General features: G+C 45.3%; 3 protein-coding genes, 1 long non-coding RNA gene and 3 pseudogenes across 8 annotated transcripts; 5 read left to right on the forward strand and 2 right to left on the reverse strand.

Annotated features, from left to right (window-relative positions):
- The first annotated feature begins 37433 nt into the window (after positions 1-37433).
- Positions 37434-40766, forward strand: LOC123168657 (haloacid dehalogenase-like hydrolase domain-containing protein 3). The gene is made up of 9 exons (XM_044586529.1): positions 37434-37785; positions 38741-39011; positions 39125-39207; positions 39415-39498; positions 39580-39655; positions 39805-39877; positions 39985-40058; positions 40250-40343; positions 40508-40766. The coding sequence occupies exons 2-9, from the start codon at positions 38786-38788 to the stop codon at positions 40575-40577; spliced, it is 780 nt and encodes a 259-aa protein (XP_044442464.1). The 5' UTR covers positions 37434-37785; positions 38741-38785; the 3' UTR covers positions 40578-40766.
- An 18574-nt stretch (positions 40767-59340) lies between these two features.
- LOC123170651 (disease resistance protein Pik-2-like) lies at positions 59341-91527 on the reverse strand (annotated as a pseudogene).
- Positions 91528-103508: 11981 nt separating this feature from the next.
- LOC123169001 (uncharacterized) lies at positions 103509-108267 on the forward strand. The gene is made up of 5 exons (XR_006484596.1): positions 103509-103774; positions 105476-105546; positions 105650-105787; positions 105892-105971; positions 108178-108267. It is a non-coding gene; the product is annotated as an uncharacterized lncRNA (long non-coding RNA).
- A 416-nt stretch (positions 108268-108683) lies between these two features.
- On the forward strand, positions 108684-113716 carry LOC123169000 (disease resistance protein RPM1). Of its 4 annotated transcripts, none has more exons than XM_044586863.1 (5): positions 108684-108762; positions 109266-109358; positions 109517-109602; positions 110340-113198; positions 113305-113716. In XM_044586863.1, exon 4 carries the CDS (start codon positions 110420-110422, stop codon positions 113168-113170), a length of 2751 nt encoding a protein of 916 aa, XP_044442798.1. In that variant the 5' UTR covers positions 108684-108762; positions 109266-109358; positions 109517-109602; positions 110340-110419; the 3' UTR covers positions 113171-113198; positions 113305-113716. The 4 variants fall into 4 exon arrangements, with proteins under 4 accessions (XP_044442798.1, XP_044442797.1, XP_044442799.1 ...); XM_044586862.1 differs by having other exon boundaries at positions 109517-109585; XM_044586864.1 differs by lacking the exon at positions 109517-109602.
- Positions 113717-126169: 12453 nt separating this feature from the next.
- Positions 126170-131677, forward strand: LOC123165263 (disease resistance protein Pik-2). Of its 2 annotated transcripts, XR_006482878.1 has the most exons (5): positions 126170-126397; positions 127076-129139; positions 130297-130594; positions 130764-131476; positions 131598-131677. XR_006482878.1 is itself a non-coding variant. In XM_044582894.1 (2 exons), the coding sequence occupies exon 2, from the start codon at positions 127167-127169 to the stop codon at positions 129114-129116; it is 1950 nt and encodes a 649-aa protein (XP_044438829.1). In that variant the 5' UTR covers positions 126170-126397; positions 127076-127166; the 3' UTR covers positions 129117-129348. The 2 variants fall into 2 exon arrangements, 1 of the variants encoding a protein (XP_044438829.1); XM_044582894.1 differs by lacking the exons at positions 130297-130594; positions 130764-131476; positions 131598-131677 and having other exon boundaries at positions 127076-129348.
- On the forward strand, positions 130264-134855 carry LOC123170652 (disease resistance protein RPM1-like; annotated as a pseudogene).
- A 5419-nt stretch (positions 134856-140274) lies between these two features.
- Positions 140275-140416, reverse strand: LOC123171719 (uncharacterized; annotated as a pseudogene).
- Between the last annotated feature and the right edge of the window lie 3763 nt (positions 140417-144179).

Genomic DNA, 144179 nt, shown 5'->3' on the forward strand with positions numbered 1-144179 from the left:
AAGATTGACATGAACAAGTTCAAATCAACCTGGGGCCTAATGTTGGGGATATGACTATCAGGTATGACCCGCCCAGGAGGGGCCGGGTCATCCCTATGGCGGTTCATCTCAATGAAGCCCAAGAGCATATTAAGAATGGCGGTTCATAGATAGGCTTAATAGAGGGCCCATACCCGAAGGCGGCTTAAGGCCCACGGATATAAACCGCCATGTACATAGACTCGTATTGTAAGGCATGTAAAAAGGTCACCGAGCCGGATACATTGTATGAGCCGGCCGGGACTCTGTAGGCCGCAGGGCGTCAACCCGTGTATATAAGGGGACGACCCAACGGCGGCTTAGGAGAAAAAACAACAGATCGAGAGCCAGGTTAAGCGTATTCGCTCCCTGCTCATCGAAACCCTAGCAATACCACCTCCAACTGGATTAGGCTTTTACCTTCAGCGCAAGGGGCCGAACTAGTATAAACTCCTCGTGTCCTTTGTCCTGATTAACCCCTTTAAGCTAACCTCGTTGCGATGGCTCCACGACTAAGTCCTCACACTAGGACATCTGCCGTGACAATTCCACGACACCATGGCACCCCCACAGACGTCGCCAACAACAAAACCAATGATACTCAACCACCCCGAGTGGTAACAATGGCTCGCTAGGCTTTACTCTAGAGAGTTGGGAGCGATAACGTTGGAGTAGAAATTAAGAACCTTGGCATTGTACTAGGACGGGCCATGTCTCCCGAACATTGTCAACCTATACCGTACCGACCACCTCATTACATTTTTTGAAGGTAGCTATCCAACACCACACACGGTAGCACTTTTTGCAAGTCAGCGCCGCACTCATCACTCGGGCTCATTGTACAATTTTTATTTTTGCAAAAACTTGCTTATCAGTCTGCTAACCCGGCATTTGAGCCAATACACAATTCTTCAGGTATCATTGATATAAACCATTTGCCTTTTGCAGAGCCGGGCTTTAGCACCGGTTCGTAAGGGACTTTAGTGTCGGTTCTATAACCGACACTAAAGGGTGGGGACTAAAGGTCCCCCCTTTAGTACCGGTTCAGCACGAACCGCCACTAAAGGGCCACCACGTGGCACGAGCCAGGGCCGGGGGCGTGGAGACCTTTAGTACTGGTTGGTAACACCAACCGGTAATAAAGGTTGGGGGGTTTGGTTTTATTTTTTTTTTCTTTAATTTTGTGTTTTCCATTTAATTTAGAGATTGTTTTTACATTATAATGAGTTGTTAAATCACTAGCTGAAAGTACCGTGGATTAGTTTGAAGTGGATATGGATTGTCCTAAGTGATCAAGTAATATATATGGATATGGCATATTACTTTATCACTGATCAAGTAATATGCCATATCCATATATATTACTTGATCACTTAGGACGATCCATACGATCCATATCCACTTCAACTAATCTGCGGTTTCTTTCATAAATGATATAATAACTCATCATCATCATCATCATATTAATATAAAAACTCTTGCATCATATCATCACCAACAACACTAGCTAGCTAATAATCATCATAGTCGTCATTACCACTATTTAATCACCCTAGTCATTACCGCTATCTAATCACCACCAACACTAGCTTAAAGAAGAAACATTCACTTGTACCAAAAGCAAAGATATCATCGAGTTCAACATGGTCATGAGATTATAAGCGTTCATAAGACCACAAAAGAAAATCACTTTGAGATTAAGTTCAGGACGAAGAACACGGACATGAGCGGACAAATACTAAAAGCATGAACTAGCTAATCACTCCTGCTACTCTCTCAGGTAAAATAGAATAGAACATGTGTAGCTCTCCTGATTCATCATATTGGAGCATGCAGATGAACCTGTCTCCTAATCGTGGGCTGCGCTTCTCATTGTTGCCCCCTAGTACTTCTCTGCGATCCTTCACAATTTTGCTCCAGTCTTTCACTATTAAGCATTCCTCGGTTTTAGAAATCCTGAATGCACTCATGTGCGCTGTAGGATGTCTTGGCCGTAAGCTCGCATTAACATGCGACCTTTAGTCTTGATCCACTGAGGCACAACTATCATCGGGAGTCCCTATTGAAGAACATGCATCATATAGTAACATACTCCCTCCGTCCTAAAATTCTTGTCTTAGATTTGTCTAGATACGGATGTACCTAATACTAAAACGTGACTTGATACATCCGTGTTTAGACAAATCTAGGACAAGAATTTTGGGATGGAGGGAGTACTTAGCAATGAAGTTTAGCTTAAAAATAATGTATGCAAAAGATGCACTGAGGACAAATACTGAAAATCTTACCATCTTGCCTAAATAGATGAGACCGTAGTTCAATACGAACACTATTGGTCTCACATTTTGAGTACTAAGATTTTCAAGTTCAGGAAAATAATTTCTCTTGACAGCATCAAGATCCTCAAGCCATGAAACATAATGACTTATCTCCTCGCAGTTTAGTTCAGCCCTGGGACAGTGGGCGGTCCTGTCTACCAAGCGTCGGACATGTTTGCTTGAATGGAAATAAGTTGTAAATAGAAATAAGTTGTCGACTATTTTTGAATAAACAAAATCGAAGACATAAATATGGTCGAGAAACTCACATAATGGTAGAACTGGAGGCGTCTGCACATCGACCCAAATGTCTCTATTACCTTCAATATCATCTTCCGGACGAATATCAAAGGTGATAACCATATCAAGCTCAAATGCATAAGCCTTGCATAGTGCTTGCCAAGTTTTGCATTCAAAATAGGTGTAGGTGTCTGCATTGTATAATTTGACGTCGAAGGTATAACCATGCTCGGTCTTCAAGTAAACTCTCTTTACCTCCATAGTTTTGTTAGGACAGAAACCTATCTTATCCAAGACAAAAATTCTTGCATGGCAGGGGATACGCTAGTAGAATAGTAAAAATTTAAAATTATAAGTTGAAGCAAATGAAGCATAAGTCATGCTTAATTACGAAAAAAGACTTGTCATTGTGACTTACTGTATCCACTTTGAAGGTCTCATCCAGCATGATGCTGAAGCGCCTATCATCAACTAGGAAATTTCTGTCGCACAGGCCGCGCTCGTCTTCACAGTATTCGCACATACCGAAATCGTTTTCGTCGTCAGACGACATTTCCTATGTTCATAGTTGAAACATTAATTGATAAACACTTACTAGTTCTATTAATTCAACTAATTCAACTAGTTCTATTAATTCAACTAAGCACTTACTAAAAACAAACTAGTTCTATTAATTATCTTATTAAAAATAAAGTAGCTAGTTCTATATAGTAAAATTTTAGTTAGATGATCAAATCTCATATACCTAAATTTAATATATCTAATTCATCTAACATTAATATATCTAATTCATCTATAACTAAAAGTATAAAAAAACTAACTCATCTAACATTAATATGTAGCTAATTCATCTAATTCATCTAGCATTTAACACTAATATCTAACATATATTTCTATCTAATTCATCTAACATTTGACATTAATATCTAACATTTATATATATATATATATATATATATATATATATATATATATATATATATATATATATAATCATCTAACAATTGACATTAATCTAACATTAATTTATACAAACTAAAAGTATAAAAAACTAAAGAGCAGAAAACAGAAAAAATCATTAAGAAAAATCTGTCTCTGTGTGTGTGTATTGTGTGTGTGTACTGTGTGTGTATGTGAGGCCGGCGCCGGCCATGGTGCGGCAGGGGGCCATAGCGGTCTCGATCTTACAGCGGGGCGATGCGGCCGGCGATGCGAGGCGACGGGCTGGGGCGGCGACGGGTACGGGCCGGGGCGGCAACGTACGGCCGGGGACGGGCCGGGGGCGACGAGGGCGGGGACGTGCGGCGCGCGCGATCGACGTATGACGGGGACGGGCGTGCGTGGCGACGAGGGCGGGGACGGGCACGACGGGGGCAACGACGGGGACGGGGACAACGACGGAGACGAGGACGGGCGCGCGCGACGGGGGCGGCGACGGGGACGAGCGCGACGAAGAAGAAGAAGAAACTAACTAAAATTTTCATAAGTGTTGTACATATAGGAGCGGCGGGAAGCGACCCCCTTTAGTACCTGTTCGTGGCTTCAACCGGTACTAAAGACCCCCCTTTAGTACCGGTTGGAGCCACGAACCGGTACTAAAAGGGGTGTGCTCCCATCCCGTGGTGCACAAAGTTTAGTCCCACCTGGCCGAGCGAAGGGCAGCCGCACTGCCGGTTTATAAACCCAGTCGCGGCTGCTCCTTCGAGCTCCTCTCTAAAGCAGACTTCTGGGCCTAACTTTGCCGCGCTGTCCTGTGAGCCTGCTGGGCCTCATGGGCCTGCATATCCATGCCCAAGGCCAAGCAAGCCCTCTGGGCAGCGCATAAATATTTTTTTATAGTTTTTTCTTTTCTGCTTTATTTATTTTCTTCTATTTATTTTTGAGTAGTTTTTTGCTGTATTTAGAGTTTCTTTGTGAATATTTTCCCTTTAGGTCAAAAAATTACAAACTTTCTGTTAGTGCCAGTAGTTTTCAAATTTGAATAGTTTAAATTTGAATTATTTGAATTTAGTGTGAATCACTAGTTTGTGAATGCTTAACTTTAAAAATAGATTTTTCAGTGATTCTTTTTTCTTATGTTTAATATTAGTGTGTTTTATCATTACATTCAAATTGGTAATATGTTCGGAGTTGTAATAAGTTTAAAAATGAAGTGTCTTTGTAGCAAATGAGTTTTCGTCCGAAACCCTGATACTCCGAAAGAGATTGTTCAGTTTGTACACGAAGTGCATCCAATTTTTGCCGTAACCCTCTCTACTTTTTTGCACATGCTATGTGGGTGAAATGATGATACCATGTCAAGTTTCAACCTTTTCAGAGTTCATTTGTAGTGTTTTCAATTTCAGGGTCATTTAGCTCAAAACAAATCAGTAAATGCATGAAAAATAGAAAATGAAGGTAGAACCGGTTGAAAGTTGATGACGTGGCTTTGAATGGTGCATACTGAACGCAAAAAATTCTAGAGCTGTAATAAGTTAAAAAAATGAAGTGCATTTGTAACAGATGAGTTTTTCGTCCGAAACCCTGATACTTCGAAAGAGATTGTCCAGTTTGTACACGAAGTGCATCCAGTTTTTGTCGTAACCCTCTCTACTTTTTTGCACATGCTATGTGGGTGAAATGATGATACCATGCCAAGTTTCAACCTTTTCAGAGTTCATTTATAGTGCTTTTCAATTTCAGGGTCATTTAGCTCAAAACAAATTAGTAAATGCATGAAAAATAGAAAATGAAGGCAGAAAGGGTTGAAAGTTGATGACGTGGCTTTGAATGGTGCATACTGAACGCAAAAAAGTCTAGAGTTTTAAAAACATGTAAAAATATACATAAAAAATACATTGATCATCAATTGTCTTTTTGTGTAGAATCTGAATTGTCAATAGAAATCTTCCCCAGTTACACATAGAGTTCAATGAAGACCAAGTGGTTGTGATACTTTGAGCAGTAACATATTTAAGGTGGTAAAAACCCTGTTAGGGGAGCGAGGTGGGACTAAAAAACCGCTGCATGGAGAAACTTTAGTACCGGTTTGTGGCATGAACCGGTACTAAAGGGGCTGGTGGGGACATAGCCTGCCAACAGCCTGCCACAGACTCTTTAGTACCGGTTCGTGGCATGAACCGTGTAGGAGATATGCCCTAGAGAACATTTGTGTTGAATCGACCCGGATTGATGTTATGCTATGAGATTCATTCGTCGCAAGTTAATGGTACATAACACAGAGATGGTTAACGTTTGCATGATTCCTTAGACCATGAGAGTATCGATTTTCTTCATGCTTGCTTCATGAACTTTGGGGTTTGTTAAGCGTCATCCGTAAATGGGTGGCTATTACGGCGGCTTACGGGTTCATGGAAAAGTATGTCAAGTAACTTGATAGCTCAAGATTGGGATTTTCTCCTCCGACGATGGAGAGATATCTCTGGGCCCTCCCGGTGTTATGGTATCCATCATCGTCTGGCCATACACTTTGTGATTCGATCACGAGGATGTCGGAACACGGGAACGAGAAAAGAGAACAATACCGGTAATGAGGTAACTGGCATAGTGGACAAGTTGTTGATCCATGGAGATGCCAACATGTCTCACCTCGGGTATTTGTAACATATCACGAAGCAACAAGAATAGCACACGGCAACTGGAGGTTCCCTCGAATATTCATTTGTGTGGGTATAGGGGTCAATATGGGTGTCCACGGCTCCGATGCTGATCATTGATCGGAAAGTGTTCCGGTCATGTCTATGCTTCACCAAACCTATAGGGTCACACGCTTAAGGGTCATCTATCTGTTGAATACTAGACAGGGAATCTGAGAGAAATTTGCCAAAAAAGTTTCGGAGACAATGGAAGAGTTTCGGAAAGAGAATAGCGAAATAGTTTCGTAAAACCGAAAAGTTGTTTGGGGATATACCATTAAGTCAAATTGGTTTGGGGACATGCCTGATAATTCTTGGAGGGTGCCAGAATTATTCTGGAAACTTCTGGGAATTTTTCGGGATAATAACCGAAAATGTTACGGAGCTACCGGTACCGCTTTGGTTGTTTTTCATAGATGAAATTCACTCATCTGAAACTGGTTAAGGATGAATCCAAAATCATTTTAGTGGGTACTGGAGTTATTCTAAGACCCACAGAAATATTTTCAGATTTGATGGACGTGAAAAATTGTCTTCATGAATAGTGAAAACGCATTCTTGTTTGCTTTTCGCAGATGAAAATCACTAAACCGAAATTGTTTCGGAACGCGTTGAAAATTATTTTAGTGGCTACTGGAAATGTTCTGAGCCCACATAAATATTTTCAGTTTGAACGGACGTTGAAAAATGTCGTCATGAATAGTGAAAAGTGCTTTTTGCTTGGCTTCTTGGAGAAGCCACCTTGAGGGCCTTTTGGTATTATCCCCTTGGCTTCTTGGAGAAGCCACCCTTGGGCTTGGCCTATAAATAGGGGTGGAGGGGGCTGCCTAAAGACACACTCTTTCTCACATACAAGTGCCATTGCAATGATGTGGCTTCTCTCTCCCTCCCCGCGAAATAGTTTCGTAGAGCCGAAAGGCTGTCTGGGTTCCGGTGGGAACTAGTTCTGGACGGCGAAGCCCTGCCGGATAGATGACACTGTATGTGTGCAACTCCGTAGAGAGATCGTATTTTCGGTCTTAGTTCGAGAGTGCCTCCCGAAGGGCTGTCCGTGTGACCGTCCGAGTTTTGAATGTCCTCCCGAAGGGCTGTCCGAGTGATCATCCGTGTTTTGAAGGTCCTCCCGAAGGGCTGTCCGCGACACCGTCCGGGGGACTGTCCGACCGTCTCCCGGAGGGCTGTCCGAGGGGCAGATGAGGGTATACATCCTCGCGGTTGGGAGGATGTAAATCCTAGCTGCGGGGATCTGCACCGCCGATCGTCATCGACTCTACTTCCGCTGCACTACGAGTCGGTAACGAAAAGATCAAACCTTGTATGCAGTCTCCATAGTGGTCCTGGGCTGGTGCGTAAGTCAAATTTTTTTGTTTTCTGCCGCGTTACCCTACAAACCGGTACTAAAGGTTCTCCATGAATCGGTACTATTGAGCGCCACCCACCTAGCCATTTGAACCAGCACTAATGGTCACATTAGTGCCGGCTACAAACCGGGACTAATGTGCTTCACATTAGGCCCTCTTTCTACTAGTACACTAGCTACTCACAAAAATAATAGCTCCAAATGACATAAAATAATATTGTATAATATTATGAAATTATAAACATATCATATTTGTATCTTACAAATTTATTATGCAACGAACACAATTTGAGACCTTTGAATTAAAATACAATGAATTTACAAAAGAAAAATAGATAATACCATTCCTGAGAGATTATACCGAAAGAAGATGATATTTATGAAGAATTACAGTCCACACTCTAGTCCTATAATAAGTTATCTGTATGTCAAAGGCTGAATCTAAAAGGTAAATATGACATATGAAAGTGCGTTATATCGACTAGAGGGGGGGTGAATAGGCGATTTTTATGAATTCTTCACTGAGGAATTTGTGGTGAGGAAATTCCTTAGCGAAGAACTACTTGCAGCGGAATAAGTACTCAAAAGTATGCATAGCAGAACACAAGCATAGTCATCATGATGAAATGAAGACAAGCACAGAGTACAGAAAGCGTAAACACAGGATAACACAGGATGAAGACAAACAGACTGAAGAAATTGAACTGAGGAAATTGAGAAAGTCTTCAGTCAAAGTCTTCAAACACAGATATGAACAAGCATACAACACAGTAATGAGGAAATGAAAGAGTTGAGGAAATAGAACCAGTAGGCTTGGTGAAGACAATGATTTGGTAGACCAGTTCCAACTACTGTCTCAGTTGTACGTCTGGTTGGAGCGGCTAGGTATTTAAACCTGAGGACACACAGTCCCGGACACACAGTCCTCACCGTATTCTCCTTGAACTAAGGTCACACAGACCTCGTCCAATCACTCGTGGTAAGTCTTCAGGTGACTTCCAAACCTTCACAAACTCGGTCACTCGGCGATCCACAATTTCCTCTTGGATGCTCTAGACCATGACGCCTAACCGTCTGGAAGAAGCACAGTCTTCAAAGGTAACAAGCGTCGGATCCACGCAGGATCAATCTCTTCAGTGATGCTCAATCACTTGGGGTTTGTAGGTGTTTGGGTTTGGGTTTTCCTCACTTGATGATTTTCGCTCAAAGTCCTCGGAGGATGGGATGCTCTCAATTGACAAGTGTCAGTTTCTCTCGGAGCAGCCAACCAGCTAGTGGTTGTAGGGGGCGGCTATTTATATCCTAGGGAGCAGCCCGACATGATAAGACATAAATGCCCTTCAATGATATGACCGTTAGGTGGGTAGATATTTTGGGACAGCTGGCGCATAGCACAGCAACGGTCGGAAATTTGAGTATCAAATTCCTCAGGGCTATCATGTTCCTCACTGTGTAGGCAATCCGCACTGGCGAATTCCTAACTCCTCAGTCAGAACAAATTCCTCAGAGACCAGAAGAACTTCGTCTCTGTCACTGAAGAATATGATTGAACTGTGTGAGATTTCCAATGGCTTCACTCGAATGGATTGGTAGGTGTAGGATTTTGAGTTGAGCATCACATGGAAATTTTTCCTTAGTATTTCCTCGACCCCCTTTAACAGTACGGTGTTTCCTATGACTCAAGAAAGAGAAAATGAAACTACGAAAACAAAAGTCTTCACGCTTCATGTTCCTCAAATGAATACCAAGTCTTCAAGGTCACACCAATTTCTTCACTTTCAAAGTCTTCAGAAAGTCTTCAGAAATCCAAAGTCTTCAGTCGAAGAACTTCATTTTTAGGGGTCGACTTTCTCTGTAAATATCAAACTCCTCATAGACTTATAGACCTGTGTACACTCATAAACACATTAGTCCCTTAACCTATAAGTCTTCAATACACCAAAATCACTAAGGGGCACTAGATGCACTTACAATCTCCCCCTTTTTGGTGATTGATGACAATATAGGTTAAGTTTTCAACGGGGATAAACATATGAAGTGTAAATACTGATATTGAGGAATTTGATTGCAAGATATAGAAGAACTCCCCCTGAAGATGTGCATAGTGAGGAATTTGCTTTTGAAGCAATGCACACTTGAAGAGTTGAATCATGGAGATCTCCCCCTATATCTTGTAATTCATACACGCATTTGACATAATATATGAAGAATTTGAAATGCATGATGAAATATGGTGACTGATGTAATTCAGCATGCGTGCAATAACATTAACGAGGAATAAGCATGCAGAAGAAACAGCAAAAGTATCAGGCCACCATAGAGTTTAAGTTTACAACTCGATCCAACAAAGTCATCAGAAGAACGAGAGTTGTAACTTTAGAAAAAAACGCCCATATAAGATAGACCCGCTTGAAGACTAACTCAAATTTCTCCCCCTTTGTCATCAAATGACCAAAAGGGTCGAAAATGAGGACTAACGCCCCTGAAGAATATCAAGGTGATGAAGGAGCGTCAGCGTTGTTGGGGTCGTTTGTTGTAGTAGGGCCTGCCGCAGTGTCGTCCAAATCTTCATGTTCATCAGTGTCACGTGATGAAGAATAGGAGCTGGCCACCAAGGAAGGAACCTTGACCTTCGTGTACTTCTTCGGAGGAGGTGCAGCCCAGTCAAGATCTTCCTTGAGACCCATTTTCTTCAGATCTTCTTCACCATATATGTGCGACAGAACAGCCCAGGTGCGGTTGAGGGTTTCATGAAGGTAGTAATGGTTTTTCTTCACTGCATTATGGGTAGCAGTCATGTTGTGAAGAATTGAACCAAACTGACGCTTGACCCATTTATGATTGCGATCAACCTTCTGGTGAAGACTGAGGAGAAGCTCACGGTCAGTCATCACCCTGGGTGCTGTGCCTTGAGGATTTTGCTAGGGTGCGTTGGCGGCAGAGTCATGGGTGGCAGAGTCATCATTGGTGGAGTAGGATGCAGCCTTGCGAAATTGACCATCCAATGGACGAATGCCTTCATCAATTACAGCAGTAGCCTTGCCCTTTTCATCAGCTGAGGAAAATGTCCTTTTGAGGACTTCAATCGGGGGCAAGTAGCTGCAATGGTTCAGTGTATCAGCTTTGTAGTTGAGTGAAGACCTTGTTCTGATGAATCTCATAATCCATGGTGCATAAGGCTTCAACTCAAATGGTGACATTGCGACATTGGCCAGAGTCCTCATGAAGAAATCATGGAAGTTGACGGGAACGCCATGAATGATATTGAAAAGCAGATTCTTCATGATGCCAACGACTTCTTCTTCATTCGAGTCGTGGCCCTTGATAGGACTCAATGTCTTCGTCAGAATGCGATAGACAGTCCGAGGCACATACAGCAATTCCTTCACAAGGAATTTTGTTCTTGGGGCCTGACCTGGCTTCAAAGGCTTCATCAGCACTTGCATATAGTGATCGGTAAGCTCAGGTTCATTGTAGACGCAACAAGCACCTTCAAGGGGCGGACTGAGAGGCAAAGCACGAAGCAATTCAGTAGCTGGTGCTTTGTAGTGAGTGTTTTCAGACATCCAGTCCAGCACCCATGAATTCACGTCTTCAGAGTTGCCGGTGATGTGCAGAGTTGCATAAAATTGAAGAATTAGCTCTTCATTCCAATCACATATGTCAGTGCAGAAATTTAACAGTCCAGCGTCGTAGAGAACACTGAGGACTGGCCCGAAGCATGGCAGAGATTCCATATCCACGTGAGGAATGTGCTCATGATCGAAGACTTTGTCTTTGTTGAACAGCACTGAGGAATAGAAATTTGCCTGGCTGGCAGTCCAGAAACGCCTCTTCCTTATGCGAGCAGAGTCATAAGGGTTGTAATCAGTGAAGAATACGTGCTCGCCAAAGAAGGCATCAGCCTTGAATTTTTGCTTCCTTGAGAATGGATCCTTTGGCTTGGGCAGTGGAGTGTCAGTCAGTTGCATGATGACCTCAGGAATCGCAATCTCAGGTTCTTCAGGCTGAGGAATTTCTGGTTCCTCTTCAGTGGCAGCCTGGTTCTTCAATTCTTCATTCTCATTTTCTTCAGCACTAGCGGCTGGAATGTCTTCATGAGCTTCATCAGATCCCATTTGAACTGTAGTTGCTGGGGACTGAGGAATTTGCTGCAGTGGAGTGAAGAGTGGAGAATTGGGGTGCTGACTTTCCCAAAAGTCATCATTCATCACTGGTGTGGTACAGCCAATGTCCACATCTTCTTCTTCAATTTCTTCAACGCCAGCCTCTTCAGCAGTAAACTGAGGCATAGGCGAGGAAACTGTGGGGGTTGAAGGGATTTTATCCACTTCAATTTCTTCATCCATCTGCTCTGACGTAGCAGCAGAAGGATTTTCTTCATCAGATCCGCTAGGGATCACATATTCTTCATCAAAAGGGATGATTTCCTTTGATGGCATGGAGGAAACTGGAACAGCATCAATTGGATGAGCAAATGAGCTTGTCAATTTCTTCATCTTCTTCGGTGCTGAAGAATCTGAAGGAGCTGATGCTTTCCTTTTCTTCACTGCTGCACGCTCTGCAGCCTTGGTCTTCTTCACATCTGATGCAGATGGAAGGATTGGAGTTGGAGTAGGCGCAGGAGGAGCAGAGGAATGTGGTTGATTTTCTTCAGGCACAACTGATGCAGTTGCCCTGACCTCTTCATTTTCTTCAGGCGCACCACTAGTGGGTGCCCTGGCAATTTTCTTCAGCGGCTGGAATGCAGTCATCAGCCCTGGAACTCACATTTTCTTCAGCAGCCTGATTGTCATCAGCGGTGCTGGCATGTTCTTCAGTTGGCTGAGCAGATGCTTCAGCCTGAGGAATTTCTTGTTGCGATGGGGCTGCAACATTTGAGGTGAACATCTTAGTCAGTTTGACAAACCTGACCTTGGCTCCTTTCCAATCAGCATAGTAAGCATTGAAATCATCGCTGAGGACTTTGATTTCAGACTGGATCTTTACAAGTTCATCAGTTGTCATAGAGACAACGTTGTTCTTCAGGAATTTCTCCTTCCTGTACTGCGCTTTCTTGAGATGCCTGGCCTTCTCAAATTTCCATTTTTCTTCTTGGATGAAGGCAGTCAGCATATGACTTTGACCAGGAGTCAGCTTGAAGTCAGGCATAGGAGTGTTTGGGTCCTTGTGCCAGAGGTCAATGTAGTCGAGGATCAACTTTGGATCCAAAAGCAGTGGCACATCCGTGCCCTTGGCTCTAGCGGCCCTGACTTGCCTATCTCTGATGATTCCAGCAAGTTCTTCATCATCAACTTCGTCTTCTTCAGACGGTACTTGGAAGGCGACCTGCCTCTTGTGAGGACTTGGGCGAGAGCCTCGTCCAGCAGTGGTCTTTGTCTTCAGCAGAGAGGGTCCTGTTGAAGAATTTGGTGCAGCTGAGGAACTAGCTCAAGCTCCTGAGGCAATAGAGATGCCTGTAGTCCTTTGGCACGTGGCGAGATGCACAGGTGCTGAGGATTTTGTCGGAGCAGCTGAGGACTTTGGAGGAGCAGGAGCGGCATGAGGAATTGGCCGTGAGGGCTTAGCTGAGGAAATTGGCCGTGAGGGCATTGAAGAAGAGGCACTTGGCTTGTGCGCAGGCTTCTTTGCCATGGATTTCTTCGGCCTTACAGAGGCCTCAGCAGCAGCAGCAGTAGAGTCTTCGTTGAATTTCTTCACTGCTTCTTTTGCCTGTTTGGCCAACTTGGCCTGGCGCTTGGCCCATTCTTTAGGAAAATCCTCACCACGCTTGATGCTAGTGGGATCTGCTTCTTGGCCAGGTGCCAATGGTGGTCTTGAGCATGGAGGAGTAACAGCGAATTTCTTCATGTATTTTGGAGTCACATACCTGTACTCCCTCCACTCTTTTGCCCATCTCCTTTCTATCCTCTGAATGCGCACCTTGCGCTGATTTTTATCTTCCTCAGGGGGTGTGCAGTACCCAGCATAAATGTCCTCAGGGATTTCAAAGGCAGTATTGATTCAGGCCTCTTTCCTCCTTTCTGTGGCTTCTTTCCATCAGCCATTTTCTTCAGTTGAGGAATTTGAACAATTGAACTTTCTGAAGAAGTATGCAACTTTTCTTCGAGGAACGCTGCAAATGAGTTAAGTTGATGAGAACCTAGTGATTCAGCAGCGGACATGAGTACCTGTGAACAGAGTATAGTTGCGAGGAATTTGGAGAGGTCATATGCGTTCTCAGAAGGTTTTTCAAAAAGAACAAGTTTGAGGAATTTGACCAGTTGAGTCTTGAAGAATTTCACTAAGCGTTCTTTGTCTTAGGTTCCAGAGTTGTATAGATCGAAGATCCACACAATTGAGGAATCTTGAAGAAAAATGATGCTTAGGGAAACGAATCAAGAACAGATGACATGTGAGGTGTTTAGTGTGTGAAAATTTGAAGAATAAACACCTTTGAAGATTTTGTAGGAATCATTTGAATCAAAAGGGGCAGTAAAAGTAACTTTTAATTACCCTGAACGAAGAACACGACGAACTGTGAGGTGGAGAAGTGAAGTTCGTCTGTGCAGATCTTCCACGCCCTAACTCGGCGGAGGAAGACGGCTACGGCGGCGGCGGAGTGAAGATTTCCGCGGCCGGCGCGAGTACGGCGGCGACGAGGTCGAGGCAGTGAAGCTCTTCCTCACCGGCGACGATGAAATAGCGGCGGTGCTAGGGTTTGAGAAGCTTGAGCTGGAGAGAGGCCGAGCGGAGTAAAAGAAGTGAGGAAGAGGAGAGGGGGTATTTATAGCCGCGGTGAAAAACCGTTCGCCCGAAGAAATTGGACGAACGTGCCCCTGACCCTTCTCATTCGCTTGATATGTGTCACCCACGTACTGAGAAGTGGAGATCGTGTTAGATCGTGGGTGAATAGATAAGTATATCGTGGGATGCGGAACGGTTTGAGCGGCAAAGCCGAAAATTTGGATAAGATCAGTTAAAAGTTCCGTTCGCAAATTCTTCAGCTGACAAGGACACAATGAAGATTTTGAATGAGTTTCAAATAGAACGCATATGAAGAATTTGTGAATAGATTGGGTTGAGTATAGCATAGAGGGGGAAGGGTCCGATCACATTCACTTAGCAGAAAAACCAACTTGAAGAATTAGCCATAAGTGAATGCTGTAGAGGACATAAACTCATATATATATATAGCCAATGAAGAAAAACGACGGAAACAGTGAAGAATTGCAAAGTTGAAGAAATGAACAACTGAGGAATTTCAAAACTGAGGAAAAACTCAAATTGAAGATTTTCAACTTTTGGTGGTGGCGTGACCCACCGTATAGGAATGATGATTTCAGACACCGCGTACAATTGTCGTAGGGTTCTGAGAATCAAATTCTTCATTAATTTCTTCACACTTAGAGTGTTATTCTTCATTGATTGAAGAAAAACGTTTCTTCATGTGTTGCACATCTAAGTCATCAATTTTGCATAAGTGTTAGGATGAGTGTCCTTTTCAAAGAACATTCGAAGATTCTAGGATATTTAGCTCACACCGCAACTTGCTAAATCTCTTCTCATCCAAGGGCTTTGTGAAGATATCGGCTAGCTGTTCTTCAGTCTTCACATGCTCAATAGAAATGTCGCCCTTCAACACATGATCGCGAAGAAAATGATGACGAATCTGAATGTGCTTTGTCTTCGAGTGCTGAACTGGGTTGTGAGCAATCTTGATGGCACTCTCATTGTCACAGAAGAGAGGCACATTCTTCACGTTGACGCCGTAGTCCTTGAGAGTTTGCTTCATCCACAGCAATTGAGCACAGCAAGAGCCAGCAGCAATGTACTCAGCTTCAGCAGTAGACAGTGATACGCAGTTCTGTTTCTTCGAGGACCAACAGACCAAAGATCGTCCGAGGAAATGACATGTACCAGATGTTGACTTGTGATCCACACGATCACCAGCATAGTCAGAGTCAGAATATCCAATGAGATCAAAAACCGAGCCCTTGGGATACCATAATCCTAGTGTTGGTGTGTGAGCTAGATATCGAAGAATATGCTTCACAGCCTTATGGTGTGATTCCTTCGGTGTAGCTTGAAATCGGGCACACATGCAAACACTAAGCATAATATCTGGCCTAGATGCACATAAATACAATAAAGAACCAATCATGGAGCGGTATACCTTTTGATCGAAGTCAATACCATTTTCATCAATGCACAGATGGCCATTTGTGGGCATAGGAATTTTGACGCCTTTGCAATCTTGCATGCCGAATTTCCTCAGTACATCCTTGAGGTATTTCTCCTGAGATATGAATATGCCATTGCGCTGTTGACGAATTTGAAGACCTAAGAAGAATTTCAACTCTCCCATCATAGACATTTGATATTCTTCACTCATCATATAGGCAAATTCATCACTATAACGTTGGTCAGTACAGCCAAAGATGATATCATCAACATATATTTGGCACACAAACAATTCATCATCATATGATTTAGTGAAAAGAGTAGGGTCGAGTGAACCGGGTTTGAAGCCTTTCTTCATGAGGAATTCCTTCAAAGTATCATACCACGCCCGAGGGGCCTGCTTGAGGCCATAGAGGGCCTTATTGAGTCTGAAGACTTTGTCAGGATGCTTAGGATCTTCAAAACCTGGGGGTTGAGCAACATATACTTCTTCCTCAAGCTTACCATTGAGGAATGCACTTTTCACATCCATTTGATATAAAGTGATATCATGATGGTTAGCATAAGCAAGTAATATGCGAATAGCTTCAAGTCTAGCAACAGGTGTAAAAGTTTCATCGAAATCAATTCCTTCAACCTGTGTGTAGCCTTGAGCTACTAGCCGTGCCTTATTCCTCACCACAAGGCCATTTTCATCTTGCTTGTTGCGGTAGATCCACTTTGTGCCAATGATATTGTGTTTGCGAGGATCTGGACGATTGACCAGTTCCCAGACGTTGTTGAGCTCGAACTGATGTAATTCTTCTTGCATGGCCTGAATCCACTCAGGCTCCAGAAATGCTTCATCTACCTTAGTGGGCTCTGTGATAGAGACAAAAGCATAGTGCCCACAAAAGTTAGATAAATGTGAAGCTTTTGAGCGTGTGAGAGGACCTGGTGCTTCAATGTCATCGATGATCTTTTCAACTTGCACTTCTTTTGCAACGCGAGGATGAGTTGGTTGTCGTCGAGGAATTTGATCAGCATTTCTTAGCACCATTTTCTTCAGCATTTTCTTCAGGTGCATTAGCTCGACGTTCTTCACGTTCTGGAATGAATTCTTCAGCAGATTCTTCGGTAGGAATGACATCCTCAGTAGCCTTGAACTTGATAGTTTCCTCAGGTGCTGGTTCATCTATCACAGAGGGTAGGTGCTCTCTTTGCGAGCCATTAGTTTCATCGAACCGCACATCTACAGTTTCAACAACCTTGTGAAGAACGTTGTTGAAGACTCTGTAGGTGTGCGAGTCCTTTCCGTAACCAAGCATAAAACCTTCATGTGCTTTCGGTGCAAATTTAGCATTGTGATGAGGATCTCTAATCCAACATTTAGCACCGAAGACTTTGAAATAACTCACATTGGGTTTCTTGTCAGTGAGGAGTTCATAGGCAGTCTTCTTGAAGAATTTGTGAAGATATACCCTGTTGATGATGTGGCACGCAGTATAAATTGCCTCAATCCAGAAGTGACGAGGCGTCTTGTACTCATCAAGCATAGTGCGAGCCATCTCAACAAGAGTCTGTTCTTGCGCTCCACGACGCCATTCTGCTGAGGAGTGTAAGGAGCAGATAACTCATGAGTAATACCAAGTTCATCAAGATAGTCATCAAGACCAGAATTCTTGAACTCAGTTCCATTGTCACTTCTGATGTGCTTGATCTTCACACCAAAGTTGGTTGAAGCCCTCGAGGAAAATCGTTTGAAGACTTCCTGCACTTCATGTTTGTAAGTAACAATGTGTACCCATGTGTAACGAGAGTAATCATCAACAATAACAAGGCCATAGAGAGATGCGTCATTTGTGACAGCTGAGTAATGGTTAGGACCAAAGAGGTCCATGTGAAGCAATTCGAATGGTCGAGTAGTGGTCATGATAGTCTTCGCTGGATGCTTAGCCTTAGTCATCTTTCTAGCTTCACAAGCTCCACACAGGTGATCCTTGAGGAATTTAACATTCTCAATGCCAATGACATGCTTCTTCTTCGCAAGCGTGTGCAAATTCCTCATGCCTACATGACCAAGTCGTCGATGCCATAGCCAACCTTCTGAAGCTTTTGCAAGTGGGCACACGGCTGGTTGCGGTCCTGTAGAGAAATCAACAATATACAAGTCTCCTCTCCTAAAGCCTTCGAAGACTTTGGAATTGTCAGCTTCCATAACCACAACACAACGATACTTGCCAAAGACAACTACCATATCAAGATCACAAAGCATTGAGACAGACATAAGATTGTATCCTAAGGACTCGACAAGCATGACTTTGTCCAGGTGTCGATCCTTTGTGATCGCAACCTTACCTAGACCCAATACCTGACTTTTGCCTTTGTCAGCGAAGATGATATGCTTCAGATGCGATGGTGATAAGGGAGCATCCATCAATATATTCTTGTCACCAGTCATGTGATTTGTACATCCACTATCGAGGACCCACTCAGTGGCTTTGGGTTGATCATCCTGCAGATGAATTAGTGCAGCTTACGAACTTCATATACTTCATCAGTGAAGAATATGACATCACAATTCATCAGACGAATTTCATCAAGCAATGCAACAGTTAAACACAGTATGAGGACGTGAGAAATGAAAGTTCATTTCTTCATGATTAGCCTGCGTCCTTTCAGGCACTCTTCAGGTCTCCAGCAAATTCTTCAGACGTTCAAGCACGTCTGGAGACCTGACCCTACAGAAGAGATTAGTTCTTTTTCTTCACCACCCACATCTGAAGGGGTGGCAAAGAGTTCATCACTCTGCGAGCTCCATACGAGAAAGGTGGCATAGAAGCCAATCCATTTCGTTTCACATAAGAGAAGTTAGGGTAAGCATATGAATAAGCAGAGAAATTCTTCGAGGACTTATGAACATAATGATTAGAAGAATAATGCTCATATTCATAGCCCTTGGCTCTTCCCTGCGAAACAGAGTTGTTAGCATGATGATGTTCATATGAGGACTTTGATCCTTTTGAGGAATTTGATCTGGGGTTCCTATTCTTCACAAGTGGTGTCATGAGGACATTCACCTGAAGACTTTCAAGGCACCTTTTGGGAACCTACATTTTCTTCATAGGAGAACCGTTCCTGCAGTTAGTGCCAACATATCTAGCAAATACTTCACCATTCTGATTTTTGAACAGTTTATAGTTGGAGTCAAATGACTCATCAGAAGAATGAGAAGATTCACATGTAAAGCCAGATAAATTAGATGGATCAACTGGAGGTCCCTTTGCAGCAACCCATGAGGTTTTGGGGTACTGCTCAGGCTTCCAATATGTACCATCATCATTGAGTTTCCTCTTAAAGGCAACACCCTCTTTCCTAGGGTTCCTGTTGAGGATCTGCTTTTTAAGCACATCACAAAGAGTCTGATGCCCTTTGAGGCTTTTGTACATGCCTGTCATGTACAATTCCTTCAGCCCTGCATCGTCAGTGATACTAGCAATGTCCTCAGATGAGGAATTAGTGATAGCAGAGACAGTTGAAGATTTTGTAGCATTAGAAGCATTTGAACATTCAGGTGAAGAATTAGCAGATTCACGTTCAATGCATTTCAAACATGGAGGAACAAATTCATCCTGAGCAGCGCTGATTTGTTGAGCAAGTAATGAATCGAGCTCCTTCTGAAGATCTTCATAACTCACTCCTAGCTTTTCAAGATCTTGCTTTCTTGGAAGAAATTCATAAGAAAGCTTCTCATGATCAGACAAGAGAGTGTTATGATGACCTTGAAGGTTGTCAAACCTAGTCTGAAGTCTCTGAAGATTTTCAGTCAAGGTTTTAGTGCGATCCATTTCTTCACCCAACATATCATCACTTTTGTCTAGCATGTTTTGAACCTTTTCAAGGTCCCTTTGTTGTTTCACAGCAATCTTAGCAAGTTTAGAATAGCTGGGCTTAAGGTTTTCATCAGATTCATTCTCACTTGATTCAGAGGAGGTATATTTGAGTACCTTGGCACCCTTTGCCATGAAGCAATAGGTGGGAGCGTAGTCATCATTGCCTTCATCAGCCTTGTTGGTGAGTTCATTTTCTTCAGTGTTGAAGATAGACTTGCTGACGAATGCAGTAGCTAGGGCCAGGCTAGCCACACTGGATTCGGAATCCTCAGATGCCTCCTCTTCCTCATTTTCTTCAGATTCAGCCTCATATTCCATTTCCTTGTCAATGAATGCCCGAGCCTTCTTGGAGCTGCTCTTCTTGTGAGATGAAGACTTTGAGGATTTTGATGATGAAGATTTTGAGGATTTCTTCTTTTTCTTCGCATCATCAGAACTGTAATCCTTGCATTTCTTCTTCTTTGATTCCTTTTCCCACTGAGGGCAATCTTGAATGTAGTGTCCTGGTTTCTTGCATTTGTGACAAAGCCTCTTCTTGTAGTCACTCGATGAGGAATCATTGCTCCTTGAGGGTCTTCCAAAGCGACCACGTCTTGAGAACTTATGGAATTTCTTCACGAGCAGTGCTAGATCATGGCTCAGTTCTTCAGGGTCACCAAGGCTGCTGTCAGAGTCTTCATCCTCAGACTCAGAAACTGCCTTGGCCTTCGGTGCACGTGATTTGCCATAGCTCGAACCATATAGATCTCTCTTTTCAGCAAGCTGGAACTCATGAGTGTTTAGCCTTTCGAGGATATCAGTGGGATCAAGTGACTTGTAATCAGCACGTTCTTGTATCATCAATGCCAGAGTATCAAATGAAGAATCAAGCGATCTCAACAATTTCTTCACCACCTCATGGTCGGTGATGTCAGTGGCACCAAGTGCTTGAAGCTCATTTGAGATGTCAGTGAGGCGATCGAAGGTTTGTTGAACATTTTCATTGTCGAGTCTTTTGAAGCGGTTGAAGAGATTGCGAAGAACATCAACTCGAGAATCACGCTGAGTTGAGACTCCTTCATTCACTTTGGACAGCCTATCCCAGATAAGCTTAGTAGTTTCCAAAGCACTCACTCTTCCATACTGTCCTTTGCTCAGGTGGCCACATATGATATTCTTCGCTTGAGAATCGAGTTGCTTGAATCTCTTCACATCGGTAGCGTTCAGTGAGGGTGAGACAGAGGGGACACCATTTTCCACAACATACCAAAGATCATTATCAATTGCCTCAAGATGAATTCGCATCTTATTCTTCCAGTAGGGGTAGTTCGTCCCATCGAAGGTAGGACACCGAGCAGAGACCTTGACCATACCTGCGGTCGACATAACTAAAACTCCAGGCGGTTAAACCAAAATCACACAGAACAAGGGAGTACCTTGCTCTGATACCAATTGAAAGTGCATTATATCGACTAGAGGGGGGTGAATAGGCGATTTTTGTGAATTCTTCACTGAGGAATTTGATTGTGAGGAAATTCCTTAGCGAAGAACTACTTGCAGCGGAATAAGTACTCAAAAGTATGCATAGCAGAACACAAGCATAGTCATCATGATGAAATGAAGACAAGCACAGAGTACAGAAAGCATAAACACAGGATAACACAGGATGAAGACGAACAGACTGAAGAAATTGAACTGAGGAAATTGAGAAAGTCTTCAGTCAAAGTCTTCAAACACAGATATGAACAAGTGCACAACACAGTAATGAGGAAATGAAAGAGTTGAGGAAATAGAACCAGTAGGCTTGGTGAAGATAATGATTTGGTAGACCAGTTCCAACTACTGTCTCAGTTGTACGTCTGGTTGGAGCGGCTAGGTATTTAAACCTGAGGACACACAGTCCCGGACACACAGTCCTCACCGTATTCTCCTTGAACTAAGGTCACACGGACCTCGTCCAATCACTCGTGGTAAGTCTTCAGGTGACTTCCAAACCTTCACAAACTCGGTCACTCGGCGATCCACAATTTCCTCTTGGATGCTCTAGACCATGACGCCTAACCGTCTGGAAGAAGCACAGTCTTCAAAGGTAACAAGCGTCGGATCCACGCAGGATCAATCTCTTCAGTGATGCTCAATCACTTGGGGTTTGTAGGTGTTTGGGTTTGGGTTTTCCTCACTTGATGATTTTCGCTCAAAGTCCTCGGAGGATGGGATGCTCTCAATTGACAAGTGTCAGTTTCTCTCAGAGCAGCCAACCAGCTAGTGGTAGTAGGGGGCGGCTATTTATAGCCTTGGGAGCAGCCCGACATGATAAGACATAAATGCCCTTCAATGATATGACCGTTAGGTGGGTAGATATTTTGGGACAGCTGGCGCATAGCACAACAACGGTCGGAAATTTGAGTATCAAATTCCTCAGGGCTATCATGTTCCTCATTGTGTAGGCAATCCGCACTGGCGAATTCCTAACTCCTCAGTCAGAACAAATTTCTCAGAGACCAGAAGAACTTCGTCTCTGTCACTGAAGAATGTGACTGAACTGTATGAGATTTCCAATGGCTTCACTCGAAGGGATTGGTAGGTGTAGGATTTTGAGTTGAGCATCACATGGAAATTTTTCCTTAGTATTTCCTCGACCCCCATTAACAGTATGGTGTTTCCTATGACTCAAGAAAGATAAAATGAAACTACGAAAACAAAAGTCTTGACGCTTCATGTTCCTCAAATGAATACCAAGTCTTCAAGGTCACACCAATTTCTTCACTTTCAAAGTCTTCAGAAAGTCTTCAGAAATCCAAAGTCTTCAGTCGAAGAACTTCATTTTTAGGGGTCGACTTTCACTGTAAATATCAAACTCCTCATAGACTTATAGACCTGTGTACACTCATAAACGCATTAGTCCCTTAACCTATAAGTCTTCAATACACCAAAATCACTAAGGGGCACTAGATGCACTTACAACATATTTCTTACAACTATACTACGCGACCACTACCAACTCCGGCAAAGGAGGTGAGATCTCCCCTCTTCCCCTCGCGAATCTTCTTCCCCTCACCAAGCGTGTCTCCCTCCGGTGGTGGATCTGAGCTAGAAAATTTCTTTTGATTGATGGAGTAGATGATTGGTTTATATATGAATGGATATGATATCTCTTTGATAGATGGATGGATGAATGGATAGAATGGATAGAAGGTATTATGGATGGATATGATATCTCCGGTGGCGGATCTGATCTAGTTTAGTAGAAATTGATATACTCCCTCCGTCCAGAAATACTTCTCATCAAAATGGACAAAAGGGGATGTATTTAGACGTATTTTAGTTCTAGATACATCTCTTTCTATCCATTTTGACGACAAGTATTTCCGGACGCAAGGAGTATTTAGTAGAAATGGATAGAATGTGTTATGTGTAGAATGGGAGTTTTGATTGGTAGTTTCCTTAGAAATGTGCACTAAAGAAATCAGGGCAAGTCCGCATGTCCAAATTTTTAGGCTGATAATTTGTTATAACTATCATCCGGTTTCAGAAGAAAGAGAAAATAGCATTGGAAGTTAAAAGTCTGGCACTTGTCGGGCTTTTCTATCGATTGATCCTTCATAAATTGGAAGGTTTGTCTACAAAGGTGTATTCCTTAATGACCCACTCAAGCAAGATCATGGTCGTTGATACGTCTCCGTCGTATCTATAATTTTTGATTATTCCATGCAAATATTATACAACTTTCATATACTTTTGGCAACTTTTTATACTATTTTTGGGACAAACATACTGATCCAGTGCCCGGTGTCAGTTCCTATTTGTTGCATGTTTTTTGTTTCGCAGAAAATCCATATCAAATGGAGTCCTAAAGGGATAAAAACTGACGCAGAATTTTTTGGAATATAAGTGATTTTTGGGAAGAAGAATCAACATGAGACGATGCCCGAGGGGGCCACGAGGCAGGGGGCGCGCCCTAGGGGGTCAGGCGCGCCCTGGGCCCTCGTGGCCACCCCGTAAGGCGGTTGGTGCCCTTCTTTCGCCTCAAGAAAGCCAATATCCGGAAAAAAACCGTATCCAAAATTCAGCCCAATCGGAGTTACGAATCTCCGGGAATTTAAGAAACGGTGAAAGGGAAGAATCTGGAACGCAGAAACAGAGAGAGACAGAGAGACAAATCCAATCTCGGAGGGGCTCTCGCCCCTCCGCCGCCATGGAGGCCATGGACCAGAGGGGAAACCCTTCTCCCATCTAGGGAGAAGGTCAAGGAAGAAGAAAAAGAAGAAGGGGGGCTCTCTCCCCCTCTCTCCCGGTGGTGCCGGAACACCGCCGGGGCCATCACCGTGTGACGGTGATCTACACCAACACCTCCGTCATCTTCACCAACATCTTCATCACCTTCCCCCATCTATCTACAGTGGTCCACTCTCCCGCAACCCACTGTAGCCTCTACTTCAACATGGTGCTTTATGCTTCATATTATTATCCAATGATGTGTTGCCATCCTATGATGTCTGAGTAGATTTTCGTTGTCCCATCGGTAATTGATGAATTGCTTTGATTGATTTAATTTGCTTGTGGTTATGTTGCTGTCCTTCGGTGCCCATCATATGAGCGCGCGCATGGATCACACCATAGGGTTAGTTGTATGTTGATAGGACTATGTATTGGAGGGCAAGAGTGACAGAAGCTTCAACCTAGCATAGAAATTGATGCATACGGGATTGAAGGGGGACCAATATATCTTAATGCTATGGTTGGGTTTTACCTTAATGAACGTTAGTAGTTGCGGATGCTTGCTAATAGTTCCAATCATAAGTGCATAGAATTCAAAGTCACGGATGACATGCTAGCAGTGTCCTCTCCCACATAAAACTTGCTATCGGTGTAGTAAAGTAGTCAATTGCTTAGGGACAATTTTGTAACGCCTACCACCGCTTTTCCACACTCGCTATATTTACTTTATTGCTTCTTTATCTAAACAGCCCCTAGCTTTTATTTACGTGCTCTTTATATTCTTGCAAACCTATCCAAAAATACCAACAAAGTACTTCTAGTTTCATACTTGTTCAGGTAAAGCGAACGTCAAGCGTGTGTAGAGTTGTATCGGTGGTCGATAGAACTTGAGGCAATATTTGTTCTAACTTTAGCTCCTCGTTGGGTTCGACACTCTTACTTAATGAAAGAGGCTACAATTGATCCCCTATACTTGTGGGTTATCAAGACCTTTTTCTGGCGCCGTTGCCGGGGAGCAATAGCGTGGGGTGAATATTCTCGTGTGTGCTTGTTTGCTTTATCACTAAGTAGTTTTTATTTTTATGCTCTTGTTTTCTATCTTTAGTTATGGGTAGGAAACGCAAAATACCAAAAAAATTAGTTGTACCTACTGAACCAATGGTTGAAGAACCACTCAAAATCTATTACACTCCTGAAGCTTTTTACTTGGATCATCTTCGATCCCTATGTGCTCGTGCTGAAACCCCAACTAGCTTAGTTGAGGGCAAATCCTTAGATGAGCATGCTTGTTATGTGCGACACCGCATATATGAAAAAGGGAAACGTTTACTGGATCAAATTCATCATTTGCAATGCTATGCTTGGAATTTATGTGAAATATATGATGTTACTTGTTGTTCTGAAAACCCTAAGAAACACCTTCCCTACCAATGTGAGTTTATGATAATGGAATCATATCTTCGTATGCTAAGGGTGTTTATAATTACTATGATGTTCAACAAATTGAAGAATTTGTTGCTTTTAAGGGTGCTTATGAAATTGCTTCTTTGATTGAAACGTATGATGCTACTCTTTACAAATCTGAAAATTTTGCCACACTTGAATATTGTTATGATAATTATGCTTCTAATGCCTATGTTAAACCATATATTGAGGACTCCTCCGCTGTCCAAGAAGAGATTAATATTTTGCAGGAGTCTATGGAAGAAGAAATTGATGAAACTGTGAGCTCATTGGATGAAAAAGATGATGAGGAGAGCGAAGAACAAAAGGAGGAAGAGCGGATTAGCTACCCGTGCCCACCTTCTAATGAGAGTAACTCTTCAACTCCTACATTGTTTAATTTCCCTTCGTGCTTACCGAAGGATGATTGCTATGATGATTGTCATGATCCCGTTGATTCTCTTGAAATATCCCTTTTTGATGATGCTTGCTATGCCTGTGGCCAAGATGCCAATATGAATTATGCTTATGGAGATGAACTTGCTATAGTTCCTTATGTTAAACATGAAATTGCTGCTATTGCACCCACACATGATAGTCCTATTATCTTTTTGAATTCTCCCAACTACACTATATCGGAGAAGTTTGCACTTATTAAGGATTATATTGATGGGTTGCCTTTTACCGTTACACATGATGATTTTGATAGATATAATATGCATGTGCTTGCTGCTCATACTTGCAATTATTATGAGAGAGGAACTATATCTCCACCTCTCTATGTTTCCAACATGGTAAAATTGCAAGAAACTGTTTATACTATGCATTGGCCTTTACTGTGTGTGCATGAACTGTTCTTTTATGACATCCCAATGCATAGGAAGAGAGTTAGACTTCATCATTGCTTGAACTATGTTACTTTGTGCTCACTACTAAATGCCAAATCATTGCTAATTAAAATTGGCTTTGATATACCTTGGGATCCGGGTGGATCCATTACTTGAGCACTATATGCCTAGCTTAATGGCTTTAAAGAAAGCGCTGCCAGGGAGACAACCTGGAAGTTTTAGAGAGTCATTTATTTCTGTTGAGTTCTTTTATATAGTTTAAAAACAAAAAAAATAAAGAGGGGAACCCTAAATCTTTTTCAAAAAGAAAAGTGAAAGTGAGATAGACGAGCATTGTGAAAGTGGGGGACGTCCTTGAACTTTGTTCATGCCCATGGAAACTTTGTGAATCTTAATTACAGAAACTTTTCAACAAAAATAATTATCCCCTTGTACAATTCCATTGTATTATAAAAATAATGTGCCAAGGTTTGCCTTTAAGATGTTTAGATTGCTTGTTGGTTTGTGCGGTGCAGGACAGAAACTTTGGCTGTAGTGCGCAATTTTATAATTTTTACTGGAACGTCAAACGGTTCTGATTCTTTTTTCACTGTCTTCCTATACAAATGTTTTATTTTTCCTAATTTTGGCAGAATTTTTCAAGTATCAGAAGTATGGTGAATGTTCAGATTATTACAGACTGTTCTGTTTTAGACAGATTCTGTTTTTGATGCATAGTTTGCTTGTGTTGATGAAACTATCAATTTCTATCAGTGGATTAAGCCATGGAAAAGTTATATTACAGTAGCTACAATGCAAAAAAATAGGAATTGGTTTGCAACAGTACTTATAGTAGTTATTTGCTTTATTATACTAAAGGATCTTACCGAACTTTCCGTTAAGTTTTGTGTGATTGAAGTTTTCAAGTTTTGGGAGAGATCACGATGGATGAAGGAATAAGGAGTGGCAAGAGCCTAAGATTGGGGATGCCCGACGCACCCCAAGGAAATATTCAAGGACTCCCAAGCAACCAAGCTTGGGGATGCCCCGGAAGGCATCCCCTCTTTCTTCTAACGATCATCGGTAATTTCACTTGGAGCTATATTCTTATTCATCACATGATATGCGTAAATCTTGGAGCGTATTTTGCATTTAGTTTTCACTTTCCTTTGATGCACCATGCTGGTATGAGATAGTCCTTGGTTGATTTATAGAATTCTCATTGCACTTCACTTATATCTTTTGAGTATGGCTTTATAGAATGCTTCATGTGCTTCACTATTATCTTTTGAAGTTTGGATTGCCTATTTCTCTTCACATAGAAAACCGCCATTTGTAGAATGCTCTTTTGCTTCACTTATATTTGTTAGAGCGTGGGCATATATTTTGTAGAAAGGATTAAACTCTCTTGCTTCACTTATATCTATTTAGAGAGAGGACAGGAATTGGTCATTCACATGGTTAGTCATAAAATCCTACATAAAACTTGTAGATCACTGAATATGATATGTTTGATTCCTTGCAATAGTTTTGCGATATAAGGATGGTGATATTAGGGTCATGCTAGTGGGCAGTTGTGGATTGTAGAAATACTTGTGTTGAAGTTTGTGATTCCCGTAGCATGCACGTATGGTGAACCGTTATGTAACGAAGTTGGAGCATGAGGTATTTATTGATTGTCTTCCTTATGAGTGGCGGCGGGGACGAGCGACGGTCTTTTCCTACCAATCTATCCCCCTAGGAGCATGCGTGTAGTACTTTGTTTCGATGACTAATAGATTTTTGAAATAAGTATGTGAGTTCTTTTTGACTAATGTTGAGTCCATGGATTATACACACTCTCACCCTTCCATCATTGCTAGCCTCTTCGGTACCGTCATTGCCCTTTATCACCTCAAGAGTTGGTGCAAACTTCGCCGGTGCATCCAAACCCCGTGATATGATACGCTCTGTCACACATAAGCCTCCTTATATCTTCCTCAAAACAGCCACCATACCTACCTATTATGGCATTTCCATAGCCATTCTGAGATATATTGCCATGCAACTTCCATCATCATCATATACATGACTTGAGTATTTATTGTCATATTGCTTTGCATGATCGTAAGATAGCTAGCATGATGTTTTCATGGCTTGTCCGTTTTTTGATGTCATTGCTACGCTAGATCATTGCACATCCCGGTACACCGCCGGAGGCATTCATATAGAGTCATATCTTTGTTCTAGTATCAAGTTGTAATATTGAGTTGTAAGTAAATAAAAGTGTGATGATCATCATTATTAGAACATTGTCCCATGATCAAAATAAAAGTGGCCAAAGAAGCCCCCCCCCCCAAATAGAGGCCAAAGAAGCCTACAAAAAAAAAGAGAAGGGACAATGTTACTATCCTTTTACCACACTTGTGCTTCAGAGTAGCACCATGTTCTTCATATAGAGAGTCTCTTGAGTTATCACTTTCATATACTAGTGGGAATTTTCATTATAGAACTTGGCTTGTATATTCCAACGATGGGCTTCCTCAAATGCCCTAGGTCTTCATGAGCAAGCAAGTTGGATGCACACCCACTTAGTTTCAGTTTGAGCTTTCATACACTTATAGCTCTTAGTGCATCCGTTGCATGGCAATCCCTACTCCTCGCATTGACATCAATTGATGGGCATCTCCATAGCCCGTTGATTAGCCGCGTCGATGTGAGACTTTCTCCTTTTGTCTTCTCCACACAACCTCCACCATCATATTCTATTCCACCTACAATGCTATGTCCATGGCTCACGCTCATGTATTGCGTGAAAGTTGAAAAGGTTTGAGAACGTCAAAAGTATGAAACAATTGCTTGGCTTGTCATCGGGGTTGTGCATGATTTGAATGATTTGTGTGGTGAAGATGGAGCATAGCCAGACCATATGATTTTGTAAGGATAACTTTCTTTGGCCATGTTATTTTGAAAAGACATGATTGCTTTATTAGTATGCTTGAAGTATTATTGTCTTAATGTCAAATGATAGACTATTGCTTTGAATCACTCGTGTCTTTAATATTCATGCCATGATTAGATTACATGATCAAAATTATGCTAGGTAGCATTCCACATCAAAAATTATCTTTTTTATCATTTACCTACTCGAGGACGAGAAGGAATTAAGCTTGGGGATGCTAATACGTCTCCATCGTATCTATAATTTTTTATTGTTCCATGCCAATATTATACAACTTTCATATACTTTTGGCAACTTTTTATACTATTTTTAGGACTAACATATTGATCCAGTGCCTAGTGCCAGTTCCTGTTTGTTGCATGTTTTTTGTTTCGCAGAAAATCCATATCAAACAGAGTCCTAACAGGATAAAAACTGACGGAGATTTTTTTTGGAATATATGTGATTTTTGGGAAGAAGAATCAACGCGAGACGATGCCCGAGGGGGCCACGAGGCAGGGGGGCGCGCCCCAGGGGGTCAGGCGCGCCCTGGGCCCTCGTGGCCACCCCGTAAGGCGGTTGATGCCCTTCTTTTGCTGCAAGAAAGCCAATATCCGGATAAAAATCGTGTCCAAAATTCAGCCCAATCGGAGTTACGGATCTCCGGGAATTTAAGAAACGGTGAAAGGGAAGAATTTGGAACACAGAAACAGAGAGAGACAGAGAGACAAATCCAATCTCGGAGGGGCTCTCGCCCCTCCGCCGCCATGGAGGCCATGGAACAGATGCGAAACCCTTCTCCCATCTAGGGAGAAGGTCAAGGAAGAATAAGAAGAAGAAGAAGAAGAAGAAGAAGGGGGGCTCTCTCCCCCTCTCTCCCGGTGGCGCCGGAACACCGCCGGGGCCATCATCGTGTGACGGTGATCTACACCAACACCTCCGTCATCTTCACCAACATCTTCATCACCTTCCCCCATCTATCTACAGCGGTCCACTCTCCCGCAACCCGCTGTAGCCTCTACTTGAACATGGTGCTTTATGCTTCATATTATTATCCAATGATGTGTTGCCATCCTATGATGTCTGAGTAGATTTTCGTTGTCCTATCGGTAATTGATGAATTGCTTTGATTGATTTAATTTGCTTTTGGTTATGTTGTTGTCCTTTGGTGCCCATCATATGAGCGCGCGTGTGGATCACACCATAGGGTTATTTGTATGTTGATAGGACTATGTATTGGAGGGCAAGAGTGACAGAAGCTTCAACCTAGCATAGAAATTGATGCATACGGGATTGAAGGGGGACCAATATATCTTAATGCTATGGTTGGGTTTTACCTTAATGAATGTTAGTAGTTGCGGATGCTTGCTAATAGTTCCAATCATAAGTGCATAGAATTCCAAGTCAGGGATGACATGCTAGCGGTGGCCTCTCCCACATAAAACTTGATATCGGTCTAGTAAAGTAGTCAATTGCTTAGGGACAATTTGCAACGCCTACCACCTCTTTTCCACACTCGCTATATTTACTTTATTTCTTCTTTATCTAAACATCCCCTAGCTTTTATTTATGTGCTCTTTATATTCTTGCAAACCTATCCAAAAACACCAACAAAGTACTTCTAGTCTCATACTTGTTCTAGGTAAAGCGAATGTCAAGCGTGCGTAGAGTTGTATCGGTGGTCGATAGAACTTGAGGGAATATTTGTTCTACCTTTAGCTCCTCGTTGGGTTCGACACTCTTACTTATCGAAAGAGGCTACTTTTGATCCCCTATACTTGTGGGTTATCAGTCGTTCATATTGTACAATTTCTATAGACCAAACATATCTAGTTTGATATGAAATTGCATATTATGTTGATCGTATATGCGATGTGTTTGTAGGTCATGGCCAATTCTGGAGGCAACAACGACTCGGTGTGCGATGTGGACATGGACAACAATGAATTCTTAGACACTTATGAGTATATCATCAAGAGCGTGCAAGGGGCAAATGAAGAGCTGAAGGTGGAGATTAAAGAGCTATGCAAGGAGACTATTCGGCTCGTTAAGGAGACTAATGAGCTGAGGGACGAGAGGGATAAGCTCGTCGAGGATCATGATAAACTAAAGGAGGAGAGGAGACTCCTCAGGGTTGAGAGGATTGACCTGAAGATGGACATAGATCATTTCAGAAGAGACGGAGTGGGGGATGCTACCTCTTGAGCATGCGTTGGTTTTCCCTTGAAGAGGAAAGGGTGATGCAGCAAAGTAGCGTAAGTATTCCCTCGGTTTTTGAGAACCAAGGTATCAATCTAGTAGGAGAATACACGCAAATCGCCTAGTACCTGCACAAACAAATAAGAACCTTGCAACCAACGCGATAAAGGGTTGTCAATCCCTTCACGGCCACTTGCAAAAGTGAGATCTGATAAAGAATAAGATAAATATTTTTGGTATTTTTGTTGTATAGATTGAAAAGTAAAGATTGCAAAATAAAATAAACTAGAATTGTAGATCGGAAACTTATATGATATAAAGTAGACCCGGGGGGCATAGGTTTCACTAGTGGCTTCTCTCAAGATAGCATATATTACGGTGGGTGAACAAATTACTACCGAGCAATTGATAGAAAAGCGCATAGTTATGAGAATATCTAGGCATGATCATAAACATAGGCATCACGTCCGTGTCAAGTAGACCGAAACGATTCTGCATCTACTACTATTACTCCACACATCGACCGCTATCTAGCATGCATCTTGAGTATTAAGTACATAAGAACAGAGTAACGCATTAGGCAAGATGACATGATGTAGAGGGATAAACTAAAGCAATATGATATAAACCCCATCTTTTTATCCTCGATGGCAACAATACAATACGTGTCGGTTCCCTTTCTGTCACTGGGATCGAGCACCACAAGATTGAACCCAAAGCTAAGCCCTTCTCCCATTGCAAGAAAGATCAATCTAGTAGGCCAAACCAAACTGATAATTCGAAGAGACTTGCAAAAATATCAAATCATGCATATAAGAATTCAGAGAAGAATCAAATATTGTTCATAGATAAACTTGATCATAAACCCACAATTCATCGGATCTCGGCAACACACCGCAAAAAGTATTACATCGAATAGATCTCCAAGAACATCGACGAGAACTTTGTATTGAAGATCAAAGAGAGAGAGGAAGCCACCTAGCTAATAACTATGCACCCGAAGGTCTGTGGTAAACTACTCACACATCATCGGAGATGCTATGGTGTTGATGTAGAAGCCCTCCGTGATTGAATCCCCCTCCGGCAGATGGCCGAAAAAGGTCCCAGATGGGATCTTACTGGTACAGAAGGTTGCGGCGGTGGAAAAGTGGTTTCGTGGCTCCCCTGGTTGTTTTCAGGGTATAAGAGTATATATAGGCGAAAGAAGTAGGTCGGTGGAGCTACGAGGGGCCCACAAGGGTGGGGGGCGCGCCGCCCTACCTCGTGGCCGCCTTGTTGCTTCCTTGACCTCCACTCCAAGTCTCCTGGATTGCGTTTGTTCCAAAAAAGATCCTCGCGAAGGTTTCATTCCGTTTGATATTCCTTTTCTGCGGAACACTGAAATAGGCAAAAAATAGCAATTTGCACTAGGCCTTCGGTTAATAGGTTAGTCCCAAAAATAATATAAAAGTGCATAATAAAGCCCATTAAACATCCAAAATAGATAATATAATAGCATGGAACAATCAAAAAATATAGATACATTGGAGACGTATCAGGGGATAGAAAGAAGCTTCGCCAGCTGGGCATACTCCATGATGAAGATTAGTTTTTAAGTAGCTAGTTCATCTTATTAGTTCATGATGATCGAGTAAGTAGAGTACTTGATGAGCAACTTTTGTGAAGTTTAATATCAACTTGTTAAGTTCATGAGCCTCTTCTGTAATGATTATCTATTAAGTAACTACCTACTGTTGATGAGTATATTGTGTTCACTAGTATCTATTAAGTAGCTAGTGTTGATGAGCAATTTTTTTATTACCAAAAAACATTTGCTGGCGCTGGACAAGTAGGCACACCAGAGTTAAAATGAACTTAGTGCTGGTGTTGGACTGGTGACACGCCAGCACCATGTAGGATACTGCTGACATGTCCTCCAACGCCACCACTATTTTTTAGCAATGGTGTCATATTAGTGGCGTCGTGTGTATACGCCAGCAAGGTAGTTTTTGGCAAGCCATAGTTAGGCTTTTCTCCACTAGTGAGTGCCACCAAAGGGCATGTGGAGGTGTGATTCCATTGGATCTCACGGGATTCGGTCTGTCTGGTCTTCGGTGGTTTTGTTTGGTCTTTGCTCGTGTGTTAATGATTTCCTTTGATTTGGTTTCCGGTGTAAATATACCCGTTTTCCCTAGAGAGAATAGGTTCATCAAACCCACGGGTGAAAGGAATCGTAAAGTGTATCAACCCCCGTAACATGGGAGCCCACATGTATTTATATTGATATTGGCAAGGCCAGCTCTCGCAGATGCATACGTCAATGGAGACTATATCGTTGGTTAACAAACACAGAGATACAGGGAGATAGAGGAGGATTACAACAGGAGATAAGCAAAACTACTAAACAACCTAGATCCTCCTAACTATATCATGAGGCTCAAGACATGCACGTACACAACCTGTAACGTGACATGTTTAACACTTGCCATAATCACAACATATCAAGTTGAAATTACGCTTAAATTCTTCAAAACTTCTAGCAGGCAATGCTTTTGTGAATCCATCTGCAAGCTAATTTTTGGAAGGTATAAATCTGATCTCAAGCTATTTGTTGGCAACACGTTCTCTTACAAAATGAAAGTCTATTTCAATATGTTTTGTCCTGGCAGGGAAAACTGGGTTAGCAGATAGATAGGTGGCACCAATATTATCACACCATAAACAAGGAGATTGAGCTTGTGCCACTCCAAGTTCCTTAAGCATGGACTGAACCCAAATGACTTCTGCTGTTGCATTTGTTAATGCCTTATATTCCGCTTCTGTGCTTGACTGGAAACAGTGGCTTGCTTTCTTGCACATCATGATATTAAATTTGGCCCATAAAAGATAGCAAACCCACCCGTTGACCTTCTATCATCTAGGCAACCAGCCCAGTCTGCATCTGAGAACGCACTGACAACTTTGGAAGAAGACTTACTGAATGTGAGGCATGTGGTTATGGTGTTTCTTATATACCTTAAGATTCATTTTGCTGCTGTCCAGTGGGTTGTGGTGAGTGCATATGAAGAAATTGACACACCTTGTTAACTACAAAGGAGATGTCAGGTCGAGTAAGAGTCAAGTACCTAAGACCACCAACTAAACTTCTGTAACCGGTAATTTCCTCTTGGTTTAGGGGCTCTCCTTCTGTCAGAGATAGAGGTTCTGAACTAGAAAACGGTGTTAGTGAGGGTTTACAGTTTTGCATGCCAATTCTACTCGACAATTCAGTGGCATACTTCGCTTGAGATAGATGAATACCATTACCTTGTTTCTTAACGTCAATACCCAAGAAGAAATGCAGATCTCCTAAGTCCTTGAGAGCGAACTCAGAGCCTAAGTCCTTAAGTAGTGCTGTCATAGCTACATTAGAAGAACATCAGAGCCTAAGTCCTTCAGTAGAGGATGTGTGGATGAGGTAATACCACTACACCATTCCTTTATGTCTTGCACAACATCACGTTCTATGTTCACTTAGTCCCGATCTAACACCGCTTTTCTTCTTTTAGTGAATTCGTTCAAGAGGAATGGATGGGAATGATTCCTCCTACTGAGGCGGAGGCACTTACTCTTCTCCATCATGGAAACCCTAGACATAAATTTTTTTGTTGCTTGGTTCATGGAAAAAGTAATTTTCCACATTCCCCTATTAAATACCTAGTTCAACATTTATTAGTTAACCGAACTAATGCACCCAGAAATTTCAATTAAACTTGTATGGAAAAGATCGGAACATATTATGGATGACGAATTGAGATGGGTTTCCATGGGTTTTGACCCTGCCGTCATGACATGTAGAAAGTATGATGTGAATGGGCATCGCTTCCATACAGAGGAGCACCAGAACAGCCAGCATGATCCCAAAACTGTAAATACCAGAGTGTACACCCCCAGTCAAAACTCGGTTGACTACTACGGAAGGGTACAAAAAATATATGAGCTTACATTCAGCAAAGGGCGCGAAATCCTAAGTCTCCCTGTGTTCAAATGCCAATGGTTCGACTCGCGGGAGGGGCTGAGACATACGACTTCCATTGGTTTGGTCGAAGTTAAACCATCAACCGTCTATGCGGGAGACGACCTCTTTATTGCGGCTACCCAAGCCACACAAGTTTATTATCTGCCTTACCCATGCCAGAAAGTGTGTACCTAAAGGGTTGGGAAGTTGTGTTCAAGGTGTCGCCACATGGTAAGCTACCGAACCTGAACAAAGATGCTTACTACAACATTACCCCCATGACACACAAGGGAGTGTTCTATCAAGAGCAACCTGATGATGATGTGGTCAGAAACGATGACGCCGATGCCTTGGGTGATGATGATGCACGGAAGGATGGTGAGACCATTGTTAATGAAAATGACATACTTATGCTAGAAAAGTTAAACGAAGATGCTGACGACGAGGAAGAGCCTCCACCTCCGTCAGACAACGAAGATGATATGCGTGATAGTGATGATGAGACCGATCGAGGAATCGGTTACAACAGTGATGATTCGTACGGGTTCTAGCAGATGTACGTTTTATGTCTTTTTCTGTGGTTTAGGAATATGCCTTTTTATGCTTATTTATTAATGTGTTTTTATTCCTTATTATTATGCTTTTTTCTTCATTATTAATGTACTAATTCTTTATTCTCTTTTCAATGTAGGTTCGCGGAACATGGGCAAGGGGAAGGCTGACGGCATGGGTTCCAAGGTCGCCAGCATGGCTAGTCGGAGTGATCGCCCCCGTACTCCCCCCACCCCCCCCACCCCCGACTACTTGAGGATGACTCCTCACAGGGAGGTCGAGGGAGAGGTGCCCCTAGAGGAGAAGGGAGTGGGGGGAGAGCCCCTAGAGGGGGAGGGGGTGCGGGGAGAGCCACTAGGGGGGTCGGGGCCAGAAATAGCGCTCCCCCACCGACTTAGGGATGTTGTCTTCGAGGCCCTCCTCTAGTGAGGTACCCTCTGCCGAGGGGGGGGGAGGAGGTTCGCGCGGAGGTTCAAGATGAGGAGGAGGAGGTTTGCGAGGAGGAGGAGGTTGGGGAGGGGGATGAGGAGGAGGAGGAGGCAGGCGAGGAGGATGGTGGTGGTGGGGAGGATGGTGGTGGCAGGGAGGGGGTTGGCAACAAGAAGGGATGGCTGCGCGGTAATGCAAAGCTTCATACCCTTCCTGCTACCAAGGAGCAGAAGTGGCTCATTGAGCCCACATGGAAAGATTAAGTGCCACTTAATCATAATTTAATTCTTTTGCTTGTACACATGCTTATATTTTCATTCTTTTGATTGTACACATGCTAATATTTTCATTCTTTATATCTTTTGCTGCGACTGGATCATTCCTAACGTGATTACAATTTTTTGGGTGAGTCTTGAGAAGCACGAGAAGGAGAAAAGCTTGAGGAAGAAGAAATGCCAGGTGCCGTTGGATGTGCAATCGGACGATAAAAAATGGTCTGACCCAAATTCAAAAACTAGGCGACTTACATCTAGCCATTCCCTTTGCGGACTGGGTGTAATCGTGTGTAACTAAGCACGGCATGTGATATTGTATCTCTCCTTTTATAGACGATATAATCGTTATTTGCAGTTAATGAAGTTTTGTTATTTTTCAAAAAGAAAAAAGCACGACCATGTGATGGGTTCTATGTCGTTTACTCGAAGGATGAATAGAGCAAACGGTGGTACCCACAGAAATCGGGACGCCACGATATCACCGTGTTAAGAGCATCTCCAGCCCCCCCCCCCCCCCTCCCGAGTGCCACCCCCAGGCGCCTTTTCTTCTGCCGGCGAGCTAAAAATGGCAACAAAAAAAAGGCCCAGCCATGCCCCCCAAGCCCCCCAAGACCTCAAAAAGGTGCCGGCGAACCCAGGCCAAACCCAACGCGCTGGGGGGCTGTTGGGGGCGCCGGGGGAAGCAACAGCCAATCATATTCCTCCATGTATCATTTTTCTGGCCCACTCATTCACTTTTTACCTGGCGACTGTCCTGAGGGGCACCAACGGCTGGGAAACCGTCCTCGCGTTTCATCCGGCGAAGGTGTTTTTGCCCCCCAGGACATGCTATTTTTGACCCGGCGATTGTCCTGGGGGGCTCCAACGGCTGGAGATGCTCTAAGATTTACGTCGTGGGATCGAACGCACCATGGAGTGTTCGCTCTAGAGACCGTTTCCACCTAACGTTCGCTCGGTATCGTATTTAGTTTTTTCGTTTGAACGAACAGGGCCTCCCGAGCGAATGTAAATGTAAAATAAAAAAATAAAAAAAAATCCACCCGGAGCGAACGAACAGAGGAGAGTTCGTAGGCTCTCGTAGCCTCCGCCGCGGCGCCGCCCATCCGGCCGGAGCCTCCAGCAGCGACGCCTCCTGCCTCCCCGGAGCATCCTCGCCCGCCCAGCAGCGACTCCCTCCCCGGAACAGCCGCCCCCGCCCAAATCCGCCGCCCGGAGCCACGCCGACGCGCGCTCCCTCCCACCTCCCTCTTCTCGGGGACGGGATTGGGGCCGAGGAGGAGCCTGCCCTTGTCGCCCTGCAGCTCCCGCTCCAACGGGCTCGCCCACGAGTCTAGCAGCACCAGCCGCTCCTCCCCCCTCCGGTCCTCCCTCCTCCCTCCCCTCCCCTCCCCTCCCGTGGCATGTTCTGTTCTGTTATCTTCTTTCTATTTTTGTCCTGATTTTTACTGATGGAGTTGTTTGTGAGTAGTATGTGTCAGTGAATTACAGTGTTCGACCTAGTACCGGAAAAACTTTGTAACATACACTACATATTCGAATTGCTAAACTCTGTATTGTTTAGCATGGCTGGATGGGCAGGGGTCACCACTCACCAGGATAGATCCACAACTTTGTACTGTTCTTACTGCAGCTAGCAGATGAATTTTGTGGTCGTTACACGGATGGTGCTCCTATGTTGTTCAGTATAAGATACCTGTGCAGAAACAAAAACAAAATTTGAACAAGCCTGTGCAACTTGTGTGGCCTAAATAAGAGATCTGTTTCTTACAGCCTGATTTGTTGCTTATCGTCAGAATGATGTTGCCGAAAGAAAGTTCAACCGATTCTTGGCTAACTGTTATATTCTTTAGTTTTATTGTTGTCATGTTCATCTCCCCTGTTTAACATTTTCTATGCTCTAGTTTTGTGAGTGATAATGTATTGGAATAGCTGATGCTTGTTGTGCGAGAGGAAGATATGTTAGCTGCATTGATGGAGGACATCATCATGAAACCATATGTATTTTGCGTGATCCATGTCTTCCGTAGTAATATATTATGGTGTCATTCTCTATTTATATTATTTATACGTGTGCATCATTTAAAAAAAATAGTTGTTGAACATGCTTTTTATTTTTATTTTCAAAATGACCACTGAAATGTCAATTGGTGTACAAATTACTGCTTTATGGTCAATTAGCATCTAAACAGTTTTTCATGCCTTAGTGGCATTACAGACAATTCCAACAAAATATATACTTTCGCAGTTGTCTCAGCCAAAACGACTTCTAGCTTTCCCACAGTTTTCAGCTCACAGCAGATTTTTTGGAATTCACAGCTCAACCAAACACAACCTTCGCCTCCCCAGCAAGAGCTTCTCGAGATGCCCGCCGCGGTGATGCGCTGCCCCTTCCTCCTCGGGCGGCACCCAGCGGCCGCCCTCCGACACTCCTCCTCCTCCCGCATGCGTCGTGTGCGCAGAGCTGCGGGGAGTGGGGGCCAGGGACGGTCACCGGCGTATGGTGGGCTGCTGCTCGACGCCGGTGGCACGCTGCTGCAGTTAGCGCAGCCGGTCGCCGAGACGTACGCCACCCTCGGCCGTCCATATGGTTCGGACATCCCCCAGAAAAACCGTCTTTGTTTCCGCGCGTGTCTCGCTCGGCCATTTCATTGGACACATGGTGTGCGCTAAGGACCTGTACTGTTCGCCGTTCTTCTCCAGGTGTGATGAAGTCCGAAAAGTACATCATGGAGGGATTCAAGCGGGCTTTCTCGGCGCCATGGCCCAAGACGCTCAGGTACCAGGTAACCCCCGTGGGCGGAATATAATTGCATCACAAAATAGCAATGTTACATATATACTCCCTCTGTAAACTAATATAAGATCTTGTAGATCACTACTTCAGTGATCTAAAAGATCTTATATAAGTTTACAGAGGGAGTACTAGACTGCGGAACTGTGGCGTGATTGTTGTTGAGGGGATGATATGCTGGACTGGCTTGTCATGTCAGGGTGATGGGCGACCGTTCTGGAAGATTGTCGTGGCGGAAGCAACTGACTGCACAAACAATAATTATTTCGAAGAAGTATATCAGGTATCTCAAGACTGATATTGTTTCTTCTGAACTCTGCTGCTTGTATAATGTAGCTAACAATGAATTGTTCTTATCTGCTAGTACTATGCACATGGAGATGCATGGCGTCTGCCTGGTGGAGCTTACAGAACACTGCGTGATTTAAAAGATTCTGGAGGTCATACATCCCATGTATCTTCTTCTTTTTCGTTTTATGTTATTCAGTAGTTTGCTTCAAGTTGATTTTTAAATCCCCATTGAGACTCTTGTATGGCCCTAGTTAATCCGTACAGATGGCTCATGTTAATAATAATGTCTCGATTTCAGTTAAGCTAGCTGTTGTATCTAACTTCGACACACGGCTAAGGAAATTGCTCAAGGATCTCAACGTCTCACATTTGTAAGTGCTCACCACTACTGTCGAAAGACCTCGATCCTGGTTCATTATGATTGGTTTTGTTTCTCTGTAAGTAATGGCCATGCGCTAAATGACCTTGAGCTGTCCAGGTTTGATGCCATTGTGGTATCATCAGAGGTTGGATATGAGAAGCCTGCTCCAGAGATCTTCAAAATAGCATTAGGTATTGCAGAGTTTACTTTGTTCAAGCTGAGTTTTGTATATGTATTTAGTGTAATAGCAGTAAGCCTGATTCTGAATACACGTTTGTGCTGAAGGTAATACTTTGAGACACCCCCACAAACAAGAAGCTTCAGCGCAGTGTTCTTATTAGGACCAAATTATGTAACTAGTTCTCTTATTCCTGTGTGGCAGAACAAATTGGTGTGGAAGCCAGCAATGCAGTACATGTAGGAGATGATGAAACTGCAGACAAGGCGGGTGCTAATGCTATTGGACTCGAGTGCTGGTATGCAATACATTGTGGTTTCTTCCCCATGCAGACATAATATTTCAATAGTATTGAGTATTTAATTTATCGGGACAAAAAGAAAACGAAAAGAAAAGATAATCGAATGTCTGGTTCGGTGGCTGGCTGGCTGACTGATTATTAGTGATTTCGACCATTTTTAGGCTGTGGGGAGAAGATGTGAAGGAATTTTCTGAGATAAAGCACCGGATCGTAGCAAAAGGCTCACGATGAGCGAGCGCAGGGCATTGTCTCTGTTTACCTGATTCGTTCATTTGATTGCTAAGGGGCCCTAATAACAGTTGTAATTTTGCCAAATATATATGTTTCTCCGCACGGTCTGTTGACGTCCTTGTAATAAGTGCTAAGAAGAAGAATGCTACTTGTGGTACATGTGCAAATACTTTTCGGCCCTCATGATCATCTTCATCATCGCCTCTGTCCTGCGATCGTTGCGCATATATTGAACTAATTTGGGCACGTCGACGGACTGATTTTTTCGGTTTCGCCAAGTTGATGTATGTATGCATGTATGCTAGTGTTGTCAAGATTGACCAAGTATGTGGCATCGACCCGAGACCTGCAGGGGGTCCACCACGCGGAAAACTCGCTTAGGCGATTGTCGAGGCGATTGCGTGGCGATCGCGCGACCTCGCTAGGGTTAGGGTTTTGATGGCGGGGGTGGTGAGATTACGGTGGTGGCTAGAGCGGCGACGGCGCTTCTCTGGTCACGGATCGGCGGTGCTTCCTCTCCTCTCTGCTTGGATCGGTGCTAATGGCGGAGCGGGGGGACGCGAGATCGACAAGGACTCCGGAGAAGATGGCATCTGGGGCTGCGGCGGCGGTCACGCCCAGACAGATGGGGAACACCTCTGGCCAGTCGGGGGGTGGAACCAATCCAAGATCGAAGGCGGCAGCGGCCATGACTCCACCGGCGGCGACAGTAGACAAGAATTCTGCAGGTGGCCGAAGCTCAGGTCAGACGACTAACAAGCAAAAAACAGGCATGGCAGGCGCTGCGGGGATGAGTACTCCCCTCCAGAACCGTGGAGATCCGGGGAGTCGGGGGAGCTCGAAATCGCCAATAGAATGCAAAACGCCGGATCCAACGTCGAGCCTCTCTGCGAGGCTGGGAGGGATGGTTTTATTGGATAAAGAGGCCAAGGGGATGGTATTCGCTGAGCCAGAGCAGGTGGTGCCGAAAACCTCTCGTTGGTCGGCGGTAGGCATAGTCTGTTCGCCGAAACCAATGGTGAGAACTGTTCTGGAGAAAACCATGCACAGAGCATGGGGATTGCACCGTGAGGCTCAGTTCAGGGATTTAGGAGGAAATAAATTCGTGGTGCACTTTGGCAGTGAAGGGGATTGGAGACATGCTCTGAACAACGGGCCATGGCAGTATGATTTTAATGTGCTGATATTGAAGGATTATGAAGGTAATACTAGACCATCAGAGATGGTTTTTGACTCTATAGATGTCTGGGTTCGTGTGGTTGATCTTCCACCGGATCGCAGGACAAAAGCTTTTGGTGAGGCTCTCGGGAACTGGTTGGGCAATACTGTTAGAGTGGATGTGGACAAGGAGGGGTTAGCAAGAGGTAATCAGCTACGGGTGCGTACTAAGATTTCAGTCTATGAGCCACTTATCAGAGGTATGCGACTTAAATCGTCACCGGAGGATATGGAGGGTACGTGGTATGACTTTTACTATGAGAAGGTGCCTCATTTTTGTTTTGACTGCGGCAGACTAGTGCATGTTGAGGGGGTTTGTGAGCCTCCTCTTGACTCCTCGGCGCAATGGGGAGAGTGGCTGAGAGCGTCACCGGGGCGCAATGGTAAAGGAAAAGAGGTCCCATATGGTGCAGCAACAAACAGCAATAACAGTGGAAGTAGTAACTGGACTGGGGATAGTGAGAATATGAGGAAGAGTGGCCAAACTAAACGCAACCTACAAGCAGAGTTTGCTAGATCGGGGGACTCTCGCACTGGCGGGGGATCTCGGCCACGAAACGATGATTCTCAGACGGTGGACCACCGCACTGGCGATGGGAACCGGCAGAGCAGAATGGAAGACAACAACCCTGGTAAAGAGAGGAATGGAGAGGCACAGCTTCATCATAACGATCTGAGGCATGGGCTGGAGCAAAGAAGGGAGAATGAATACAGGAATAGACTGTTTGAAATGCAAGAACAAAGGGGGAGTCAGCGAGATGGACATTGGGAGAGGAAAGGGAAGGAAGACATGAAGTATTCTCCAGGTCATAGGGGGTATTATGATCAGCGTGACAAGATTGAGGAGCGCATGGAAGGACGCAACATGTTTGGCGCATAGAGAGATGTTGTGTGGGGACAAGGTGGAGGCCAGGGCCATCATGGGAGGTATGGTTCGGAGGGAAGAACACAGGGCAGGTATGTTAAGAAGCCAAGACCGGACTACGTACTCAGGCAGCATAGATATGACCAGATGGGTTTGCAGCATGAAACGAGGAAGAGGGGACCAAAACAGGTGTGGGTGGCCAAGGAAGATCAGGGCAGGCATATGACAGGGGATGCTTTCATTCGCGATAAGAGGCGCAAGATGTCTACAGTGTTTGAGCGCATCTCGACTAATGATGAGACATCGGCGGACCCTGCGAACCAGGGCCGCCGGGAGCAATGATTATCCTAGCCTGGAACTGTCGAGGACTGGGGTTGGACTCGACAGTGGGCGAACTACGTGACCTGATACGGTCCTACAACCCAGCGGTGGTTTTTTTGAGTGAGACAAAGAAGAAGGCAAGGGCGATGGAAAGGCTTAAGTGGAGCTTGGGTTTCACCAGTGGTGTTGCAGTTGATTGTGTGGGCCGAAGTGGTGGTTTGGCTCTGTGGTGGAGAGATCATATTCATGTCAATGTGAGGCCATGGTGCCAATATTTCATCGACGCGGAGGTAACGTGTGAAGGGCAAGTCTGTAGAATCACTGGATTCTACGGAGAACCCCGGACGGAACTAAGGAAAAAATTGTGGGATGCAATACGATACTTGCGAGGACAGGATAATCTTCCATGGATGTGCCTTGGTGATTTCAATGAGGCCCTATTCCAGACGGATCAGATTGGTGGTAACCCTAGAGGCTTCTTGCAGATGGAAGATTTCCGCGACTGCCTTGCCGACTGTGGGCTGGCAGATGTGGGCTTCTCAGGCTACCCGTACACGTGGGATAATAAGCGCGAGGGTGATGAGAATATCCAGGTAAGGCTAGACCGGGCCACATGCAATGATGGCTTCTTACAATTATTTCCGGAGACAGAAGTCGAGCATATCTTAACGGAGGAATCGGACCATCAGGCCATCCTAGTGCGCGCGCAGGAGACGGCTCCTAGGCGGTGCAACGGGAGTGTGAGGCCGTTTCGGTTTGAGGAGGCCTGGACTAAGCATGAGCAATATGACACAATGATTGAGCAGGCTTGGAGGGCGGCGGGAACGGGAGATGAAGGGCTATCTGCCGCATGGAGTAAGTTCGGAAAGATGGCTGGCTCCATGCAACGATGGGCACGTGAGGTGTTTGGTTCCATCAAGCGACAAATAAAAACACTTAAGGCGCAGCTTTTGGAAGCAAAAAATAGAGCTCTCCTCACGGGGTCTTCACTGGAAGTCCGACATACTGAAGAGCAGCTCCGAGAAATCTATGCCCGGGAGGAGGTTATGTACCGACAGCGATCTAGGGTGGACTGGTTACGGGCAGGAGATAAAAACACTCAATACTTCCAACAACGTGCCTCGCATCGGAAGCGGAAAAACACGGTCAAGGCACTACGGCGTGGGGATGGAACCAAGTGCACGGTGGATGATGAGATGCGTGACATGGCGGCGGCCTTTTACGAGAATCTGTTCACATCGGACGGCTCACGGGATGCCAACATAATTTTTCAGCATATTGACGTTTTGGTTACCGATGCGATGAACGAGAAGCTACTGTTCCCTATTACAGATGAGGAGATTGAAACAGCGCTTTTCCAGATGGGGCCGACTAAGGCCCCGGGGCCTGACGGACTGCCGGCGCTCTTTTACCAGCGACACTGGTCGCTTGTTCGTGCTGACGTGTGCCGAGCGGTGAAGGAGTTTCTACATGGTGTGGCGGCGCCGGATGCTTTTAACGCAACGATCATTGTTATGATTCCGAAGTGTAACTCACCGGAGTTACTCTCTCAGTTCCGGCCGATAAGTCTATGCAATGTGCTCTACAAGGTAGCGACGAAGGTGCTTGCAAATAGACTAAAAGGTATTCTACCGGTAATTATCTCAGAGGAGCAAAGTGCATTCGTGCCGGGACGGTTGATCACGGACAATGTACTTGTTGCATATGGATGTGTTCACGCTATCCGGAAGCGGAAGAGGAAGAAACCTTTGTGTGCGGTGAAACTGGACATGATGAAGGCATATGACCGTGTAGAGTGGGTTTTTTTTGCAACAAATGATGGAACATATTGGTTTCGCGAATGACTGGATCTTGATGATTATGAGATGCGTAAAGTCGGCGTCTTTCTCTGTCAAGCTTAATGGAGGTTTATCACGTGGTTTTTCCCCCTCCAGAGGGCTCAGACAGGGCGACCCTCTCTCTCCGTATTTGTTTCTATTTTGTGTTGAAGGTTTTTCTGCGTTACTCAAACATGCACAACAGGAGAGGGAGGTCAAGGGTGTGACTTTCGGGAGCACTGGCCCCATGTTACGCACCTTCTTTTTGCGGATGATAGCATAGTCTTCCTTGAGGGGACACGGAGTAATATGGAAAAGCTGAAAGAGATCTTGAGTCAATATGAGGAGGCTTCGGGCCAACGTGTCAACTTGGAGAAGTCGTCGATTTTCTTTGGTAAAGGGCAGCAAGAGGAGGACAAGCAGGAGTTGAAGGACACCTTGGGCGTTCAGTCGGAAGCTTTAAGTGAGAAGTATCTTGGGCTCCCAACACTGGTTGGGAAATCCAAAGATGGGACCTTCAAATATGTGACTGAAAGTGCGAAGGGCAAAGTGGATGGAGTGAAGGGGCAGGGTTTGTCAAAGGCAGCAAGGGAAGTGCTGATCAAATCGGGGCTTCAAGCTGTACCCACATTCACCATGAGTTGTTTCCAGCTCACGAAGAAAATATGCCGGAACCTGACATCAATTTCCTCTAAATTCTGGTGGGCGGCAACACATGGTGAACGCAAGGTACATTGGATTGCATGGCAGAAAATGTGTGCTTCGAAGAGGGAAGGAGGAATGGGTTTTCGAGATCCAGAGGCTTTCAATCAAGCGCTGCTAGCGAAACAAGCATGGAGGCTCATCCAGCAGCCTAACTCTTTGTGTGCACGTGTGCTCAAGGCTCGTTACTACAGTGTAGACTCCATCATGTCCGCTACAGCACCGGCGTCGGCCTCGTTCACTTTTCATAGCATTCTTCGGGGGAGGGACCTGCTAAGGGAGGGGCTCATTTGGCGCATTGGGAATGGCACTGGGGTAAACATACATCATGATAATTGGATCCCACGAGCAGGTAGCATGAAACCTCTTGGACAAGTGTTTGTTACAGGTACAACCAAGGTAGCTCATTTGCTCACACCAGATGGGTGTAGCTGGGATATGCAGAGGATACAGCATGTTTTCGGAGGATGACGCCAAAGATATACAGCAAATAGCGATCGGGGGTCCGAGCTGTGAGGACTATCTCGCTTGGAACTTCACGTCCAACGGTGTCTACTCGGTGAAATCTGGGTATCATTTGCGGAAGGCATTGGATAATGCGAGGACCGGACGGCCGGAGTCCTCGAGTTCAGTTGGGATACCAATGCACCACCTAAGGCCAAAATTCACATGTGGAGGCTGATTCGAAATGGACTGGCGGTGGGAGCCGAATTGCACCGACGGAGAATCAAGCCGGGGATTTTTTGTGCGGCGTGTGGGAGGGAAGAAACGGTGCTACACCGGTTCTGGTCCTGTCCGCACTCCACATTGTTCTGGTAGCTGTTGTACTCGGAAAAGGGAGTTATGGTGGCCAAACCACCGTGTCCGATCGACTCCCAGAGTGCTTTGGCTCGCTGGCTCCTGGGATGGTTCGCCGGCGCGTCTGACGATGAGCGGGGAGCAATGGTTCAGGCTACCTACGAGCTTTGGCTAGCAAGGAATGAAACCAGAGAAGGCAAGCGCATAGCCCCGCCACATGAAATCATAGAGTGCGTGGTCACACACATGGCTGAATGGAGAGCTGTCCATGACGACAACAAGCCCCCGAGAGAGCAACAGATCAAGCAAAAGTGGAAGCCTCCAGAGGAGGGGTGGCTTAAACTCAACTCAGATGGGGCAGTTGCTCGGCCAGGGAGCAAGGGGGGTGCTGGTGCTGTGATAAGGGATGAGAATGGGGCCTTTCGTGCCGGGCTGTGCCACCTGTTCCGGGGCATGGTCGACCCTGAAGTGTTAGAGATTCTTGCATGCAAGAGAGGCCTTGTTTTGGCGCAGGAAATACAGGCCGACAGGATACATGTGGAACTGGATTCACAAAGAGTAGCTAAGATGCTCAATAATCAGCACAAGGAGATGTCAGCCACTGGCCCGTTGATTCAAGAGCTGAAGACATTGCTTTCTTCGTTCGTTAGCTCCAAAGTCACTTGGGTTCGTCGTTCCGCGAATGTTGTCGCTCATAGACTTGCTAAAATAAGGGTAGGAGATGAACTTTGCAATGTTTGGTTGGGGGTCACCCCAGATTGTGTGCTTGATGTAATCTCGGATGACATTCCGAATGCGTTTGATTAAATAAATGCGGCAATATTTCCCCTCAAAAAAAAAAGTATGTGGCATCGACAGCCACAAATGTTTTGCTGGCTGAGGTGAAACCATGCGTCCATCATCACAAGACAAGAGGAAGAGACTCAAGGCAATTGCTTGAGGTCTACAGGTGCTCTAGTGTCACGGTAGGTCCAACAGTCGGAGCGCTGAATTTTAGGCACTACATTTGGTTTCCACGGAGACTTCCAAAGTCCTCCATGATCGCCATCCGACCTCCGGCCGGGGTGCCCTAAACAGCAGCAGAAATGTTTTGCACTATTATTCTGTACGCAGAACAAGCACAATGCAGACCAGATGCCATCACAGACCTGTCCTGGTTGTTTTATGCAAGGAAGCACTAAAAGACACATTCGTGACATTTTGGACCGAACGAAAAAAAATTCTGTCATACATATGACACTTCTATGACGATAATAGTGACAAAATCCGGTATCATCATAGATGTGGTGAGCTCCTACTTCTATGACAAAAAATCATGACATAAAATGGGCTTTTCGTCCTGGGCGGGCCGGAGACGCAGCTGCATGACATTCTTTGGGCCGTCCATGACAGAAAAAACCGTGGTAGAAGCGAGGGGGAGGAAAATTTCGGGGAGTTCCCGATTACGGTGGGAGGTCGGGGGCCGAGCGATGCGCGTTTCTCTCGTACACGTACGCGCGTGTGTGCGAGGCGTTGGCTCTAACTGAACCCGAGCGATTGCACTGCAGGCTACGCGTTACTGAACCCGAGTGATCGATCGATGGCTGTTAACTGAACCCGATCGAGCGATTCCTTCGCTACTGCTGCTAACTGAAGCCGATCGATTGGATGAACAGTGAGCGTTGCGGCGGTGGGGGGGGGGGGGGTTGGATGAACAGTGAGCGGTGGCGTTGCCTCTGGATGAACAGGACCCCGTGGTGTGGTGAAGAGCTGGATGAACAGTAGACGGAGGAGGGGTGCCCGTGGAGGGGTGGTTGAACAGTAGCCGGTGGAGTAGCGCGCGGTGGAGGCTGGATGAACAGGTGCCCGTGGAGGGGTGGTTGAACAATAGCCGGTGGAGTAGCGCGCGGTGGAGGCTGGATGAACAGGAGCCCGTGGAGGCTGGAGGAGGTCGAACAGTATCACGTGGAGTCCCGTTTTGCGGTACGCCACACCCCTCCCGATGAACAGGACCCCCGTTTCGACCGTAGGAGGTCCGTTTCGTCCGTTTTGCGGTACGCCACACCCCTCCCGATCAACAGGACCCCGTTTCGACCGTAGGAGGTCCGTTTCGTCCGTTTTGCGGTACGCCACACCCCTCCCGATCAACAGGACCCCCGTTTCGACCGTAGGAGGTCCGTTTCCTCCGTTTTGCGGTACGCCAGACCGCTCCCGATCAACAGGACCCCGTTTCGAACGTAGGAGGTCCGTTTCCTCCATTGTGCGGTACGCCAGGCCTCGTTTCCATCGCCTGTTCCGTCCAAGCCCTCCCGATGAACACGACCACGCATTCCGTTCCGACCCAGCCGGTCGGCTCCCACGCGTTCCGTTGCCTCCCGATGAACATGACGCATTCCGTCGCCTCCCCATGAACACGACGCATTCCGTTGCCTCCCCATGAACACGACGACGACGCTGTTTCTCCGTTCTGACCCAGCCATGTACACGAGCCCTCGCCGTACGTATGCGCGAGTAGGCGTTCGAGACCCTGCCCGTATGTACGTACGTCACCGTATTTTTTTTCTTGCACCCTGGCCGCTGTACGTACGTGTACATGCTATGTGCGCGCCTCTACTACGACACGTGCGCGCCTCTACATCGACCAGTATATATGTACGTACACGTTCGCGACCAGAATGATAACGCTACGTACGCTTCGACCAAGTGGGTCCCGACTGTCAGGCACTTCCTTGCCTACGAAGATGTAGCTAGTGGGTCCCAGCAGTCAGGGGGCGAATCGTTTTGTTTTTTTGCCCGGACGCACTTCCTTGCGTGCGAAGATGTAGCTGGTGGGTCCCAGCAGTCAGGGGGCGAATCGTTTTTTTTTGCCCGGACGCACTTCCTTGCGTGCGTAGGTGTAGCTGGTGGGTCCCAGCAGTCGGGGGGAAAAAGCTTTTTTCAAGAAATACGGTGGCCCGTCCGGTGGGTCCCTGCTATCAGGTGGAGGAATCATTATTTTCCGCGTAATAAGGAGGCACTTCCTTGCTGCCGCCGTGGACCCATCTGTCAGCCTCTCCACGTACAGTCCACGTCCGATGAAAGTCGTTCCTTGACCACGTTGACCACGCCGCGCCGAGAGCACCAGGGCGGTGGACGACGGCGAGGCCTAGGAAGGGGATGACGCGGAGCCGGTGAAGACGCGACAGTGGATGCCCACGCGGAGAGGAGTATGAGGGTTCACTCGTTTGGCTGCGGTGTGAGGCTGCCGTCGCCGCAGGGCCTGGCCAGCGGTGGGAATAGTAGGGGGCGGTGAGGCCTACGCGGCAGCACAGCCGGCCGCGGGAGGCAGGAGCAGGCGGCACGACCGGCACTGCTTTGGGCGGCTGGAGCAAGAAGACCAGAGGTTGAAGAAGCACTACGGCCGTTGGATGGACATCGTACGGTCACTGGAGCTAGAATCGTTCATATTGACTAAGTTGACAAAGCCCTCTGTCCCCGTCAACTTAGTAGGCCCACAAGTCAGCCTCCCACCAAGGTGAGTCCCAGCTAGCAGGGAGAGTATTCATTTTTTGTGTGTAATAAGGAGGCACTTCCGGTGGGTCCGAGCTGACAGCGGGGGGAACGTTTTTTCACGAAATACGGTGGCCCGTCCGGTGGGTCCCAGCAGTCAGGGGAGAAATGTTTTTTTGCGAAATTAGGTGGCCCGTCCGGTGGGTCCCCGCTGTCAGGTGGAGGAATAATTATTTTGTGCGTAATAAGGAGGCACTTCCTTGCGGCCGCCGTGGCCCCCAACTGTCAGCCTCTCCACGTACAGTACTCTTCCGATGGAAGTCGGTCGTAGACCACGTTGACCACGCCGCACCGAGAGCACCAGGGCGGTGGACGACGGCGAGGCCTAGGAAGGGGACGACGCGGAGCCGGGGAAGACGCAGCAGTGGAAGCCCGCGCGGAGAGGAGTACGAGGGTTCACTGGGTCGGCTGCGGTGTGAGGCTGCCGTCGCCGCAGAATAACAGGAGGTGTGGGTGAGTGGAGAGATGGCCTGGCCAGCGGTGGGAGTAGTATGGGCGCGGTGAGGCCTCCGCGGCAGTACAGCCGGCCACGGGAGGCAGGAGCAGGCGGCACGACCGGCGCTGCTTTGGGTGGCTGGACCAAGAAGACCAGAGGTTGAAGAAGCACTACGGCCGTTGGATGGACATCGTACGGTCATTGAAGCTAGAATCGTTTATATTGACAAAGTTGACAAAGCCCTTGGTACGCTCCAACTTAGTAGGCCCACAGGTCAGCCTCCGAAACAGTGCGCCCCAGATGTCAGGGGGAGGAATCATTTTTTGGGCGGCCGAAGCTAAGAATATCCGAGATTGAAGAAGAAGCACGACATCCGTTGGATAGACATCCAACGGCCACTGCTGCTAGAACCGTGTGTTGACTATAATAAGTTGGCAATGCCTTGCATACGCGTCAACTTATTTTTTTAGGGGACGCGTCACTTAGTAGGCCCACAAGTGTGTGGCAGAGAACTTATAGCCCATTTGCGTTTTGTAAGAATGTACAGCCCATTTTTGAATTCTAATGGAATTTATAAAAGCCCATTTACAGTTTGTTAAAAGTACAACCCATTTTCTAGCTAGGACAACGATTAATAATTTCAACCAACCGTTGAAGACAGAATTCAATAAAATTTCCCACATTTTGATGGGATCCGAAATATTTTTATCCCGAAATTTCTACTCAGATTAAATATAAATTTGTATTACGTAAAAATCCAACGAAACATTGCGCGCGCAACAATGAAAATTTAAGATTTTCAAAATCCATAAATAATATTTTATAAACTAATTTCGTGTTTGGTGCATTTTTTTATATTTACTGCCCAGTTTTTATAATTACATCCCATTTATTATTTTTTAAAGCCCATTTTCCTATTAAGCCTAATGCATCCCTCCTAGAAAGGTTTGCAGCCCAGCGGGGCGGAGAATAACAAGTTGACCTTGCCTGGGTATTCCTCAAAAAGACGTATAGCTGGGCTAGTCATTTTCATCTTGAAAAAATTAGTATCTGGGCTGGATATCTGGCCTGGGCTAGATGGGCCACAGCCCGCCCAGTTAATACCCTGCTCTCCTCTAAACAACAACGAAATCATCGCCAAGAAAAACTCTGCAGTGCTCACGCCTCAAAAACACAAATACTGCTTGAGCTGCTTGGTCCCAGCTGTCGGCCGCACCTTGTGCAATTCTCTCATTTATATTGACTACATAGGTTGACAATGGTGTGGGACCGTGATGTCAGGAAACCAGGAGAAAGCAAAAAAATATAGTTGTACATAATAAGGAGGCACTTGCGTACGTACCGCTATGGCCCTAGTGGGTCCCTAGTGTCATCCAGTCAAAATAAAGTCATCTCCTGAATCCTCATGTTCGTTGATGATGTTAACAATGCTCGGCGCCAGGACGAGCGCAACAACTCGAAGGACAACGGAGAGGGCCTCGCGGGCCCTACGGATGGTCTGATACAGCGCCCGCTGCTCATTCAGGAAGCAGGATCATCGGACACCTATGAGCACCTTCGAGAAACTGAGACGACATGAAACGGTAAGGCCGCGCTTGGGAGCTCTGGTTTATTTCAAACCTGTATTAACATACAAGTGTAATTTACTCATCATCGGAAACAACGCGTAAAATACAGGCGTAATGAAACCGAGGGCCCGAGGTCTGTAAGTAAAACCGGCGGGTTACGCGTGTAATTTGAGAGACCAGTACGAGCACTGCTATATGGACGACATTACCAGACGATACATGCACGACGTGCGTATCATGCCATCCATGGGCAAGGCTGAAACAGCAGCTAACGGCTAGATTAGCAATCGTCCGAGTGTCGTTCAGCATTTTTATCGTGTGTGAAGTACTTCCGATATTTTACTAGTCGAAATCGACCAACCAAGCGCCTTCGTCCGAGACCATTTGCTTTAATTTACAAGCGTCAGTTTTACAAGCGGTTTTGGTTGGAAAACGATGATCCAATCACAGCCTAATATCATGTGTTGGTCGGAAGATCGTATAGTTTCACGTCTAACCTACCCGACTTGTCGTATAGGCTATGAATGAAACATCAGACAATGAACTTCTTAAGCACGGAAACAACAGAAGAGGATGATCTTCTTAACAAGCAAATCACTGGCATTAGATCGACATGCAAAACAATACGAAGCATTATTCTCAGGAGGCACGGTGAACAGCTCGTGATGCCGCATGCCACAACATTCCAACCTTAACTTTGCAATCAAACATAAGGCCTGGCATTACATAGACAATATTCAGAACAAACTCTTAACACAGGAATATCTCAGCAGAGTAACTATTTACTTCTAAACTGAACACAAGAATAGGAAAAAACACTCGACGCTGCTCACAGCAAGGGCGTCCCACTCAAAAATATCAAATGCATGTCTTCTGGCTAACATCAATGAGCAAATTTTGAAAAGGTTTTCCAATTCCAATATATTAAACTAACGTCTTCTTGCTAACATCAATGATTAAACTTTGACAAGCTTTTCCCATTCAAAATATGTAATGCCTATGATCGTGGAGTCCTGTCGTAGCTTCTTGTACTTGTTTGGGCACTTTTTGCCCAGGGCACTCCACGTGTTGTTAAATTGCCAATGGTCTCTGCAGACTAGTCATGTCACCGGTGTCTAATAATACTCTGTAAGCTTCTCGGTCATTCCTTCTGTAATGTAGCGCAAACAGTGACTGCTTCTTTTTGCAAAGTGGAACGACCAACTGGACCCAGTAATGCAGCAGTTTGCCTTGGACACATTGGCTCCTTTTGTGCAGTTCAACTAAAATCGAAGTCGAAATAAAACCGAGCTTTAATTTTGATATCCCTGTAAGCAACAATAGGTATAAGGGAAACAATTACTGAGAAATAACGGTTGATGACTTGTACTCCCAGAAAAAAAGCATTTACTGATCTACTTTATCTTAATGGGAAACAAAGCAGGAGAGTAGCAATTCTCCATCAGTGTGATTCATTCATATTGACTGAGACATTATCTTAACAATGCCTTGTTTCAACATGTATAAACAACGACAAAGCAGAAAAGTACCATTCCTAAAACAATGCAACTGATTCATTTTAACAGAGACATTATCTTAACAATACCTTGGTTAAACATGTAGAAAGAACTACAAAGCAGGATAGTACCATTCCTAACAAGTGTTGCAGTTTTGAACTAAGATTCAGTAGTTAATTAATTATGAGAGTGGCATTGCTTAATTTTACCAGCGGCATTAGATTAACGAAAAGCATAAACAGTTCCAGGGGAGAGTGGGCGCAACAACAGTATGTGCTTCCATCTACTTATAAAGGGGGTGATGCAGAGTTTGTTGTAACAAAGCAACAAGCATCATGTCTGGGTTGGTACCATTTTTGTTCACTACTTAATGGGAAAAGACAGCAATACAATAGCTTCAATTCAACATTTATTTAAAACAGCACCAATACAAGTAGCACAACATCTCAAAGCACACTGCACAATCATGTGGATGAAGGCCTGCACTGACCTTTCATGAGACGGACAAGATAAAATACGAATCTGCCAACACGAATAGGAAATCCAATCTCGTTTTGTGCAGTTGCACTGAAATCAAGCAAAGTGTTTCGCGTAGCGAAGCAAAATGTCGCAATAGCAACAAGTTGAATAGATATCCCTGTTTAAACAGAGGCAAAAAAGGAATCAATTACTGGCTAATAAAGGAGGATGAAACATGCGGCCACAAAAATGGTAATCCCGCCAATCCCTAACAAGTGTTGCAGTTTTGAAATAAGATTCAGTAGTTAATTCTGAGAGTGGCATCAATTACTGGCTTATAAAGGGGGTGATGCTGAATTTGTTGTAACAAAGCAACAAGCATCATGTCTGGGTTTGTCCCATTTTTGTTCACTACTTAATGGGAAAAGACAGCAATACAATAGCTTCAATTCAACATTTATTTAAAACAGTACCAAAACAAGTAGCACAGCATCTCAAAGCACACTGCACATCATGTGGTTGAGACCAAGATTTGAAACAACTCGCCACGAAGACTGGAAACAAATCTCGATCTCCTTTGGTGTAGTTCCACCAAAATTAAGCAAAGTCACCGGTGTGACATTCAAGTTGAACTGCACAAAACACTCTTAAAACATAAGTGTTTCGAGTAGCGAAGCAAAATGTCGCAATATCAACAAGTTGAATCGATAGCCCTGTTTTAACAGAGGCAAAAAAGGAAACAATTACTTGCCGATAAAGGAGGATGAAACAGACGGTGACAGAAAGAAGCATCTAACTTATCTTGGATGGAAAACGAAGTAGGACAGTAGCATTTCTAAAACGGTGCATTGATTCATATTAACAGAGACATTCTCTTGAAACAACATTCGTTAAAAAATGTAATTTACTTTTAATAGTGGCATTGCTTCAATTTTCCGGCGGCATTCTTAGATTAACAACAACAAAATAGCTGTATGGGACATGCCAGCACCATGTGCGTCCACACGTATAAATGGGTGATGCAGACTATGTAGCCAAGCAGCATATATGCGCTGGTCCAATATTTGTTCTCTTTGAACCTTCTTCCTATGTGAGGGCAGCAAATCTAGTCCTGCACAAACTACCCGACCCTCCAGTTTCTTTCCCTTTTCAACAAAGGGATCGGTTCCTTACAGATGTGTGTACTGGGTTACCCCCTTTTTCCCTTTTCGACCTACAAAGCGGCTGGATAACCAGTCTATACTACTTTCCGGCCCTGCTTTCCTCATTGAACCACGTCCTAGATTCTTGCTCCAGCCCACCGCACCCTTCTTTCCTCTTTGAACCAAGACCTAGATTCGACTACAGATCGAAAAAGATCCACATGCAGCTAGAGCATCGACGGTTTCAAAGAAACTTATACCTTAGGGTCGTCGGGATGTGGCAAGGCATGCGGCGGGAGGCCGGATCTGCCCACACTACGTACGACAGCGAGGAAGAAGGGGTCGGTGGCCCTCCCGCACAGGCGCTGGGTGAAAGAGAACAGCGCAGCCGGCAGTGGATTGCCTCCCTCGCCGAAGGCGATAGAGTGAACGCTGCACCTCCTCCACTTCCTAGTGCGACGGGATACGGACGCCTCCTTCACCAGCTGTGAGGGGGGAGAGAGAGACAAGAGGCCAACGCAGTCTTGTTTAGATCTGGTGAAGAGAGGGTGAGAGACTGTGAATATAGCAAACCCTAGCAAATGAACGCTGAGCCTACAGCGTGTAACATATATGGAGAGGGTGAGAGAGCGAGACGCGAGAAACTCTATCAAACAAGAGGCTATAATGGAGTAAAAAAATCTCTCCATAGTAGTGGTTTTAAATAGAATACGCGCGTTCCCAGAAAAAAGAAACGAAAACTGGCGGACAATTTTTAAGGGTCTGTCTAGGACACATCTAGATGTGACATAGTTATGTCACATCTAAGTTGATGTCCACTCTGTTTGTGGTCTATTTTTTTTACTAGTTTTTTTTTGTTTCTTGTTGCTACATTATATACTTGTGGGAGCTTAGATGTGATATCCTTAAATAACATCTAGATGTGAATTAGACAAACTGATTTTCTAACGTACCAAGAAAGAAAACTCGATCAAAAACACACCCCCGCTTACAGGTCGCGAGAGTCGTCGCGCACACACACATAGACATAGACATGCATATCCGTGTTTACCTAAAATTCCATTTCCATCTCCATCTCCAATCATATTTGTCCAACTGGCACATTATTTACGTTGTTAATTATATACGCAGCAATATTAACGTACAACATCTCTTGTTTGCGCACGTCCGGACCGCTGCCACGGCCGGTCCTGACCAACCCGAACCCTCTTCATCACCCGCGCGTGCTTCCCGCCCGAAATGGTCAGTGCCGCATTCATGCCCGGCCAGAGCGGACGCGACCTCTCACTGGCGCCGGCATTGAAGTGGGGCGCCGGCCGAGACAGTGTCGCCCGCGCCGCTTCCGGGTGCACGCGGCTGCTCCGCGTTCAAAGGTCGCAATAGCCGGCTACAACATATGTAAAAGTTCTTGGGAGTCCGCACAGCTAGCTGTCCTCCCCCAACTCGTCAATCTTTTCCAGTAGTGCTAGTACTCCATGGCGCGATCCATCGACAAGCAGGCGGGAAAGTTATCCTAGTGACCAGTGTCTTGGCTGATCGTCCTAAGAATGCTTATATATGAATAAAGCTCTCTCATTTACCCGCAAAAAAGATTAAGCCATATTAGCTCGAAAGGAGGGAGTATGGACTAGCACTACTTTTTGGTGTGTCCCGTCAACTCGCAGAACGAGGAGAAGCTTGCAGGACAAGGTGAAGCTCGCTTACGCCTTTTGACTAATGCAACCTACCCTCGGTGGACATGCATCAGTCCATTCGGTGTCAGATTGTCAGAGGCATACACTGTAGTACCCAACATGCGGAGTACCATCATTGTTCGACTTCACGAAGAGGCGAAGAGCCAAGCGCAGTAGTACGAGTAGTACTACTACTAGAACCGCATGGTGGAGCGTCTGTACTCTTATTTTTTTATCTCTGATAAAGTACATGTTTATTCCGGAGAAGGGAGGAAAATGGCAGCCCAACATGTAATGAATGATATCGATCAACCAACCATGCTTGAATATATCTTGGCCTCCGTGCGAGCCCGTCTGTGTGTTCTCGCTCCTCGTCTCTCTCAAGGAACGGCGGGTTGGCTCTTTGCCGTCAATTGAGATCGGTTTGCTCACACTCCTGTCCCACATGTCAATGATATGCCAAGAGGAGGTGCGTTGACCGACTAGCCATACGCGTACTTGGTTTTGCACCTTCATACTACTCCTCCCTCCGTCACAGTTTACAGGGCGTGCTTCATTATGATGCATTTCTCTCAATGCATTTCCACCACCAGAGAGACTTTAGACGCGTTTGGTTTAATGCTCAATTAATTAGGGCGTGGTAACCGCAATCAAGCCAACAATTTTCTCTCCATGTACTGTACTATTACGGAGTGGAGTAAGTGCATGCATGTGTGTACCCGGGGTGGAAGCACTGCATGCATGTGTGTACGCATTATTCCCTCTAGTAATAGACGCCGTGCTATAACTACCAATGCTATTTTTCAGGCCGATCGCTAGTCGCCTTGGTCCCACAGATTTTTTTTCTTTTTTCTGAAGCGCGCTGTATAAACAGTGACGGATGGAGTAGTATGAGCGGATTCAAAGAAGAGCGTATTGATGGTTGCTTCTTCAGAGCAACTTACCGTGGGAAAGGTGGGGCTTATGATTTGACTGCTCGTTACTCACTATTAATGCGGCGCAACGACCGGGCTGAGTCTCCCATGTGGTTGTGCACTACCCCCTCGGTTCTTAAATATACTCCAGAGTATTTGTCTTTCTAGAGATTTCAACGAGTGACTACTCAAATATTTGTCTTTTTAGAGATTTCAAATGGACTGGCACATACGGATGTATATAGACATATTTTAGAGTGTAGATTCACTCATTTTGCTCCGTATGTAGTCACTTGTTGAAATCACTAGAAAGAAAAATAAAACAACTTGTCATGATGCCTTGAATTGGTCATACAAGCCAATAAAAAAATTAGGTTCATTTGAGTGATGTTGAGAAACAACGTGCTATCAAACGGCGCCTTCTGGCTTACCCGGACAACCTACGTTGCATATGTTGTTTTTTGGGACATTCTTGATATGACCACGACGTTTGCTAGCAGGTGGGCCTGCCTATAGTAAGCATCTATGCTAAGTTTGGAAAATATATTTAAAATCATAATTTAGGTAGGTACTTAAAACTGTTTTTAAATTTTTAACATAACTAATAAATAATAAGGGACAAAATTGAAAACTATAAAGGCTTTAAAAAAAACATTTAATAAATGGTTGAAGGAAAGATAATTTAAAATCATAATTTAATCACCTGGTCCGATCTCATCAACAACTTCACCGTGTCAGTTCACAACGCACCCTCGGTCGGCAGTGGCTACGAGCTTGTACAATAAAGAACGTAAGGAGGCAAGCACATGGATACCAGACTTGAAGCTAATATTATGGTGAATACATAATACGTGTGATATGAGAATAAGAATCCTATGATTTTGGAGATGGGAATGAAGCAAATATTTATGTAGTTGGAAACATGTTATACCGACCAATGAAGCATGTTAATTTTGAGTTGATGTGGAGGCAAAATTTGAGCGTAGTTTTGGTGCACTGCAAATGAATAGAGACGAAATTTTTTGGTGTCTTTTTAGTTGCACAGGAAGTAATTTTTGGTAACATTGGATACAAATTTCGCTAGATTGATTATTTTCCTTTAAAATCTTGAATTAGTTTTCTAAGATTTATTTTGCTTCCTTAAATCAGTGATTTGTTTCCCAACTCACATGATCTATGGGCAGTTATTAGTTTCCACCAATCACATAAGGAAAAAGCTTTGCTGGCGCACGTTCTATGCCTTCCAATCGGATTTGTGTGTCAGTTTCTACAAATCGAATGATGACGAAGTATTTCGCCTAAAAAAAAGAATGATGACGAAGTGGTCTGATCTGATCCCTAGCGTTTCTCTTTTTTTAGCGTCACATCTGCCGTAGGTAGCACAGCAGCCCGAGGTGTCCCAGTTGGTTCTGCGAGGATGGATACTGAGAGGTAACGAGTACGAATCTCACTACCAGCAGCTATTTTTGAATGTTAAGGAAAATATTAATGGGCGAGCCCAGGACGCGAGAATGTTAAAGAAAATATTAATGGGCCGAGCCCAGGATGCGTGGGGGCCTGTTGAACAAACATATGGCGTATACGCCTCAGCGGGCAACCTATCGTACATTTAAAAATGGATACAATATGTGAAATGTCTGTACTACCCTTTATACGTTTTAGAGGGGGGTTGTACCGAAGCGGTTCCCATTTATTTATTACAAACCACAATGCTTAAACTGCTGGAGACTCCAGCTTTTACAACACAAGAACCAACCACACCACAGCGACCAACAGAAACAGCAAGGGCAACAGCAAACTTACAGCAAGCAAGCAGAACGACAAGGTCAGTCGTACTTCACTCCAACTGTGAACTGATTGGGGTGCCTCCCACTCTCCGTCTTTAGCTGCTCCAGAGTTCGGTCCAGCGCAGGGTTCCCTCTCTTACCTGCGAGCTGCACCTCTTTAAGGCTTGTCAAGTGCTCAATGCCCACAATGCTCTTCTCACTCCAGTTGTCAAAATTCAGTGAAAGTTTCTCGAGCTTTGTCATGGATCCTTCCTCGAATTTGCAGACTCTGGGAATTTCCTGATCACAGGTCCCTCTGAGATTCTTGAGCGCTGGAAAGTTGTGCACAGCGCGTGCAACCAACTCTAGACCGGTGTAGCAGTTCCGCTGCATCCAGATGCTCTTCAGGTTGGGCAACTTACACAGAACCCCAAATAGTTGGTCATTGATAAAGTGTGCCCATGACATGTGAAACTCAACAAGATATGTGAGCGATTCGACCCAGTTGGGCAATTTGTCAATGCCACCAGCGATCCTGAGGATTTGGAGGAGGCGTGGCGGCGACGGGAGCTCAAGGAGAAAGTTAAATGCATTCGCCTCATAACTCAAGGTGCCCATGTCGAGCGATCGGAGAGAGTGTGTCCTACTCAGGGACAGGGCAAGCTCTTCAAGAACCTTGGGACCATTGGGCTTCTCACAATCGACGTAGATACTTAACCTTTGCAAATTTTCTAGTTCACCTACCTCTTGGGCAACCTCAACAGCATCATCTTCCAGCAATACCCAGCCCACCTCCCGCAGTGCCTTCATTTTCCAGAGACCCTGGGGTGGCTTCCACATGGTAGACCAAACACATCCTTCTGGGAGAAGAACAAGCGCTCAAGTTTCTCTAGTTTTATCACAGTTTCTGGGAGTCCAGCAATGCCCGTGGTACGTACATCAAGTGTCTGCAAAAGCTCCAGATCACAGACTTTTGTAGGCAGCACACTGATATCTGTACCTCTCAGGGACAAATACCTTAGAAGGTACATCCGACAGATGTGGCCCATATGCTTGTTTTCTACACCCTTGCAGTCTTCCAGGTCTAGTACTCTCAGCAGAGTGAACTCACCCAGACGATCAAGCAGCTTGTTCCCAGCGCCGGTCCTGGAGTTTTGGAGGCCCCGGGGCGAACTCAAATGAATGGGCCCAGTGACAGCATTGGAGGAAAAAAATTGATTCCATACATTGATTACATTTTTTTTGCAAAGCTATAATAAACAACAGTAATTTTCCTTGGTAAATAACACTCCAAGTCATAAATATTAATTTCATACTTTAGGTGTAAATCAAACATCATAGAAGTCACAGAGCATAATAAAAAAGAATGACATACTAGCGAACCTCCAAGCCTTCAGTAATCATGAGAAACGGCTCTGTGCATTTTTTGATGCAAAATCATTAAATGAAAACGTCAAGATAAATGTAGTCCGTTTCAAACACAAGATTTTGTTCCCTTGTAGGCCTTTTTCAATCAGAATATCTCTTTATTTATTGTCAAGAGTGTCCCAGTTTCTAGGGTCATAGATATCAAAAGGAGAAGATCCTTGTTCATCTACACTTGCAGGATTCTCACGGCCACTCAAATATTTAGGAGACTCATATGAGCATTGTGTTCCTCAATTGTGGTCTCATTCTCAGCAGGTTGTTGTTTTTCAGCACCATTGACATCTAATTTCTCAAAATTGTCAGTAGTGTCATTCCTCACAAAAATTTATGCATAGCTCCCTTCTGATTTCCAATAAACTTATCTGTTCTTTTCCTCTTTCTTCTTTTCTCGGAACCAGATACATGTTTTTTAGGCAGCATGTTTGGAAGAAAAAAGGAGTGAAGCTACCTGAAGGCCGCTGTAAATCAGTGACAATCTGTATTCTTCAGGCTGCAGCTATCCAAATTCAATCAAGGAATCAAGAAGTACAGGACCAAGCCGGCAACAACATACGATTCAACCCTACTCCAAGGCCACTACTGTTGTAAAAACAAGAATATAAATTAATAAGTGGATTAAGATTGAGGGCTCAGATAAATTCATCAGATTTACCTTTGTCTCCTGCCGTTCCTCGTGAACGTGCCCTATGCGGCAGCCGGTGTCGCAGATCTGTGGGAGACGAACAGGCGAGAAAAACGAACCGGCGTTGTAGACTGAGGAGGAACAGAGTCGCTGGCCTTGTGCCCCCTTTTTTTTGAGCAACTGGCCTTGTGCCCCTGTGCGTGCCTGCCTGCTGCCTTCAGGCCTCTTGGCAGTTGGGCTTCTGCTGGAGATGGGCCTCCCTGCCTACAGAATCTTTTGTTTTTATTTAGCATTTCATCAAGGCCCATATCTATATATACACTGCAGCACACTAGGTCGGGGCCCCTAATTTGGCTGGGCCCCGGGCCGTCACCCCTGCTGCCCTGGCCCAGGGCCGGCCCTGCTTGTTCCCTTCGAGCTGAAACATACTCAGTGATCGGACATGCTGCACATTAATGTCTTTTAAGTCATTCTTCTTGGATGTAGATTCCTTGGTTTTCTTGGATGGAGAGTCCTTCTTGGATGGAGATTCCTTGGGCCTCTGCCCACCAGCATGGACGGAGAGGCTGCGTATTGTGTCATAGGACATCCCATCATACTGCCCACCTATCAGGCTGACAAAGTTGGCCTCCAAGGATTTGGACACCATGATCTCCAGCATCAAGTCATGCACCCGACATGTCTCCACAGCTCCATAGACATGGCTGATTATTTCGCCAGCGGGATTAATCATGCCCCTGCTCACCAGCTCTTCATAATAGGCTTCTGCAACCTCCAACAGGGTCATCCCCCGCTTCTCCTCAACCAATCCTTCGGCGATCCATCTGTATACTAAAATCCTCCGGGAAAAATACTAAGATACATCATGCAACCCTTGAGGTGATAGGGCAGGTGGTCGTAGCTGAGTGTGAGTATCTGCCTCATCCCGTCAAGGATGGGATTGGTATCCATATGATAACTAATTGATTTGCAAACTCTATCCCACATATCCTTGTGCTCCGCTGATTTATAGCTGGCCAAAAGGCTGCCAATGCTGACAATGGCCAATGGCAGCCCACCACATTTCTTCAGAATTTTGTTCATTTCATCTTCCAGCTCTGTGGGGCAAGTGGCATCCTTGGAGCCAAATGCTCTGCTGAGGAACAACTTCTTGGAGTCTTCTGAATTGAGGGGCTCGATGTGATAGATGTTATCTCCACAAATTTCACTAGCATCACTGCATGCTACAGCCACAGCCTCTATCCGAGTGGTCACCATGATTCTGCTGTCGAGGTTGTTGTCTGGCAGCATGGATCGGATAGCATCCCACGCTGCTATTGTCCATACATCATCAATCACAATGAGGTACCTGATTTGGATATAAGTGTTGGATAGATAGCAACCAGTATTTCCTGAGGGCCAAAGGCCATTACATATACATGTGTGGCAAAGTGCAGACAACCCCTCATACAACGGGGATATACCAAAAAGGGACTATACACATCTAACACCCCCCCTCAAACTCATGGTGGATCAACAACACTGAGTTTGGAGAGGAAAAAGCCATGCTGCGCTCGAGTCTGTGCCTTCGTGAAGAAGTCCGCCAACTGTAACTCAGAGGGCACATAGTGAAGAGCGAGAATCTGATCCTGCACAGCAGCACGCACAAAGTGGGCATCCACACCAATGTGCTTGGTGAGCTCATGCTTCACCGGGTCACTCGCAATACTGATAGCGCCAGTACTGCCTGACAGTAAGGGAGTCGAGGTAGTAGCAGACACACCAAAATCCTCAAGTAACCACCGTAACCAGATCACCTCAGCCGTCAACATAGCCATGGCTCGCAACTCAGCCTCTGTACTCGAGCGAGAAACGGCAGTCTGTTTCTTTGTCTTCCAGACAATAAGAGAGCCACCAAGAAAGACACAATAAGCAGACAGCGAGCGTCGATCAGAGGGGTCACTAGCCCAGGTAGCATCAGAGTAGGCCTAGAGCTCAAGAGAGCTGGAGCGGGGAAAGAAAAGGCGCTGAGAGATCGTGCCACGAAGATATCGTAGAACACGGAGGAGATGACTATAGTGGACAGAGGTGGGGGCTGAAACAAACTGACTCAGGATGTGGACAGGACAGGTGATGTCAGGACGCGTAACAGCAAGATAGACAAGACTGCCAACAAGATGACGATAGCGACTGGGATTAGGAAGAGGGTCACCATCAAAGGCACGAAGCTGAACGTTGAGCTCCATAGGAGTCACAACAGTGCGCTCATCACCGAGAGCAGCGCGAGCAAGAAGATCCTGAATATATTTTTCTTGAGAGATGTAGAAGCCATCAGAGGTTGAGGAGATCTCAATCCCAAGAAAGTAGCGAAGTGGACCAAGATCAGTCATGAGGAACTGATCGTGAAGGCGAACCTTAACAAAGGCAATATAGTCAAGATCATCACCAGTGATGATCATGTCATCAACATAGAGGAGGAGAAGAGTCCGACCACGAGGAGACGTGTGAACAAACAATGCGGGATCATGATCACTGGGCAAGAAACCAGCGGCAGTCACCACAGAGGCGAAGCGCTCAACCCAGGCACGAGGGGCCTGTTTAAGACCATAGAGGGAGCGGCGAAGTCTACAGACCATACCATCAGGAGCGTAGTACCCCGGTGGTGGCTGCATATAAACCTCCTCACGCAACTCTCCATTGAGAAAAGCGTTCTGAACATCAAGTTGAGAGATAGACCACTGACGAACAGAAGCCACAGCAAGAAGAGTGCGGACAGTGGTCATGTGGGCCACAGGAGCAAATGTCTCATCATTGCTGAAAACCACAGGCCACAAGACGAGCTTTGTAGCACTCAAGAGAACCATCGGAGCGAGTCTTAATCTTGTAGACCCACTTGCAGGTGATGGGACGGACACCAGAAGGAAGGGGAACCAGATCCCATGTGCTAGAGCGCTCAAGGTCAGCAAGCTCTTCGGCCATCGCAAGCTGCCATTCAGGCTGAGTCATGGCAGTCCGATAGGAGGTGGGCTCAGCAATAACAGAGAGACCGTACCGATCAGGGGAGTAGCGATCAGGCGGGGGGCGAGGCCGGGCACGGAGGTTGTGAACTGGGGGAGGCGTGAGAGGAGGTGCACCAGAGGTGGAAGGCTCGTCAGAGGAGACATCCTCATTTCGAGATCGACGAGTATAGTGGAGAGGAAATGGTGAGAGAGGGCGACGGACTGGATATGATGGTGGAGAGGTGGAGGAGGAGGATGGAGAAGACGGGGTCGGTGGCGAATGAGAGGGAATAAGAGGTGCCGGAGGAAGAGGTGACACATGAGGCACATAGCAGGGTGTATCGGGAAGGAGGAGGAAAGAAAGGTCGTCCACAGAGAAACTCGAGGAAGAAGAACGTGGGTAGTAGGAACGAGACTCGTCAAAAGTCACATCACGCGAGATGCGCAAGTGACGGCCCACAGGATCCCAACACTATAGCCCTTGTGCTCATCACTGTAGCCAAGGAAAACACACTCAACCAACTGAGCAGTCAGTTTGGTGCGTTCTCGGGGGGCAAGAAGAACATAGAACACGCATCCAAACATACGAAGAGCTGAGTAGTCAGGAGAGCGACCAGTAAGACACTCCATAGGAATACCACCCTACAGAGCTGTCGATGACTGAATGTTGATGAGCTAGGTGGATGCGGAAACAGCCTCAGCCCAAAAATGGGGTGGAAGGGAAGCAGCAATCATTAGCGCACGAGCCGTCTCAAGCAAATGACGATGCTTTCGTTCGGCAATGCCATTCTGAGCATGAGCACCAGAACATGAGAACTGGGCAAGAGTTCCCTGTTCCGCGAGAAAACCACGCAACAGCTGAGAGATATACTCTCCAGCGGAGTCCGCACGAAAAGTACGAATGGGCATGGCAAACTGGGCGTGTGAAGGAAATATGCTCTAGAGACAATAATAAAGTTATTATTTATTTCCTTATTTCATGATAAATGTTTATTATTCATGCTACAATTGTATTAACCGGAAACATAATACTTGTGTGAATACATAGACAAACAGAGTGTCACTAGTATGCCTCTACTTGACTAGCTCGTTGATCAAAGATGGTTATGTTTCCTAGTCATAGACATGAGTTGTCATTTGATTAACGGGATCACATCATTAGGAGAATGATGTGATTGACTTGACCCATTCCGTTATCTTAGCACTTGATCTTTTAGTATTCTGCTATTGCTTTCTTCATGACTTATACATGTTCCTATGACTATGAGATAATGCAACTCCCGTTTATCGGAGGAACACTTTGTGTGCTACCAAACGTCACAACGTAACTGGGTGATTATAAAGGTGCTCTACAGGTGTCTCCGAAGGTACTTGTTGGGTTGGCGTATTTCGAGATTAGGATTTGTCACTCCGATTGTGGGAGAGGTATCTCTGGGCCCACTCAGTAATGCACATCACTATAAGCCTTGCAAGCATTGTAACTAATGAGTTAGTTGCGGGATGATGTATTACGGAACGAGTAAAGAGACTTGCCGGTAACGAGATTGAACTAGGTATTGAGATACCGACGATCGAATCTCGGGCAAGTAACATACCGATGACAAAGGGAACAACGTATGTTGTTATGCGGTTTGACCGATAAAGATCTTCGTAGAATATGTGGGAGCCAATATGAGCATCCAGGTTCCGCTATTGGTTATTGACCGGAGACGTGTCTCGGTCATGTCTACATTGTTCTCGAACCCGTAGGGTCCGCACGCTTAAAGTTCGATGACGGTTATATTATGAGTTTATGTGTTTTGATGTACCGAAGGTAGTTTCGGAGTCCCGGATGAGATCGGGGACATGACGAGGAGTCTCGAAATGGTCGAGACGTAAAGATAGATATATTGGACGACTATATTCGGACATCGGAAAGGTTCCGAGTGATTCGGGTATTTTTCGGAGTACCGGAGAGTTACGGGAATTCGTCGGGGAGTATATGGGCCTTATTGGGCTTTAGGGGAAAGAGAGGGGAGAGGCTGGGCGCCCCCCCCAAGGCCTAGACCGAATTGGACTAGGGGGAGGGGCTGCGCCCCCTCCTTCCTTCTCTTCTCTCTCCCCTTTCCTTGACTCCTACTCCTACTACTTGGAAGGGGGGGAATCCTACTCCCGGTGGGAGTAGGACTCCTCCTAGGGCGCACCATAGAGAGGGCCGGCCCTCCCCTCCTTCACTCCTTTATATACGGGGAGGGGGGCACCCCTTGGAGACACAACAATTGATCTCTTGATCTCTTAGCCGTGTGCGGTACCCCCCTCCACCATAATCCACCTCGATAATATCGTAGCAGTGCTTAGATAGAACATCATCATCGTCACCACGCCGTCGTGCTAACGGAACTCTCCCTCAAAGCTCGGCTGGATCAGAGTTCGAGGGACGTCAGCGAGCTGAACGTGTGCTGAACTCGGAGGTGCCGTGCGTTCGGTACTTGATCGGTCGGATCGTGAAGACGTACGACTACATCAACCGCGTTGTGCTAACGCTTCCGCTTTCAGTCTACGAGGGTACGTGGACAACACTCTCCCCTCTCGTTGCTATGCATCACCATGATGTTGCCTGTGCGTAGGAAATTTTTTGAAATTACTACGTTCCCCAGCAGTGGCATCCGAGCCTGGTTTTATGCGTAGATGTTATATGCACGAGTAGAACACAAGTGAGTTGTGGGCGATATAAGTCATACTGCTTACCAGCATGTCATACTTTGGTTCGGCGATATTGTTGGATGAAGCAGCCCGGACCAACATTACGCGTACGCTTACGCGAGACTGGTTCTACCGACGTGCTTTGCACACAGGTGGCTGGCGGGTGTCAGTTTCTCCAACTTTAGTTGAACCAAGTGTGGCTACGCCCGGTCCGTGCGAAGGTTAAAACAGCACCAACTTGACAAACTATCGTCGTGGTTTTGATGCTTAGGTAAGAACGGTTCTTGCTCAGCCCGTAGCAGCCACATAAAACATGCAACAACAAAGTAGAGGACGTCTAACTTGTTTTTGCAGGGCATGTTGTGATGTGATATGGTCAAGACATGATGCTAAATTTTATTCTATGAGATGATCATGTTTTGTAACCGAGTTATCGGCAACTGGCAGGAGCCATATGCTTGTCGCTTTATTGTATGCAATGCAATCGCCCTGTAATGCTTTACTTTATCACTAAGCGGTAGCGATAGTCGTAGAAGTATAAGTTGGTGAGACGACAACGATGCTACGATGGAGATCAAGGTGTCGCGCCGATGACGATGGTGATCATAACGGTGCTTCAAAGATGGAGATCACAAGCACAAGATGATGATGGCCATATCATATCACTTATATTGATTGCATGTGATGTTTATCTTTTAGGCATCTTATCTTGCTTTGATTGACGGTAGCGTTATAAGATGATCTCTCACTAAATTATCAAGGTATAAGTGTTCTCCCTGAGTATGCACCGTTGCGAAAGTTCTTCATGCTGAGACACCACGTGATGATCGGGTGTGATAGGCTCTACGTTCAAATACAACGGGTGCAAACCAGTTGCACACGCGGAATACTCAGGTTAAACTTGACGAGCCTAGCATATAACAGATATGGCCTCGGAACACTGAGACCGAAATGTCAAGCGTGAATCATATAGTAGATATGATCAACATAGTGATGTTCACCATTGAAACTACTCCATCTCACGTGATGATCGGACATGGTTTAGTTGATTTGGATCACATGATCACTTAGATGATTAGAGAGATGTCTATCTAAGTGAGAGTTCTTAAGTAATATGATTAATTGAACTTAAATTTATCATGAACTTAGTCCTGGTAGTATTAGCATATCTATGTTGTAGATCAATAGCTCGCGTTTAGCTCCCTTGTTTTATTTTGATATGTTCCTAGAGAAAACTAAGTTGAAAGATGTTAGTAGCAATGATGCAGACTTGGTCCGTGATCTGAGGATTAACCTCATTGCTGCACAAAAGTATTATGTCCTTGATGCACCGTTAGGTGACAGAACTATTGCAGGAGCAGATGCAGACGTTATGAACGTTTTGACAAAAGCTCGGTATGATGACTTGATAGTTTAGTGCACCATGCTTTACGGCTTAGAACCGGGACTTCAAAAATGTTTTGAACGCCACGGAGCATATAAGATGTTCCAAGAGTTGAAATTGGTATTTCATACTCGTGCCCATGTCGAGAGGTATGAGACCTCTGACAATACTTTGCCAATAAGATGGAGGAGAATAGCTCAACCAGTGAGCATGTGCTCAGATTGTCTGAGTACTACAATTACTTGAATCAAGTGGGAGTTAATATTCCAGATAAGATTGTAATTGACAAAGTTCTCTAGTCACTATCACTAAGTTAATAGAACTTCGTGATGAACTATAATATGCATGGGATAACGAAAGTAATTCCCGAGCTCTTCGCGATGCTGAGAGCGGCGAAGGTAGAAATCAAGAAAAGAGCATCAAGTGTTGATGGTTAACAAGATCACTAGTTTCAAGAAAAGGGCAAAGGGAAAGAAGGGGAACTTCAAGAAGAACGGCAAGAAAGTTGCTGCTCAAGTGAAGAAGCCCAAGTTTGGACCTAAGCCTGAGACTAAGTGCTTCTACTACAAAGGGACTGGTCACTGGAAGCGGAACTGCCCCAAGTATTTGGCGGATAAGAAGGATGGCAAAGTGAACAAAGGTATATTTGATATACATGTTATTGATGTGTACTTTAATAGTGTTTATAGCAACCCCTCAGTATTTGATACTAGTTCTGTTGCTAAGATTAGTAACTCGAAATGGGAGTTGCAGAATGAACATAGACTAGTTAAGGATGAAGTGACGATGTGTGTTGGAAGTGGTTCCAAGATTGATATGATCGTCATCGCACACCCCCTATACTTTCGGGATTAGTGTTGAACCTAAATAAGTGTTATTTGGTGTTTGCGTTGAGCATGAATATGATTTGATCATGTTTATTGCAATACAGTTATTCATTTAAGTTAGAGAATAATTGTTGTTCTGTTTACATGAATAAAACCTTATATGGTTACACACCCAATGAAAATGGTTCGTTGGATCTCGATCGTAGTGATACACATATTCATAATATTGAAACCAAAAGATGCAAAGTTAATTATGATAGTGCAACTTATTTGTGGCCCTGCCGTTTAGGTCATATTGGTGTAAAGCGCATGAAGAAACTCCATGCTGATGGGCTTTTGGAATCACTTGATTATGAATCACTTGATGCTTGCGAACCATGCCTTATGGGCAAGATGACTAAGACTCCGTTCTCCGGAACAATGGAGCGAGCAACTGACTTATTGGAAATAATACATACTGATGTATGCGATCCGATTCGTGTTGAGGCTCGCGGCGGGTATCGTTATTTTCTGACCTTCACAGATGATTTGAACAGATATGGGTATATCTACTTGATGAAACATAAGTCTGAAACATTTGAAAAGTTCAAAGAATTTCAGAGTGAAGTGGAAAATCATCGTGACAAGAAAATAAGGTTTCTACGATCTGATCGCGGAGACAAATATTTGAGTTACGAGTTTGGTCTTCAATTAAAACAATGTGGAATAGTTTCACAAATTCGTGCCACCTGGAACACCACAGCATAATGGTGTGTCCGAACGTCATAACCGTACTTTATTGGATATAGTGCAATCTATGATGTTTCTTACCGATTTACCACTATAGTTTTGGGGTTATGCATTAGAGACAGTTGCATTCACGTAAAAAAGGGCACCATCTAAATTCGTTTGAGACGACACCGTATGAACTGTGGTTTGGCAAGAAACCAAAGTTGTCGTTTCTTAAAGATTGGGGTTACGATGCTTATAAGAAAAAAAATTCATCATGATAAGCTCAAACCCAAATCGGAGAAATGTGTCTTCATAGGATACCCAAAGGAGACAGTTGGGTACGCCTTCTATCACAGATCCGAAGGCAAGATATTCGTTGCTAAGAATGGATCCTTTCTAGAGAAGGAGTTTCTCTCGAAAGAAGTGAGTGGGAGGAATGTAGAACTTGATGAGGTAACTATACCTGCTCCCTTATTGGAAAGTAGTTCATCACAGAAATCTGTTCCTGTGACTCCTACACCAATTAGTGAGGAAGCTAATGATGATGATCATGTAACTTCAGATCAAGTTACTACCGAACCTCGTAGGTCAACCAGAGTGAGATCCACACCAGAGTGGTACGGTAATCCTATTCTGGAGGTCATGTTACTTGACCATGACGAACCTACGAACTATGAGGAAGCGATGATGAGCCCAGATTCCGCGAAATGGTTTGAGGCCATGAAATCTGAGATGGGATCCATGTATGAGAACAAAGTATGGACTTTGATTGACTTGCCCAAATGATCGGCGAGCCATTGAGATTAAATGGATCTTCAAGAGGAAGACGGACGCTGATAGTAGTGTTACTATCTACAAAGCTAGAATTGTCGCAAAAGGTTTTCGACAAGTTCAAGGTGTTGACTACGATGAGAGTTTCTCACTCGTATCTATGCTTAAGTCTGTCCGAATCATGTTAGCAATTGCCGCATTTTATGAAATCTGGCAAATGGATAAACAAAACTGCATTCCTTAATGGATTTATTAAAGAAGAGTTGTATATGATGCAACCAGAAGGTTTTGTCGATCCTAAAGGTGTTAACAAAATGTGCAAGCTCCAGCGATCCATCTATGGACTGGTGCAAGCATCTCGGAGTTGGAATATACGCTTTGATGAGTTGATCAAAGCATATAGTTTTATACAGACTTGCGGTGAAGCCTGTATTTACAAGAAAGTGAGTGGGAGCACTACAACATTTCTGATAAGTATATGTGAATGACATATTGTTGATCGGAAATAATGTAGAATTATTCTGCAAAGCATAAAGGAGTGTTTGAAAGGAGTTTTTCAAAGAAAGACCTCGGTGAAGCTGCTTACATATTGAGCATCAAGATCTATAGAGATAGATCAAAACGCTTGATAAGTTTTTTCAATGAGTACATACCTTGACAAGATTTTGAAGTAGTTCAAAATGGAACAGTCAAAGAAAGAGTTCTTGCCTGTGTTACAAGGTGTGAAATTGAGTAAGACTCAAAGCCCGACCACGGCAGAAGATAGAAAGAGAATGAAAGTCATTCCCTATGCCTCAGCCATAGGTTCTATAAAGTATGCCATGCTATGTACCAGATCTATTGTATACCCTACACTGATTTTGGCAAGGGAGTACAATAGTGATCTAGGAGTAGATCACTGGACAGCGGTCAAAATTATCCTTAGTGGAATAAGGATATGTTTCTCGATTATGGAGGTGACAAAAGGTTCGTCGTAAAAGGGTTACGTCGATACAAGTTTTGGCACTGATCCAGATGACTCTAAGTCTTCATCTGGATACATATTGAAAGTGGGAGCAATTAGCTAAAGTAGCTCCGTGCAGAGCATTGTAGACATAGAAATTTGCAAAATACATACGGATCTGAATATGGCAGACCCGTTGACTAAACTTCTCTCACAAGCAAAACATGATCACACCTTAGTACTCTTTGGGTGTTAATCACATAGCGATGTGAACTAGATTATTGACTCTAGTAAACCCTTTGGGTGTTGGTCACATGACGATGTGAACTATGGGTGTTAATCACATGGTGATGTGAACTATTGATGTTAAATCACATGGCGATGTGATCTAGATTATTGACTCTAGTGCAAGTGGGAGACTGAAGGAAATATGCCCTAGAGGCAATAATAAAGTTATTATTTATTTCCTTATTTCATGATAAATGTTTATTATTCATGCTAGAATTGTATTAACCGGAAACATAATACTTGTGTGAATACATAGACAAACAGAGTGTCACTAGTATGCCTCTACTTGACTAGCTCGTTGATCAAAGATGGTTATGTTTCCTAGCCATAGACATGAGTTGTCATTTGATTAACGGGATCACATCATTAGGAGAATGATGTGATTGACTTGACCCATTCCGTTAGCTTAGCACTTGATCGTTTAGTATTCTGCTATTGCTTTCTTCATGACTTATACATGTTCCTATGACTATGAGATTATGCAACTCCCGTTTACCGGAGGAACACTTTGTGTGCTACCAAACGTCACAACGTAACTGGGTGATTATAAAGGTGCTCTACAGGTGTCTCCGAAGGTACTTGTTGGGTTGGCGTATTTCGAGATTAGGATTTGTCACTCCGATTGTCGGAGAGGTATCTCTGGGCCCACTCAGTAATGCACATCACTATAAGCCTTGCAAGCATTGTAACTAATGAGTTAGTTGCGGGATGATGTATTACGGAACGAGTAAAGAGACTTGCCGGTAACGAGATTGAACTAGGTATTGAGATACCGACGATCGAATCTCGGGCAAGTAACATACCGATGACAAAGGGAACAACGTATGTTGTTATGCGGTTTGACCGATAAAGATCTTCGTAGAATATGTGGGAGCCAATATGAGCATCCAGGTTCCGCTATTGGTTATTGACCGGAGACGTGTCTCGGTCATGTCTACATTGTTCTCGAACCCGTAGGGTCCGCACGCTTAAAGTTCGATGACGGTTATATTATGAGTTTATGTGTTTTGATGTACCGAAGGTAGTTCGGAGTCCCGGATGAGATCGGGGACATGACGAGGAGTCTCGAAATGGTCGAGACGTAAAGATCGATATATTGGACGACTATATTCGGACATCGGAAAGGTTCCGAGTGATTCGGGTATTTTTCGGAGTACCGGAGAGTTACGGGAATTCGCCGGGGAGTATATGGGCCTTATTGGGCTTTAGGGGAAAGAGAGAGGAGAGGCTGGGCGCCCCCCCAAGGCCTAGTCCGAATTGGACTAGGGGGAGGGGCTGCGCCCCCTCCTTCCTTCTCTTCTCTCTCCCCTTTCCTTGACTCCTACTCCTACTACTTGGAAGGGGGAATCCTACTCCCGGTGGGAGTAGGACTCCTCCTAGGGCGCGCCATAGAGAGGGCCTGCCCTCCCCCTCCTCCACTCCTTTATATACGGGGAGGGGGCACCCCTTGGAGACACAACAATTGATCTCTTGATCTCTTAGCCGTGTGCGGTGCCCCCCTCCACCATAATCCACCTCGATAATATCGTAGCGGTGCTTAGGCGAATCTCTGTGTCGGTAGAACATCATCATCGTCACCAAAGCCGTCGTGCTGACGGAACTCTCCCTCAAAGCTCGGCTGGATCGGAGTTCGAGGGACGTCATTGAGCTGAATGTGTGCTAAACTCGGAGGTGTCGTGCGTTCGGTACTTGATCGGTCGGATCGTGAAGACGTACGACTACATCAACCGCGTTGTGCTAATGCTTCTGCATTCGGTCTACGAGGGTACGTGGACAGCACTCTCCCCTCTCGTTGCTATGCATCACCCTGATCTTGCGTGTGCGTAGGAATTTTTTTGAAATTACTACGTTCCCCAGCAGCGTGAACCATGGCAGCAAAACATTTGTATATAGGGAGAACCTCGCTACGAGATTTCATGAAGTAGAGCCAAGTGTAGCAAGAGAAATCATCAATAAACAAAACATAGTAGCGATGACCACCTTTCGAATCAAAATGAGCAGGACCCCAGACATGAGAATGAACTAAGTCAAAAGGACGCTGAGATACAGACTCACTAGTAGGATAAGGTAACTGAGTTTGTTTGCCAAGTCTGCAACCATTACAATGTAAGGAGACATCTCCAGATACAAACCCTAAGAGGCCCTGACGAACTAAAGAAGACAAGCGAGAGCCACAGATGTGACCAAGGCGATGATGCCACTGCTGGAAGGACGCAGACGAAGAGGCAGCAAGAGCATGAGAGATGGTAGAAGTGGTGGCAGCGGAAGAAACACAAAGCCAGTCAACCTCCCAAAGGCCCTCTGACTCACGGCGCCGGGGGCCAGCACCAACCAAAGCCTTGGTGCGACAATCCTGAATGGAGCAAGAGTCGGTATCAAGAATGACACGACAACCAGAATCAGTAAGTTGGGCAGCAGAAAAAAAGATTCATGGTAAGGCGAGGAACATGTGAAACACTTGGAACAGAAAAATATGGAGTGGAAAGAATACCACGACTAGCAACAGGAAGAGATGTGCCATCGGCAGTAAGAACATTAATAGGCGAATCAAGAGGTCGGAGAGAAGACAATGCGGAAGAATCAGAAGACATATGAAAGGAGGCTCCAGAATCCAGAACCCATGAAGATGTACCTGACTGTGTAGATGCCGGTGGTGGTGAGGAAGGGGATGAAGTCACAGCATCAGCGGAAGCAGTCGACGAGGAGCCTGAGGAAGCAAGAAAACGCTTGAGGCGAACAATGTCCTGGTCAGTGAGTGACGGAGTCGAGGAAGACACAGGAGTCCCGCTGGAGGAGGAGCGCCTTTGGTCTCGCTTCTTCTGGCGACAATCAGACTCTGGGTGACCTGGCCGGGAGCAGTAACCACAGACTGTGTCACAGCGCGATGTGCCCTTCTCAGCATAAAGAGGACGGCTCACCCCCCTGGAGGAGTAGGCAGGAGCGGCGGAGCAGTGAGGCGAGCAAACGACACAGGAGCCCGGGCAGCCAATACTGATGGAACCAGAAGCAACCCAGCAGAGCGAAGGCGGGTCTCCTCAGCACGAAGCTCGGCAAGTATCTCGGAGATAGGAACACGACCACGAGCAAGCAAGTGAGCACGTCGAGGCTCAAACTCAGACCGGAGACGAGATAAGAACTCATGGACCCGCTGAAACTCCTGATCAGACCGAGTAGTCTGACAGCAACGACAGGTTCCACAAACAACTATTCGAAGAGATTCAAGCTGGCGCCAGATGGCAGAGCACTGTGAATAGAACTCATCAACAGACGAATCACCTTGCTGGAGTGCGTGCTCCTGGCGCACCACAGATAGGTAGAGAGCATCACCAGAGGGCTGATAGCGCTGATAGAGATAAGACCACATCGCGGCAACTGTGCCAAGTCCCATGAACTCCGAAGCAAACTGAGGGAGGACACTCGCAGTGAGAACAACAGCAGCTCGAGCATCATCATTGCACCACTGAGTGTAAGCAGACAGAGCATCCTGGTACATAGAGAGAGCATCGGAATAAGCGGATACCTGCTGATCATAAGCATCAACCGCAGCATCATCCAGAGCCTTGGCAGCATCCCGGTCAGCCTGAGAAGCATCAGCAGCAAGGACCGGCGGCACTGGTGGGATTGGGGCCACTGGCGCAACCGGGCATGGCGGACAGGGTACCTCGCAAGAGAGCACGCCCCACAGCAGAAGGCCGCGGATATGGATACGCATGAAGCCCACAAACTCAGCATAGTTGGTGCCATCAAAGATCACTGAGCAGCGAGGAACAGCCACATATCCTGAAGAAGACATTGGCGAGCTCTCCTTTTTTTTTTACAAAGTCAACCTCACTGTGCAAACAGCCCGAGCCCCAGCCAGAGAGCCCGAGCGCCCGCAGCCAGGCCGAGTGAGAGGGCCAGCCGAGCACGGGCCGGATCCAAGACGAGGAGGACCAGGCGGAACAAGGGGGCGGCGGAGGCGCAGTGGAGGAGGCTACCACGCAGCAGGGCGAAGGCGAGCGCCTCTGCGCTCACGCGAAGCAGAGCAATGACGCGGGGGCGGTGCGGCAGCTTGAGGCGGGGGCTCCGGCAACTCGGGGGAGTCCAGCAAGGCGGGGACGGCCATATCCGGCCGTGGGACACCAATTCCCGGTGAGCCTTGCAGCGGGTGGGCCGGGCAGGCGAGCGCCTCTGCCCTCACGCGAAGCAGAGCAACGACGCGGGGGCGGTGCGGCGGACGGGAAGAGGCGGCCGTGACCGGGCTGGAGCAGCGGGATCCGGATCCGCGACGGGGAGGGCCGGACGGAGCTACTCGCCGGGACCGCCAGCAAGGCAGGAGGCGCCGGATCGAGAGGATCGAGAAAGGAACTAGCACGGAGTTGCAGCGTGCGGGAGAGAGGGGAACCTAACATCTGATACCATGTTGGATAGATAGCAACCAGTATTTCCTGAGGGCCAAAGGCCATTACATATACATGTGTGGCAAAGTGCAGACAACCCCTCATACAACGGGGATATACCGAAAAGGGACTATACACATCTAACAATAAGTATGCTAGTGGTAGAAAACTTTTACGAGTTTCCTTAAAATGTCTGATATTCAGCTAATTTAGATTGACTAGTATTTCCACAAGCTAATTTAGATTGACAAGGTGGGAATAATGCCAAGAAGAATTTCGTAAAAAATAATGTACAATATATCGTTTTGCAATTTTTTTGTGATGAAGACACAACATCACAACAATCAGGACTGAAACCACCCACCTTGATAGGAATTAAGAGGAAAGATAATTACGCTTCCCGTCTCTAACCCAAACCAAGCTCGGAGTGCTGCTACATATAGCGTTTCAATCTAATTAAATCTTACAGTGCTGGTAACACTGAGAGTATTCTCACAGGCTAAATCAATCAAGCATGGCTGGCGTTGCTGCTAACATACAGAGTATTTTCCCGTCAAAAAAATTATAGATAGTATTTTCCCCATCCCTAATCACTTTCGATCCAGTCAAAAAATTGGTTGTCCAAACTATTAACTCGTGCAGAGGAAAGTTTATCTACTTCTCTTGCCTCCCCGTGCAAAAAAGCGCAGATCAAAACGGATCGAGAAACGAAGCAAATCCATCCCTAACTTGCGGTTCGAGTTCTGGTGCAGTAGCAATCCCTAACTTCAGATGAAAATCGATCCAGGAACATACCTGGCAGAGGAACAGGGCGCTCGCGGCGGCAGCGATCAGCTTGGGTTGGGAGCGGTGCCGCTCCAGCCGCCGGCACTAGTATAGTATCCCACCGAAAGAGGAAAGTGCATTTGGTCGGGGGATAATCACGGAGGAGGGAATCTTTTAGTAGTGCTCAACGAGTTGCTTTGTATAGTATATTTTTTTAGTTTTTCTAGGCACTAGTGCTTTCACCCAGGGATGAGGTGTTAATCAAGCCTCTATCCTCTACGAATAAGCATCGATGCTTAGAAAAATGGTTTACAAAAAAACTCCCCCCCCCCCTTGTCTCGCCCGCTCCTGCGAGCAGGGAGGCGAACCCTAGCGCCTCTACTCCCTACCTCCCCCTCCCTCACCGCTGCCGGCATGCGCTGCTGGCCAAAGCCTGGCCGTCGTCAGTGGCGGTGGGGCCTCTTCCCCTTCCTCGCGGTGGGCTGGCGTAGGACAGCAGCACCGAGCGGAGGTCCGCGGCTCTGCAGGGCGGCGGCAAGCGGGCGGTGGCGTCCTGGTGCGGCGGCTGCATGTCAGGGTGCGACGTGGCGTGCCCGCGCTAGGTGGCGGTGGTGGATGTCCCCGACCCAGATCTGGCTTGGGCGACTTCTCTGCCTGGAGGACAGTGGGCGGTGCGGGCTGAGGGTGATGCGGCTTGGCTTTCCTGGGCATCGGGTGGCGGTTGCTGGCAGCGAGGTGACCGGCTTGGTGGTGGTGGTCGCGGAGCGTGCCGGCCAGATCTGGCGTTTTCAGGCGGTCGGCGCGGGTTGGGGCACCGGCCCGGCGTGGCTGCTGCTCCGGCTGTGGGCGGCGACGGCGGCTTGGCGGCTCAGCCCTCTAGGAGTGGCGGCTTGCATTCACCATGTCGACATCATGGTAGTTCGGCGGGTTGGCTATGGCGGCGGCTGGATTTCCGGTATCGGCTCGTTTGTAGGCGGCCCATTTTGACCTTTGAACCCTCACCTCGTCGTCCGACCGCTATCTTTGTCAATGGGTTGGCCCTCCCCCAGCAGCGGTCCATCACTCTTCTCGCACCCGGCAATAGGACCGAGCTCGTCTCGCGCCCGGCAGCAGGACCGTGGTCATCTCGTTCCCACCGGCAGGACCGAGCTCGTCTCGCACCCGGTGCCGAGGACGGGTCAATGGAGGCCAGTTTTGGCCAGCCTAGCAGGTCTCGGCACTTGGGGGGGGGGGCGCCCGTAGGTGCGAAAGGCGGATCCTTTCCTCTTGTATCTTTGGTTGGGGTAATGGCATGTCTCGGGTAAGGTGGCGTCAAGGTCTTGGATGCCGGGGCAGCGGCCTTGGTGGTGGTTCCGCGATGCTCATGGTTAGAGCCCGTGGCTCGGTGCTGCCCGGTGGCCATGGCCGTGTGGGCGGCGTGGTCGCCGGGGTGTGGCGTTCAGTGGCAGTGAGTGTTGGCCAGTGTGAAAACCTGATCTATCTTCCAATGGACCGGCGGCGGAGTAGCTCGTTCCCTTCTTGAAGGCATCGTCGCGGCTCTCATTGCCCGTCGTATTGCTCCCGGGGAAACTCTGATCCTCGGGTCGAGCGGTGGCGGCGCTTTGATGTCATAACCTTTCTGAAGACGCCGCCTTGGAGCCCACAATTCTTCGTATGCGCCTTCATCTCTTCGTGGTGTCGTGTTCATGGTTGAGGACCCCGGATGCTCTTGTAGTGCTAGGGGTGGTGTGGCTGCGCTCAACGCCTATGTATCCTGCCTTGGATGTGTGTCTGTGTTGTGGTCGCGTGCGTTTGTACGGGGTTGTGGATGATTGTTGCTTCATATATAAAGTGGGGCAAAAGCCTTTTTCGATAAAAAATGGTTTATTTCTCCAAGCATATCCTTAAGCATCATGTATTGTATAAGGTTTTAAAAAAGTTGTAGGGGTTCTAAATCTAAGAGCATCTGTAATATCTTCCTATCCTATAGAAAATTGCTTATTTTTATCGTAATATTTGCTAATCTTTCGATCGTCTGGGGAAAAAAAATCAGATCCGTTGAAACGTTAGTGGCGGGACAAGAACGGCCAAGAGACTGATACATCCTAGGCTAGGTTGAGGGGAGTTAGACCATCTCTAGTGGATGGCGTATATGGAGGTGGATGCTAAATATACACGATCAAAATCAAAAAATGTTTCCCAGTGGATCGTGTATCAGGTCGTGTACCTATATACATCGCCCCCACGAGCGTACCTGGCGTGGGACTAAACACGACCGAACCACGCTCGTGGGCTCGCGAACAGAAGGGAAAAGAAGAGAAAAAAGCCTCCCGCTCCCGCTCCCGTTCCTCTCCAGCCGCCTCCCCAAGGTCGCCGTCGCCCCTCTCCGGCCGCCGCCCAAGCTCGCCGTCGCGTCTCCTCTCCGGCCGCCGCCCAAGGTAACCATTTTTTTCCTTTCTCGCGAGCGGGAGCAGAGGGGCGGTGGCCGCACGCCCTGCAGCCCGATCTGGCGGCGGCGCCGGTGCCGGCGCGCGCCCTGGTGAGAATAGAGGGCGGGGACGGGGGGCTAGGCGACGAGTGGGGGCTGTGCGGCGAAGCGGTGGGGGGGGAGGGGGGAGATGCAGGGGCGGTGGCCGGGCGCGCCTGTCTGCTGGGGCGGCGGGACGAGCGGCGCCGTGGGGAGATGCAGGGGCGGCGTCCGCACGCCCTGCAGCCCGATCTGGCGGCGGCGCCGGTGCCGGCGCGCGCCCTGGTGAGCATAGAGGGCGGGGACGGGGGGCTGGGCGCCGAGTGGGGGCTGGGCGGCGGAGCAGTGGGGGGAGGGGGGAGATGCAGGGGCGGCGGCCGGGCGCGCCTGTCTGCTGGGGCGGCAGGACGAGCGGCGCCGTGGGGAGATGCAGGGGCGGCGACCTCTGGTGACCGGGCTGGCCTCTGCTGGATCCTCTGCCTCTGGTGACCGGGCTGGCCTCTGCTTCCAGGTCCACAATTTAAGAGGCAATTTGGGTAAATGGATAGTAAAATTGATCATATGCACAAAGCATAGCTCTTTGGAAGGAGAAGAAAATAATTTTTTGCTTGTCAATTTGATGCCAGATTGTGGTCTAAAATAGCCGTGCATTGGTTGCTTGCAGATGGATGCTGACCAAAGCTTCTTGGACACCCTTGGTTTTGGTTACACACAAACACAACCAGAAAGTCCAATTGGAGAGCAGGCAACTCCATCAACTCAGCATCAAGCAACACCATCAACGCAGCAACGTTCTGCAATAATAGAGAAAGGAAAATCCAACAAAGGAAAAAATTGGTCTAGTGATGAGGACAAGGTTCTCATAGCAGCATGGGCAAATACAAGTTTGGATATTGTTGGGACTGATCAAAACCGAGATGCTTATTGGGCTAGAATTTCAGAGTACTACAACACACACAAGGAGTCGTCATGGCCGGAGCGTAATCCTAATGCAATCAATTGCCGTTACACATTGATTAACAGAGAGACCTCCAAATTTTGTGGTTGCCTTCAGCAGATTTTAAATAAGGAAGAAAGTGGAAGGACTATAGCAGAAAAGCTATGCGCAATATTCTACTTCTATATGTGATGTGCAATATTTTATATGTGTTGTGCATTTGTATATGTGGTTGCCTATCTTGTACTTCTACATGTGATGTGCAATATTCTATATGTGTTGTGCATTTGTTAACAATATATTTACATGTGCAGACAAACGATGCACACATTCTGTTCAAGGAAATGGATGTTAAAAGAAACGGCCTTTCACATTGATGCATTGCTATATAGAGTTTGCAAAGTATCCAAAATGGCAGACAAGAGAACTTGAAACTTCTCTTAAGAAACAAAAGAAGACCATTGATGGAAGTCCAGGCACAACCACCAATGATCCGTCCGATGCATCCTCGGTACGCACTGATGCAACCTCGATACACACTGATGCTCTTGAACATGAGAAAAGACCTGATGGTGTTAAGAAGGACAAGAGAGGTAAAGCTGATGAGAATGCTTGCAAGCTGTCATTAGAAACTGTGTGGGCAGCAAAGCAAGAGAAGGATGAGATCAAAGAAGCGGCAAGAAATGCTCGCTATGCATAGCAATTTGAATTGCGAAAAGAGGAGATTGCACTCAGAAAGAAGGAGGATGCACGAAACGAGAGGGAGGATGCACGGAGACCAGTTTGAATTAGATGAGAGGGTCATGCTGATCGACACTAGTGGTATGACTGATGTGCAAAAGCAGTTCTACCAAGCTAAGCAGAATGAGATCCTTGCTCGAGGCCTAGAGTAATGTGAGCTATTTGATATGTGAGCTATATGAACTATTTACTGCTTTCCGCTAGTTGCTGTATGAACTATTTGATAACATCACTCATTGCATAAATATTTTATTGATAGCTACAAATTCATGGATTACATCACTCATTGCATAAATTAAAACTAGATGAAAAGAAATGGATTACAGACTTATAACTAGGACATCACTCGTTTCCAAACTTTTGCCACACATGGTCAATTAGATCAAGTTTAAGCTGATCATGTTCACCTTGATTTCTAATCCGGTGAGTCATCTGAATAAAAGAGCTCAGTTGTTCCGCATGAGTATGAGAGACCGTGACTCTTTCTCCCATTGCCTCAAAAGTGCAGCTTTGCCGACCAGTTTGTCGCTCCTCTTCAACTATCATATTGTGCATTATGACACAAGCTTTCATGACATCACCGATTTCTTTACGTTTCCATCCTTTAGCAGGTCCACGAACAATGGCAAAACGGGATTGAAGAACTCCAAAGGCTCGTTCCACATCTTTCCTAGCCCCCTCTTGCCTCTTGGCAAAAGTTTTATGTTTTCTGGTATCTGGAGCTGGTATGCTCTTCACAAATGTTGCCCACCGTGGATAGATACCATCTGCAAGATAATACCCCATTGTGTACTGATGGCCATTGATGCTATAATTCACTGGAGGAGTTTGGCCTTCAGCTAGCTTTGTAAAAACAGGAGAACGTTGAAGAACATTTATATCATTCAGAGACCCTGGTAAACCAAAATAAGCATGCCAAATCCAAAGATCTTGTGAAGCAACTGCTTCCAAGATCATAGTGGGCTCGCTGACATGGCCTTTAAACATGCCATGCCATTTTTTGGGGCAATTTTTCCAACCCCAGTGCATGCAATCTATGCTCCCTAACATACCAGGAAATCCTCTTTCCTCCCCTATTGCAAGTAACCTGGCAATGTCTTCTTCATTTGGAGATCTCAGGTACCTTTCCCCAAAAACTTCATAAACTTTGATCACAAATTTCTTGCAAGACTCTAAATTAGTAGCCTCAGCGGACCGGATGTACTCATCAGCACCATCAGCTGCTATTCCATATGTTAGCATCCGCATTGCTGCGGTCATCTTTTGCAGAGGATGTAACCCAAGAGCTCCAGAAGCACTTCTTTTTTGAGTAAAATAACCATCATAATCATGCTCAAGTATACTATCGGCTATGCGTTTGAACAAATTACGGGACATCCTAAATTTGTGCATAAAAAGTAAATGAGACAGGGAAATGAAAAAAGGGCTAAAGCAGAGAAGTGTAGTAATTACGAACCTTCGTCGAAACAAATGTTCGGGATAGCGAGGAACTTCTTTGAAGTAGTCGTCCCACAGAAGAACAAATCCGGCATCTCTTCCTCGATTGATTGTTTGACGTCCATGCTTGGAACCGCCATGGCGTCGAGCGTTCATCCTCTCTTCCTCCTCGCGCTCGGCGAATGCTGCAAGTATGAGTTCATCGTCGCCAGATGAAGATGACGAAGAACTCATGTCCAAAGTGGATGTGTTCATTGTGTTGCGTGAGAGACGATAGAGAAATCTAGGTGAGAAGAGAAGTCACAGATAGAAGTGCTAGAAGAGAGATGGTAGGGGTGGTTTATATAGACTAGAAATACGACCGTTGAAAATATAGCCGTTTGAAAATATAGCCGTTGGAAATATAGCCGTTTGAAAATATAGCCGTTGGAATATACACGTCCAAATTTACACGTTCCACTGAAAAACTGAGAGGTGTATATTTTAGCAAGGTGTATATGGACGTGTATATGGAGATATACACGTCCAAATTTACACCATCCACTAGAGATGCTCTTAGAGGTTGACTGTTTTTGTGTGGGAGGTGTTGTCGAAGCCGGAGAAAAACATGAGTTGAGGCAGCGATAGACCAATGTTGGAAGGCTTTTGGGGGGTCGACATTTCGTTGAGAGTGTGGGCGCCATTAAAGTGGAGGACACGGTAGAAACGGGCTAGGGAAGCTCTAAAGTTATCCGTTTGGAGCTAATGCAATTTAGAAGGGATGGGACGTGGGAGTCTAGAGTCTAAATCCCACCATTTTATTTTACAGGGGAGGGGTGAGAACTCAGAGGGAATTGATTTACATAGAACATCTTGACCCTTCATCGTGACTTATGTTGTCATCGTATGGGTAATCCCTTTATGAACTCCTTCTACGTCATTGATGTTTGTGTATTTCAGTTTTAAATCTAAAGTTAATCTCCTGAATATGCCATGTTCAATGCATGGTAATTTTGTTTAAATCTAAAGTTAATCTCCTGAATATGCCACGTTCAGTGCATGGTAATTTTGTCATGGGTGCTAATGCCTGTGCTTGCATTGATCTGTGCGACTATTTATGTTCGCTGTAAACAATGGATGTGAGCAAACTATAGCGCTCTTTGATGCAAATAAAAGCCTCTGTTTATATGTAATTTTCCATGTCATCTCATGTTAGCTAAAAGACTTAGTTGTTATTCATCTCATGTGCACAGGATGTTGACGTTGCATTTTTTTTTCGAAATACATGGTAAATGTTCAGTTATATGCATTATCAATCTGTCTTGTAGCATTGACGGAAGTCAAGATGCTAACACTTTTGAGATTTTGAGGATTTGAAGTCGGATGTTGTTTCTTCCGAATACAGTCTAATTGTTTATTATCCCAATGGTATATCATATTATTTTGTCCTTCATCTTTGAGGGAAGTATGATGCCTAGGGCTCAAATATTTTTCTACATGTTTCCTATTTAACAACTTCCCTGATTTCTCAAAATCATGTCTAATGGAGTAACCTCTGCTGGTAAATTTACTTTGAGCAATGGAGCAACTTGCAGGTTGTATGTGAATGAAGTTCTTCCATATATTAATTAATTAATTTTAAAAAGATCTGGTCCTAAAGATTTATTTTCCTATGAACTTATTCTATCTGCTTTGATGTGCCCTGACAGTTTATAGTCTGAAACATTACCTGTATAATTTTTTGTCTGCTAAATAATACAGTACAAGTTAAAGAATGCAAAAAAATTAGTTTCTTTATTCTTTGCTTCGCCTTACTGGATTTTACTCAGCTAGATAGCTACCCCATACTGAAAGTATGTATGCTTGTTTCTGTACATAAGCAGGGCTGCATGCTCCATCCTCCAGGAGTCCTCCATCCAGGATATGAATTGTTAGGCAAATCTATGTAGAGTGTGGCAGACAGTTATACATAGAGGTACCTCTGGTGACGACTGATCCATGTCAGGATATTATTGTTGTTATGAAAGAGACATGTTACAAGGAAAATGTAAATTCGTTTATTTCAATGGTTGATGGTTAACATGATTCTCTTGCTCTTCTCCTTAATCATGTCATATTTCTTATACCTTTTCTTCTCTAACATTCTTGCATGATAGCTAGCTAATCACAATGATAATAGTATCTAAAATTCTAAATGTTCTTTTATTCCAAATCTATTAGAGGTCAAATGATATCTTGTATGTTTTATTCCTGTAGATGTGCCAAGTTGTAGGAAAACTTTGTTATTTCCTAGGATTCAGACATGCCCCAAAGCCCCTTTCTAATGGGTTGCACATCTTATTGCTTCAGATAGCAAATAGAAGGTCACACTCACGTAAACTTAGATTATTGCAGAAAAACAGAAAATTACAAACCATCGTCAATCTGCACTGTCAACACATTAACAACTACGACAACTTGATTAGTGCGCACAATACTGCCTCAAGAGGTCCGCCCGGGGCGCACCCCAGCCACTAGTGCTCTTTAATATGGAATGGAGTGAGTAGTACATGTAAACAAAAAAACTGAGGTGTTGTTTGGCTCTATATATAATTTTTTAGAATCTCGATAGCAATTAAAGTTAGGTCAAACACGACATATGATTGATGCATTGATGATTTAAATTATATGTTCATTACAAATTGCCACTGTACTCCTAAAATATTATATCATCATAAATTATTACTCCCTCCAATCCATATTACTTGTCTCTCAAATGGATATATCTAGCACTGAAAAACGTCTAGATACATCTGTTTGAGCGACAAATAATATGGATCGGGGGAGTACATACTTTCTCTGTTTTAAGATGCAGTGTGTACATATTATTCTAAAAGTACAGATTTGCAAACTTTGGCCAAGTTAGAAAAAAATATGTACATACAATACCAAATAAATATCACTAGATATATCATGAGGCATACTCATATTGTTCTTATTTAAACTTGTTCAAACCCTACATTGCTTGAGTTTTGTAAAAATCTATACACACTATATTATGGATAGAGAGTATGTAGAGAGTGTACGATACGGAGAACTATGCACATTGGTGTTCTTATAAAATTCAACCTTCGTAAATTATGACCAAGTGTTTAGAGAAATTATCCACACCTACAATACTGAATATAAACTATATGAAAAGGTATTTCATAATGAATTTAATGTTATGGATTTGGTAGTCTAGACAATCATTAAGTTTTCTATAAATTTGGTTAAAAAAATTCAATTCTTGACTTAATAAAATCACTATAGGTCAAATGGAGGAAGTACTTTTGGCAGCTCTAAATATGCATTGGCGATCAAAGTTAATTCTGGTAGTACATATTTTGAGTAGAGAAAAAAGTAGATGTACCTCTTGTCCTTGAGAAGCTCCTTGAGCGTTTTGGCGAGCGTGTCCGAATCCATGTGGTCGATGTCACCCGCAGAGTCTTCTTCCTTGATGCCTTTGTCATTTCCCGCCTTGGGCTTGACGATCTGCTGCAGCACGCGCTTGAGAAGGCCCCCGACGTTGTTTCGGCCGTCGAACGCCTGCGACACGGAGACCTGCGCCTGGCGTTGGAACTGTGTGTCCAGCCGCCGGCACACCTCCATGGCCAGCGTGGTCTTCCCGAGCCCCGCGAACCCGACGATGGAGAACACGCTGAGCTTCCGGTCAGCGCCGTCACCGACGATGTCGTTGCTGTCCACGGCGCCCTTCACCCTCTCGGCCAGGGTGCTAGCCTGGTCCGTCATGCCGACGAACTGGTCGGGGTGGTTGGCGGCGCGCAGTGCACAAGCGGAGGCAGCCGACCCCGTGGAGACGGGGGCCAGGTGCGGCGAGCGGCGCAGCGCCTCGCGGCTGACGCCGTACCGCGCGTGGCGCTCGCTGATGATGGCGGCGCGGGCGCGGAGGGCCTCGATGTCGCTGCTGAGGCGGCGGCGGAGGGAGAGCGTGGTGAGCACGCGCCTTAGGCGGGCAAGGAAGGCGTCGCTGAGGAGGCAGCGGATGCGGAAGACGTAGAGGTCGACGCAGTCCTCGGCGTCGTAGGCGAGCTCGCGGACCTGCTTCATCCACTCCCGGACGAAATGGTCCACGGCGCTCTCGTCCGCCTCGGACTGCATGCGGAGGATGGCGTTCATGGTGGCCAGCTCGTCCCTCAGCTGGGCGACCTCGCTGCCCACGCCGCGGAGCTTCTGGAACTCCGACCCCACCAGCTGCCCAAAGGTTGCCCACAAGGGCCTGCGCCACGCCCTCCATTCTTCCCCCCCTCTCTCTCTTTCTCTGGCTAGTTTCTCTGGAAGGGTGGCATGGCAATGGCCTTTTGTTGTTGGATGTCGGGACGGCACTAGTAGCTGTGGATAGCTGCCTAGCTTGATAGAAAAGTGATAGATACTCCCTCCGAAAAGAGTTTTCTAAACGCTTTTATATTTCTTCATGGAGGGAGTAATATAAAATGCTCTGATATTATGAGACGGAGGGAGTACTATATTACTATATGTCATGCATGACAACAAATAAGATTATCTAAAATACTAACATATATAATGCTATACATGACGGAGGGAGTACTTCCAAGTGTATTTCTTGCGGAGAACAACCATGAAACTGAGTCCCTCTCATACAATTCCTCTTCTATTGCCTTTTATCATACAAATAAGGGCTAAATCTCCCGTAGAGTCAATCGACAAACAATAGATAAAAGAATACATTACTAATTTTGAATATGTACTGATATGCTATACGGTGCAACATGAGATGTGGCTAGATTGAACACTCCTTTTCCACAAAGAAAATTAGTGAGGACGTGGCATTTAAGGAAGATACGTAGCGGGTTTTCAGAAAGTTGTCTATTTACTAGTCCTCTCTTCAACGGTGTGTGTGTGGGTCTTGTGGGTAGCCAGATCAACCGGTTGCCTATCTTTGTGGGAATGTTGTAACAATCTTCGTCTGTATTTGTGTTAATTAACTGGGCAACTCTCTGCTAACCTTTTTAATGAATCAGCCGTTGAGGGACCGCACTTAAGAAACAAAAAGAGGTAGTAGAATCTGTTGGATTCTTTTAGGGTATTTGGGACAAAAGGATGTATTTTTAATAATCTGTAGTGTGCTATCACTTTTCAAAAGAAATTCATGGTAAAAGCAATATAGTTATCAAGGAAGTAATTACATAACTTCGGTAGCGAAATTAAGTTATCTCTATGCCTTTAAGAATGTGCATGCTCTTATACTTAGTACCTTGTCTTAAACAACAGATAATTAAGATGTCGCCCTTGCTTATATGGGTGATCCACTGGGCTAGTTTGTCCTAAATACCTAGTGGTTGCTAGATGACAACATCTCGTAGGCATAAAAATAGTACCGTGGTCTTCGTCATTCATTTGGCACATATAGCTCATCTCCCGATCGCCATCAATTGCGAGTAGGCTCTACTAGCATCTTTTGGTCAATATACATTAATTTGACTTAAATTTACAAAGAAACTTTGCTGGTCCGCTGTCTTGTTTAGGACTACATATTTAGCGAGGAAGGTGCGTCTTTTGCTCGTTCCCTGTTTTATACAGTCAATTGTAACTAATTGGTTCATGCATACACAAATAGGGCAACTTGTTTCGGTTCCTGTAAAATAAAGAGGAGATGTATCGACATCTAAGAAAGAGTAGTACAATGCACTTGGCATTTTTGATATCTTACTCTCAATTTTGAATTACTGTTTCATGAGACTTGGATACATATCAAGCAATGATGAAAGAGAAAGACTTCATAGGGTGACCAAATATATAGTTCTTATTTATGTGTACTCCCTCTCCTTTCCAAAATGTAGTGCTATGCAACGAAAATTTTCTATTCCCTGCAAAAAAAACTTTGTTGACTTGGATGCAATAGCAGTAGTGGAGATTTGCGAGCATGGGGCCATGGCCCGATGGTCGCTGGCCTTTCTGGCAATAATTGGATTGACAGAAAGATTGGTTGCATTCAAGTGCTACAAACCGTGACAAGTTACTACTCCCTCCGTCCGCGAATAAGTGTACTTCTACCATTTGTCCTAAGTCAAAGTTTTATAGTTTTGACCAACTTTTAAAAAAAGAGTAGTAATATATATGACACCAAATTGATATATTATGAAAACACATTTCAAAACGAATCTAGTGATACTAATTTAGTGCCATAAATGCTGCTACTTTTTTCTATAAAGTTGATCAGAGTTTTAAAACTTTGACTTAGTACAAAAGTTAGATGTACACTTATTCACGGACGGAGGGAGTATGTGCATGCATGGAAGGCCTCACATTTATCTGACCTAGAAAGTGACAGCAATAGCTATCTGGTTGATTTGTGGCAAACCTCACAAGAGGCCGCCCCTCGTCATATTAAGTGTATCTAAGTGTAGGCTATATTGCTCTAGAACTGAATAATGATTGTCGTGTGTAACATATTCCCCTCTTTGCTCGACTACTATATGTAGAGCTCCCAATTATTTCACTACGGCCTTTGTCTACTCTGTCTTTACTTTGTGCTATATTTTTATGTAGCTACCGATGTTCGGTACTTCGATGTATGTATATAGCATGAGATAACTTATTCTGCCATTTTTCTTGTACCTGCCTGTAAATGGCACCAGCTAAGTGTAGGCTATATTGATCTATACAAATGGTTTCTCTGGTGGTTATAGCCATAGCCGTCAGACCGCGCTGCTGTTCTAGTATATACAACTGTGTTGCTATTCTGGCGTACACAACGGATGGCCGGACTGGCAAGGATGATGCGGATCTGTTTCCTGAAGATGGGTCAGCGGTTCGATGATGATGGTGGCTTCTAAAACATGTGCATGTGGTGTATGCTTTAGATTTGCTGCACCGGCTGTAGGTTCCGATACGCTTTGCTGATGGATTGGCGACGACACCGGTTTTAGATATCAGAGTGAGAGCACTCCACATTATTGAGTTTGTAGGTGTGAATGCTGGATTCGGGTGGCTTGATGTATGTTGTTGTCAGACCTTTGTTGAATAACTAATAAAGATGGATGTATGCATCGATTGATGCAGAGGCTGGGGTTTTAACCTCCTTTTCCAAAAAAATGCTCGATGAACTTAGACGTGAGCACATCTAGTTAAGCATTACTTCTCCTACCCAACAAAACTTCTAAGCATTTTACTTAACAAGTATCGAATGGATCACTAGATGGCATTTCAACAAGCAAGTTGTAACACATACAACATGTCCCATGGGCGTTAAATTAATTAATACACATTAATTTTATCATTTGGTAGCTCTACTAATTGCCATTGCCAGCAAGCTATACTCCCATCCGATATACATGCCCCCCTTGTGTTTTGACAGTAAATTTGACAACCACTTTAACTAACAAAATATACGAGTTAGATACCCAAAAAATCATACTATTAGAACTGCATTCAAAGATATTTCTAACGGTAACACTTTTAAAAGAAACATAACGCATACCATTAGATTATTACAGTTGTCTTACATGTTTGAAGGAAGACTCGATCAAGGTAGCCACCAGCAGGCCATCTTAAGTTGTAATGACTAAGTGTTCTCTACTCAAGTCTTTCTGTTTTAAAAAGTCAACAATAACCATTAATTGGTCCTTGGTAGTTAACCATCATAATTTAATATAGTACATGCATCGCTCGAACCGAAGCCCTAATAATGTCAGCACTCAACTTTTTTTTAGAAAAGAAGGATGTACCCCGGCCTCTGCATCTGGACGATGCATGCAGCTATTTTATTTATTATTTGCAAAGACCATACAAGGTGATACATCAATAAGCCTGAAACCACCATCTTGGCAACGCTGTTGCTACTCCTATCCCTTTGATGAAGGTGTGCCGAATGTTTAGGCCTAATACCAAACAGACATCGCACCAAAGCCTAACATCTAAAGCCGGATGGCCCATCCAGGCCACTACCTGGATTGGGTCACACGCCGGTTTGGCACACTCCCAGTGAGCACCACACGCTGCGAGGGCCGTCACCTCCATCTTCCATCGATCCATCCTCAGAGCAGAACTGATGCACCGACCTTGCCAGGCCTCTCTGTCATCGATGCCACCATGACGCCAGATAGTTTCCTCCTCCTACGTGAGTCCATCTCTGTGCATCAGACGCCTAATCTACACTGCGCCATGCTACCGAGATCCGCTGCCATCAATGCGTAAGCTGAAGCACCGCTCCACCAAAGAAGCCTTCCACTGGTCCCTCGGCCTGTGTACACCTCCAAGGATGACGCCCCCAAGAGGGAAACGACACCAGAGTGCCGCCGTCATCCGATCTACTGATCTAGGGTTTCCCCCGGAGGTAGTAGAATGTGGCCTTGAACTTCTCCATGGCGATGCCTTTAAGAACGGAACGACGCAGACAGCGTCGCCACCGCCGGCCTTGGCAGCTAGCTGAGAGCAGGTTTTCACCCGGATCTCTTCGAAGAGACTCCCTCAAGCATGTTGTGCACAGTTTGCGTCCATCTGTGCCGGGGCCTGGATGAAAGGATTCTGGCCGCCGCTGCCTGACCGGCCATGACACCACCAGGATACCTACAGTCGGTGCCACCACCGGCCCGCGTGCTGAGCCGCAGCACCGCGCCATACCAGATCTGATGCACGGAACGCCGTCCGAGCCCGAATCTCGCCCCACCACCCGCACCAGCCGCAGCCCGCAAGGACCCAGATTGGGCCCGCACGGGCAGCCAAGATCGCGTCCGCACGCCTGTGACGGATCTCCCATCGTGGCGACGCCGCACCGCCCGCCAGTGACCACCGCTGCCATGATCGAGGACGCCGCTGCGAAGACGAGCTCCGGACAGTCACCAGCCGCCTGAGATCTCCCCATCAAAAGAGCAGCCGACGAGGGGCACGAGCCCCGCCGCCGCCGGAGCCCCGCTGCCACTGGCTCCATGCAGGCTTTGCCTGCCGGAGGCTACCGGCGACAGCGAGGGGGTGGATGGGATGGGTGGGGCGAGGAGAGGCCGGGGGAGTTCGCCGCCCGTGTCGCCCCGGGAGGGAGCGGCGCGGGCGCAGATGGAATCGTGGCAGCACTCAACTTGATCATGTTGGATAAGTGAGCAACTAGTATTTCCTGAGGGCCAAAAGCCATTACATATATATGTGTGGCAAAGTGCATACAACCCCTCATACAACGGGGATATACCGAAAAGGGACTATACACATCTAACACCCCCCCCCCCCTCAAACTCATGGTGGATCAACAACACTGAGTTTGGAGAGGAAAAAGCCATGCTGCGCTCGAGTCTGTGCCTTCGTGAAGAAGTCCGCCAACTGTAACTCAGAGGGCACATAGTGAAGAGCGAGAATCTGATCCTGCACAGCAGCACGCACAAAGGGGGCATCCACACCGATGTGCTTGGTGAGCTCATGCTTCACCGGGTCACGCGCAATACTGATAGCGCCAGTACTGTTTGACAGTAAGGGAGTCGAGGTAGTAGCAGACACACCAAAATCCTCAAGTAACCACCGTAACCAGATCACCTAAGCTGTCAACATAGCCATGGCTCGCAACTCAGCCTCTGTACTCGAGCGAGAAACTGCAGTCTGTTTCTTTGTCTTCCAGGCAATAAGAGAGCCACCAAGAAAGACACAATAAGCAGACAGCGAGCGTCGATCAGAGGGATCACTAGCCCAGGTAGCATAAGAGTAGGCCTGGAGCTCAAGAGAGCTGGAGCGGGGAAAGAAAAGGCGCTGAGAGATTGTGCCACGAAGATATCATAGAACACGGAGGAGATGACTATAGTGGACAGAGGTGCGGGCGGAAACAAATTGACTCAGGATGTGGACAGGATAGGAGATGTCAGGACGCGTAACAGCAAGATAGACAAGACTGCCAACAAGATGACGATAGCGAGTGGGATTAGGAAGAGGGTCACCATGAGAGGCACGAAGATGAACATTGAGCTCCATAGGAGTCACAACAGTGCGCTCATCACCGAGAGCAGCGCGAGCAAGAAGATCCTGAATATATTTTTCTTGAGAGATGTAGAAGCCATCAGAGGTCGAGGAGATCTCAATCCCAAGAAAGTAGCGAAGTGGACCAAGATCAGTCATGAGGAACTGATCGTGAAGGCGAGCCTTAACAAAGGCAATATAGTCAAGATCGTCACCAGTGCTGATCATGTCATCAACATAGAGGAGGAGAAGAGTCCGACCATGAGGAGACGTGTGAACAAACAATGCGGGATCATGATCACTGGGCAAGAAACCAGCGGCAGTCACCACAGAGGCGAAGCGCTCAAACCAGGCACGAGGGGCCTGTTTAAGACCATAGAGGGAGCGGCGAAGTCTACAGACCATACCATCAGGAGCGTAGTACCCCGGTGGTGGCTGCATATAAAGCTCCTCACGCAACTCTCCATTGAGAAAAGCGTTCTGGACATCAAGTTGAGAGATAGACCACTGACGAACAGAAGCCACAACAAGAAGAGTGCAGATAGTGGTGATGTGGGCCACAGGAGCAAATGTCTCATCATAATCGCGCCCCTGCTCCTGCTGAAAACCACGGGCCACAAGACGAGCTTTGTAGCGCTCAAGAGAACCATCAGAGCGAGTCTTAATCTTGTAGACCCACTTGCAGGTGATGGGCCGGACACCAGAAGGAAGGGGAACCAGATCCCATGTGCCAGAGCGCTCAAGGGCAACAAGCTCTTCGGCAATCGCAAGCTGCCATTCAGGCTGAGTCATGGCAGTCCGATAGGAGGTGGGCTCAGCAATAACAGAGAGACCTTACTGATCAGGGGAGTAGCGATCAGGCGGGGGGCGAGGCCAGGCACGGAGGTTATGAACCAGGGGAGGCGTAAAGGGAGGTGCACCAGAGGTGGAAGGCGCGTCAGAAGAAGCATCCTCAGAACGAGGGCGACGAGTATAGTGGAGAGGAAATGTTGGGAGAGGGCGACGAACTGGAGATGATGGTGGAGAGGTGGAGGGGGAGGATGGGGAAGATGGTGTCGGTGGTGAAGGAGAGGGAATGAGAGGTGCAGGAGGAGGAGATGAAACAGGAGGCACATAGCAGGGTGTATCAGGGAGAAGAAGAAAAGAAATATCGTCCACAGAGAAGCTTGAGGAAGAAGGACGAGGGTAGTAAGAGCTAGACTCATCAAAGGTCACGTCACGCGAGATGCGCAAGCGAAGACCAACATGGTCCCAACAGCGATAGCCCTTGTGCTCATCGTTGTAGCCAAGGAAGACACACTCAACCGACTGAGCAGTCAGTTTGGTGCGTTCTTGTGGGGCAAGAAGGACATAGCACACACATCCAAACATACGAAGAGCTGAGTAGTCAGGGGAACGACCAGTGAGACACTCCATAGGAATACCACCCTGCAACGCAGTCGATGGCTGAATGTTGATGAGATAGGTGGATGCCGAAACAGCCTCAGCCCAAAAGTGGGGTGGAAGGGAAGCGACAATCATCAGCGCACGAGCCGTCTCAAGTAGATGACGATGCTTACGTTCGGCAACGCCATTCTGAGCATGAGCACCAGGACATGAGAACTGCGCAAGAGTACCCTTTTCCGCAAGAAAACCACGCAACAGCTGGGAGATAAACTCACCAGCGGAGTCAGCACAAAAAGTACGAATGAGCGTGGAAAATTGGGTGTGAACCATGGCAGCAACACGTTTGTATATAGAGAGAACCTCGCTACGATATTTCATGAAGTAGAGCCAAGTGTAGCGAGAGAAATCATCAATAAACAAGATATAGTAGCGATGACCACCTTTCGAATCAAAGGGAGCAGGACGCCAAACATCAGAATGAACTAAGTCAAACGGACGCTGAGATACCGACTCACTGGTAGGATAAGGCAACTGGGTCTGTTTGCCAAGTCTGCAACCATTACAATGTAAAGAAACATCTCTAGATACAGACCCTAAGAGGCCGTGACGAACTACAGAAGACAGGCGAGAGCCACAGATGTGACCAAGGCGATGATGCCACTGTTGGAAGGACGCAGACGAAGAGGCAGCAAGAGCATGGGAGCTGGCAGGAGTGGTGGCAGCGGAAGGAACATGAAGCTAGTCAACCTCCCAAAGGCCCTCTGACTCACGGCGCCGGGGGCCAGCACCAACCAAAGCCTTGGTGCGACGATCCTGAATGGAGCAAGAGTCGGTATCAAGAATGACACGACAACCAGAATCAGTAAGTTGGGCAGCGGAAAAAAGTTTCATGGTAAGGCGAGGAACATGTGAAACACTAGGAACAGAAAAAGATGGAGTGGAAAGAAAACCATGACTAGCAACAGGAAGAGGTATGCCATCAGCGCTAAGAACATTAACAGGCGAATCAAGAGGTCGGAGAGAAGATAGCACATAAGAATCAGAAGACATATGGAAGGAGGCTCCAGAATCCAAAACCCACGAAGATGTACTTGACTGTGTAGATGCCTGCGGTGGTGGAGAAGTGGATGCAGTCACAGCAGCAGCTGAACCAGTCGACGAAGAGCCTGAGGAAGCCAAGAGACGTTTGAGCCTTAGAGTGTCCTGGTCAGTAAGTGACGGGGTCGAGGAAGATCCAGGAGTCCCGCTGGAAGAGGAGCGCCGCTGGTCTCGCTTCTTCTCACGGCAATCAGACTCTGGGTGACCTGGCCGAGAGCAGTAGCCACAGAAGGTGTCACGGCGCGACCGGCTCCTCTCGGTATAAGCAGGGCGACCCACCCCCCTGAAGGTGTGGGGAGAAGCGTGGGGCGGTGAGCCGAGCAGACGACACAGGAGCCCGAGCGGCCAACACAGACGGGGCCACCAGCAAACCAGCAGAGCGAAGGCGGGTCTCCTCAGCACGAAGCTCGGCAAGCACCTCCGAGATAGGAACACGACCACGAGCAAGCAAGTGAGCACGTCTGGGCTCAAACTCGGAGCGGAGACGAGATAAGAACTCATGGACCCACTGAAACTCCAGATCAGACCGAGTAGTCTGACAGAAATGACAGGTGCCACAAACAACTATCCGAAGAGAGTCAAGCTGACGCCAGATGGCAGAGCACTGTGAATAGAACTCATTAACAGAGGAGTCACCTTGCTGGAGTGCGTGCTCCTGACGCACCACAGATAGGTAGAGAGCATCGCCAGAGGGCTGATAGCGCTGACAAAGATAAGACCACATCACTGCAACTGTGCCAAGTCCCATGAATTCCGAGGCAAACTGAGGGAGGACACTCGCAGTGAGAACAGTAGCAGCACGCGCATCGTCATTGCACTACTGAGTGTAAGCAGAGAGATCATCACGGTAGACCGAAAGAGCATCGGAATAAGCAGATACCTGCTGATCATAAGCATCAACTGCAGCAGCATCAAGGGCCTTTGCGGCATCCCGGTCAGCCTGAGAAGCCTCAACAGCAAGTACCGGCGGCACCGGTGGAATTGGGGCCACGGGCGCAACAGGGCATGGCAGACAGGGGACCTCGCCAGAAAGAACACCCCACAGAAGAAGACCACGCATATGGATGCACATGAACCCCACAAACTCAACGTAGTTGGTGCCATCGAAGATCACTGAGCACCGCGGAATAGCAACATAGCCGGAAGAAGACATGAGGAAACTCTGCTTTTCTCCTCTCTTTTTTGGGTCAACTCTCCCCGATCTGGATCGGGGCTGATAGCCTCACGCTAGCCCGATGCAGCCCGAATCGGGAGGAAGGGGGAGCCCAGGAGGAGGGCCGGCCCTGGGCTGCACCTGCGGTAGTGAATGGAGCAGCGGTGGCCAGTCGTATGCGGAGCAAGACGAGGGCACAACCAGGGCGCGCTCGGGCGGAGAGGGCACGGCTTGGGCGCGCGTGGAAGGAGCCGCGGCAGCCAGAGGCGCGGCCGGGGCGCGGCCTGGTCGCGGCCTGGGCGTGTGGAAGGAGCCGCGGTAGCCAGAGGCGCGGCCGGGGCGCGGTCTGGCGGGGAGGGCGCGGCCTGGGCGTGCGGAAGGAGCCGCGGCAGCCAGAGGCGCGGCCGGGGCGCGGCCTGGCGGGGAGGGCGCGGCCTGAGCACGCGGGCTCGAGCAGAGCAGCAGTAGGAGGGCTGCCGGGCGCGGAGAAGGTGGCCGGCGACGGGGAAGAAGGTGGCCGGCGACGAGGAGGCTAGGCACGGAGCTGCAGCGTGCGGGAGAGGAAGAGGAACCTGGCAACTGATACCATGTTGGATAAGTGAGCAACTAGTATTTTCCAAGGGCCAAAAGCCATTACATATACATGTGTGGCAAAGTGCAGACAACCCCTCATACAACGGGGATATATCGAAAAGAGACTATACACATTTAACAGATCATACATTATTTGGTGCACATTACAGGGTAAGGCCAGATCTATCTGATAGCCAACTTGTTCATCATTTGATCTTATCTGACTCGCCCGGTTGACAAAACCCTGTAATGACTTGTTCAGACTTGGATCGGACAGTTTGGTGGTTGGCCGTTTCGTTCTTATCTGACTCTCAAGTTGGAATTAATAATTTCTGTAAGCATTGTTAGGCCTAGATCCATCTCGACCGATGGGTGAAAGGGTAAGACTTCACAAAGTGACCCAACATACAAGTTCAGTCTTTATTATGTCCCTGTGTAAGACTTTGAACGCTTAAAAGTCTAGTTCCGTCTTCTCTTTCCCAAGGACAGGTCTCTTAGATTCACTGTTTTTTAGGTGTTCAATTTACACCTTGGTGACCATTGCAATCTCAACACCATAGAAATTTTGTGGAGGTGGGGCCTCCCAGCTGATTTTGCATTTCCTTCACTTCACAATGCTGATATTGTACCGGCCCAGTGAAAGGCACACCATACCAAAGTTGCGATGGTACTTCTTCTCTTGCCAGTTCGTTTGGTTTGATGAGTTTTGCCATGGCCGTCCTTTGTAAGAAGTGGTTTTAGCAACTGAAGCATTCAGACAGTGAATGCCATAATAAACATTCAGACGGTTTAAACTTACCAGTAGTTAAGCATTGCCATCTTGAGAGTTGAGCCACTGTCAGCCAAGGGGAACTATTCTATTTACTCGATTGATGGTGCTTCCACTGACATAACGAAACGTGTCCAGTGGCTACCATGGGACCAAACCGGATGCTCACCAGTTTATCTACTGGAATCAAATACCATCGCTAAATTCCAAAAAGCACACGGTTAGCCATGCCTGTGGCACAGCTTTTCATCAAGAGATAAAAGAAAATAATGCACATTTTAGTACTCCCTTCGTTCCAAAATTCTTGTCTTAAATTTGTCTAAATACGGATATATCAAGTCATGTTTTAGCACCAGATACATCAGTATCTAGACAAATATAAGACAAAAATTTTAGGACGGAGTCATTAGTGATCACCGTAGGTCCATGAACGATGAACAAAGTTGAGCATCTTGAGTTGCTTACTCTGTATCGTTTTCCCTGTTAACCGTGTGCTTTTTGATAATCATTCACAAATTTTAATCAACCATCATGGTAAATCTTCATAGGCCATATATATACTACCTATACAAATAGAGATTAGACAACTCAAAAAATAGATTAGTCAACTCGAAAAATATATTAGAGACATACCTTCTCCTCTACTATGTAACCGTAATCGTGCCCTAACAATACGATCTCGTCTCCCAGTTGGCGTGGTCTCATGGGAGGCAGCGACTAGATATCTCTGGCAGTCCAACCCTCCTCCTCCTCGAGGCGGCACCAAGCAGGCACAGTAGATGGATATCAAGCGTCACGATCTTTGATCTATTATCACCCTCATGTAGCATAGTCGCTTCCTATTAGTCCAGTTTTTCTCACAAATTGGGCACATAATTTTCGGCTTCTGGATTAAGGAAGGAAATTAAGAGCGGATTTCTTTTCATAACTACACCTAATTAATCGCATGCAATAACTTCTCTACAAATCAATCGCGGACGAGACTTGCCTGCTCCCCGCGCATGCGCCCATCTGTGCTCCCGCGTAAGTGGCTTGACTTGATTGGGACAAAATAAGGCCCGGCCCCACCCCTTTAAAATCAAGGGGGAGAGATGATTAGATTAGAAAGGAAAAAAGAAAAAAAAGACAGACGTAGGATGAAATGGGAGCATGGGGAGGGAGCAGGCAAGCCGGATCCATCAATCGCAAGGCCCTCAATTGTAGCACGAAGGAAGGAAAGCCAGGAAATCAGGGAAAACGTTGTAGGTTCCCATTTTGAGTTTGAGTACGTAAATAAATTGGAATTCTAGGGCAAGGCTCTAGGCCAATTAACAACAGAATTGGGGGCCCCTTGGCACCTGGGGGCTCGGGGCGGCCGCCCCTGCCCCCCCCCCCCCCCCCCCCCCCCCCCCCCTCAAGGTTGGCCCTGAGTGAGAGCACTTCACATTATCGAGTTTGTAGGTGTGAGTGGTGGGTTCGGGTGGCTTGATGTATGTTTTTGTCAGACCTTTGCGGAATAATTAATAAAGATGGATGTATGCATCGATTGATGCAGAGGCTATGGGTTTTAATCTTCTTTTCCAAAAAAAAATTGCTCGATGAACTTAGACGTGAGCACATCTAGTTAAGCATTACTTCTCCCACCCAGCAAAACTTCTAAGCATTTTACTTTAACAAGTATCGAGTGGATCACTAGACGGCATCTCAACGAGCAAGTTGTAACACATACAGCATGTCCCATGGTCGTTTATCATTTGGTAGCTCTACTAATTGCCATTGACAGCAAGCTATACTCCCATGCGATATACATGGCCCCCTTGTGTTTTGACAGTAAATTTGACAACCACTTTAACTAACAAAATATAGGAGTTAGATACCCAAAAAATCATACTACTAGAATTGCATTCAAAGATATTTCTAACGGTAACACTTTTAAAAGAAACATAACACATACCATTAGATTATTACAGTTGTCTCACATTTCAGAAGGAAGACTCGATCGATCAAGGCAGCCACCAGCAGGCCATCTTAATTTGTAATGACCAAGTGTTCTCTACTCAAGTCTTTTTTTTAAGTCAACTGTAACCATTAATTGGTCCTTGGTATAACCATCATAAATAAATATAGTACATGCATCGCTCAAACCGAACCCCTAATAATTTGAGCACTCAACTTGATCATACATTATGTGGTGTACATTACAAGGTAAGGCCAGATCTATCTGATAGCCAACTTGTTCATCATTTGATCTTATATGACTCGGCCGGTTGACAAAACCCTGTAAAGAGTTGTTCAGACTGGGATCAGACTGTTTGGTGCTTGGCAGTTTCGTTCTTATCTTACTCTCAAGTTGGAATTAATAATTTCTGTAAGCATTGTTAGGCCTAGATCCGTCTCCACCGATGGGGTAAAGGGTAATACTTCACAAAGTGACCCAACATACATGTTCAGTCTTTATTATGTCCCTGTGTAAGACTTTGAACGCTTAAAAGTCTAGTTCCATCTTCTCTTTCCCAAGGACAGGTCTCTTAGATTCACTTTTTTTAGGTGTTCAATTTACACCTTGGTGACCATTGCAATCTTAACACCATAGAAAAATTGTGGAGGTGGGACCTCCCAGCTGATTTTGCATTTCCTTCACTTCACAATGCTGATATTGTACCGGCTTAGTGAAAGGCACACCATACCAAAGTTGTGATGATACTTCTTATTTGCCAGGTTGGTTTGGTTTGATGAGTTTTGCCATGGTAATCCTTTGTAAGAAGTGGTTTTTAGCAACTGAAGCATTCAGACAGTGAATGACAATAAACATCTAACCCTAGAGGGCAGACGACCTTCTTTGCTTGGTACGTACTCTCGGGCAATTCATTGTCCTTTGGAAGCATATTCTTTATCATTACCAGCAACTTTCCAAATCCCTTGTCAGATACACCATTCTCTGCCTTCCATTGCAGCAAATCCAGTATGGTGCCCAGCTTTTTCTTGTCAGCTTCGCAATTCGGGTACAACAATTTCTTGTGATCCTCTAACATGCGCTCCAACTTCTTCTTCTCCTTTTCACTTGCGCGGTTTCTCTTTGCATCGGCAATGGCCCGACCTAGATCATCAGCGGGCTCATCTGATGCCTCTTCTTCAGCTTCTTCCCGCATTGCCGACTCAGCTTCTTCCCGCATTGCCGGCTCAGCTTCTTCCCCCATTGTTGTACCATCGTATTCAGGGAACCCATGGCCAGGATAGCTGTCGTCGGCCTCTTCTTCTTCATTGTCTTCCATCATAACCCCTCTTTCTCCGTGCTTGGTCCAAACATTAGTGGGGCATGAAACCGGACTCAAACAGGTGGACGTGAATGGTTTTTAACTTAGAGTAATTCCGATCATTCTTACAGCCAGCACATGGACAAGGCATTAAACCATCCGCCCGCTTGTTTGCCTCAGCCGCAAGCAGAAAAGTATGCACGCCATTAATGAACTGGGGAGAGCATCGGTCATCGTACATCCATTGCCGGCTCATCTTCATTACACAACACTGAAAAGACCAAATTAATACAAGTTCATACATAAAGTTCATACAACACTTAAATGCAACATACAAATAACTCTCTAACTAAAGCATTTAAATGCAACAACAAATGCGATCAAGATCGCAACTAAGGTAAATTGATCCGACAGCATAATGATGCCAAGCCTCACTACCAATGGCATATTTTCCAATCTTTCTAATCTTCAAGCGCATTTTCTCCATCTTGATCTTGTGATCATCGAAAACATCGGCAACATGCAACTCCAATTCCATCTTCTCCCCCTCAATTCTTTTCAATTTTTCTTTCAAATACTTGTTTTCTCTTTCAACTAAATTTAACCTCTCGACAACGGGGTCGGTTGGAATTTCCGGTTCACATACCTCCTAGATAAAAATATCTATGTCAACTTGATGGGCATAATTTGTCATAAACACGAAATGCGACAAATAGTTTTAAAAAAGAATATACCACATCCGAATCATAACACGGACGAGGGCCGACGGGGAAGGATATCAAAACCATGGCACTATGTATAACTAACAACGTACGGGTAAGATAATTATACAAGTAACTATATATCTAAATCACACAAACATGACTTTTTTATATAAAAAAGATAAGAACAAGAGGCTCACCACAAGGTGGTGCCGGCGACGGGTCAGTGCGGACGATCGACGGTGGTTAGGACGGAGACGTGAAGGCACTAAGTAAACCACACCTACATATGCAAACTAAGAGTTATTTTGAGCTCAAATTGCAAATAAATCAAGTAAACTACCACATATAATTCCTCCCAAATTACTAAAACCCACAAATTAATCACTATATAAAGCATTGCAAGAGCTAATCTAGCAATGAGAGATGAAAGGACAAAGTTGCTAACCTTTGTGATCACTTGAATGGATGGGGGCCTTCAAATCTTGACAAAATTTGGGCAAAATGTGTGATGAGCTCGAGGAAGAGGGGAAGAACATAGAGGAGAGGGGAAAGGGGAAGAACAGAGCGAGCTCGATCGCGGGTGGACGAAGGGTTTATATATGAGTACCTTTACTACCGGTTCGTGGCACGAACCGGTACTAAAGGTGCTGGAGGGGCCCCAGTCTGACAACATCCTGCCACGACTCTCTTTAGTACCGGTTCGTGGCACGAACTGGTGCTAAAGGTTCGCCACGAATTGGTACTAATGAGAGCGGCCCGCCTAGCCATTGGAACCGGCACTATTGGTCACATTACTGCCGTCTCAAATACAAACGGGGACTAATGAGCTGAACATTAGACCCTTTTTCTACTAGTGCGGATATGCTTTAGTTTAGTTATGCATTGTTGGTTAAAGTTGAATGGGCAGCCGAAGTGGAACCTTTTCATTGCCAAGACCGCCGCACAAGCCATCAAGGAAGAAACCGGTGACCCTACCGACCCAACCCAAGAACCACCAAAGAAGGTTAGAAGAAATTTACGGGGCAAGAAGTGGGAGGAGGAGAGGGCAAAGTGAGAAGGTTCGGCGGCCAAGCTGATGGGGAGGTTTGAGAACATCTTGGTGAAGAAGAAGGAGGCATGCGTGAGGCGCTCGAACATCAAGGAGGAGAGGTTCAAATAGTTGATGGAGGCGACAAAGAAGAAGATCAAGCTCGAAGAGAGGAGAACCATGATCGAAAAGAGGAAGGCTGCGCTCGAGGAAAAGAGGGTGAAGATCGCCACCAATGCGGAGGACATCAAGATGTTGACCTTGAATGTCAACTCTTTGGACGCCGGCGCTAGAATGATTGTGCAATCCGTCCGCTACCAGATGTTGCAGCGGCAGAAAGATGAGTTGGCGGCGGCAACGATGAGGACGCGGCAAAGGCAGACGTAGATGCCGACACGGAGGATGCCTAGACGGCGGCGATGGCACCTCCTTGATCAGGGAGCAGCCTGCTGGGATTGCCGGTATGGCAGGGCAGAAATGCACGGACTGCGAGACTGATGTTATTTTGAATTTGGGCATGTAAAAACTAAGCAGATTTGCCTCTTTTTGGATGTGATGGAGGATGTGATCCGGCGCGTTGTGTGGATCAGCGTACAATTGAATTTAAATTTACTGGCGGACATATACATGATACGATTGGATGGCGGCCTCCCGCATCCGTGTTTGCGGACTGGTCCCCCGGTCCGTGGACAAATGCGGGAGGAAATTTGCGGGTTGCCGTTGGAGATGCCCTAACGCTCTTATATTTATTTTACGAAGGGAGTACTACAGTAAGTACACTTGATTCGTTCTGATCGACAAGGGTTTAGCACATGGGCTGGACGGGAGGATGCAGTTTAAGTATCATGCATTAACCTAGTTATTAGTTATACATTACATTACATCTCTCACACGTGCGCGCACACTCTCTCTTCTCTCTCGGTTGGGGCCAATGACGGAGTAGAAAGGAAGAGGCATTAGAAAAGTTGCAAATAGCCGGCGGAATTTGCGGCCGGGGCCAATGAGGGTTGAAAGGCTGTCGCTTAAAATTAGATCGTCGTTGTCGCTCACGTGGAGTGTTAGGTGCTCGAGAGCCTCAAAAGTCAGAAGTCCCAGTTTTTTTAGCAAGTAGGAACGCCTTGCAAGCATCACAAACTCTGAAAGATCACAAGGTCAAACGTAAGACTACTTCAGCGGAGCGAGGAGACAAGATCAAACGTAAGGCTACTTCAGCTAGCGTAAGGCTACTTGCGATCTTTCAGAGCTTTGCTAGCGGAAGCATATCCCTGAAGCCAAAGCCTTGGGTCTCCGCTCCATCCTGGTTAGTGTTGATTAAATCTCTCCTCTCAAGTTTGGATTTGCTCTTTTCGCTAATCCTCTCAAGTCTTTGTTGGATCTGCCGGGATGCTTCCTTTTTGCTAATGTGGAAGATGCCTTTTTTTTCCAGAGCTCTGTTTAAGCTTAATTACCGCCATAGTTCTGGATTGTAGTTCAAAGTCTAGATCCATTGGGTAGCACGGTTCGACCTCGTTTGTGGCAGTTCCATCAGAAAAACTCAAAAGAAAAAGAAGTATATCTCTTCATGCTCGTGTGCCCATGGAAGAGAATGGAGAGGGGCGAGAGCCGGCTACTGGCACGAGTCGAGATGGGAGAGGTGCTTCCTCGCAAGAGAGAGAGAGAGAGAGGCGGCATCTCTCCCGAGTCAAGAACTTCAAAACAGAGTCACAAAGTGGAACGCCCTCCAGCGTCGTCCCCTCGCCGTCGCCATAGGGTGCGACCGGGCGAAGCCCAGCCGGCGGCGGGCTGTGTTTTGATTTTCGGTTTGAGCTTTTTTTCGCCCTAGGCCGAGATGGCCGAATTTCGGCCATTTTCAAAAATTTCAGCTGAAATTTGACCAAATTTTGACTGCAATTTGACTTAAATTTGACCAAAATTTGCCAAATTTAAACAATTTCGGCCTAAATATATTTTTCGCCCCAGGCCGAGATGGCCGAAATCCACTTTTTCGGCCGAAAATCAAAACACAGGCGGCGGGGTCCCCTTCGTCTCTTCGTGCCACATCCCGTCGCGGGCGGGCGTGGAACTCCGAGATGTGGTGCTGCTACGGGGCACCACTGCGCGCCGGCGCGCTGGCATGGGTCTGCGACGGTGGCGGGTCGGCCGCGTGGCTGGCCGTTGTGGGCGGATCCGGGCGGTGGCGGGCGCGTCTGGCTCCAGCCGGCGCTGCTGGATTTGGATCTTGGCGTGCGTCGCGGGGCGCGCTGGCGGGGCTTAGCGTGGTGTTGTGTTCAGGTCTGCCCGCTTTCTCGTTCGGTTGCGTAGTGTTCTGCGTATGCCACACAAGGAGCTCCACGAGTGGTTTTTTCATTCTATTTACTCGATTGATGGTGCTTCCACTGACATAACGAAACGTGTCCAGTGGCTACCATGGGACCAAACCAGATGCTAACTAGTTTATCATCTACTGGAATCAAATACTATCGGTAAATTCGATAAAGCACATTTTAGTATTCATTAGTGATCACCGTACGTCCGTGAACAATGAACAGAGTTCAGCATCTTGAGTTGCTTACTCTGATTAGTTTTTCCCTGTTAACCGTGCCTGCCAGCACCGCTACCATGTTTAATTATTATCATGGACCCCAAGTTGTCTAGTTAGTAACAATGATTCCAGTGGTGACAGATAGTATACTATGTGTAATAGCACAACTGTAACATGTTTTCATTGTTACTCACTTGTCCTGTTCTCCAATGTTTATATTAGCAAAGATGCTTCCTGCTGCCTTCCTTCAGTTGCTCACTTGTCTTGTTGTTCTCCAAAGTTTAGGGTAGTAAATCTCAAGAGCATTGGTAAGAGCAATTGTTGGGTTGCAATAACGTGTGGTGTGTACGTAAGTCTAAAGGGCTCTCAGAAACACATGAGCATTGCAACAGCTTAATTTGGTTCCTTCTTGTTGGCTTCGACAACTAGACTAGCATTCCCCACTCTCACCAAGCGATGACACTGTTTTGGTGATTTCAGATCCTGAAGCGCACAAGGAGGAGGTCACCACAGGTTCAAATCCCTTCGGATCTACATCAACTACAAGCCAGGTGCGTTCCCCTTAATTTGGTTTTGTTCGTAGTTCTCTTGTCAATTTCCTAGATAGCTAGTTCGATGCAAAAATAAGCAGTTCTGCTTACCATTACAAGCCAGGTATAGTTGTTGTTCTCTGGTTTTGATGGGTAATAGGAGCAAGGAGGACATCCAAAGTTGAAGTTCAGATCCAGCTTATTGTCAACAGGAACAAGCTTACACACTCTCGCCCATACAACAAGACCAGCCTAGCACAAGGTTTCTTTAATTTTCTGCGAGGATCGATGAAACTATTCTGAAGTATCTTTCGAAGTAAGCAAAAGAAGTATACTTTGTGACTAATGGATTGTCATTTCTTCCAGCACCGTACGCAAAATAAATTTTCTCCTGGAAGGACGAGCCTCTTAATTTGTGACAACGACAAGGTCTGGCGAGCAGGAAGGTATGTTCAGCTTTTGGTTGAACGTCCATTATTTCCCTTGGATTCGAAAATAATCTGGAATTAATCTGTAGCATAGTTGTTCATAATGCTTGTTGCTGCTGACATATTTTGCAGTTAGCACATGATGGGCATATGTTCTTACATTAGTGATCTATAAACGCTCTTATATTTCTTTAGAGGTAGTAGTTACCACGGTGTTGGGATTTTTAGCCTTGCAAAGTCAACGTTCTTGTTTTTCTTTGAATCTGCTGTTGTGTGTTAATTAGGAAATATAGTTTGGGTATTACAATCACAAAGGTTGGAACCGAGCCCTGCAATACACCACCAAACAACACCTTCCTACCATACTGTCCTAGCTCGCGCGCTGCTCCATTTGCTTGGCGATGAATCTTCTCAAATCTGAATCGTTGCAACTCCTGGAGTAACAGCCTGTTTCCTTTATATAATGCAGCCGGTCGCAGAAAGATTTCCTTTATATAACGCGTTGACTACTGGGCTGCAGTTGCTCTGCGCAACCACAGGGGTATTGTCGACAAGTCAGAGCCTTGGCTTTCTCTGTACTTACGCAGCAGCTAACTGAATTCCAAGCAGACAGGGTTACTCTCGCGAGTAAAGCCTGGGTAGAAAGGCATAGTTTTCTGAACCCAGTTCCACCGTGATTCTTATTTCCTGATCCACTTCTCTCACCCGAGCCAGTGAGTATGGCGCTTATCTCCTTCCTCACCCCACCAGAACAATCCAGCTGAAAATTTGAATAGGCTCATGGCGTAAGTCGTTATGGCCTGGACTACACACTTATCAACACCTCTTTCCCACCTATAAATAATTACTTGTCGGACTAGTCTTGAAGCCCACTGTTTCCACTGTTGAAATAGACGCCACCGCCGCTCCTTCAGCTTCCGAACATTTATTTCCCAAAAACAATGAGCATTTTCTGAGGCTTAACAGCACATCTGCAGGAGATTCTGGATCAATTATTGTTGTGTGAGGATCTCCTAAAGTACCTTTTACTAAAATCGCTTTCGTTGGCATTTCTTTCTTATTCATTTTCTTGATTCGATACATCTTTCTTTCTTGCAACTCAATATAGAACTCTAGCTATTAGGAATATGTAGAGGAAAGTAGGGAACTGTCAAATTAGCCAACTCTCTGAAATTAGAATATTCAATATTTATTGGTGAGCTGGCCTGCTGTCACATTACCCAACTGTCAGCTGGCCTGGCAAGTAGATTGGTTTGCACTTTCTTAGTTGGTTAAAATTTCAATATTCTGTTTTAACTTGCTATGCCCCTCAGGGAAGCAGAGCATGCATTGTCAGTTAGTTTGTCAAGTTCACTCGTTCTTGTCAGCTAATAACATGAAGTTTTCTTCCATTGACTGTAGCAGAATGCCAAGTGTTTTAAAATTCTCACAGACGTGCATGTTGTAAGAACGGTTTTGTTTGATTATGTGGGTTAGAGTTAGATAAATTAACAGTATGAAATAATATTGTAGGAGGATTACTTTGAAAGATTCTTCTGAATTCACTTTTCTCTTGTGGTTGGAGAGTTTTGGCAAGTGCTTGCTACTAGCACAATAAACTAACAGTTTGATTTAATTAAACAACTGTAGCTATTTGCTCCATACATCTGGACATATTATTAGATAGATATTTAGAAAAAAACCTGTTACACTCACAATAACCAGCTATAGAAAGTAGAATATTGATACCGGGCGAGGTAGCATGTACTCCCTCCGTCTCATAATATAAGAGCGTTTTTGAAAACGCTCTTGTATTATGTGATGGAGGGAGTATATCAGATTTATTTCCACTTTGACTTGATCGGTTCAAATTTAAACATTTGGGCCATTTTAAGCTGAGCTGCCCCTGTACGGAAGAGCATGTATGATAGGTCATTTTGTACAATGTCACTTGTGGTGGTCAGTAAATAACATTAAGTTTGCTGCAGTGGACAATTGCACAGTCCCAAGTGTTTTAAATTTCTCATTGACCTGCCTGTTCTAAGTACATCTTTGCTTGATTGTGTGGGTTAGAGTTAGCTATGTTAACAACAATTAATAAGAGTTTGGGACGATTTTTTGGAAATGTTCTGTTTATTTAACTTTTTCATTGTGGTTGGAGAGTTTTAAAGTGTTTCGGCAAGTGCTTGGTACTAGCAGAACACACTATCGGTTTAACTAATACAGCACTCACTTCATGTTGCAGTGGTCATTCTATTGATATTTGAGTAAGTATACAACTAGGCGGCCACCCATCAGAAGCCACGTATGCTGGTGGTTCTCTGGTTTTGATGTGTAAAAGGAAGGAGGATTCTTCAAGTTGAAGATCAAATCCAGCTACGTTTCATCAACAACAAGCTAGCACGCTCTCAGTCGTACCTATGGCCCCATGAGGGTTCAGGAGCTCCATGGTTAAGCTTCGATGACAAGTTGACAACCTCAACAGCCAAGTCATGAGGTCCCTAGTTTTTTGTGAGGATCCATGAGATTATTCCTATGGTTTCAGATTCAGAAAAGCACAAGGAGGTCCCCAACATTGATTGGATCTAAGCCATTACGAGGCAAGTGTATCGTCCTTCCCTCATTTTTTGGCTATCTTAGGCTGTCCTCACGACAATTTCCCTTAGTGCAAACAAAAACCACTCCTGCTCTATCTTTTAAAATCAGTAAAAAAAAAGTATATTTTGTGACTAATGGATTGTCATTTCTTCCAGCACCATAAACACAATATAATTTCCTCCTGGAAGGACGAGCTTCTTTGTGAGGACGACAAGATCTTTCAAGCAAGAAGGTATGTTCAGGTTTTAGTTGATGTACATTATTTCCCTTGGATTCACAAATAATCTGGATTTAATCTATAGCATAGTTGTTCATAATGCTTGTTACTGCTGGCATACTTCGCAGTTAGCATATGCTCTTGCATTGTAGTTACCATAATGTGGGGATTTCTAGCCTCGTAAAGCAACATTCTTGTTTTGTGAGGATCTCCTAAAGTGAACAGGATGGCTGCTTTTAATTGAATAATTTATGTCGTTTTGATTATTGAAATGATATATTGATTCCTCCTAAAGCAACATTTTCCTCAATAAAGTGAACAGGATGGTTTACTTATTCATTTTCTTGATTGCGATACATCTTTCTTTCAACTCAATCAACAACTATAGCTATCTGTTTGTCCATACATCTGGAAATACTATTAGATTGATACTGAGGAAAATTTGGAACTGAGTTATCCATAACTATCACACTAGCCAACCCTCTGAAAGTGAAATATTTATTTCGGTGATCTGGCAGGTATGCGGGAGTAGTTCCCTCTTTGTCTTGGTTCAAATTTCAGATTCAGAAACGAACAAGGCAGGTTCACCAACACCGATCAGATCTGGGCAGGTTTGTTGTCCTTCCTAATTTTCTGGCTATCGATCTTAGGTTTGATTAAGAACAATATACTCCCTTGGTGCAAACAAAAAAACTCCTGATGTATCTTTTCAAGTTAGCAAGCCTAGTATACTTTGTGACTTAATGCATTGCATTGCCATTTCTTCCAGATTCCTAAGCACAATAAAGATTTCTCCAGGAAGGTCTGGCCGATCTTCTTAATTTTTGACAACACCAAGGTCTGGCGAGTGTGAGGGTATATTCATGTTTTAGTTGCCGCCCATTCTTTCCCTTGGATTCACAAATTAATCTGTAGCATAGTTGTTCATAATGATTCCTAATAGAATATAGCTTTGTTTACTTATTAATTTTCTTGATTGCAGTACATATTTCTTGCAACTTAATCAACAAGTATAGCCATTTATTTGTTTGTCCATACATCTGGAAATAGTATTAGATTGATAATATTGAGGTAAGCATGGAACTAAGTTACCCATAACATTTAGATTAGCTAACTCTCTGAAAATGAAATATTTATTTTGGCAATCTGGCAGGTATGCCGGATTGGTTCCCTCTTTGTCTTGGTCCAAATTTCAACATTTGGGGCATTTTAACCTGAGATGTTCCTATACAGAAGCGTTGAGTTTGGGGCATTTTAACCTGAGATGTTCCTATACAGAAGCATGGCTAGTTATTTGGTTGAGTGTCACTCTTGTCTGGTAATAACATCAAATTTGCCGCAGTTGACTATAGCACAGTCCCAAGTGTTCTTAGATTCTCATGGGCCTGCTTGTCATAAGAACTGTTTTGTTGGATCATGCGGGTTAGAATTAGATAGGTTCACAACATGAAATAAGAGTTTAGGAGGATTACTTTAACGGCTTCTGCTTACACTTTTCCATTATTGTTGGAGAGTTTTGAAGTGTTTTGGCAAGTGCTTACTACTACCAGAATGCACTAGCAGATTAATTAATACATCACTTCATTTTGCAGTGAACTTTCTGATGATACTGAGGAAAGTATACAACTAGGACGCCACCAACCAACGAGGCATTAACAAGCCTCAGAAAGTAATGGCGGAGATTGTGATCCTTCTAGCCATTAAAAAGATTGGAATTGCCTTGGCAAAAGGAGCGGCAGACCAGGCCAGTGTACAGTTAGCAAAGTTCGGGGCACAACTACTGGAGCTACAGGGTAGCATGGGTCGTGTTGCCAGGGAGCTTCGGGTAATGCATGATGTTCTATGTGAAATGGACATTCGAAACCGCAGCAATCAAGTATATGAGGGCTGGTTAGAGGAGGTACGCAAAGTAGCACATGTGATGGAGGATATGGTGGATGAGTACTTGTATCTAGTTGGTCGAGAACATGATATAGGTTGTTGTTTCTTCCTGAAGAAAGGGTTCAAAAAGCCAAGATCACTGCTTTGTTTGAATCAGATAGCTCTCAGAGTGAAGGAACTGGAGAAAGACCTTTCACACCTGTCAGAGACAAAAAACCGTTGGGTTCCCATGATAAACAACGGGGATTCTAGCAACCTCAGTTACATTGTCAAGAGATCCCAAGAGCTAGCAAACATTTCACGCTTAATTGATGAAGAAGATCTAGTGGGGGTGGATAAAAACAGAGAAAAACTCGAGCAATGGTTGGGGGGTGATGATCAGAAATGCTCTGTGATAGCTCTGCTCGGAATGGGAGGTCTTGGTAAAACTGCTTTAGCTGCAAATGTCTACAAGAGGGTGAGGGAGAAATTCCAGTGCTATGCCTGGGTCTCCATCTCTCAAACTTATTCTAGAGAAGATGTCTTGAGAAATATGATCAAAGAACTTTTTAAAGACAATGCTAGTGCTCTATGTAGCACTCTGTCCATGGACATCATGAGCCTTGAAGAGACACTAAAGAAATATCTGGAGCAAAGAAAGTACTTGATCATATTGGATGATGTTTGGGATCTGGAAGCATTCCATGATTTGTCAAGGATGCTTACTCATAATGATAAGGGCAGTAGAGTGATACTTACAACAAGGGAAGCCAGCATTGCCGCACTTGCCTCTCAAGGACATAGCTTAACATTGAAAGCTTTACCAGAAGACAAGGCATGGGATCTCTTTTGTAAGAAAGCCTTTCCAAGAGATACAAATCATGAATGTCCTACAGAATTGAAGCCATCATCCAAGGAGATAGTTAGCAAGTGCAAAGGCTTGCCTCTTGCTGTTGTGTCAGTTGGTAGCCTCTTGAGTGCGCGTGAGAAAACCGTGGAAGAATGGAGAAGAATAAATGATCAACTAAGCTGGGAGATAATTAACAATTCAAGTCTGGACCACATAAGGAATGTTTTGCATCTGAGCTTCATCTACCTCCCAACATACTTAAAAAGTTGTTTCCTGTACTGCAGCTTATTTCCGGAAGACTATCTTTTCAAAAGGAAACAACTTGTACGGTTATTCATCGCTGAGGGGTTCATCGAGGAGAGGGGTGAAAGCACACTAGAAGAAGTGGCAGAAGGCTATCTAAAAGAGTTGGTTGACAGAAACATGCTACAACTTGTTGAGAGGAACTCGTTTGGTAGGGTGAAGAAATTCAGAATGCACGATCTCGTACGTGAACTGGCAGTTGATTTGTGCAAGAAGAACTGTTTTGGTGCTAGTTATGAGGATCAGTGTGGGGGGTCTCTTGAGATGGATGGACGTCGGTTGGTGCTTCACAAAGTAAAGAAGGATATTCAACAGCCATTTTCCAATATGCACCAACTTCGTACTGTCATTACACTGGGCGATAGCAAGTCATCATGCACCTTACTACCTCTGCTTTGCACGGAGTCAAGATATTTGACAGTGCTAGAATTAAGTGGTCTACCCTTGGAGATGATTCCAGATGCTATTGGGGATCTTTTTAATCTCCGCCATTTGGGTTTGCGGGGTTCAAAGGTGAAGATGCTCCCGAAGACTATTGAGAACCTTTCAAATTTGTTGACACTCGACCTTTATGAATCTGATATACATAAGCTGCCTAGTGGGATTGTGAAACTGAAGAAGCTTAGGCACTTGTTTGCTGAGAGAGTAATTGATGCAGAAGGAGATTTTGAATGTCGGAGTGGTGTGTGTATCCCCATTGGTCTTGGAAATCTGACAAACCTACAGACGCTACAGGCATTGGAAGTACAAGATGAGTGTCTTAGGCATTTAGGGGAGCTGAGGCAAATGAGAAGCTTGAGGTTATGGAATGTGAAGGGAATGTACTGTGGACGCATCAGTGAGTCTCTAGTTCGGATGCCGTATCTGTCCAACCTAGATGTGAATGCTAGTGACGAGGACGAGGTTCTCTTGTTGAATGTCTGCCTGCCAAGCCTGCAAAAGCTAAGTCTGAGAGGACGACTAGCGGAAGGGGCGTTGGACGAGTCTCCTCTCTTCCAAGCTGATGGGGGCCAGAACTTGTATGTATTGTATCTATCTTGGTCACAGCTGAGAGAAGACCCCCTACCATCCCTTTCTCGGCTGGCAAACATGACGTGTCTACACTTCACCAGAGCATACAACGGAGAGCAGCTGTCATTTCTCGTGGGATGGTTTCCCAAGCTAAAGGTTCTCTCTCTAAGAGACCTGCCTAATCTGAGTCGTCTAGAGGTACAGCAAGGTGCCATGGCGAGCCTGGAGGAACTATTCTTGGCCAACCTCAGCAGCATGACGGAGGTCCCAGCTGGCATTGAGTTCCTCCTTCCCCTCCAGCATCTATCCTTCTTGGAAATCACCAATGACTTCTTGACGATGCTGTACCAATGTTCTGTACTTGAAGAGCAGATGTGGCACTATTCTCTCCGAGACTGACCTGCGACACTAGCCAGGAAATGTGTAGGTACGCACTAATCTCCCAACTAGCCAGTACCACTACTTACTCCCTCATCTCTAATCTTACTACTGTACTTTAAGATGTTGACGGTGATATGGTGTTGGTCATGCAGGTTGCCGGCCGGAAGGGGGATGCTTCATTGTTTGGGCCGCATGCGTATTCGATTCAGTGTGTGATGGCGGTCAATGCATCTGAAGGTGCATTATATTCGTGTTGCTGCTGCTGATATGCCACTATACCTCGGTCAACCTGCGTCTCCTCTGCTTTTATGGGACGTGCTGCGGCCTCGTGCTTTTATTAAATAAAAACGATGCTTGTTGTATGACTGCGAGCGAGCTATATTTCCATATTCAGACTTATTTTCGTGTTGTTTGTTTTACGAATTAAGGAGCTCTCCGCTCCAGATTTTATTTCAGAAACTGATTAATTAATGCATGATTTCTTTCAGCTATATATGTACTGATATTTCGTGAGTGTGCTTGCTCTGAACCTATTTCAGCTGTGGCTGTTGAATAAAAACACTTGGTTTGTGATCCATAATTCTGACTCAGGTATGCCTGTCTTTCGTCGTCCTGCCGGTTACTGCTGTAACTCACTTGCTGGCTGGGGGAATCCTTGAAATGTTGTACCAGTGTACATATGCCTGTCTGCTCTGCAGCTAGCCTTCCTCCATTCCTTGGTTCTTATTTTGGACACGTGGGCACGCTACTTCCTTTCTGGAGTACGTCCCGTGTTTTCTTGAGCAATGCATACTTGTTTACTTATGGATCATCATGCCAATACATGCTAAGGCTAAAGCCAGTGTACTTATGTCATTAATTTCCATGAAAGAGAGGCAATCCATGGGTTCAATTAAGATGCAGTTTTCCCAGGGATCAGTGCCTAGAAGCTTAGTTGATGTTTATTATGTCATTCACTGTCTGAATGCTTCAGTTGCTAAAACCACTTCTTACAAAGGACGACCATGGCAAAACTCATCAAACCAAACGAACCTGGTAAGAGAAGAAGTACCATCGCAACTTTGGTATGGTGTGCCTTTCACTGGGCCGGTACAATATCGGCCATGTGAAGTGAAGGAAATGCAAAATCAGCTGGGAGGCCCCACCTCCACAAATTTACTATGGTGTTAAGATTGCAATGGTCACCAAGGTGTAAATTGAACATCTAAAAAACGATGAATCTAAGAGACCTGTCCTTGGGAAAGAGAAAATGGAACTGGACTTTTAACTCTTAAGAGTTCAAAGTCTTACACAGGGACATATAAAGAGTGAACTTGTATGTTGGGTCACTTTGTGAAGTCTTACCCTTTCCTCCATCAGTCGTGACGGATCTAGGCCTAACAATGCTTACAGAGATTATTAATTCCAACTTGAGAGTAAGATAATAACGAAACTGCCAAGCACCACCGATCCAAGTCTGAACAACTCTTTACAGGGTTTCGTCAATCGGGTGAGTCAGATCAGATCAAATGATGAACAGGTTGGCTATCAGATAGATCTGGCCTTACCCTGTAATGTACACCAAATAATGTATGATCAAGTTGAGTGCTGAAATTATTATGGGTTCGTTTTGAGCGATGCATGTACTATATTTATTTATGATGGTTAAGTACCAAGGACCAATTAATGGTTACAGTTGACTTTTTAAAACAGAAAGACTTGAGTAGAGAACACTTAGTCATTACAAATTAAGATGGCCTGCTGGTGGCTGCCTTGATCGAGTCTTCCTTCAGAAATGTGAGACAACTGTAATAATCTAATGGTATGTGTTATGTTCCTTTTAAAAGTGTCACCGTTAGAAATACCTTTGAATGCAACTCCAATAGTATGATTTTTGGGGTATCTAACTCCTAATTTCTTTGGTGGTGGTGGTGGGGGGGGGGGGATATATATCGGATGAGGAGTATAGCTTGCTGGCAACGGCAATTAGTAGAGCTACAAAATGAAAAAAATTAATGTGTATTAATTAATTCAACGCCCATGGGACATGTTCTATGTGTTACAACTAGCTCGTTGAGATGCCATCTAGTGATCCACTCGATACTTGTTAAAGATAAGACCTTCCATGCATGCACATAGTAACTTGTGAGGTTTGCCAGAAATCAATCAGATATCTATTGCTGTCATTTTCTAAGTCAGATAAAGGCAAGGCCTTCCATGCATGCACATAGTAACTCGTCACAGATCGTAGAATTTGAATGCAGCCAATCTTTCGTCAATCTCTTTATTGCCAGGAAGGCCAGCGACCATCAGGCCATGGCCCCGTGCTCGCAAATGACCACCTCTGCTATTGCATCCATGTCAAAAAAAAATTTTTGCAGGGAATAGCAAATTTTAGTTGTATAGCTGTACATTTTGGAAAGGAGGGAGTACACACAAATATGAACATATATATTTGGTCACCCTATGAAGTCTTTCTCTTTCAACCCATTGCTTGATATGTATCCAAGTCTCATGAAACGGTAATTTGAAATTGAGAGTAAGACATCAAAAGCGCCAACCATGTTGTACTACTCTTTCTTAGATGCTGACACATCTCCCCTTTATTTTACGGGAACCGAAACAAGTTGCCGTATTTGTGTATGTATGAAACAATTTTGTAGTTACAATTGACTGCATAAAACAAGGAAACAAGCAGAAGACGCACCTTCCTTGCTAAATATGTAGTCCTAAACAAAGACAATGGACCAGCATCGTCTCCTTGTAAATTCAAGTCAAATGAAAATTGATCAAAAGACGCTAGCTAGAGCCTACTGGCAATTGATGGCGATCGGGAGATTATCTATATGTGCCAAATAAATGACGAAGTCCACGGTACTATTTTTATGCCTACGAGATGTTGTCATCTTGGAACCACTAGGTATTTAGAACAAACTAGCACAGTGGATCACCCATATAAGCAAGGGCAGCATCTTAATTATCTATTGTTTAAGACAAGGTACTAAGTATAAGAACATGCACATTCTTACAGCCATAGAGATATCTTACTTCGTTGCCGTAGTTATGTAATTACTTCCTTAATAACTATATTGCTTTTACCATTAATTTCTTTTGAAAAGTGTAGTACACTACACACTATTAAAAATACATCCTTTTGTCCCAAATACCCTAAAAGAATCCAACAGGTTGTACTACCTCATTTTGTTTTTTAAGCGCGGTCCCTCAGGACCAGATTCATTAAAAAGGTTAGAAGAGAGTTGCCCAGTTAATTAACAGAAACACAAAAGAAAATTGTTACAATATTCCCACAAAGATAGGCAACTGGTCGATATGGCTACCCACAAGACCCACACACACTATCGAAGAGAGGACTAGTAAATAGACAACTTTCTGAAAACTCGCTATGTATCTTCCTTAAGTGCCACGCCCTCACTATTTTACTTTCTGGAAAAGAGGGAGTGTTGAATCCAGCCACATCTCATGTTGCACCCGTATAGCATATCCGTACATATTCAAAATCAGTAATGTATTATTTTATCTATTGATTTCTCGATTGACTCCAAGGGAGATTTAGCCCTTATTTTTATGATTAAAGGCAATAGAAGAGGAATCGTATGCGTTCATGGTTGTTCTCCAAAAGGAATATGTTTGGAAGATCAAAATGCCGTTAAGAATAAAGATTTTCACGTGGTACTTAGACAGCGGTCTGGTCGTATGAAGGAAAATCTAGCAAAACACAGATGGCAGTCTAGTATAGGATATTTGAATGTGTCATGTAACCTTATCAACGAATTGTTGTGCTTGGCCTTTTTCCACTTAAAAAAGTATTCGGATGGTTGCTATGTTGGTTTCATAAAGTTTATTCTCCACATCGAGTGATGCAGGTCAGGGGGTTTTAACCTCCATATTCGGTAGATTGGTTCTCAATGTGTTGTTTCTAATCGGTTAAACATTATGTGACATGATCCATCCGATAGATTGGGTATGATTACATAAACCTAGCGGTTAGCCTATATTAGGTTTAACATGAAAATCATACAAAAATAGTATTGAGCAAACTAGACAAGCGATTTGCTAGGTAAGTCGTATATGGTTCGGCGGTTGAAGATGCCCTCGCATCGCATCAGTAATAAAAAAAAATCACTCCCTGGAAACATTTCAGTAATTGCCATGCTACGATGGTGAGATTTGCAATGTTATAACAGAGATTTGCCATGCTAACAAAAAATAATTGCCATGTTATAGCAGAAAGAATTATTATTACTATAACAGTGAAAATTGATATGCATTTCAAGGATTGGCCATGCCTAAGAAAAGAGGAAGTTGCCCACTAGTAATTGCCATGCTACAGCAGGGAGAGTTGTCATGCTACATAGAGAAGTTGTCAGACAGGCAGACATATATAAGTAATTTCCATGATGCTACGTAGAGAAATTGTCATACATATATACTTAAATAATTGCCACGCTACATCATGTAGAGTGCCATGCTACACATGAGGTTGTTCGCTCAGAGGGTGTATGGGAGCGAACGTTTACATTGTTCGTTCAGGAGGATGCATGGGAACGAATGTTGCACCCATGGGGATTGCCACACGTGTCATGTTGAGATTCACGTGTGGGATTGGACGCATCATAAAGCGTTTCGTAAAAACAACTCAGAAGAAATGTTTGCTCGATAAATACGTATTAGACCCTATGTATTTGAATGAAGGTAGTACATGATAAACGATGCTTTGCTGAACCCACGGGGTTGTCTTACTCTTCAGATTTGACAGCAACACATATGAGGCAAGCAGTCCGGGTACGAAGACCGTCATATTATATGCGCATATGTCGGACATTAATCATCGTGGTTACAGTGGACCAGATGCATATGTTACTCCCAATGAAATTGCACCATCAGTTAATCATTTCGGTTAGTGGGAGTATTTTAATCGCCTAAAGCTGTTTGTAGAGGAGAGTATCTTACACAAATATCATGCATATATACTAGTATATGATGTTATCTCCGTCGTGCATAGATAATTTTATTTGTTGTCATTCATGACACATCGTAATACATTAGTTATTATATATGATACAATATTACCATATGATAGTGAACACTTTTTTTTTCATTTAATTGTATGTCACCTTGATTAGTTGATATGCATGATACTTGCTGGTATGATACCTTGAGTATGAAAGTCTTAACTGAGCAGCTAATCGTTTTTTGGGAAGAAAACTCTTGGAAGTATCTATCACTTTTCCATCAAGCTAGCTAGCTATCCACAGCTACTACTCCCGTCCCGATATCCAACAACAAAAGGCCATTGCCATGCCACCCTTCGAGAGAAACTAACTAGAGAAAGAGAGGGGTGAAAAGAATGGAGGGCGTGGCGCAGGCCCTTGTGGGCAACCTTGGGCAGCTGGTGGGGTCGGAGTTCCAGAAGCTCCGCGGCGTGGGCAGCGAGGTGGCCCAGCTGAGGGACGAGCTGGCCACCATGAATGCCATCCTCCGAATGCAGTCCGAGGCGGACGACAGCGCCATGGACCATTTCGTCCGGGAGTGGATGAAGCAGGTCCGCGAGCTCGCCTACGACGCCGAGGACTGCGTCGACCTCTACGTCTTCCGCATCCGCTGCCTCCTCAGCGACGCCTTCCTCGCCCGCCTAAGGCGCGTGCTCACCACGCTCTCCCTCCGCCGCCGCCTCGGCAGCGACGTCGAGGCCCTCCGCGCCCGCGCCGTCATCATCAGCGAGCGCCACGCGCGGTACGGCGTCAGCCGCGAGGCGCTGCGCCGCTCGCTGCACCTGGCCCCCGTCTCCACGGGATCGGCTGCCTCCGCGCGTGCGCTGCGCGCCGCCAACCACCCCGACCAGTTCGTCGGCATGACGGACCAGGCTAGCACCCTGGCCGAGAGGGTGAAGGGCGCCGTGGACAGCAACGACATCGTCGGCGACGGCGCTGACCGGAAGCTCAGCGTGTTCTCCATCGTCGGGTTCGCGGGGCTCGGGAAGACCACGCTGGCCATGGAGGTGTGCCGGCGGCTGGACACACAGTTCCAACGCCAGGCGCAGGTGTCCGTGTCGCAGGCGTTCGACGGCCGAAACGACGTCGGGGGCCTTCTCAAGCGCGTGCTGCAGCAGATCGTCAAGCCCAAGGCGGGAAATGATAAAGGCATCAAGGAAGAAGACTCTGCGGGTGACATCGACCACATGGATTCGGACACGCTCGCCAAAACGCTCAAGGAGCTTCTCAAGGACAAGAGGTACACACATACACATGCATGTTAACATTACTCTACTTTCTACTCCCTCGGTAAAGAAATATCCTTCAGTGATCTAAAATGTCTTACATTTGTTGTTTACCGAGTTTTAAGTGTGCTTCAATTAATATGTGGATCTGAGGTAGTACAGAAATTAACTCTGATCGCCAATGCATATTTAAAGCTGCCAGTACGTCCTCCATTTGAACTATAGTGGTGTATTAGATTTTTTTTGAAGTCAGTAATTGAAAATTTGGCCAAATTTGTAGAAAACTTAATCAATTTCTAGACTACCAAATCCATAACATTAAATTCATTATGAAAGATCTTTTCTTTTCGTATATATTTGGTATTGTAGGTCTGGATAATTTCTCTAAACACTTGGTCATAATTTATGATGCTTGATTTTAAAGTTTTAACTTTTAATAAGAAAACCAGTGTGCCTAGTTCTCCGTGTTGTACTCCCTCTATGAACATGTAGTGTGTATAGATTTTTGCAGAAGTCAAACAATGTAGTGTTTGACCAAGTTTAAATAACAACAATAAGAAAGTGTGTCTCATAATATATATATATATATATATGGATATTTATTTGGTACTGTAGATGCACATAATTTTTTTATAAACTTGGCTAACATAAAGTTGGCAAATCTTCACTTTTAGAAAAAAATCAATAATTTATGATAAAACAAGATTTTACGTAATAATTTATGATAATAAAACAGAGAAAGTATGTAATAATTTATGATAATATAAGATTTTAGGAGTGCAGTGTCAATTAATATTTTATGTTAATATAAGATTTTAGGAGTGTAATAATTTATGATAACATATAATTTGAATCATCAATTCATCAATCCTATGTCGTGTTTGACCCAACTTTAATTGCTATCGAGATTCTAAAAATGTATACATAGAGCCAGGATGAATCTATGTCCAAGAAATGCCTGGGTTTTCATTTCCCTTTACATGTGACAAATACATGAGTTGAAGCCTATGTTGAAGTACTCACTCCGTTCCGACTTTGTTAGAGAATGTATAATAAGGGTTTCTCAAAAAAAAAGTATAACAAGGGATTATGGCCTACTTAGGTGATAGTTTTGTCTATATGAAGGAGGAAGACAATTAGGAACAAAATGAACGGAAAATGTGATCAAATTTTGACCCAAACTATGTTGGGGACTAATAAACAAGGACAAAGGTAGTAGATCCCACCCAATCAATGTGTTCTCCCTTTCTTCCCCTGTGCCATATCTTTGGAGAGCTCGGTGCTTCAAGCGCCAAGTAGTCGCTATAATGCCTGCAGCGCACACTAGGCCAGATCCATTAGGGCAGTAGCTTGTCACTTGCCTGCTCGTTGGCTCACCAGCCAGAAAGAACACCAGAGCTAGTAGTTCTGGAAAAAACAATCAACCCCGGTTTTCTAGAAAAAAACCAAGAATTTCAAAAATGTTCATAAATTTAAAATAATGTTTATAAATTCAACAAAATCATGAATTCAAAAGAATGTTCACATATTAAGAAACAATCACGAATTTTAAAAAATTCACTATTTGAAAAAAGGTGAAATTTTTCATGAATTTCAAAAAAGGTTCATGAATTTGCTAATTTTTTTAAATAATACATTTTTAAATTAATTTGCATAAATATTACGCCGATATTTTTACTTTTGAAAATAATATACCATCGGCCTGCTGCAGGCTGACTGGGCCTAGTCGGCCCACCGCAGGCCGATTAGCTTCTAGTCGGCCCGCAGCAAGCCGACTGGGACTAATTGGCTTGCTGCGAACCAATTAGTTCTAGTCGGCTTGCTGCGGGACCACTAGGTGCATGTGGCCATGAATTTGGGAAAAAGTTCACAAATTTAAGAAAAGTTCATAAATTTTCAAAAAATTTGGTATATTTGGAAAAAATCATGAAATTAAAAATGGAAAACGAATAAGAAAAGAAAGTAAACCAAACAAAAAACCGGTAAAAACAAAGAAAAGAAAAAACCGGTTGATAGCTTCATAAAAACAGATTAAAGATTCTGGAAGCTTCAGAAAACTGGTTTGGAGCTCCATGTAAGGAGATATTACATGGGTCGAGCCACTAAAGAAAGTGAAATACGAGGTGTGAGGAGCACACTATGCCTGGCTTCTAGCGAGACCTAGCGGCCCCCTATTCGTCACCTTCAGCGAGTCTAACTTCCAGACTCACTGAAGGGGAGGTGGGCCGGCCCACGTGCCCGAAAAACCATACCCTGTTTTCTGCGTTTTTTATGTTTTATGTTTATGTTTTTTGCTTTATTTTTTTCTACACTTTAAAATATTCTAATATATATTGAAAAACACTCTATAAAAATATTTTTAAAATGTTGAACAAGTATTTGGAAAATTTTGAATTAGTATTTGAAAAATATTGAACAAGTATTTGAAAATATTGAATGATTATTTGAAAAATGTTGAAAAGTATTTGAAAACACTGAATGAGTATTTGACAAATGTTGAACAAGTATTAGAAAATTGTTGAATACGTACTTGAAAAAAGTTGAATAAGCACTAAAAATGTTGAACAAGTATTTAAAAATGTTGAACTAGTATTTGAAATTTGTGAATAAGTTTGGAAAATGTCGAACAAGTATTTGACAAATTTTGAATAAGTATTAACAATTGTTGAGCGAGTATTTAAAAATGTTGAACAAGTATTTGACAAATGTTGAAAAAGTATTAACAATTGTTGAATGAGTATTTAAAAATGCTGGACAAGTATTAAAAAATGTTGAATGAGTATTTCAAAAATGTTGAACATGTATTTGAAAAAAATATTGAACAATTGTTTGAAAAATGTTGAAAAAGTATTTGAAAAAATGTCGATTGTGTATATAAAAGACGTTGAACAAGTATTTAAAAATGTTGTACTAGTATTTAAAAAGTGTTGTACAAGTATTTGAAAAAATGTTGATCATGTACATGCAAATGTTGAATAAGTATTTGAAAAATGTTGAAAAGTATTTGAAAAAATATTGATCATGTACATAAAAATGTTGAAGAAGTATTTGGAAAAATCTTGATCATGTATATTAGAATCTAGAATGAAAATAAAAAACAAAATGCAAAAAAGAATGAGAATAAAGGAAAATAAAAAAGAAACAAAATGAAAGAAAGAAATCAGAGAATAATGAAAAGCGAAAAAAAAGAAAGAAAATTAAAAATCTGTGAAAACCGCATTGTACGTTTGAACCATCAGTGCAGGGATCGATCCCTGGCAGCGCCCTTTTTATTCCTCTTTTGTTGATATATGCAATATATAGTGGGCCGGCCCGATTACAGTTAATGCTTTAGCAAGAGCAAAAGTTGTCGTCTTGCTTAAAGGGCGCTCATAGGCCCCGGCGCGTCGGCCGAACAGTTAGGCCGATTAAGCGTTCGATTCAGCAAATTTGACCCGTTTGATCTGGGTCTCGTAATAGAAAAGAAAAGTGCATCGTCGCTCCTCTTTTGATCTCGGTTCCTCCTTCCTCGTGGAAACGCAGCGCTGCTGTCGTGGCCTGCAGCAACCGCTCGTGTCTCGCGGTCACCGCCCCTCACCACCGCTGTTTCCTGTGTTTCTCGCCGGCTCCGTGCATGCAGTAGCGTGTCCCCGTAGTTGCAGCTCCCCGTGATGACGGTCGCAACTCTGGTGGCGGCGGGCGCAACTTTGGCGTGAGTCGGTTGCAGGTCGCAGCACCTCCTCCGACAAGCTCGTAGAAGAAACTGTACTCTCCCTCAGGTTGCCGGTAGCAGCAAAAAAATCAGCCGGTTGTAGCAAAAAAGGGATCGGTTCCAAAAAAAATAAAGCTTGCCGGTGCCGCATGTGGTCGCCATTGTAGCAACATTTCCATGGCCTTCCCCAGATGTATCAATTGTAAACACCATAGTAGTGAAAAACTACAACGGTTACAGCAAAAATACATCGTCACGGGTGTCGGCGCGTCATGAAAAATAAATGTAACAATTGACAACGCGAATAGTAGCAAAACTCAAAACGGTCGTAGCCAAAAAGTGGTAGACTATTTCCACCAAACAAAGACATGTAGCAATTTCTTTGATTGGTTCGAGCACTAACTAAAGATGGTGGTACCAAAATGGGTACACTGGTTACACCAAAGAAAAAATGATGGTAGCAAATTTTGCGATAGTTCCAGCAAAAATTGAAGATGGTGGTAGCAGATTGGTACATTGGTTCCAGCAAAACACACAACACGGTAGCAAAAAAATGACTGCTTCCAGCAAAAAGTGAAGACGATGCTAGCAAAAATCGGGGCTGCTTGCTGCAAAAAACTCGCCGGATCTCGAGCACTTTTCGCCCTGAACGTTGGTCGCCGCGGGTCTCTGACACTTATCGCCACCGTCTCCAGCACCCGTGGCTGCTGTTTACAGCACTTGCCGCCATCGTCTTGAGTATTGTAGCTGCCGTCCCGGCACCACATAGCATCTGTCCCAGCACCAGGCGGCGCCGGTCCTAGCTCCGACACCGGCGCTCGGTTGCTCCTGGGAGGCAGGGATAAAGGAATGGAGGTGAGAGAGGGGAATTTGCAGCAGCGTGCGGTGCCAACGGCGCCCAGATTGATCTATCACGAGGGAAGTTGGGGTGTGAGGAGAGGATAAGAGCGATAAGCGTGGAAGGAACGAGGCGAATTCTTCAGATCGTAACAGATAGGATGACGTGTGTGTGGTCCACTGGAAATGTGTCTAGCGCAGGGTGCTGGGAGACGCACAATCTAAGTCAAATCCAACGTGATACGCGACCGGCCGAGCGTCGGCCGTACCCAAACATTTCCCTTGCTTAAAGCGAAAAATAGTTCTCGCGAACCTAGAATAGCCTTGCCTATAAGCAGCCTCCCAAAATGGGCCGGGCCAGCAAGGTCACAGGGTTTAGCGCTTTTTTCTTCTTCCGTTTTATTTTCAATTTTTTTACTTTTACTTAGATTTCAAAATATTCTAAGTGATATATATTATAAAGTCACTTTACGTAGCGAATTAAAAAAGATAATCATGTATTTAAAAATGATAAACGTGTATAAAGTCATGTTCTTGATGTATATAAAAAATGTACCATGTGTATGAAAAAAAATTACAGATCAAAATACATATCTTAAAACATGTTAACCATTATTTCAAAAAATTTAAATGTATATATAAAATGTTCTTGATGTATACAAAAATAAAGAATATGTATGGAAAAAGTAGACATAAAGAAGTGCAAGTTTTGAAAAATGTTAACCACATATTTGGAAAATTTTAAACGTGTCATGATGTATAACGAAAAGGTACAGTGCTTCCAAGAAAAGTAGACATAAAAATATAAGTTTAAAAATATTAATAATGTATTTGGGAAATATTAACATGCATAAAAAGGTTCCTAATGTATAAAAAAATATACTCCCTCCATCCCAAAATAAGTGACTTAACTTTGTACTAACTTTAGTACAAAGTTGAGTCATTTATTTTGGGATGAATGAGAGTACAGATGATGGACATAAAAAGTATGTTTGGAAAAAAATGCTAATCACTAGCCTTGGAGACGCATAGAAGTGTTCAACAAAGCGTATGAGCTAAGCGTAAGTTTACTCCGTTATATTGGCTACGTCCATCAAAATTTAATGAAGTAAAAATACTTCACTAAAGATTTACTTCGCCAGAATATGCAAGTTCCCGCAATTTTTTTTACGGGATGAATTGTGAAATCTATTTGGGATGAAAAAAATGTTCTCATCCTGTTAATCGACGATTATTTTGTCAGATGACCCGTTTTATGGGATCGAGTATAGGTGCTCTTAAAGCATCTCTAGCAGAGCCCGTATAATGCCGACCCGCAAAACTTGTTTACAGTTCGCTGCAGATCCGATTTGCGGGGCGAATTCGTGCGCTGCAGATCAGACCCCGTATATGAAACTGTAAAATTTTTAAAAAAGCATTTGCAGGAGAAACTTGCAACGACATTGATCATACATAGTTCGTCATTATACTACATTGTACTACTTAGGGGGAATCTGCAGGCGGCGGTGGACCTGAGCCTATGCTACCAAAATCCACGAGCTCGCGACGGTGACGACGCGGCGGAGGAGCCGGAGGAGCTCAGTCCGGAGTCGAGGTCCATGAAGACCTTGGCTTGCTCGGCCTTCATAACGCGCAGGTCCGCCTCCTTGGATGTGTGCGCCTGCGACGCCCTGCTCGAGGAAGATCCGCTCGTAGTCAAGCTCGCGGCGGCGGAGCGCGTCGGCCTCCTCCTCCTCCCTCGCCGAGCGCTCCATGATGACGCGCTCTAGGTGCTCCTCCTGCCCCCAGAGGAGGTAGTCCTCGGGGCCGATTACTCCTCGACACGGCAGCGCGTCGGCCTCGAGCTTGACGGCAAGCGGCCCGAGCTCCTCCAGCTCTCTCTTGACCGCAGTGAGCCATGAGCTTGAGGCGCCCGCGGACGAGCTCCCCGTGGCAGAGGAGCCGGAGGAGGCGTGGCGGCGGACCGCGAGCTTGCGGTGTTCGAACGCAGGCGGTGGCCGGCTCCCGTGGTTGAGCCACCTCCGCGCCCCCCGCTTCCGTGCGGCGTCGGATCTGCGGCGGCGGCGACGCTCCTCGCCATCCCCCGCTTTCGTAGCCATCCATGGATCGTTAGGCCTTTTTTAAGCTCGCCGGCGGCGAGAAATTGGGGTGGAGGAGAAGGGGAATCATGACGAAGCGGCGGCAGAGGCGGATAGGGTTTGACCCGTATCCAGAAGGTGAAAACCGCATATATAGTGGTGGTGAGGGATTTTTTCCGGGCCACCGTAAAAAATTTACGAGTCAGGCCGCAGATACGGTGTTATAGTGTGCTAGAGATGCTCTTAGACACCCGAAAACCAGAGATTGGGATCAATATTCCCCTTAATACCTCTCTGTGATTATTCCCCGACCAAAAGCACTTTCCTCTTTGGATGGGATGGGATACTTCATCTAGTGCCGGCGGCACAGCTCCCAACCCAACCTGATTGCTGCCGCCGCGAGCCCCCTGTTCCTCTGCCAGGTACGTATGTTTCTGGATCGATTTTGATCTGGTGGTGTTTGCTACTGCGCTAGAGCTCGAACCGCAAGTTAGGGATGGAATTGCTTCGTTTCTCGATCCGTTTTGATCTGGGCTTTCTACCGGCGTGTGTTGGGGGGGGGGGGGGGGGGGGGGGGGGTGGATGCGGTGAGGCAAGTGGAGTAGTGAATCTCTGCTCTGCAAGGGTTGATAATCTGGACAAACCAAATTAATCGATTGAATCGAAAGCGGTTGGGGATGGGGAAAACATTCTCTGTGTGTGTGTGCTCTGCTGCGCTGCCAAGACCCGAGTCAGCAGCAACGCCAGCCATGCTTGATCCATTTCTGGTCCCAACTACCACTGTAAGATTTAATTAGATTGAAATGCTATATATGAAACTTCCGAGCTGGGAAGAGTGGTTTGAGTTGCACTTTATTCGTACTAGTATCAATGTAGAACTTGTGTTGGAACTTGTCTTTATCACGAAATTGCAAAACAGTGTATTGCACAAGTATTTTCACCTTGTTAATCAAAATTTGCTTGTGGAAATACTAGTCAACAAAGTTCAAAGTAAGTATAACTACTGTGTATTCTCTAAAATGCCAGACTTTTTTAGGTAGTTTCCTTTCTTTTTTGCTTGTGCAACTTCTGTAACATTGGCATACTTATGTCGAAATCAGGTACCTCATTGTGATTGACGATGTATGGACAATAGCAGCGTGGGATGCTATCCGATCCACGCTGCCAGACAACAACCTCGACAGCAGAATCATGGTGACCACTCGGATAGAGGCTGTGGCTGTAGCATGCAGCGATGCTAGTGAAATTTGTGGAGATAACATCTATCACATCGAGCCCCTCAATTCAGAAGACTCCAAGAAGCTGTTCCTCAGCAGAGCATTTGGCTCCAAGGATGCCACTTGCCCCACAGAGCTGGAAGATGAAATGAACAAAATTCTCAAGAAATGTGGTGGGCTGCCATTGGCCATTGTCAGCATTGGCAGCCTTTTGGCCAGCTATAAATCACCGGAGCACAAGGATATGTGGGATAGGGTTTGCAAATCAATTAGTTATCATATGGATACCAATCCCACCCTTGACGGGATGAGGCAGATACTCACACTCAGCTACGACCACCTGCCCTATCACCTCAAGGGTTGCATGATGTATCTTAGTATTTTCCCGGAGGATTTTCTCATCAACAAGGACCGGCTCGTATACAGATGGATCGCTGAAGGATTGGTTGAGGAGAAGCGGGGGATGACCCTGTTGGAGGTTGCAGAAGCCTACTATGACGAGCTGGTGAGTAGGGGCATGATTAATCCCGCTGGCGAAATAATCAGCCATGTCTATGGAGCTGTGGAGACATGTCGGGTGCATGACTTGATGCTGGAGGTCATGGTGTCCAAATCCTTGGAGGCCAACTTTGTCAGCCTGATAGGTGGGCAGTATGATGGGATGTCCTATGACACAATACGCCGCCTCTCCCTCCATGGTGGTGCGCAGATGCCCAAGGAATCTCCATCCAAGAAGTACTCTCCATCCAAAAGACCCAAGGAATCTACATCCAAGAAAATGGTTAAGAAGAATGACTTAAAAGACATTAATGTGCAGCATGTCCGATCACTGAGTATGTTTCAGCTCCAAGGGAACAAGCTGCTTGATCGTCTGGGTGAGTTCACCCTGCTGAGAGTACTTGACCTGGAAGACTGCAAGGGCGTAGAAAACAAGCATATGGGTGACATCTGTCGGATGTACCTTCTGAGGTATTTGTCCCTGAGAGGTACAGATATCAGTGTGCTGCCTCCGAAAGTCTGTGACCTGGAGCATTTGCAGACACTTGATGTACGTGCCACCGGCCTTGCTAGACTTCCAGAAACTCTGATAAAACTAGAGAAACTTGAGCGCTTGTTCTTCTCCCAGAAGGATGTCTGGTCTACCATGTGGAAGCCACCTCAGGGTCTCTGGAAAATGAAGGCGCTGCGGGAGGTGGGCTGGATATTGCTGGAAGATGATGCTGTTGAGGTTGCCCAAGAGGTAGGTGAACTAGAAAATCTGCAAAGGTTAAGTATCTACGTCGATTGTGAGAGGCCCAATGGTCCCAAGGTTCTTGAAGAGCTTGCCCTGTCCCTGAGCAGGACGCACTCTCTCCGGTCGCTCGACATGGGCACCATGAGTTATGAGGCCAATGCGTTGAACTTTCTCCTTGAGCTCCCCTCGCCGCCACGCCTCCTCCGATTCCTCAGGATCGCTGGTGGCATTGACAAATTGCCCAACTGGGTTGAATCGCTCACATATCTTGTTGAGTTTCACATGTCATGGGCACACTTTATCGATGACCAACTATTTGGGGTTCTGTGTAAGTTGCCCAACCTGAAGAGCATCTGGATGCAGCGGAACTGCTACACCGGTCTAGAGCTGATTGCACGCGCTGCACACAACTTTCCAGCGCTCAAGAATCTCAGAGGGACCTGTGATAACGAAATGCCCAGAGTCTACAAATTTGAGGAAGGATCCATGACAAAGCTCGAGAAACTTTCACTGAATTTCGACAACTGGAGTGAGAAGAGCATTGTGGGCATTGAGCACTTGACAAGCCTTAAAGAGGTGCAGCTCGCAGGTAAGAGAGGGAACCCTGCGCTGGACCGAACTCTGGAGCAGCTAAAGGTGGAGAGTGGAAGGCACCCCAATCAGTTCACAGTTGGAGTGAAGTACGACTAACCTTGTCGCTCTGCTTGCTTGCTGTAAGTTTGTTGTTACCCTTTCTGTTCCTGTTGGTGTTTGTGGTGTGGTTGCTTCTTGCTTTGTAAACCTTGGAGCCTACAGCAGTTTAAGCATTGTGGTTTGTAATAAATAATAAACCTGGACCAATTGGACTGTGGTCTAGGAAAAACAAAAACAAGCGATCCATGTACCAGTATGCATTATAACTGCATGTTCTTGTTCCCAGAAAGAAGGTTATGTTTTTTTGCATTTCAATTTTGGCGTCGTATACATTTCAATTGAGGCGGCGACAAAAAGGTTAGTCAGCCAGCCAACTTCCCTGCTAGCGAAGTCGCCAAATACAGGTATATGTGCCCTTTCAGTGTTGCTCGTAGCACGTGGGTGAGAATTCGAACCTGCATCCATGGACTCGACCTAGCATTGCCATCTTTAAGGCCTGTTCGGAGGGGCTCCACTCCACAACTCCACTCGCGGAGCTGGTGGAGCAGCAGTTAAAAAATGCGGAGTTGGGAAAGAGGTGCTCCGCAGCTCCTCAGATTTCCTAGAGCCGGAGGATTACCGAACGGCTCCTTAGTTGTTGGCTTCGATTTTAGCTAACATGAAATTGTTCTGTTCATTTGGTGTGGTGTTGCTTCCACAGAAAAAGCAAAATGTCAAGTGATTGCCTATATATTCTGGTTGTGCCCAACAGTTCAATGATGAAAAATGTGCATGATTGCTACTGGGGTTGGGAACTTCTTAGAGTGCCCGTCGTTATTCTTACATGGCTAGCTACCTTTGACAGATTGGTCCCTGCATCTTGTTAGTAGTATTGCTAATGGTGGCATTATTTATCCCTGTTTATTGGCCACAGATTTTACAGGTCACTACTGAATACATGTTTTTTCTGTTGCTCCTTGTCAACAACAGACCTCTGACAAAGGATAATTCAACACGTGTAGGTCCCTGTAGACCTGTCTTTTTGTTTTCTTTGATGGGCCTGAGAGCGTTCACCATTTTTCGGTTTCAAGTTTTCGGTTGGTCAGTTAAGTAGTCAACACGCATAGGCTTCTAACGTAGTTCTCTGACTTCATTACAGCCGACCGTCTGCAAAGAGTTTCTTATTACTGGTTGCATAAATGAGCCCTGAAGCACTCACACCCTGATGGCTGATGTTGAGCTGTTGTACATATGGCAGGGTTGCAAGCTGTCATTGCCAAAAATAGTGTGGCACCATCTGCCAAGGGATTACCGTCGTTGCTCGCCCCAGGCTGCTCCCAAGCAGCTGGAGTTCGTCTCATTGGCGTCACTCTTGACCATGGGGGCCCATGTCCAGCAGATTGGCGCCCTCGATCTTCTCTGCACCGGAGCGACACCTCTTAATTAATCAATCAATTAATTTGGGGATGCATTCATGACATTCAGAATATTTTTAGAGGAAAATCTTGGAACCCTTCCTTGTTATTCCTCTCAAGTTGCCAGCTAACATATCTCAGGTCAGCATGAGAGCTGGCTCTCCAGTCAAAATTCTGAAGTTAGCAACCATTGTGTTTATCTTGTATCAACACTGAATTTCAGTCTCTCTAAATTAACTGAGTTTGGCTCAGAGAAGTGTGAGTACATACTTAACTGAGATTTCCGGCATACTTGTTTGTGTTATCGCAGATCCTTGGCAGCATGATCGAACAGATATGGAGTATTGCCCATCCATTAATAGACGATAGCGTTTGTGTACAGCGACAAGAATTTGTGCTGGTAATATGTATCATTAGATCTCAACTGCTAATGCTTTCACCAGGAAACAAGTTCAGATATAAACAATGTCATCAATTAGCATCATCTGTGGTGATTAGCCCATTCTTAACAGCAAGCAAGCCTGCTATATATACCGGTGTTGACTGGGCCGACGGCGACCAGCTTAAAGAGGCCATAGATGGCCAGCTTGTTCTCTCTTCAAACTCCTCATGAAGAACCAGTCAGCAATTAGCATCTGGGTTGCTCATTTTGTATGTATACCTTCACCTGTTAACAGGTCTCCATCAGTTTGTCCATATCAACTATACCGACCAGCACCAACTATCATGACTAATTGGCAAGGACCCCAAGTTGTCTATTTAACAACAATTTCAGTGATAACATTTTATACTTAAGATGCTTTCTGCTGCCTTCCTTGAATTGCTCACTTCTGTGTTTCTCCAAAGTTTAGATTAAGAAATCTGAAGAGTTCATAAGACCAATTATTGGGTTGGTAAGGGACGCAAAAGCGGTGCTAACCAGCCAGAAGGTGTGTATAGCAAGAGCTTCCCCAAAGAGACTAGCATTCCCAAATCTGGCTGGAGTTTGGGGAACCGTGCATAGAGTTTTCTTCAGCAAGGCAGGTGCGTTTCACGTAATTTGGTTCTGCCCTTAGTACTCCTGACAATATCCCAGGTTGTACTGCTAGAACTATCAACCTAAGAAGGTTGATGCAAAATTAATGAGTTTTGCCTGCCATTACAGGCTAGTAGGTGGCTATTCTTTGGTTCTGTAAAAAAAAACAAGGACATCTCGAGTTGAAGATTAAATCCAGCTATCGTTCCCAAAAGAGACCCTAAAGAGACTATCGTTCCCAAATCTGGCCGGAGTTTGGGGAAGCGCTCATAAAGTTTTCAACAAGGCAGGTGCGTTTCATGTAATTTGGTTCTGTCCCTAGTACTCCTGCCAATATCCCAGGTTGTACTGCTAGAACTATCAACCTAAGTAGGTTGATGCAAAATTAATGAGTTTTGCTTGCCATTATAGGCCAGTAGGTGGCTGTTCTTTGGTTCTGTAAAAAAAAAAGGACATCTCAATTAAGATCTCTGTTTTCCATTAACCAGATAGCTGTCAAGGTGAAGGAAATAGAGAAAGACCTTACTCACCTGTCTGAGACAAAAAAACGTTGGATTCCCATGATGAACAGTGGGGATACTAGCAGCTCAAATTACATTGTCAAGAGTCCAAAGATCTAGCAAATGTTTCACGTTCCCTTGATGAAGAAGAACTAGTTGGGGTGGATAAAAACAGAGAAAAACTTGAGCAGTGGTTGGCAGGTGGTGACTTGGAACGCAATGTGATAGCGCTGCTTGGAATGGGAGGGCTTGGTAAAACAACTTTGGCTGCAAATGTCTACAAGAAAGAGAGAGATAAATTCGAGTGCCACGCATGGGTCTCCATCTCACAAACTTATTCTAGAGAAGATGTCTTGCGGAATATAATCAAGGAACTTTCCAAAGATAAAGTCGGTGTTCTATTTGACACAACGGCCATGGAGATCACATGCCTTGAAGAGACACTAAAACTTTTTCTGGTGCAACATAAGTATTTGATCATATTGGATGATGTTTGGACTCCAGAAGCATTTGATGATATCTTTAGGGCACTTATCTGTAATCATAAGGGGAGTAGACTGATAATAACAACGAGAGAAGGTCGTGTTGCTGCACTTGCCTTTCGAGGAAATATTTTTTACACTGGAAGCTTTGCCAGAAGACAATGCATGGTTTCTCTTTTGTATGAAAGCCTTTCCGAGAGATACAAATCATGAATGTCCCGTGGAGTTGAAGCCTTTGTCCAAAGAAATAGTTAGCAAGTGTAAAGGCTTGCCTCTTGTTATTGTGTTAATTGGTAGCCTCTTGCGTGTGCGTGAGAAAACTGTGGAAGAATGGAGAACAATAAATGTTCAGTTGAGTTGGGAGCTAATTAATAATTCAAGTCTCGATCACATAAGAAATGTTTTGCATCTGACCTACATCTACCTTCCAACACATTTGAAAAGTTGTTTTCTGTACTGCAGTTTATTTCCAGAAGACTATCTTTTTAGAAGCAAATTGTTTGGAAGGTTATGGATAGCTGAGGGGTTCATCGAGGAGAGGGGCGAAAGCACACTAGAAGAAGTGGCAGAAGTCTATCTGAAGGAGCTGACTGACAGAAACATGTTACAACTTGTTGAGAGGAACGCATTTAGCGCAACAGTTGAATTCAGAATGCACGATATCTTACGTGAATTGGCAATTGACTTGTGCCAGAAGAACAGTTTGGTGTTACATATAAGGATAAGTGTGGGCAGTCACTTGAGATGGATATACGCCGATTGATGGTGCACAAACTAAAGAAGGATATTCATCATCAACCACTTTCTAGCACCCACCGACTTCGAACTATCATTACTCTGGATGATAGCATGCCATCTTTCAGTCTAGTAACCCTGCTATGCAAGGATTCGAGATATATGGCCGTCCTAGACTTAAGTGATCTGGCCATCGAGAAGATTCCAGATGCGATTGGAGATCTCTTTAATCTCCGCTATTTGGGTTTGCGTAATTCAAAGGTGAAGATTCTACCGAAATCTGTAGAGAAGCTTTCAAATTTGTTGACACTAGACCTTTTTGGATCTGACATACATCAGCTGCCTAGAGGAATTGTGAAACTGAAGAAGCTTAGGCACTTATTTGCTGTGAAAATAATTGATACAAATTGGCGAAATTTTCATTCTTGCAGTTGTATGTATCTCCCCAATGGTCTTGAAAATCTATCAGACCTGCAAACGCTACAAGCATTGGAAGCACAAGATGAGTCTATCAGACATTTAGGGGAGCTGAAGCAACTGAGAAGATTGAGGTTATGGAATGTGAAGGGAATCTACTGCGAACGCATCAGTGAGTCTCTAGTTCAGATGCAGTATTTGTGTAGCCTATATGTCAATGCAAGTGATGAGGACGAGGTTCTCTTGTTGGATGTCTGCCTGCCAAATCTACAATGCCTATCTTTGAGTGGACGGTTAGCTGAAAGGGTGTTGGATAAGTCTACTCTCTTCCAAGCTGTTGGAGACCTGAACTTGTTTGAATTGTCTCTACGTTGGTCACAGCTAATAGAAGACCCACTGCCGACACTTTCTCGGTTGTCAACTTTGACGCTTCTACGATTCATTAGAGCATACAATGGAGAGCGGCTGGCGTTTCTCACGGGGTGGTTTCCCAAGCTGAAGACTCTTCACTTAGTAGACCTGCCTAATCTGAATCAGCTAGAGATACAACAAGGTGCCATGGCGAGCCTAGAAGATTTAGCACTAGTCAACCTGAGCAGCATGACCGAGGTCCCTACTGGAATTGAGTTCCTTATGCCCCTCCAGTATCTAAGCTTTCTGGAAATCACCAGTGACTTCTTGATACTGCTGCACCAATGTTCTGCAACTCGAGGGAAGCAGTGGCAGCATACTCTCCGGAGTTGACCTGATTATTTGGTCGTGAAATGTTTATGTACGCAAGATCTACACTCCCCTTTCAATCGTTAATTGGCACTAGTTGTTTCTTCTTCTCTAATCTTACGATAACATGTTGATGTTGGTTATGTAGGTAATTGTTTGGGCTGTATGCATATGTCAAGGAAAAGGAAGGATTCGATTCAGTGAGTTAAGGTGTATGCTTCTATAATCTTGCTACTGCTCCAACTTGCTGCTGGTTCCACCTCCACTACGGTGTGTGCTGCTGCCACTACTGTTCGTGTGCTTTTGCTTCTCAAGTGTGATGGTATTGCCTGGCTGTGGCTTTATTGTGTTTTTGTTTTCCGACTAGTTTCTGCATTACCTGTTTGAACAATGTACCCCTATTCGTGTCTGCTTGTTGTGAATCATATAAGATAGCTCCTACTTCAGTTGTGTCTGTAAAATAAAAGAATAGGTTTGTAATTTGCAATGCTCTGATAGTAATTATTTGTAATGATATTTGTTTTACTTCCTTCTGTTCCTATTTCAAGTGTGATCTGCGCATTTTCCATTCTGGATTACTTTTTTCTTTTGGTTGTTTTCTTTGTTTTCTTGAGCAATACATTTGATGAAATGGAGACACACACTTATGGATCATGAAGATGTTTTTGGAGTTATAAGGAAATGAAGTGCTAGGGTACTACATAATTTTCATCAGTACAATCAAGAGGCGATCAATGAGCGCGTAACAAGCACTTTTTCATGGATTGATGTTTATACAAGGGAAGTAAATATAGATGCTTCTTGCTGGATGGTTATTATGCCATTTTCAATTTTGTTCAATGACCACGCATGTCGGTTTCAGTCGAGAGCCATCAGCCGCCAAAGGTGCCATGTATTCAGCTCAACAGCAGTTTATAGCATGGATTACAAAGCCCTGGTAAATGAAATGAGCTAGCGACTAAACTACAGGGAAAAATCTGTTCGTATGGGCTGATCGTTTACACAACTGAAAATAGGTTCTGCCAAAGATCGGTTGAGAACCTGATGTGCACAAGGTCTACAACTGTTGCTGATCTACTATACCGTCCGGGTTTCCTCTGTTGTCTCGAGATGCACTAAGGCCGTGTTTGGAATGTCGTTTCGCTTAGCAATACACCTGTAAACAATACACTTCTCCGTCCGTCGTTTTGCTTCCGGCTGGAAATCGCTACTGGTCCGATAAATTACACCTGTAAATTAAATACTGGTGTATTCAAATACACCCAATCCAAGCGCGCCCTATGGCTCCCTTTGCTGCTAGTTCCACCTCCACCTACAACTGCCTCCTGCTACTATTGTTGTTCGTGTGCTTTTGCTTGTCATAATATTTGCCTATTGCTTGTTTCGGCGCATTGTCCTTGTTCCGTTTTATGTGTACTGTTTTTTTTTCTGGATTGTGTTCTTTGTGCAACACAACAGTCCCTGAGAAGCAAATCTCCGATGATCTCGCTGCTGGCTGTCGTCGAGAGGGGGAAGGCATGTCGTGGATGCCTGTTGTTCGTCGCTTCCGTCAGCCAAGGTAAGCACATAAGGCGCATATATAAGATAGCATTGAGGAGTTCCGTATGTTAAGGTGCTGAGTGCCCATCTTGTATTTTAGCTTCTTCCTGACCTATATATCCCAGATTCGATATTTCAGTTTTTTGTGTGTGAAGAAGAGTGAAGTCCATGATCAACATGAAGACTGGATATGAAGCAAGTGCCTTTTCCCTCTTTACAGCTCACTGCAGAGAGGCTTTCTGTGAACTGAAAGATTGCGTGGAAGCGTATGCCTTTGGGCAGGGACGCGTACGTGTTATATAGCCAAGGATAGATTACAAGGTGCGGTAGTTAGGTTATGGATTGATCCTCAAGAAAACCTATACAAGATCTGTGGATAAACCCTAACAACCTAACTACCTAGATTACAACAGAACACACGCACGCGATCTACCTCTCTACGGGTATATGCGGTTTATACAATACCGTATACCTTATACATAACTCTTTCTAACACGCCCCCTCAATCACAACTTCACCAAGTTGAGATTGCCCTTGAAGTCTTCTAACTTCTTTCATGACAAAGCTTTGGTAAATCCATCTGCAACTTGATCACCTGTGGGAATAAAACGGATATCCAGCAATTTGTTAGCTACTCTCTCTCGAAGAAAATGATAGTCCACTTCTATGTGTTTTGTCCTTGCATGAAATACTGGATTTGCTGACAGATATGTAGCACCAATACTATCACACCAGAGACGTGCAACTGGTGAGTGCATGACTCCAAGTTCACGTAGCAAAGTTTGAACCCAAATAATCTCAGCAGTGGCATTGGCTAAAGATTTGTACTCTGCCTCTGTACTAGACCGAGAAACAGTAGCTTGCTTACGTGCACTCCAAGAAATCAAATTTGGACCAAAGAACACACAGAATCCTCCTGTTGACCTTCTGTCATCTGGACATCCTGCCCAGTCAGCATCAGAGAAAGCACTAACAACATTGAAAGTTGACTTGGTAAATTTCAGACCCGTACTCATAGTACCCTTGAGATATCTCAAAATTCTCTTAACGGCTGTCATATGTTGAGAAGTGGGAGAATGCAAGTACTGGCATACTTTATTAACAGGGAAACAAATGTCAGGTCTTGTCAGTGTTAAGTACTGCAAAGCACCTACCATGCTCCTGTATTTTGTTGATTCCTCGGCCCCTAAAGGCTCCCCTTCTTCTCTTGACAACTTTTCTGACGTGGAGAGGGGCATGTTTGAAGCCTTACAATTTACCATTCCTGCACGCTTAAGCATATCCAAGACATATTTTTCTTGAGTAAGAAGTATTCCATCTTTTACCTTTCTCACCTCAATACCCAAGAAATAATGAAGATCACCCAAATCTTTCAAGGCAAAATCCTTCTTAAGATCTTCTAGCAATGCTACAGTTGCATCTTGTGATGAGCTAGCAACAATAATATCATCAACATAAACCAACATAAAAATGGTGATATTTCCCTTTCTGTAGAAGAACAAAGAAGTATCTCCCTTGGATGATTTGAAACCAAGTATTTGAAGTTTTTCACTCAACTTGGAGTACCAAGCCCTAGGCGCTTGTTTTAGTCCATACAGAGCTTTATCAAGTTTGCATAGATAATTCTCCTTTCCTTTTACCTCATACCCAGGTGGTTGTCTCATATAGACTTCTTCCTCTAGAACGCCATGAAGAAACGCATTCTGAACATCCAATTGCCTTAGGCTCCAATTGATACTGCAACAGAGAGAACAAGTCTGATAGTGGTTGCCTTCACAACAGGACTAAAGGTATTTTCATAATCTATACCATATCTCTGTTTAAACCTTTGGCTACTAGTCTTGCCTTATACCTATCAACTTGACCATCTGCCTTCCTTTTAATTCTATAGACCCATTTACAATTAATGACATTCTTGTTTTGTGTTGGTGGAACTAAATACCATGTCTTATTTTTAATAAGAGCACCATACTCATCATTCATAGCCATTTTCCATTTTGTGTCACTTAGAGCTTCATGCAAACTACTTGGCTCACCAGTAGTCGTTAAGCCTCCAAACCGAGGTTTAAGCTTGTCATACCTGACCATACCGTCTGTACGAATTTGCGGTTTTACAATACCATGTTGTGATCTTGTCCTGCGAGACGACATATCAGGAGCTGCATGAGGCTGCGTCGCAGAAGATCCGACCGAGGGAATCACAACCGCACGGGATCCCACGTCGATCCTGCCGTCAGTTGCACGAGATCCCGTGTCGATCCCGTCGTCAGCACCAGGGGATCCGACATCCCGCCTTGTCACTTCTGCGTTGGCCGATGCCCCCGCACCAGATTGGTCCACCTGGCGGTCATCATGAGGCAGCGCGCGGCGCGAGGAACCAGTCGGCTGGTCCTGCACCGTGTGCCCATCAGGAGTTGGCCCACCTGCGGAACCGGCGCCCGACGCGCCCACGCGCCCTTCTGGCCCACCTGGGGAGCCAGCACCCGACGCGCCCATGCGCCCCCTGGGAGGGGTGCGATCCGAGGCGGATTCCCCTGGGCTGCCGCCTGCACCTGCGCTGTCATCCTCGGGATCAGCGGCGGCAGCACCTGAATCTCCTCCGTGCTCTGCGCCATTTTTGTCCTGTACTGCCTGCATAAAATGACGCATAAGAGCTGGATTTTCACCAGAATTAGCAGGAAATTTTGCATGTTGATCAAGCACACGTTCACCCCCATGATCAATAGGCTCAGAAGGTGTAGTTTCAGGTAGCAACAAGATCTCAGATCGAAGGGGAGTGCCTGCATTAGGGTTTAAAGCCTTGAAAGGAAAAATCGTTTCATCAAAGATGACATCCCTAGATACGTAAACTCGGCCAACAGCAACATCAAGACATTTAAAACCTTTGTGAAGATTGCTGTATCCGAGGAAAACACATTGTTTGGATCGGAATTCTAATTTTTTAGAATTATAGGGACGGAGATTGGGCCAACAGGCACATCCAAAAACTCGAAGTGAATGATAGTTTGGTTGTTCATGAAACAGACGACCCAGGGGAGTTTCATAGTTGATGACTTTACTAGGGGTGCGATTTATCAGATATGTGGCAGAGAGAAAAGCCTCATCCCAAAATTTGAGAGGCATGGAGGCATGAGCCAAGAGGGAAAGACCCACATCGACAATGTGACGATGTTTTCTTTCAGCTGATCCGTTCTGCTGATGAGCATGTGGACAGGAGACATGGTGGGTGATTCCTAGTTGGCGAAAGAAGGAATTTAGACGTTCATACTCGCCACCCCAGTCTGTTTGCATGGTGATAATTTTCCTATTGAACAACCTTTCAACTAATGCTTGAAATTCATGAAAGATTTTAAAAACTTCAGATTTATGCTTAAGAAGATAGATCCATGTGAATTTGCTATAATCATCAATAAAGGACACATAATAGTTTTTCCTATTGATAGAATCACGGGCAGGCCCCCATACATCAGAGAAAATTTGCTCTAAAGGAGCTTTAGATACACTGATCGAACTAGGATAAGGTAGTTGGTGGCTCTTGCCTAATTGACAAGCATCACAAACACCTTCTTTATTCAACTCACTACTTGAAAAGGGAATGTTGTTGTGGCTAAGGACATGACGAACTATGGTTGATGAAGGATGCCCTAGCCGACTGTGCCACCTGTCCGTGGACACTTTATTGACACCAAACGCCTGCTTGCTGGAGTTCAACGGAGCCGATGATAGGGGGTAGAGACCACGTCTACACCTGCCTTGGAGAAGGGTTCTCCTCGTTCCCTGTTCCTTAACGAAAAAGAAACGTGGGTGAACTTCAAGAAAGGTATTGTTGTCAGTGGATAAGCGATGAGCTGAAATAAGATTCTTGGTGGCATCGGGTACATGCAATATATTTTTGAGATGAAGATCACGAGTGGGGGTTCGAACAGTGGATTGACCAATATGACAAATTTCCATACCTTCTCCGTTTGCAGTATGAACTTGCTCGTTGCCGTTGTACTTGTTGCGGACGGTCAACTTGTCGAGCTCGCTGGTGATGTGGTCCGTGGCCCCCGTGTCGAGGTACCAGTTCGTGTCCACTCCATAGGACGAGGTGGTGGCCGATCCTGCACTTTTCTCGTTCTTGGCGAAGGAGATGTCGAAGCGGCGGTAGCACTCAACGGCGGTGTGGTTTGGCTTCTTGCAGATCTGGCAAACAACCTCAGGGAGATCATTGCCTCCTTCACTGCCATCCACGGCCTCCATTGCCGCGGCCACCGCCTCCATTGCCACGGCGTCCATTGCCGCGGCCGCCTCCGTTGCCACGGCGTCCATTGCCACGGGCGCCTCCGCAACCGAAACCACCACGGCCACGGGACACGGCGTTGGCCGAGGATTGAGAGGACTGATTTCCCCATTCAAACATGGCAAGACGCTTTTCAAAACCGATCAGCTGAGAGTAAAGTTCAGCTACCTTGATGGGCTCGTTTCTTGCAGCACAGATGGACAAGACAAACGAGATGTAGTCGAAGTCGAGTCCGGCGAGGATGTAGGAGACCATGTCATCATCGTCGAGCGGCTTCCCTGCTGAAGCCATCTCGTCGCCTAGCGCTTTCATGCGCCCGATGTACTCGGCGATGGTCGCGGTGCCCTTTTTGGTGGTGGAGAGGGCGATCCGCGTGTTGACGATGTTGGCCTACGTCTGGGAGAGAAACATCTCCCTGATCGCGGTCCATGCCGCGGCGGCCTTGGTGCAGTGGGCGACTTGGATCATCACAGGAGCAGAGATTGAATTGAAGATAAAGCTGAGCACCTGGGAGTCTTGCGCCAGAGCGATGTGATGCGCCGGGTTCGGCACATCGGTGGGCTTGCCGTCCTTGTCGGCAAGCTTGGGCTCCGGGAACGGGTGATCGGGGTTGAGGTGGTCGATCAGTTGGGCTCCGCGGATGGTAGCTAAGGCCTGCGCGCGCCATACGAGATAGTTGCCACGGTGAAGCTTATCAGCGATGGGAATGAGGGCATATAGAGCGGCGGCGGCGGTGCTGGAGCTAGCCATGACTACTAGGATGGATGCGGTAGAGGAACTAGGCTCTGAATACCATGAAAGATTGCGTGGAAGCGTATGCCTTTGGGCAGGGACGCGTACGTGTTATATAGCCAAGGATAGATTACAAGGTGCGGTAGTTAGGTTATGGATTGATCCTCAAGAAAACCTATACAAGATCTGAGGATAAACCCTAACAACCTAACTACCTAGATTACAACAGAACACATGCACGCGATCTACCTCTCTACGGGTATATGCGGTTTATACAATACCGTATACCTTATACATAACTCTTTCTAACATGAACTGCCTAACCTCGGTCATTGTTTCCGTGTTGGCCGATCTACCCAGTGAGTTCATTTTGGTACAAGGGGTTCGCATGTAGCAGCGACGGCAAATTCTTGATGCATTGGAAGTCTAACAGTGCGAGTGAAAATTGTATTGTCCTCTTGGTTAAAAGCCCATTGCCTTGGATTTTTCTCATAAACATGTGTGGTATTTCTTTGTGTGGTTGGATGTATGCCTCTTTATAGTTCAATTGTTTCAGTTCTCAGCAGGAAGCATTTTGCAAACGCAGATCTTGATTGTGTTTTTAGGGCTCTTAACTTGCTGGAGCCTAAAGTCAGGGGGCTGACTTAGCCACTCCTATCGACCATCCATCATTGAACATACAAAGGATGAGCTAGTGCGCCCAACTAACGGCACCAGCCACGTCTCCTTTTATTCGCCATGAACCGTGTGCACGGAGAGCAGAGCCAGCGAGCGAGCGAAAGAAAACCAGCTGCGCGTCCCGTCTCACCTAGACCACCTTCGTCCCCGCACCCACCCCCAATCCGCCGCCTCCTTTCCTCCCCCAGTCCCCACCTCTGCTCCTCCTTCTCCCCCAATCGCCCCCATCTCCTCCTCCGTCTCCACTTCTGGTTGGGGCGCCGCCTCCTCTCCACCTCGTGCCCCCCTCCTCCCACTCCGCCACCTCCGCTCCGCTGCACCCCGCCGCTCCGAGGGCCATCGACGAGGCGAGGACAGCGGTGCCATCGGACCCGCCGACCCAGAGCCCGCGCCCTCCTGACCAAGCACCGTCCGCCTCCTCCCCCTCCCCCTCCCCGTCCACGCACGCGGCCGTCCCCGGCGATGCCGGCCGCCATCACATCATTGCACGTCAGCAGCCTCTCTCCCCGGCTTCCTGCCTTCTCTCTCTCGTGGCCGTCTCTGGTAGGCTAGGGTTTCTCTCCGGGACGGGGACGTCGTGGATCTCGCGGGACTTGTGTCCGTCCGTCGTCGGCCGCCCTAAATTTGATGCCTTTTCTGGTTCGCACGGAGGGACTTGGACGGGTGATTTTGCTCTCCAGCCAGCTCAGTAACAATGGCGGCGGTAAAGCCCTCCTCTCCTCTCCTCGATTCCTTAGATGTTCTGCATGAAACAATTCTTTGTAGCCACAGCCGAGAAGAGACCGAGTATGCTTAATTGTTTTTTTTTCTTCATATATGTAGTTAAATCTTAGATGTGCTGCCATCTTGCTGTAGGCAGTGCAATTTCCCCTGCAATCTGGAAACTTTGGTTTCTGTATTGTTTTTTAGGAGTTGCAAAATGTGATCTCTGGACAAGGGAGTGATGGTTAGCCCTTAGCAGTCTTCAATTCTGGATCACTTCAATTGATAATTGCTTCATTAATGTGATTTTTTTTCTTGTTTGACATAATCCCACACTTTAGGACCTGACAAGAATTAATTGGATTATAGTCTAGGTCTGGTCGTGCGTTAAATGGCGAAGGGGCCGCCCACAAGGTACTAGGTCCAATTTCATTGAAATGCTACATCTACCTACTGCCTACTCCACTTGTTCACATACAGTTTTTTGCTTTTGTTTTCACTGATTCACTTTTCTCGGCATTTTTGTGTGGGTCTCCTTTTATGGCCAGCTTGACAATTTGCTCATAAATCTCAAGATGATATGCCGGCCCAGTCTTTCGGAGGTGCTCATAGGGGTAGGGTGTGCGTGTGTGTGTTCATAGGGGTGAGTGTATGCGCGTGTATATGAGCACTTGTCTATACTGATGTTAAAAAAAATAGCTACGTAAAAGACTATCAAGAATATAAAAAACATGCACACAAGTTCCTTTTTTCACGGAACATGCTTAAAAGAAATTACCTATTCATTAAATTGCATTAACCATAGAAATTGACGGCTAAATTTTAAAATGGATGCACGTAAATATATACCAGCTCGGACAAACACGATTGTACCGATTTGGAAAGAAAATATGATGAAACATTGTCATTGGCTAAGGGAATCTCCAAGGCTGACCCGTAAAATGGAAACCTCATCCGTCCATGGAACATGGGACTAGTCCGCGGACATGGATGCGGGAACCGGTCTTCCAATGCTATCTCTTATATGTCCATTAGTTTGAAATTCAAATAAGTCCGTTCCATGGTGCGCGCCGGATCACATCACTGCCAGATCATACCATTGGTCGATCACAACGAAAAATAGGCAAGTATACTTAGTTTTTACATGTTCAATAACAAAAAATATTAGTCCGACAGTCCATCCAAAAAATCGGATTTTGTGCCACCAGCAACCCGAGCCTTCACGCTTAATCTTCGCCGCCATGTGGGCGACCTCCATCTCCGCCTCCTTCTCTGCTGACTCCATCTCCTCCTTGTCCGTCCTCTTCAACTCATCCTTATGCCGCTGCAATATCTTGAAACGAATGGCTTGCCCGATCATTCTTGTGTTGTCATCTAAATCCACTAAATTTAAGGTCAACATCTTCGTTGGATCTGTAGCATAATCATCTAGTTTAACGGTTAATATTAAAAGTTGAAAAGGTTGCGTGAAGTATAAAAGTAAAGGTAAATAAGTATTACAATAAAATAAATAATTACGTTTCACGGTGGCAGAAAACTATTAGTACCCTCGGTAGGGTGGTGAATGTGGTCGAAAGTACCAGAGGGAAGTTTGGACAACAGGTTTACCTAGGTCTGGGCCCTCATGGTAAGGTAATGCCCTACGTCCTACTTTTTTGTATTTATGTGGGAGCACCTCATCTGAGGGTGTTACAACATGATGATGAATATGACTACCGAGAGTATGGTCTATGTAATAGATGGGAATGTCTACCCCTAACCTCTCCTTATATAGGGGATGAGAGTAGGGTCTAAAAAGTCCATAACCGACCTTGCATCGAGGGCTTCTCGATTTGTACACCAAGATGATCTCCTTGCTCCGAGCTGGGCCATGGACTGCCATTTCCCTGGAAGATCTGGTTTGGATTGCCGAAAATTTCCTTGC

The sequence above is a fragment of the Triticum aestivum genome, chromosome 7D (genome assembly GCF_018294505.1).
Source record: "Triticum aestivum cultivar Chinese Spring chromosome 7D, IWGSC CS RefSeq v2.1, whole genome shotgun sequence".
In the NCBI taxonomy this organism is placed as follows: domain Eukaryota; kingdom Viridiplantae; phylum Streptophyta; class Magnoliopsida; order Poales; family Poaceae; genus Triticum; species Triticum aestivum.

What these genes read in the sequence shown, in the direction of transcription:
- LOC123165263 (XM_044582894.1), top strand. Translation starts at nt 127,167, where the DNA reads ATGGTGACCACTCGGATAGAGGCTGTGGCTGTAGCATGCAGCGATGCT.
- LOC123169000 (XM_044586863.1), top strand. Translation starts at nt 110,420, where the DNA reads ATGGCGGAGATTGTGATCCTTCTAGCCATTAAAAAGATTGGAATTGCC.
- LOC123168657 (XM_044586529.1), top strand. Translation starts at nt 38,786, where the DNA reads ATGCCCGCCGCGGTGATGCGCTGCCCCTTCCTCCTCGGGCGGCACCCA. An exon ending in TGATTTAAAAGATTCTGGAG is followed by an intron (nt 39,656 to 39,804) that starts GTCATACATCCC and finishes TCTCGATTTCAG; the next exon opens with TTAAGCTAGCTGTTGTATCT. An exon ending in GATCTTCAAAATAGCATTAG is followed by an intron (nt 40,059 to 40,249) that starts GTATTGCAGAGT and finishes CCTGTGTGGCAG; the next exon opens with AACAAATTGGTGTGGAAGCC.